Genomic DNA, 110608 nt, shown 5'->3' with positions numbered 1-110608 from the left:
CAGCTCTCACTTTCTCCCCCGCAGCAGCTGGAGGGCCATGTAAGGCTGCGGACTGGATTTTCCCTGGGCTGGGCCCCTCGGAGGCAGCAGCAGGGTAAAGGTCGGTGTGAGCAGGTCTGTGTAATTGGAGTCCCGGTATCTCCAGCGCCCGAGGTAACAGTTCACGGAGATGGCGTGGTGCCCACCACAACCATGTGCAGTCAGCCAGGGGCTCGGGTCCCCGGGCGGGCACCGTGCTGCAGGCTGGAGTGGGAAGCAACCGTCTGCATCCCTACATTGCTCTCTCCTCCCCCGCCGGGACAGGCAGTGGTCTCACAGCCTGCTCAGCAGGGCTCCTCGGGCGGGTCCCCATGTAGAGCCGGGATCCAGGGCACCACACCAGCCAACACTTGGTGGGCCTCAGCCTCTCCTTTGTCTTCTTCCTCAGAGCTAACGTTAGCTGGGTGGTAGTCTCGCTCTGCAAAACACGGCGCACGTTTACGGAGTGCTGCATCTCCCCAAGCTCCCCGTGGAGAGCCTGGCAGGTACTGCCGTCCCAGCCCTGTGGACTGGCCGGGGGGGCGGGGGGGGGGGCGCTCGCTGGTGAGCACGGGAGACGGCACAGGGGTGTGAGGTCAGCCCTGTCCCAAAGCCACTGCAGCCGTGACGACCGCTGTGCATGCATGTCCATGTGTTCAGTCCAGGTCAGGTGCACGAGCGTCTTGAGTGAAGGGAGGCACAGGCTGACCGAGGGCCCGACTGTCACTGTGCTGGGGGCCCCGTCCTGGATGTGGTGGGCTTGGGGCCGCGGCACAGTGTCCCTGTGAAGGATTCCTGGCCTCTGCTCTCCTCGGAAAGGGTTAAAGAGAAAACCGTGGCAGCATGTGGGGGGGGCGGTCCGTCTTCCTTTGCACCCATATGTCCCCTCCTTTCTCCCTCTGGGCAGGCAGGACTCGGCTCGGGATGGACTTTATGGTTTGCTGTCCCCTGTGTGTGTTTTGACACTGACAGCGACTCGGGGGCGGGGCACCGACGAGAAGGCAGCGCAGGAGCCTGCAGAGGGCCCCTGCTCGGAACAGACTGGAGCTAGGACCCAGGACGGGCGGTGCAGCCGGGATATAAATAGAGGACAGCGAGGAGCAAAGTTTGAGGAGCGAGCCTGACATCACCGCCTCTCCCCACCCAGAGCTGGGATGAGAGGTGGACGCTTGAGGCAGCCCCGGAGGACTCGGCCGCAGCGCGGGGACAAAGTTCCTTTAGCAGTCCTCTTGGTCCCCAGACTCCAAGGAAGAAGGAACAGCCTCCTCCCAGCCTGGATGGGGATGAACGGAGGCTGCTGGCTCAGGAGGCCCTGACCGCCAGCTGAGCTGCCTGCCTCGCTGGGCGTGCTGCCCTGGGTTTGGGGCGGTGCGTCCGGGGGCCCGTCTGGAGCTGGCCGCCCTGCATTCCACAGACGCTCTGCTCACTGCGGCATGTTTATCGGCCACTGAAGACTCGAGAGTCTGCAGACCGGGACGAGGACGGAGCACAGGCTGCCTCCCCGGGACGGCTGCCTGCCACAAACTGCAGGGGAACAGCCGCCTTTTCCTTCCAGAGCCTGTGGGGATGTCCCTCCTCCGAGGAAGGGAAAGTTAAAGCGAACACTTCGTCCCCCACTGTCGGGAACTGCAGGTGGCTCGAGGCTAGCCCCAGACGCACCATGAAGAGGCTGCTGCGCGGCTGCTGGCCCTCCTGGCTGCTGCTGCTCCATTGCAATTTTCAGGTAGCATCCCAGTCCCCGGGGGTGCTGTGACCGGGCTGGGCTCTGCCGGGCGGTCCCGAGTCTCACGCCGTGCTGTTTTGTGTGCAGGTGCGTCCGGCCCTCTGCAGGTCACAGGCCCACCCAGGTAAGCGAGCTTCTGCCCCTTCAGGGTGCAGCCTCCCCGTCCTGCCCCATGGGCATCTGGGGCAGGTTTGTTTATCGGTGGTGCCGTCTGGAGCGGCCCTGCGTGGGCTCCTCTGGCCCGGCCAGCTGCTGGCTGCACTTTGCCCTCCCGGTCTCTCTGCTCGTCCTCGATCTCCGACCTCCCTGTCCCCAAGCTGTGGCTGGACAGGCAGGTGTCTCTGTGCCCAGAGCCTCTTGCTCTTGGTCACTGGAAACCTTGTAAATGAGGAAACGCGAGCCTTCTCAGGCCGAACGTTGTGGGTCTCACATCACGTGTCCAGCGCTGATCTACTTCGGTGGCTTAGGTCTCAGTCCCTCAGCCTCACCACACTGTCCCCCCCTTGTCAACTGCCCTGAGTCCGGGCACTGGACGCCTGCAGCCCCGCTGAGATCACCCTGGCCACCAGGCCCCTGTCCTTTGCTGTGCGAGTCCTTGGTCTAGAAGCGTCACATCGGGGCTTTTCTGGGGGTGACAGAGGAGGCATGCAGGCTGTCACTGAAAGTGTGGGGACCACGCATGCAGTTGCAGAGGCACAGGCATGTGTGAGTGGCCGGGACTCGCTTTGCGGTCACCGTCCCCTGTTCCCTCCCTGGCTGACGTGTGTGGTGTGCAGGAACCCGCCACTCGTGCACCCAAGCCCGTGCTCAGAAGCTGGGAGCACAACTCTGATCTTGGTGGCAGGCCTGTGTCACAGAGCTGCAGGGAGATGGGCGGGCTCCCCCAGTTACTGCCACGAGCCATCCTGCCACCTCTGGGGACTGACTTTTAACGGCCAACTGGGGACTGTGGGTACAGCCAACCTGCCCAGCCCTGCCCAGCCCTGCCCAGGGACAAAGCCAGGTGCTTGGATGGAGCCCCGTGTGAGGGATGGACGTGCAGGGACCTGGCGGGTGAGGCGGGCCTGGGGTGGGACTTCTGTCTCCTTTGTGCTGTGACACAGCCCTGAGCTGGGACGTTCTGACCATTGTTCCGGCCCCAGCAAATCGGTGTTGTGGCAGAGGTGTGGCCGCTGGCCTCTCGTCTGCGTGTTCCAGTCCGTCTTCTGTTGGAAAAGGTGTGAAGCGGAGAACATTCGCCTGCGCCCCTGTCCGCAGCCACAACGCGGACAGGGGGAGAGGCTTTCTCTGGCCCGGGACAAATAACTCACCCACACCACGAGGGAGAGAGGACATGCGTGCCCTGGACCCTCCCCTTCTCTGATGCTGGCCTCATGGGAGAGGTGTGCCCGGTGTCAGGGGAGCCCAGCGGGGTCCCCCACTCAGGCCAGCACCCTGGTCTCCTCACGGCCAGCAGCCTCTCGTTCGGCACAGCCCCTCCAGGTTTCTGTCTGAGGGGCCGTCGGGACTAGTAGGTTTCGTCATTGCGGCACCTGGCCCGGGGCCCTGCACCTGCCGGCAGGACTCTGCACGGACGTCTGAAGACTGGCTGGCCACCCGGTCCGCCAGGGGCTTCAACCCCAGGGGCGTTTGGGCTCGATTATCTGGTCTGTATGTGTCCAGCAGCCTGAGCAGCAAGCAGGCTGCCGGTCTTCCCCTCCACCGGGTAGACAGGTGCCCCGTGTGGTAAACGGTGGAAGAGCAACTTCGCATCAGCTTGCACCTCGGCATCATCTGTTTACCTGTGACCGCGGATGGTCACGTTAGAGAGGTTGCCCACCTCCCGCCAGACGGTGCGGCCCAGGGCGGGGGACCAGGACCCCACCCCACCTCTGAAACCTTCTCTCGGGCCCCCGGTGGCCCAATGTCCCTTTCTGTCCCCCAGACAGTGCTTGGGGGCTGGGAGGGCCGAGGAAACTGAATCCCTCAAGGGCCTGGCCTGGAAGTTGCAGGTCACCCCTAAGCAGTTCATAAACATGTGCTTCGCAGATGATCTCCACAACGAGGAGAGCGAGCTTTAGTGAAACGGGCCAGGGTGCCGAAAGCTCCCGCCCTCGGGCACTCGGAGCCGCTGGCTTCCGTCCACACTGGGGAGGCCGGCGGCTCACCTCGGCTCGGCAGCCTATTTAGAGGCTGAGGAAGCCAAAGGTACTATTACAGCAATTATGACTCCCCACGTTTTCGTGGCGGTTGTTTTCTTTCTGTGAGAATGAATAGTTTCTTCTCTTCACTTACTTTTATTTTTTAAATGGAGACACAGTGGACACATGACATGGGGGGTTCGGGTGCCCCACGCAGCGATTCGGTGTCTGGTTTACTGTGGAGCCGCCGCCACGGCCCATCCGGGGGCCTGGTCACCAGTGTCGCACGCACAGCTCCCAGAGGCCGTCAGAACATCCGGGTCACGGCAGAGGCTTCATTCTGCATCTTCCTAGCGCGAGGAAGAATGTTTCTGGTCAAACGGAAATTCGGCACAGGGAGATTGGGGGGCATCAGAATGTCAGGCATAGTCTTTCCATGTTTGTTTGCTCACTTATTTTGTGGGGCCCTGGACAGGGGGGCCGACTTTCTGTGTGGACAACTACGTCCCTCCCCCCACCCCCCGGGCCGTTCGTAGGTGGACAGGGAAGCACATGGAGCCTATTTTTATGAGGATGAGAACCCTGAAGACAACATCTGTTCCTTGTACAACAGATGTTCTTTCCTTCGCCGACTTCTCCCAGATGAATTGAATAACTCATCAGTCAGGGCGGCTTCCCGCTCATCCTGAGGAGGAGCCTGGACTTTGGAGAAGAACACACGTGGTCAGAGGCGAACTGGTGCTTCTAACTTTCTCCTTCTAGGCGCCCGCTATGGCACCACCAGGGTCACGCCCCATCTGGGTCCCGCTGGCCAAAGTCCCACATCACCCCAGCACGCACGGGAGTTAGTGGTTGTGTGGCTGCGTTTTAGCCCCTATCACAGAACTAGTTTTGTTCTTGGATTGTGTTTTGGACCCAGAACACCTTGGAAAGGACAGCCTCGTGTGTGCAAACTGACCAGGGGACAGGTGGCCTGCAAGTGTGCTGGTGTGTGGCACCCCGTAGACCAAAATTCAGACATCGGATGTGCAGGTAGAAGGTTCCGTTTTCACCTGAAAGTTCAGGATGGACATTACTGGTGGATTGTTCTAACTGCAAAGCAACTCTTAACATGCTTTTAAAAGCATTTGAAGAGAACACAAAGATAACGAAACGTAAAGCCTGCGTCTCACTCCCAGCACCCCGATGCTCTGAGCCCCAAACACCAACGTCAGTGTCCAGGGTGTCCCGTCAACATCTCTCCCTCCTTTTCTTCCCGCTCCACACCCTGAACAGCTGTGGTTTACCCAGATAGCTCCTACCATGCACATTCTTCTCACCTTGACGTTTAAAAAAAAAATTATTGACTTTAGAGAGAGAGGAAGGAGGTAGGGGGGGGAGAGAGAAACATCCATTGGTTGCTCCACTCACTCATGCATTCATTGGTTGATTCTTGCCTGTGCCCTGCCTGGGAATCAAACCTGCGACCTTCGCATGTTGGGATGATGCTCCAACCAACTGAGCCACCTGGCCAGGACTCACCTTGACTCTTTAAACTCAACTGCATAACTCAAAGAACGTCCTACAGGGTCCGGCGGAAGTGAGGCCTGCCTGAGTGCTTGGTAGGGGAATAATACGGGTGTGATGGTTTGTCATTTTCATGTGAACATTTCACCTGAAGTGCTGTAGGGTGCGCTTGCGTGTGCTACCGTTACGTCACAGAACGGCATGCTGGTGGTTTGGTAACAGAAGATGTTGCAGTAACAAGGCTCGTTACTGCTGCCGGACCTGGGCGGTCTCGCCGCACCCTCTTTGCAAACCACGAGCCGGCCTCCCGAGCAGTCGCTCCTGGTCTGCAGCCGGCCCCTCGTTGAGGAGCATTTGCGCTGTTTGCAGGGCTGATGCAAATACTGCCAACCTGCGGCACACGCCACGGGACACGGGTCTTCGGTCACAGGTGTGAGTTCATCTCGCGGATAAATTCCCGGGAGTGGGGTTACTAGGTTGAAGGGAATGCGGGCTTAAAATGTGCAGGTATCGCCTGTCGCTCTCTGGAAAAGCCAGCCTTGTGGGAACTGCCCCCAGACTGGGGTGGAGCCTGCTAAGTCAGCACAGGGTGGCTCTCTGTCCCTTCAACACGCCTTGGAACCCAGCCAGCGAGCTGCACCATCTTCTCATAGATTCAGAGATGACTCGCACTCCTTTTTCTCTGAAATCTGTGTCCTTTGCCCCAGGGTTCTGTGGCTGACAGTGTCATTGTAAGGGGTGGTTACCCGTCTGATGCACGTAAGGCGCCCACAGAGGAAGCGGCGCGTCCGCCCTGCGGGGCACGTGAGCGGCGCTGCCCGCGCGGTGAGGCTGGATCTGTTCTGTCCAGATTTCCACAAACTGCCGTAGTCAGGTCCACCACCGGTTTCCCCCAGGAGCTTTTCTGTTTTATTACCTCTGAGGTTTCCCCCACATTTAAGTTTTGATCCGTTGGAAGTTGTTAGAGCGAAGAGTGAGGCTGTGGAGGGCAGATGGGTTCTAAGAGCCTCTGTTGGATGGCGTGTCCCCTCAGACCGGAGACGCCGTCGTGCCCATTCCCATCAACTGAGTTTCCACGGGTGCTCGGGCTGTTCATGGGTGTTTTCTGTGGACCCGTCTGCTCGTGTCTTGCTCCGAATCAGATTTGTTGTGGCTCTGTGGCGTGTCTTCCTATGGGCTGGTCGAACCCTCATCCTCTCCTGCCCCATCCACACTTCCCCTGTTTTCCTTGCTTGTTTGTTTTCCTGCGTAAGTTCCTTAATCAGCTTTCTGCCTCACAAAGGCAGTCACAGTGTTGCTACAGTGTTGCTGCCTGGAGGTAGACACGGCGGGGGGGGGGGGGGGGGGGGGGGGGGGGGGGGGATTCCTGATCTTCGGGTATCAGCGAGAGGATGGTTGATATTGCCGTGGTCCCGAGTTTCCTTTCCCAAGGAGAGACTATGTCCTTCATTCACTCAAGGGCTCTTCCACAGCCGTCAGGGCCACTGCCTTGTTTTGTCCCTGAGAACCTGGTGCAGTTCCCGTCTGTTGTCCTTTCTCTGTGACACGCGGCTGGGACGCAGGTCTCCGAGCACGTCCCCTCAGCGGTTCCGGCATTGCTGTATGAACACAGGAGGTCGCCTGACATTCGCCTGTGGAATCTGTGCGCCTCCTCGCCAGATTCTTTCATCGTTTGTAACGGTTTTCACTCCCCACATTCTTTCCCCGTTGGTAATGGTTTCTCGTTTTCATTATCAGGCACCACCATTTAAAAGTGATGGTGCTGTTCTCTTCTCTTCAACACCTTTGTATGACAGTGAGTAACACAGAGGTGGCTTTACTACGCTGTCCTTTCCTGCAGCCCAGCAGCCCTGCAGGGCAATCGATCCGTGTTCAGTCCTCGGGGCCGTGGGTCCCACTTCTGGGACGTGGTCCCAGAGACTGGCGGGTCCCGACCCGAGGGGCCCCAGGAGGGGTGGAGAGACGTAAGTAAAGGGACCACTGACAGGGCAGGGGTCGCGAAGAACACTCCAGAAAGGAACATGTCTGCACAGAATCACGTCCACTCAGAGCACATGGGCCACGCGGGGCATTTCGAAACGGCTGCAATCAGGTGTGATCGTCCCTTCGGAGGACTCGGAGCAGACAGGCCAGGACCGGGCACGGAGAGGCGTGTGTGGGCCTTGCCCCTGAGGCCAGCCCGCGGCACGGCCACCGCGGAAGCACCCTGCTCCTCATCTCTGCGTGTCGTCTGAGGACACAGCCCCCCACAGCCCGCTGTCGGGATGGACACAGATAGCGTGCCCAACGCCAAAAACGCTGCTGCTCTGCCGCCGCCTCCGTCCTCCTGCCTGATTTCGTTCCTCGTCTGACTGCATCAGGCGTCTCTTCCGAGCGATGCTGACACTGACGTGGCAGCGAGCACGCTTGTCCCTTCGCCGCGGTTAAGGGGCGTGCGGCCGCCGTGGCAGTGTTGAGCGTGGTGGCTTGGTTTTCTTAGGTTAAAAGGTATCCGTGTGTCCCTCCTTGTCACGAGTTTCCTGTTCGGGAAATACCGGTTGACTTTTCATTCCTGAAGAGTCCTGTTTGTAAAACCGGGAGAGGGTATTGAGTTTATTCAAATGCCTTTTTAGTATGACCTGTAGCCACCGGGCGACTTCTCCACCCCCACCCCCCACCTCACGGTGCAGGGGGCCAACAGTGGGTCACGCGTGGTCCCTTCCGCCCCGACAGGGATTTAACTTCCTTGTTCTCTGTCCCCAGGGTTCGAGGTCTTGCTTACCGCTTCCCATTACTGGCCCCTGGAGCCTGTGGACGGGATCCATGAACTTCAGGAAACGACTGGAGGTAGACACAGGGGGGGTGGGGATCCCTGAGGCCATGGGGGCGGGTGACTTGGGGGCCAGGGCCACCGGGAGGGACACATGAGCAGCACCTGCTTGGAAGCCAGGACGGCATGGCCCCCCAGTCGTTGCCGTTCCAAAGTGTCAGACTGGAGTGTGCATGTGCTTTCGCTACGGAAGGACAGAGCTGACGATTCGGAACGCTGCCGTGCATCTCCCCAGCAGCCTTAATCGGAAGCAGCTGTCTTTTGTGCTGTCAGCCGGTCCAGGTGTACATTCCCCCAGGATGCCGGATGGGCCTCACCTCCGTGCCTGTGCACGTGGGCGCACCCAAGATGAACCGAGGGCTGGGGGCCGCGCCAGCTGAGAGGAGCACCTGTGTGCATGGGCAGCCTCTCGCCCAGCACACGCCTGCCCATCAGCGGCTCCCACGTCACGACAGCTCCCCTCGGGGAAGAGTGGCACCACCTATAGTGCTTCCCGTGGTCAGGGGTCCCCAGTTCCATGGGGAGGGGTCTCTGTTTGACTCAACCCCAGCCATCGCTGAGTGCTGTTTTCCATTCCCATCAGAGCTTTTTTTTTTTTTTTAATATTTTATTTACTTATTTAGAGAGAGAGGAAGGGGGAAAAAGAGAGGGAGAGAAACACTGATACATGAGAGACAACATTGAATGGTGGCCTCTTGCGCGTCCCCTACTGGGGACCTGGCCTGCAACCCAGGCATGTGCCCTGACTGGGAATCGAACCGGTGACTTTTCAGTTCACAGGCTGGTGCTCAATCCACTGAGCCATGCCAGCCAGGGCCCCAGTCAGAGCTTTCTAAAATGTGCATGTTTTGAGTGATGTGGGATCTTTTATATCTTCATTTGGCTTCCTGGGTGGGTCACTCCTGACTGTGTGGGACGTGCCCGGCATGGTTTACCACGCAGCCAGCCCGGCACCTCTCAGAGCCTGTCTGCACCAGTGGGGGAACGGGTTTAAAAAAAAAGCACATTTGCTGATTATTATGCCATCCACACCAGCATGCTGGTGTTCCCCTTATTCCTGTGACTTAATGTGCTCCATAAATTGCCACCTAACGTTCCAGCATGTTTTCCTTAAAATTTGCACATCGAGAGGCGTGATGGTTGAAGCCCAAGCCTCTGGTGTCTGCAGAGTGGGGGTAGTCAGAGTGTTGAGGTGGCGATGGCCGTCCCGCAGCCCGCGAACTCCGAAAAGCAGGTCTGCACTGCAGGGGACCCCTGTCCCCGCTGAAGTTTATTACCTGACTGGCTCGGGCTGGAACGCACGGCCCCCGTTGTTCAAATGTGATCTTTTCCTCTCAGGGCCTGTATTTTAAAGTCTCTGCCAGGAGAGCGTGCCGCCCAGCGCAACGCCTTGTCGACATAGCTCACTGTGCAGGGCACAGAAACTAAAAACGCAGGAGTTATTTCACACAGGAGCTCACATAACGATCGGCACATCTCTCCCCCCCCCAGCTCAACCCACTGTCCTGGCTCCATCAGCCCCGCTTTGTGCCTGGGAAACTCTCGCATCCAAAAGACCCTTCTTAGAAGGAGACGTCCAACTCAGACACCGAGACCCTGGGGTGAAGTGTGTTTGCCAGATGCATCCGTTTCCCGTAACGGTCCCAGGGTGCGGAGTTTGCCCCGGGACGCTCGAGTGCGGGTGGCCCCGCTGCAGTTGAGTGTCGTGCCCGTGGTTCATGGGGCCTCGCTCTGCGGCACATTTCCACGTGATCACAGCTGCTCGGAGGAACAGCAGAGCCGAGCCGTGAGCTGCCAGGACCTCGGCGGCTCTGCCCCTCCGCCCCCCGTGGTGCGGGCCTTGGCCTCTGTTGCTGGTCCTCTGTCGTCCTGTGCCTTTGTCATCATACCGTGTTGTTTTCATGCTGTGCTTCTGTCCCATCAGTTTCTGTGACGTCACCCCATTCATCTCCTGTCAGTGCTGCCGTGTGGCCGAGTTCAACGTCATATCTCTCAACTCAGTGTCCAGGAGGGCGTTGGAGCCGGCTAGCGGGGACCAAAGTGTGTGGCTGGATCCCGCGGCTGTCACAGTGACCCAGCAGGGCCACTGAGTGGGAGCCGCAGCATGGCCGACGGCAGTGCGGGCGGCGGGGCCAGGGGGGACACCACGGCCGGAGCAGCACCTCTGTGGTGGCCCCGCTGAGAGATATGTCGGCCGCGCTTGTTTTCTGTGTCACTCATCTGTTGTGCTTTCTTCTCTCCTGCCCGCCCAGCATGGCCACACAGCCTCACTGTGCTCCCCTCCCGTAACACTGCCTTTGTGCCCGCCAATGACTCTGCCTACTCCAATGCCTCCGCAACCGTAGGTGAGCACCGCCCCGCCGGCTCTCAGCGTCCCCCCGTGACTGGGCGGTCCCATTCGGCACTGGGCCGTTGGAACCCACTATGTCATGGCCAGCGAGCGTGCCGGTATCCAGGCAAAGACCAGGCCCGGATTTGGACAGGAGCTACTCGGAGTCAGGTGTGAGAGGACTTGCCCCAGGTTGCTGCGTGTTGGAAGGTGTCTGTGACATTGCAAATGACCTGGCCCTTCCAAACCAGCTGCTCCTTTTCAGAACAAAACTGACAGACGATGAGAGAGTATCTAAGAATAGAAGTCGTTTGGATGTTTACAGGGATGGCACTCTTGGGGGGAGGCAAAGCGAGCCCTCTTAATGGAAAGTCAAAGTTTACTTTCAAATACCTCATAAAACACTTGCTCTCTTACGGGTATTATTAACGTCAGCATTTCTTCTGCAGCTGGAATTCTTTTTCAGTCATTAGAAGCTGTTCTGTAACCCACCCGTCCCCCAGAGTCACGGGGAAGCTTTATCTTCCTGAAGGGCCTCCAGAGCCCACATGCCCCTCGTGCTTCCTCTGCGGCTCACCGCACAAGAGCAGCGACAGGCGGTCGCGGCCACCTTCTGCCCCGCGGGGGACTCGGGCCGGATGGCCGAGCGTCACCCTTTGATCTCTCTTAACCGAGGGCTCGTGCTTCCAGGGTCAGCGTTCCCAAGGACAGTCTGGTTGAGGGCCTAACGCAGCCTGACTCAGTTACACTCCTGCTAGCTGTCCCTGCGGCACTGCCCGCGCAGGTGAGGTGTCGGGGGACTCTGACCCCGTGAACCGTAGGCGCCCGATCCCTCCAGGGTGTTCCAGTCCCCGCGTATCAAGCTGGTAAGCCAGCAACTGTCAACCTTTCACCTCCCGGCGCACATAAACCAAGTACTCAATTCTGCGGCACACCAAAAAGGTTCTTGTTTGCCGATTTGGCAAAAAATAGGTGTAGTTTTGATTCATTCACACTAGGCAACTGTTGTTGCCTTGGCTGTTGTCATTTTTTAGTTGACACTAAGGGAAAAGAGGTCAGTGCCCCCGACTAAGAAGTCAGGTAGTGTGTTTAAAAATCCATGCGGCACCCGGGCTGGAAATCCCGGCTGTAACGGTTATGTCACACTCACCCCAGCAGAAACGTTCGCCTGGGGCAGACCTCCACTGGGACCTGGGGCTGCTCGGTCTTGCTGGTGGCAGGCTGTCCTGGGACAATTTGAAATGGTATTCTAGGTTTCCCTCCATGAGTCAGAAAAGGGATTTTTTAAAAAAATCATGGGTTCCCGTGCTGGGGATCAGGGGCTACTGATTAGAACTCCAAAAAGGAGAGAGTTGAGGTGTAGCTTTGTGTCCACACTCGTATCCAGAGTTTCACTGGGGAACTTGGCCGTGGACGTGCCGTGGGAGGGGCGCAGAAAGCCTGCTGACAGAACCGAAGGCCAGGACGTCGTGTATCGTGTGGGGACTGCGGTTACACCAGCCCTGGCCACTCGGCCATTGGCAGACATAGTAACTATAGTCTTGTTACAGTGAAGTACGTGTCGGGCTGGCCAAAAAGTGCATTCGGTTTCTCCTGTAAGATGGTTCTAGTTGTCTGTAACTTCATTCGAAACAGTTTTGTTATATTGTATTGTGACAGCTGTCACATCAGCCTGCGTTTAAAAAAACTTATCAAAATTGGTGAGTGTTTGTGCAGCCATTTTAATATTGAAGATGGAAGAAAATAAGCAACATTTTCAGTATATTATGCTTTATTATTTCAAGAAAAGTAAAAATGCAACTGAAATGCAAAAAAACATTTGTGCCGTGTGTGGAGAAGGTGCTGTGACCGACCGAATGCGTGAGGCGTAGTTTGCGAACTTCTGTGCTGCAGGCTTCTGGCCGGACGCTCCACGACCGGGTAGAGCAGTTGAAGTTGACAGCGATCTAGTCGAGACAATAATTGAGAAAAGCAATGTTCTGCCACGCAGGAGACAGCCAACATCCTCAGAATACCCAAATTAACCAAGTTACTGGTGAAAATGAAAAATGTGTCTTTTATTTTTACGGAAAAAACTAAGTGGACTTTTTGGCCAACCCCATATTACATACTAGCATAATATTAATTAATAGAGATATTAATTGCTATTAATTTATTAGTTACTATTCACATCAACTTACAGATCACGTGTGATCTATTTATTAACAACCAGACGTTAACTGAGGCCGACTCTGGCATTACACGGTAGCGTACTCTGCTGGAGACGGGTAAAGACAAATATGAGGAGTGCGTGTGTGTGTGTAGCTCCGTGTCTGGCGTGTCTTTACGCTCCCGATCTCGCGAGCTCACTCACCAACGATGTCGCCCTTCATCCCCCAGACATCGTGGAAGGGAAGGTGAACAAGGGCATTTACCTCAGGGAGGAGAAAGGTGTCACGCTGCTGTACTACGGGAGGCACAGGACCTCCTGCCTCAGCAACCCCGCCCAGTGCGGCCCCGAAGGTGAGTGGCCCGTCCGCAAGGTGCGTTTCCTTGTCAGGTGGCGTCGGCCCCTCTGGCCGATGGCGGGTGTGACTGTGGTGTTCTCGCTAGGCACGCGTGTGTGAGCTTGTCACGAAGGGGCTGGAGGGGTGGGTGAGATACGGGCGCTGGAATCCCAGCCAGACGGCCGTCTTACAGAAGCGTGAGATGGGAGCACTCAGTCTGGTAAAGAAATGAAACCTTCCCAAAAGCCGGCACGGCGAGGGCAGGGGGGGCTTGGCCAGGTTGTGTGGGGCACACTCGCTGTTTCTGGGTGCAGGATGCAGACGGTGGCCTGGGGATAGTTGGGGAGCAGAGCCAGCAAGAGCTGGCAGGCCCAGGTTTAAGATGACGCCCTGGCCAAAGCCCACAGGTGCAAAGGAGAAGGGAGGGCTGGGCCGTTGTTTTCTTTCCCGGGGAAGGTGCCCCGCTCTCCAGTACCAGAGCCTCCAACAGTGGGCGTCTGGGCCTCGCTGAAAACTGCCTGGGACGTGGCTCTCGGCCGTCCAAGTGAGCATCAGGCCTTCAGGCCTCATTGCCCTGAGCACAAATAAAGCGTGTGTTTCTAGGGAAGTAAAAAGGTTTAAGGCAGGCCCATCCGAAAGCTCTCAGGCCACTTGCACATTCAGTGGCCTTGTTGGAACAGTGTCACAGTGAATGCATGGATGAGATCCGGGGACCCACAGACAATGTTCCAGCAAAAATGAGCAAATGCTTCACAAGGCGAAAACACGCGGGAGGCTATGGTGGGGTTGTTGCAGGACCCGGGCTTTGGGGGATGGCTCTGGGGCGAAAGCCACAGCCATGCGAGCTCTTCCTGGGTCACACAGCCCTGTGCTCACGTGAGCCCGGCACCTGTCTGTGAACTGGGACTGGCCCAGCTCGCTGCAGGGCTGTGGAGGGCCTGGCATGGCCGTGCACCCCCTGGAGGCTGCCCATCTCTGCTGTTGTGTGTCTGGGTGCCTCCTGCGGGGAGGGTGCCCCGTCCCCAGCTGCACACTGGGGTGTATTCCCAGTGGGAGGCACGTGGCGTGGGTCCCAGGCATTCCAACAAGTGGAGACCATCCCACACACCCACCCTTGATAACAACCTCCTTGGCCAGGACGCCGCCTGTTCCCCACCCATGTTTGCTTCTTCAGAGCCCACCTCCTGCTGCCAGGCAGGGACAGCTCCGGCGGGGGCCATGCCCTCCCTGCCTGTGGCCCCTGGGGTTCGCTTAGAGTCCGGTGCTGTGCCTGTGGCCTGGGGACAGCTGCCTCTCTGCCAGCTGCCCTGCCCGCCACGGGGACACAGCGGAGACAGTCTACACAACAAGGCTCCTTGCCCGGCCAGGTCTATGCTGTGCGTGTTTTAGTCCCGGGAGTTCCTGGGACTCTCTTGTCCAACTCCGTCAGGGAGCCCTCCCCCCCAAAACACCATCTCCCAGGGAAGGGAGTGTCATCCACTGAGCACAGCGCAGACTTTGAGCCCAGATGCTTGGGTCCCCTCTCGCTGCGTCACTGGTGATGTGGCCTTGGACAAGCCACTCGACCCCTCTGTATTGGTGTTCTCCCATGTAAAGGGGGCCCGTGATAACCCCACTTCACTGGGCTTTGGGGGGATTAAGAGTAAATATCTGAAATCCCCAGAACAGGCACCCCGCTGGCGGTAAGTCCTCATTCAGTGTCAGCGAGCTCTCGCTTTGTGACGAAGTGTCAGGAAATCTGTCTGTTGTCGGCTTGGTGCGTGCACATACCCCCCCCCTTTTGTCGTCTGTGTTCTGACTTCGCTGGGGCACATTTTTTGCCTTGCAGAACTTTGTAGTGTTTATGCATTCCCGTTTATCCATACTGTCTTGTGCCATCGGGATATTTGTCCTTTTCTTCTTTGTCTCGTTGGGAGAGACCTTCCCCTACAGTGTTTTTGGGTGGATTAGGATTCCATGCTCATAAGAAGAAAAAAAAGGATTGAATTAATTTGCCGCTATTGCACCTAAGAGTTTTTCCTTCAGAGTTTTTCTTTGTATTGACAATCCCAAGTGCCCGAAGCAAATTCCCTCAGAATGCTAATACAGAAGACTCGTTGTGAATCTGTGAAGACTCAGTGGAGACGTGAATGGATAAGTAAGTACCAGCCTGCCCCAGACGGAGCCCCCCGCCCCACCCACACCATGGCGGAATGGCCCACATGACCAGCCAGGCTCGGGCGTGGTGGCGTCTGCCTTCCCTCTCACACCAAGTTAAAAGCTTTATTTTTCTTCCTGGACAGAAAGACATTTGGCCAAGACAGGGTTGAATGCAGCGAATTTTTAAATGTAGCAAAGTGTTTGGAAAAAATTGACTTCCACAAATCCTACGGGGAATTTGTTTCATAACAAACGTTTCGCAATATGTGCATGCATTTCCCCGTGAAACTGGTTGTTTCTGAGATCAGGGAGGCCCGTCTAGGGGCTCCACCATCACCCCCATGCAAGGCTAACAGGAGATGTTGGGGTGACCCTGCCATTCAGGCTCCACGAGCCACCTCTGCAGAGAGCAGGCTCAGGGGGCGCGGCCAAGCCCTGGACAGCATAGCCGCCCTCTTAGTGACCTTCCCAAGTCCCATCTGTCATGCTGACCACATCACAGGCCACCTTTGAGGACTTGTGCTTCCCTAAGGGGCCCTGAGGACATGATGCCTTCAACTTCCACCCTGGGCCTCTCCCGAGGTCAAGGAAGGTCCAGGCCCCTTCCATTTTCTTGAGCACACACACACACACACACACACACACACACTTTAATCCTCATCTGAGGATGTGTTTACTGATTGTAGAGAGGGGGAGGGAAACATCGATGAGAGAGAGACATCGACATGAGCAATATCGATGGGTTGCCTCCCAGATGCTCTCTGACCAGGATCGCACCTGCCACATTTGGGTCCGTGGGGCAACAAGACACCCCGCCAGGTCTTACATGTTCTTAAAGAATGAAGAGATTCCAAACCAGGCCACATAATTACCTGTGTTTTGCCTGCTCACATCAATCATATCAGGGTTTTGAGTGTAACACAACTCTGTTGCCACAAGCCACTCGAACAGCATGTAACAAATATGCCAATTTGTAACACGGGACAGGGTGGCTGCTGATGGAACTGGAGTGTATAGTCGATGACAAGTGACTTTTCAGTGACTCTCTAAGACTGTGTCCCTAATGTCGCAAAGATAAAACCGGAAGTCTGAATTTGGTGCCATTTACATGAATCAGGCACGCGGCCGTCCCCTCTGTCCCCCCACCCCTGCTGTGGGCCTGTGCCAGTCGGCTCTGGGCACGGTCCTCTGCCAGCGTCACCAAGCTTGGTCACCCGGAGCCCGGCCAGGCTGGGGGCGGAGGCAGCTGGATCTGTCTCCAGCTTTCTCACACCGAGTCCAGGCAGACGGCCAGCTGTGCGTGTGTGTGCACACACTCACACTCGTGCACGCACACGCTGCTCACCCTCCGGCAAACAAAGGGTAAATGTCACGGGGGTCAGAGAAGCAGATCGGCGCCATCAGAGCTCCGGAAGGCGATGACCCACAGCCTGGTGTCCAGCCAAGCCTCCAGCCAGGTGTGGATGCTGCTGCCCTTGCCCAGGGCCCAGTCCCCAGGCAGGAAGGCGGCTTCAGGCCAGGCCTGCACCCTCGGGGCGGGGCTTGCTCTCCAGGCTCTGGCTGCTCCCAGTGATGGAGACACACCAAGCACAGGCTGCTCGTTCCTGCCAACCTGTGTGCAAGGCCCCTGGGTCTGCGGGGGCACCCCCGCGCCCAGGTGGGCCCCTGTGCACCCCACTCCATCCCTCTGTGGGGAGCAGACCATTGCAGCTCTCAGACTCCTAACAGTGGGCTCCCCTTGACCAGAAGTTCCCGGCCGGGCTTTATCCCAAAGACACCGCATCTGAGACCTGCAAGCAGGGTCAGCTTCCAGTTCTGTTTGGGACAAAAGCTGAAGGTGACCTCGAGACCCATTGGCTGAGACCCACAGAGCGTTATTTAGAAACCTGTTTAGAAGGCGATGCTGTGCAGATGCCTTGTGAAACTGTGGAAGTGCACCCACAGACGCCGGAGGAAGTTCGCGGTGCAGGAAGGAACCTGTGGTTCCCAAACCAGTGAGCATGAGTCTGCTCTTCCTTTGTAAAACATTTTTAGAGACGAGACACGGAAGGAGCTACTGGGTCGGCCGAAAGGTCATTTGTCTTTTTCTGGAGGACGGCTCTAGTAGCGCTTGCTTGTCTGTAACTTCATGCAGAACAGTCTGTTAGACTGCAGTGTGGCAGCTGTCACATCAGCACTTTAAAAACTTACCCAGATTGCTGAATGTTTGTGTGGCCATTTTCATATTGAAGGTGGAAGAAAACGTGCAACATTTTCGGCATGTTATGCTTTATTATTTCAAGAAAGGTAAAAGCACAACTGAAATGCAAAAAAAAATTAAAAATAAAGACGTGTGCCGTGTGTGCAGAAGGTGCTGTGACTGATCGAACGTGTCAAAGGTGGTTGGTGAAGTTTCGTGCTGGAGATTTCTCGCTGGACGATGCTCCGTGGTCGGTAGACCAGCTGAAGTTGACAGCGATCAAATCGAGAAGTTAATTGAAAACAATCAATGTTACACCATGTGAGAGAGAGCAACATCTCAAACTATCAGTAAAGTTATTGGTGAAAATGAGAAACGCGTCTGTTATTTTACGGAAAAAACTGAATGGACTTCCTGGCCCGCCCAGCGCCGTGGCGAGAGCGCCTGTGGACTAGCAGGAGCAGTGGAAATGGTCGGCGCCTGGAAAGGAGGGCTCTGGCTGCAGCCAGGCTGCTGGGCGTCAGGTCGAACCTCCACCAGCCACCTGCTTGGCGGCCTGGGGCGCGTGGCCTCCGTCTCTTCGTGCGCATAACGGGTTTTCTTTCGTGGCGATTGGGGGGCGCAACTCCTTTAAGGCTCTTAGGAAAGTGCCTGGCACTCGGTGAGCTCTTAAGAAACCGTACCCATCATTTCTGTCTGTGCTTTCTGAACGGAATATGCGCTTTCTCCAGTGGATGGAGAAAAGTTGCTGTTTTCCGTGAAGAAGAGCAGAAAGGTTAAGCCTCTTCCGCTTGTCAGCGGTGACGACCCAACACCTCTCCCTCCCTTCCTCAGGGGTCACCTTCTCTTTCTTCTGGAAGACCCAAGGCGAGCAGTCCAGGCCGACCTCCTCCGCGTATGGCGGGCAGGTCATTTCCGACGGGTTCAAGATCTGCTCCAGTGGTGGCAAGGGCTCCGTGGAGCTGTACACGCGGGACGACTCCATGACGTGGGAGGCCACCTTCAGCCCGCCAGGTGAGGGCGCCGCCCGCCCAGAGGGGCCGCGGGGACAGCCCCGATGACCCTGGCTCAGAGCCCCTTCCTGTAAGGGGTTGCTTGGGAAGACGTCCTGTGGGGGGCAGGTGCCCTGGGCAGGGGGACCCGTGCTCACCAGGTGGCTGCCGAGAGGCCAGTGTGGTTCCGTCGGGCGACTCTTGCTTTCTCGTGGCTCATGGCCATGGGTCACCTCAGGGCGTGAGGTTGGGGTACAGGCAGGGAGCTGGGAGAGGAGAGGTGACCGGGACTCAGAGATTTTTGGGGGGTGATGAGAAGGGAAGTGCGGAGGAAGAGGGGGCAGAATGAGGCCAGAATGGTTTCTCCAGCAGGAAATGACCTCTCAGACATTTAAGGAGAACTCCTGTTCTGGACCATTTAAAGGAGGCTGCGTGTCTCAATTAAAAAACCTGGAACTGGAGCCGACGGCCTGGGTCCAGCCCTTGTGCCGTGTGAGCCGTGTGGGTGCCGACTTCCCCACAGCTGCCTGGGCTTCCTCATTCTTCACATGGGCCCAATGGCAGCCTGCATGCCAGGCGCCTGCCAGAGTCCAGTGCCGACGCACACGAGGAGCCTGGAGTGACAGGGCCCGGGCCAGCCTCGTCCCTCCACCCCATCAAAGTGGAAAATCCAGCGAACATGTAGCTTGAGAGACTCTTGCACTTTTGCCCTCTCTGGTCCCCAAGACCAGATACAACCTCTGCACCCCCAGAACTGCCTGCACCCCATGTGTGGCCCACAGCACATCTCGGCTGTCATCAGAGTCTCCCATACGAGTCTTAGCTGCGTGCTCTGGGGGGCTGGCACAGTGCCAGGCACCTCGTGGGGCCCGAACATGTTTTAAGGCAAAGTCAGCTGAGCTCTGGCTGTTTTCCCACCCCAGGAAGCGGGGAGCCGGAGACACCGCCACTGGGCAGCACGCTCTCCATAGGCCCGTTGAAGAGTCATGTCTCCTTGCTCCCACCCCACAGGCAAGAATACTTTGGGCCAACTTAGGTCCATGCGCTCTGCAGGGGCTCAGAGTCAGAAAGCCGCTCAGCCCAGAGCAGGGAGCTCTGATGGAACCGCTGGGCGAGTTCGGGGGCAGCCGGCTCCAGGGGACACGGGTCCCGGAGAGGCCGACCGGTTGGTTCCTCCCAGGAGCATGTCTGCGAGGGCGAGCGGGCACGTGCGAGGCAGAGTCACATGGTCACTCTCTCAGTTGTCAGACGTGGCCCTCGTGCCGGCTCCATCAGCACACAGAAGCTCTTGGCAGGGGGTGGTCCTGGCCCCCGCAGGGCCACCGCGCTGGGTGATGTCTCACATTCTGCATCAGAGCTGAAGATGGTTAGGCTAGGTTTTAAATGTAGGATTTAAAGAATGTCCTGAATAATTTATGGCCATTGGTTATTATTTCATCTTAGTTTAAAAGAGAAAAGGCTCTTACTTAAAATAGCGAAGGATCTCCTTGAACTGCTTTAGGATTTGGGGGGTGGGAGTAGTTCCTCTCCTGTGCCCCAAAGGAGGAGGAAGGCCAGGTCTGTATTAGGACCCACTGCCCAAGGTAGTGGGGACCGATCATGTCAAGAACGAGAGGTATCCCCAAAACCTAGACAGGCAAGCGCCCAGCACCCCTTCCCACGGCGTACAGCATGGTGCTCTCACTCTTCCCAGGTCCCTACTGGACTCACATCCTGTTCACGTGGAAGTCCAAGGAGGGCCTGAAGGTCTACGTCAACGGGACCCTGAGCACCGCAGACCCCAGCGGGAAAGTGTCTCACGCCTACGGGGAGACCAGCGCCAACCTGGTGATAGGCTCGGGACAGGACCAGAGCAGGTGCTACGAGAACGGAGCTTTTGATGAGTTCATCATCTGGGAGCGGGCGCTGACCCCAGAGGAGATCAGCATGTACTTCAGGGCGGCCGTAGGTCAGTGAGGGGTGAGGCGGGGCCCGGGCCAGCATCGGTCCCAGGGGCAGGGGCACTTGCACTCGAAGTGGGGGCAGGGCTGGCAGGTGTCTGCTCTGGGGGCGCCTGCGTATCCACCCCCCTGCCCAGCAGGCCTCCTCCCCACTCCCCCATGCAGCGTCAGCACTGTAGGGGCGAGTGTCCTGATGAACCTCATAAACACAACAGCTTTTTCTGGAGCACCTGTTCCCTAAGACAGGAAGTAGCAATTTGCCAGAAACTCACTCAGATTAACAGCCTCCGGAGACGGGAGTTTCAGAGTCTGTGTGACAGACGAGTCCAGAAAGCTTTGGGAAGCGAAAGACCCAGGCCTGTCCGTGCACTGGGCTGATGCATGCTTGCCGGCAGCCGCCCACACGCCCAGCTCACTGGTGGGCCCTCAGGGAGCCTGGGGCTGCCCCTCCCTGCCCCGTAGAGAAGGGGCCTGGGGGGCAGGCAGGCCTGGGTTCAAGTTGCCCCCAGCCCCAATGAGTCATGGGACCTGGGAGGTCCTGTTTTCTTTGAGTTTGTTTTTTTTGCGTTGAGGTAAAATTCATACATCAGCCTCTCCACTGCAGAGCGGCCTGAGTGGCACTCACCATGCTCACACCAGGCAGCTCCACCCCCAGCCTCCAAGCACTCCCACTCCCGGGGGGGCCCAGCACCCCGAGCCCAGCCGTCACTCCCCATCTACTCCTCCCCCCGCCCACCCCCCCGCCCCCGGGATCACTGATAACTGTCTGTCTCTGTGGGTTTGCCCACTCTGGGTATTCCCTGTGACTGGGACCATGTGACCTGAGACCTTCTGTGTCTTCCTCCCTGCAAACCCCGGTCTCCCTCCTCTGCGAAGGGCCGACACCCGACACCCTGCCCTGAGCCGGGGGCTGCGAAGACAAGCCTTGACAAAATGTGACGAGCCGTGACGAGCCGTGAGGCCACAGCGCAGGGCCATGTTCCCACGCATTTCAGCTGCTTTCAGCATGAATGTTTTTTAAAGATTTTATTTATTTATTTTTAGAGAGACGGGGAGGGAGAGAGGGAGAGAAATGTCGATATGTGGTTGCCTCTCACATGCCCGCTACTGGGGACCTGGCCCACAACCCAAGCCTGTGCCCTGACTGGGAATCGAACTGGTGACCCTTCAGTTCGCAGGCCGGCACTCAATCCACTGGGCCACACCAGCCAGGGCTCAGCATGAAGGTTTACTTTCCCTACAATCCCATTTTCATTCTGTCCACGAGAGAGTGTGCTGTTTCTTCATTTTTACCTGAAATAATCTTCCTGCAAGCTACAGTCACCACGCGGCACATCACAGACGTCCCTTGTCTTGCCGCTGCACCGACCCCAGAGCAGTGGGGGTCAGGGCTGGGGGCAAATGGCCCAGGTCCCAACACGGAGCCCCTCAGTTGTTGGGACTCTTCTGAGTCCGTGACAGAAAATCCAATGATAGTGACTTAAGCCAAGATGGGTGTTTTTTTAATCTCATATAATGGAAACCGTGGGAGAACCTGCTTCAGAACTGGCTTGATCCAGGTGCTCAAATGATGCCATGAGGGACCCCTGTCTGAGCCTGCCTCCCAAGCTTCCTTGGGGTGATAATGTGGCCGCCAATTCCCCAGAGTCAGGTCCTCCTCTGCTCCGGCGACCTCGGCAGAGAGCAGGAGGCTCCTGATTCGGCCGTCCCCGGAGACGGGACTGGCCGACACTCTCCTCTGCCCGGCTGGTCCCTGCATGTCGAGGGGCCTGTCACTGTGGCCGGGGGGTTGGGTGTGCTGACTCCCAGCAGCCTGGGCCCCCCGGCCCTGATGCAGCAGTGGGGTGGCCTTGTCCAAGGCCCGGGGGAAAGCAGGGTGCTGATCGCAGAAGCGCAGGGATCCCTGCTGTGTCCCCTGCAGCCACTGACAATCCCATCTTTCACTAGGAAATGAAATTCATTCCCTTCACAGAAGCAGCACGGGACAAAATAGAGTGTCCTCCAGGAGGAAAGAGGGAATCAATCTACCACCTTTTACGGCCCAGCAGCCAGGGACTTGTCACACCGATGTGGCAGATGTCTGTGTCACGGAGGACCACAGACGAACCCTGCCTTCCCGACAGCTCACGGCTCCCATGACACTGGTTCTGGTAGCTGTCACAGCAGACCCTTTTCACAGGACGTCTCTGGGCTCAGGGACTCCACCCAGGGCAGCGTTTCAGGAGGCTCCACACCCGGGGAAGGGCTGTCTGCGTCTCTGGGGGTGGGCCAGGTGTTCTGTTAGCACTGGTGTCCCAGGGAGCCACCACCGGGCTGGATCTGGACCCACTGGAAGATCGTGTCCCATGGGGACCTGTGTTGTGTCCGGGTGCATGGGTTAAGGCATGTGTAGGAAGAGGGAGCCTGACCTCCCCAGAGCCAGGTCAGGCCACTGTGCTGAGACCAACGGCTGAGCTGATGCCCCGCAGGGCCTGGGAGGACGTAGGACCTGTTCTCTGCATAGGAACCTGCCTGCGCAGGAACAGGGGGGCGGCAGGTGGCTGGAGGGACATGTCTCCGAGTGACAGGTCCAGGGGGGCCTCATCTCATCCCATCGGTGTACTGTGTCCAGAGGGCGTGACCGTTTCTAACCCACACCAAGGCACGGTGTGGGTTGCCTGTCACGGGCCAGGTTTCACCGCAGCACAGCCATGCGTGGCCCCTGCTGCTCAGGGCACCGTGGTGGCATGGCATCTCCCTGGGACACTAGACGCGCCAGGCTGCCCGTGGACAGGGCACACTGGCGTCTCTCATCTGTCTCCGTGGTCATCAGCCACGAGGCAGGCGGACGGCAGGACACACGTTTCTTGTCCTTGATCGAGTGGCTCACAGGGGTGAGTCTGTGGTACTGCGGGGACGAGCGTCACTCTGCCCAGGAGAACAGTGTTTCTAGTTTCAGGGGTCCTGGCAGCATCCCGCCTTCTCCCCAGCCCACCCCAGCCCAGGGGCCAGTTCTCCTGGAGCGAACGAGGGGTGACAAGGTCATCTCTTAAGTCACCCAAAGGGACCTTCCAGGATTTCCCCAAACTAGGGAGAGTGCGCTCAGCCACGACGGGGCCCTGGGTGACTTCACTGTTTACAACTGCACACAATTATTCACAATGAATAGTTGTCGCCGTTCACAACTAACCAAATGGGATTCTGAATAGAAAGAACAGCTACGCCGTCAGGGAGAGGGGCCAGGAGGACCCCCCCTTGCTTGGGCTCCCCTCCCTCTGTCTGGAGGGAGGGCTGACGGAGGAGGCGTTCACGCCGGCAATGGGCAGTCAGTCTTTTATGTCCGGAGGCAGGTGAAGCCCGTTTCTTTTGGCTCTTTATTGGCCTGGGGTTGGAGAAGCAGTGTAAACTCATCTTCCCATTCGGTGGCTCACAGGACCGGTGTCCAGAAGCCGTGGAGAATACAAATGGAAAAGTAATTCAACCTGGGAAATCTATAAACTGTCCACTCATGTATTAGCCCTTTATCTCTCCGGAAACCTTCCTGCCCAAAGCCCCCCGGCCTCTCGTGGCTGCGTCTGAAGCAGGCGGGGTTTTGAATAAGGACAGATCTTCCTTAGGGGATGCGGTGCCTATGTTTTGGTCTTTCGCTGATTGCTCTTATTTTTCCCCAGGAAAGCACAGTGGGCCATCCCCGACACCACCCAGCTTCCTCGTGACACCCACAGCCGGCACCCTGGTGAGCAGACACGCGCCCGCGCCCACGTGCTGTTCTCGCTTGGCTGGGGCTCCGTGGCTGGGGCTCCGCCAGGGCCACCGAAAGCCCGTCGGACAGCCCGCCTTCTCCTGTGGGTAGCATGGGGTCTGGGAAGACGTAATGAACGGAGGGGAGGCCAGAGTGGGTGCCGTGCCGGGTGCTGAGAGGCACTGACGAGAACAGTCTCTGCTTCCTATGGCCGTGACCTCAGGGGCCTGAGGGACACAGAGGACAGCGAGACGTTCACAGGACAGCTGGACGCTGGGGTCTTTCCCAGGCAGGTGGCACAGTGGCCCTCGGGCTTGGTTTCTCTCTGCGCCCCTCTGTTCCGGCACTTGAGAACAGGGTCCATTCGCACAGAGAATGTCCCTCTGGAGTTTGTATGTGTGACCAGACAGGTTTGCTTCCAGAAAGCTCTGATGTAGCAGTGAGCTGTACACCCTGAGCCACCTGCATGGGTTCAAATCCCAGCTCTAACAGTTACTTTGGCCTAAGTCCCTCTGGGCTTGGCGTCACCTAGGAAACAGGTGCGAATTTCATGAGGCCGTAGTGAGGAGGGGGTGTTAACATGGGACGTGGTGGCGTCTCTCCTGGGGGGGCCGTCCTCACTGTCACCGTGGAGGCCGGCGTGAGACCAGAGCCCCGGGGGGCAGGGGGAGGACAGGGAGGGTGTGCTGGCTCCCGTTCTCAGCAGGAGCTTATGCCGTGGACTCGCTTCCAGGTGCCCACCGACGCCTACCGCCCCATCATAACCAACCTGACAGAGGAGCGGAGGAACTTCCAGAACCCTGAGGTGGTGCTGAACTACCTCCAGAACATGTCCCTCAGCTTACCCGACAAGCCCCTCTCCCAGGACACAGCACGGAACCTGACCAAGGTAAAGCCCTCCCGAGCCCGGGCTCTGGGCTGCTGCCAAGCCACGGTGGACAGGTACGCGTTGTTTGACCTACAGAGACAAAGAAAACTAGGAGCTCTGACATAAAGGTCAGGATTTCAGGCTTGTCACAAGCAACCAGAGGGTGTGGCCACTCCGGCCAGCTCTAACGGTGCAGCGGGGCCTCCTTCACAGGGACCTGGGCCTTGGTGTGGTGTCCCCAGCACCAGCCGGCTGGCCCGTAGGCATCTGGGGCGGCTACTCCTGGTCTAAGCCCCGCTGGCACCCGGCGGGAGGTGGAGCTGAGTCTCCGGCAGACTTCACCCTGGGCCACAGGCCACCATCGCCCAGCGCGAGCGCCACTCCACCGGGCGGTGGCAGCGGCGGGAGTCTGGTCTGGTAGCAGGCTGGCAGGAACGGGGCGCAGGCGTGTCCCGAGGCCGGAGGGCGCGTGTGCAGCCATGTCCTCATGTCTCTCCTAGACTTTCCTGTGGACGGTGGGAGAGTTGCTGCTGCTGCCCAGCTGGATAGCCGTGTCTGAGGTGAGACAGAAGGGCGCTCGGGTCCCCGAAACACGCCCGCCCCAGGGACCAGCCTGTCTGCCCGGCGAGGCTTAAAAATGGCCTGTTCACATCGAGAGGGTGATGCGTCTCCAGGTCCTGAACTGGGGCGGGGAGGGGGCCCAGCCGACTCGAAGGGCCCGTGTCCTGCACGGCTGGCCCAGCGGCCCGGCCCGGCACTGCGCCTCCCCACGAGGGCCGCTCTCATGTGCAGTTCCGTTGTCCCGGGATTCTTGAGTGGTAGTCAGACACGTGCCTGACGTTCCAGCCGCAAGATTAGGTGGGAAAAGAAGGTGACGAGAAGGCCCTTTGTGAGTCTAAGTGTGAAAACGAGAGAGCGCCCCCTTTTCTCCGCACCCACACGACGAGGAGGGAGAACGGACTCGTTTCTCTGCTTTTGAAAACGAGCTTTCTTGGTTTGACTGCTTTAAAAACAAAACAGGTGGATATTTGTGGCGAGGTTAGGCAACGCGGGTGTTAGAGTGAAGAAAAAGGCCCCGGAGTCCTGAGCCCGGGAGAGAGCGAGTGTTCACGGCCCCAAGGTGACCACTCGGGGTCCAGGGTTCAGTTCGCTGCCGCGCATGTGCGTCCTGGGCACAGGCTGTCCGGTGCGGCCTGTCCTCGAGCATGTTCTGGGGACACTGGCTCGGGCTCCGTCAGGCACACGGAGCCTCAGTGGCAAGCAGACCCTGGGTAGGGGTGCGACTGGGCCACTACCCAGCAGAGGCGCGAGCCGGAAACGGCTCTCACGGGCTCGCCTGCGTTCGTGGGAAAATGCTGCGGCCCCTGAGCAGCAGATGGCAGTTTTCCGAACGCAGGAGGAGAGAAGAGATGACAGGACGTGCGTCTGGCAGTGAGGGACAGTCGGCCTGGAGTGAACGCTTAGGCACTGAGCTGGCTGCAGGGATGGGGGGGCCGGGGGGACCCTGTGTTCATGGGGGCGGCGTCTGCCCGCACCCCCTCTGCCTTGGGGACCCAGAATGAGAGGAGGGAGCACCAGGCAAGCCAAGGAAGCAGAGACAATTTGGGGCACCGGCAGCTCCGAAGCATCTCGCCCCGCTCACAGAGAATAGGACAAAACCGCTGGTGTCCCCAGGCCTGAGGGGACTTGGGGGAGATTGGCCCCCTCCTTGTGGGCGAGGCAGGGTGGGGGCCACTGCAGAGATCTGCCAAGATTTGTCAGTGACTTCAGAGTGGAGTTAGGACAGGCGTCTGTCCCCCATGTCTGGGCACGGAGGCCTGTGTGACCCGGGTCCACGTCCCGAGAGCTTGGTGGGCTGGGTGACCTCAGGGGTCACCTCCTCACCTGAGAAATGGGGTCTCAGTGGACTCACTGGGCTCCTCCTCACCTGGTCATTGTGAGGACAGAGCCCGGCCCATGATGACTCGGTGGACGTTGGGTGTCCTTTTTCCTTTGAACCAACGTCCACAGAGCAGGCGTGAACTTGACTTCATGTGTCTGGGGCACCAGTTGGCCCTGCAATTCTGAGCGAGGCCGACGTTCCAGCACCTTCCTGTGTTGTTTCCAGGACAACGCCGTGGTGCCGGGCCTCATGGAGACTGTGGACACCGTCATGAGGCACATCTCCTCCAATCTGCACACTGATGGGTCCCCGGTCGCCTTTGCGGGCTCCTCCTCCTTGGCAGGTGCTTAGTGGGCTGGTGGGGGGAACACGTGGGCAGGTGGAGATGCAGGGGTGGCGTCCCTGGGGCTGTGCCCCACCAAACCCCACGTCTGTCACACACACACTCGCTGTCTCACACCCACGGTCCACCGGCTCCGTTGTCCTTTGTGAGCTGCCCTGGGGGGAGACAGAGCGAGAGCAGGCATTCCGTGTGATGTGCACACGGCACCCTGTGGGGCGTCCCACGGTGACTCAGGCCACACCCCTGTCCTGCGTGAGTTCAGGGCGGGAGTCGGGAAGCAGTGGTGTCTCCGATAGTCTGTGGGGTGGACGGGGGGTGGGCCAGGCTCCGCTGTTAGAGTCTGTGTGGGCGCCTGGCACTGTCACTGCGTCACCCAAGCATGGGCAGGTGGGCACGTGAATGTACTTCTCACACTCTCATTTTTTCAGGTCCCCATTTTCTGAGGCACTTACACTCCTTGGGGGAGTGTGTTCTGCTACAAAAGGCAAAAGCCGGAGGGGTCACGCGGACCCCAGCCTGGAGGTACTGACCAGCTCCCCTTTCCACCTCCCCTCAGAGTTCTCTGTGGCCAAGCTCCTGCCCAAGACCGTGAACTTCTCCCACTACCGCTTCCCAGCCCAGGGCCACAGCTACATCGAGATTCCGCACGAGGCCTTCCAGAGCCACGGTGGGTGCCCCAGGCCCTCGGGTGGAGGGGGAAGGAGGGGAATGCGCTGCGGTCTTCCCCGAGGCCCTCTGCCCTGGGAGGGCCGTGACTGGGCACCTGGCTGAGGAGCTGCCCTCAGGCCTCACCTGTTCCGGCAGGAGCGGCTTTGTCCCCGGGAACACAGATGCATTGTGGGAAGCTCCTGAGATGCTTGCTCCATCCAGCTAGTGAACTGGGCGGAGCAGGTGCAGGCTGAAACCTGCGTTTCACACAGGCCTCTGGGTGGCTCTGGTCCACCGGGAAGGACACCATGTGCCCCCAAAAGTCTGCGCAGCTCCCATTGGCTGAATATGAGCAGATGTGGCCTCTTCCCCCCCCTCAGGGTGGCCTGCAGCTGGCGTGCCAGGGGCCTGGGCTCTACCCCTGCAGGTGGAGTGAACCACAGGGGACTAGGGTTGCTGTCTCCAACCCCGGGCACTCTGTCTGGGGTCCAGGTGGCTCTGGCCATGTCTGTCCCCTCTGATCCCTTGAAAAGTGAGAATGCATGTCCCTCCATCCCAGGACCTTGGGCAGCCAGGGAGAGTTGGGGGTTCTCAGCTTTTAAGCCTCTGACCAGAGGACAGGCATCCCCAGGTGAGAGACTGGGGGCAAGGCTGGTGGTGTCGGCCGTGGCGTCCCCTCCCCAGTGGAGTCCTCACTGCCAGCATGCAGGAACCCCCCTCTGATCCCACCACCAACTCACCGGTGTGAAAGGCGCTCAGGAGCGGCGGCCATGTCCTCCTCCCAGGGGACCAACCCCCACCCTCGGGTGAACTTCAGAAATCGGGGTACAGACAATGCCATGGCCCCCAACCACACATGTGGCCTTTTCACCGGCTGTGTGACCCATTAGAAAGGGTCAGTCCCAGGCTGGCCAGGCCACTGCCACATGTCCTCCCGGTGCAGAAACTCCACGTGCTCAGCAGCCAGGCTGGCCCGGGGTCCAGACTAGGATCCTGCTCCAGCCACCGGCCGGCCGTGCGGCCTCAGGCATGTGACGAGCCTGCCTGCACCTCCGTTTCCTCGCCTGTGCAGTGGGGACGACATTGGTCCTGACTCTAATGTTGTTGGGAGAATTACCTGAGTGGAGCCCTCACAGCAGAATGGAGCCCGTGCGTGATTTGTTCCCAGTCTTAACATTCTCCACAGATATCCCTGAAGAACCGGGGAAGTCCTCCAAAACTCCTCCCCCAGCTAGGGGTGGGGAACAACAGAAAAGGGGGCCCCTGCCCCAAGGGTGTCACGGCAGAGAGGTGGGCCCAGCTGTGGGCGTGAGGGATGGAGGTGGCTGCCCACTCTGGGCGGCGCAGCTCTGAACACCCCAGGGGCAGATGGCCAACACCCGTGCCCGCGCCGAAGGGCTGCGGGATGACCCTGCCTGCGTGACCCGCAGGGGCCGGGCCTTTAGGGCCCCCTGGGAGCTGCAGCGTCTGCCATCTGGAGTTGGCTCGGGGACGAGCAGAGAGACACTGTCACAACTGATGAGTCACAGAGTCTCGGGAGGGTCCCTCACTTCCTTCTCCCCTGGTTCTTGGGTGAGGGCCTGCATTGTCGGGCGAGGGGGCCTGGCTGGGGGCTCTGTGTTTCTCCTGCTCATCACCCGGAACGCTGACAAAGGGCCCCGTCCCCCTGCTCTCCCCCAGCCTGGACCACCGTCGTGGGCCTGCTCTACCACACGATGCACCGCTACCTGAGAAGCATCCGGCCAGACAGCACCAAGTGAGTCTCGGGGTCACACAGCACAGAGGAGACAGGGGGTGTATGTGTGCGCGTGCAGGGGGGCTGACCTCCCCCGTCACAGACGTGCACAACACTGTGCCCGAGGCCTCGTGACGCCAGCACCCGGTGCCGCAGCGTCAGTGCAAGGAAGTGCCACGGCCCCTGGAAGGGGATGCGGGGGCTCCTGCCTGGGGGTCAGCAAGCCCCGGGGAGCAGGCTGAGAGTGCCGTGGCCGGGAGCACAGGCTGGGTCACGTAGCCACCCCTCCTGGAGCTAGCTAGCGGCCTTGGACTCATGCTTCGACCACCCCGGGCCTCAGGCTCCACCTGTGTAGACTGAGACAGCGGCACACGCCTCCGTCAGCCAGGACTGGGCTGGACACGTCAGCTTGTGTAGAAGGCTTGGGACGGAGGGCCCAGAGGCCTGGGAAGGGCAGGAGCGTGTCAGCTTCAGGCTTGGCTGGACCCAGGGACCCAGAGGACCCTCTAGACCTGCCTCTGTCTCCCGCTTCTGTCTCCTGTGTGTGGGCTCATTTCCAGAAGGCCCCGCCTGAGGGCATGGCTGGCTCTGGTGGCTTTGGGCCTGCACAGGTTTGGGTTCAGGGCCAGAAGGAGGGGACCCTCTTTCCTGCTGTACCTGTGGAGACCAGGGAGGTCTGCAATTGGCCCACTTGGGTCATGTGCCCAATCATGTGGCCAGAGGATCCTGCCCACTCATTGGCCAGGTCTGTTTACATGACCCCCACCCCGTGGAGACCCAGGGATAGCTGTGACTGGCCCATTTGGGTCATGGGCCCATCCCGGTACCCTAGTCATGGGAGCTAGAGGATCCTGCTCTCTCATTGGCCAGTTAAGCTCACATGAATCCTAGGGCTTGGGGTGGGTCAACCCCACTCAAACCACAGGGAGCGGCTGGTCCCCCAAGGAGAGATTAGGGAGGCAGGAGTGCCCCGGGGCTGGGGTCCCTTCCTCCCCTCCTCCCCTCTCGTGGGGTCCCTGGGAGGGAGGCCGAGCCCAGGGCCTGTGCAGGTAAGGCACTTCTGCAGCTGGTGCTTGGAGGGCGCAGCCATTCCTGAGGTGCTCTGTGTACCCTGGTTGGGGCGTCTGGCACCTCCTGGCCCAGAGTGGGGGCTCAGACAGGTGTCTGGCAGCAGAGCCTCATCCCTGGCCTGCTCCCCAGCTTCCCTGGCAGCGTGGCAGACAGGGTGCTGGTCCCTGGGCCCCCAGGGAGTCAGCCCCCCACCCTCACTGTCCTCACTGCCCCAGGAGTTTGAGGCAGGACTCCCAGAAGCCTCCAGATCTGAGCCACCAAGACCCGGTCCCCACGGTCACCTCCCATGCCTCCCACCAGAGGAGGGTCTGAGACCCTCGCAGCAAATGCATTTTTTAACCAGCGTCACCCCAGTAAATTTAATAGAAAGAAAAACATACAATGTAAAAAGCATAGATCAGTAAACTCTGGGAGGCCAGGGCCCATCCCCACCTGTGGTGCCGGCATCAGACCTCAGAGGGACCAGGTCTGAGCCACAGGACTCAGGCTCCGAATTCAGATGCCGAGCACAGGACCCTCCCGTGGGGCTGGCGCCACCCTGGGAGGGGGCAGCCGGCCCTGACCGCTGGAAACCAGAGCTCCATCCTGAAAGACTCCCGTTGCCAGCAGGTCAGGCTTCTCGCCCTGCGCCCCCTTCCCTCTGTGTGGTGACTCCTCCCGATTCCCCAGGATTGCGGAGGCAGCGGCTTACCAGAGCTGCCTGCTGTCCGCCGCCAGCTACCTCATCTCCCTGGAGGTCGCCCCGCCGCCCGTGCTCTCCCAGAACCTGTCGGCCTCTCCGCTCGTCACCGTGCGTCTGGTGCACAAGTTGGTGAGTTAGGGCCACGCCCTCATCTCTGCCCTTTGATTTGGTGTGGCTCGGAGGGACATCGGTCGTCTGGGGCACTGTGTAAAGGGGCTACTCTGCTATCGGTGCCGGCCCAGCGGGCCTGTGCCAGGGGCCCCTGCTTGAGTGCCGTGGAGGTCCGAGGGCGGCGTGGGGCAGCCACGCGGCCTGGGCATCAGGTTGAAGGGCTCTGAGGCGGGTGCAGCTTCATGGACATGTGGGGGGCGGATCTGATTTATAGCGAGCGTCCTCTTTGGGGGAGGGGCAGTGCTTGCCGTGCTGCTGGCTGTCAGCAGGACGAAGGCGCGCCGTCCTCCAAGCTCAGGTTCTGAGTGAGGGGCTGCGCCCCCCGCTCACGCTGTCCTATGGAAGGGCAGGCGTGGCCAAGGTGCAGGGGGCGCAGACACACCACCACCCCTTAGAAAAGGCGCAGACGCTCTAGCTCAGAGAATTCGCCCTGAGGGAGTCGGTTCCCCAGCCGAATGGCGCGGGTTTTTGAGGGACGTGTCAAGGAATGCGACAGATCCGTGGTGGTTCGCCATCACGCCACAGGTGTCCGCCACAGGCACATTCTGGCTCTTTCCATCCTGTCACATCTGCTTCCCAACACTAGCTTCTCAACACTAGCTGAAGACCTACTGCGCGCTGGCCACTGTGTTCACAGCCTCTGCAGCCTGTCCATGAGTCTTCACACCCCCTCCTCAGAGGGGGCAGAGGGAGGCAGCTCCCCAGCACCCTACCTGCACCCCTCCCCGCCACCCTCACTCACCCCCACCTGGGTCCCCTGAGACGCCAGCTGCACTACCAACCATGTCTGTGAGTCCCCAGGGGGTCAGCGCCCCAGACAGGACTGCTGCACCTGCGGCTCATCCTCGGGGCTCACAGGTCTCCTGTTGACCCCCACCCTCACCCCCTTCCTCAGGGACGGATGCGTCCTCCTCTCGTGCAGAGCTCACCGTTCTTCAAGGCCCTGCCCTCCCGCCGAGCCCTCACCGCAGCTACGCCCTCTGTGTGCCAATAGTCCTGCCCCGGCACCCCCCAGACATCACCGAACGTTTACGTTGAAAACAACCATAAAACACACACAACAGAATGTACCGTCCTGACGGCTCGTAGCTGCACAGCTCAGTGGCAGTCGGCACATCCACCCTGTTGTGCCGCCATCCTCACTGTCCCCTCTAGAACTTTCCATCCTCCCACACTGAAGCTCTGTTCCCATTACACTGTCCCTTCCCAACCCCCACCCCAGCCCCTGGCACTGCCATCTCTCTCTCTCTGTGACTTTGGTGAGTCTGGGGACCTCATACAGGCGGCATCACATGGCATGTGTCCTTCTGTAAGTGGTGTGTGTCACTTGCGCCATGTCCCCAAGGAGGTGGCGGGTGGCAGGTGGCCCCAGCGGCAGCCCTTGCTTCTCCCCTCCCAGGCCGCAGTGAGCTTTTGCATGGAGCTGAGGCTCAGCCCCAGCGTCCGAGTGGCCGTCCGAGAGCCGCGGCATTGCCCATGTGTTTACGTGCCTCTGTGGGGGCAGAGCTCATGGCTGGTGTGAGTAACATGAGCTCAGGAGGTGCGCTCGGTGGGCTCGGCCTGGCTGGACCCCGCGTCCTGGTGGGAAGTGGGGGCGTTTTTAGTGCTTCCAGCACCAGGAGTCGGTCACGAGGCCGTGAGATGCTGCAGGTCGGGGGTGCGGCGTGCGTCACGGCTGTGAACAGGGAGCTGGGATGGAGGTGTCAGAGGCCGACCTGCCCGGTCGGGGGTGTTTAGGGGCCACGCACACCAGAGGTACAGGCACATCCTAGAGCCGGCCTGCATTGGAGTCTGAGAGACGTCCACGGGTTCAGGGGCAGGGTCTGAGGGCCGCAGGCTCAGGTCTGGGGCCGTGCGGCCGCTGGCACTACGCACAGGCTCGGGAGCATGGGTCCCGCGGGGCACCTGCGGCCCTGCGGCCCTGAGTCTGTGCAGCGGCTCCGCGGCTGCTGCCCGGCTCCCAGTGTTTGCAGGGAGCCGTGAATCTGGATTTCGAGCCGCATCTCTGGATGTGGTGTTGGCAGCTAATTCGCACTGGCTTTTAACGTCATCGCCCAACGCCAGCCTGCAGGTTGGATTCAGCCCGCACAGTCACCAGTGTTCAGCCCCTGTGTTTTTTTTGCTTTTGGCTTTTTATTTGAAATGACTTTAGACTTAAAAACTGCAAAACAGGACAGAACTCCCATGTACTCCCCCCCATTGTACACTAACGTTAATGTTTTAAAACTTGGTCTTTCCGTTACAGTCCATAGTCAGTGTCACGGGGTGTTAGTTTCGGGTGCTCAGTGTCACAGGTAGACAGCCTGCACTTTGCACAGCGGGCGGGGCAGGCACCGGGCTGTCCACAGAGGGAACTGGGAGGTGAAGCTCCAGCCGGTCCCCACCCCGCGACCTCTCCTGCCACCAGCCTCGTGTGCGTGGGTGTGGCTCATGTCTGGACACAGCATTTCGGCTGCCGCCCACAGGTGACACAAATGGATCTTCCAGGTTAAAACCGCGACAGGACAGCCATCACGGCCCAGCTGGATAGCGCTGTCGGGGGTGGCAGCGCCTTGAATTAGCCACCCAGAGAGACGGTGGGTGTCCACCCCCCAGCGAGGCCCGGGCAGGTGCGGATGGTTCCGCGGGGCTGTGTGACCTGGGCCTGGGCTGCGGGGGAGGCTGGTGCGGCAGCGGCAGCTGGGGTGGCAGCATCAGCTGGGGTGGAGAGCCCTGTGCTCTCCGGGGGCGTGACGTTTTCCTTTGAGGACGTGCGAAGGTGCCTTGGAGACACCTCTCTGCTCAGGAAGGCTCTGGGCAGGGGCTCAGGACGCTGTTTTCCACGGGTGCTATCTTGTCTCCCATCAGGTCCAGAAGCCAGAGTGTGCACCTGAAGGCGGGGCGGGGGCAGTCCTCCTGAAACAGCTCCGGCTTCCCGGCCGCAGCAGGACTGGGCTCTGCGGGCCTGGTGGCCATCGCAGCATCTTTGTGGAAGTCTGCGTTTCGGTCTCCACGAAGTCCCCAAGGTGCCAGTTTGGAGAAGGAGAAAAAGAAAAGGCTGATTGAAAAGCAGTCTTGGTTTAATAGTCGGTTGCTACAGTTATTTTTGAAACGGAGTGTTTCTGAGTGCGGCCTGGCCGCAGGGAAGCGCCAGGGGTGTTTATCATACCAGAGAGACGGTGATTGAGGGCTGCCTCGCCAAGCGCTGTCCAGGGCTCGGGGGTTCCTTTGAAGGCTGCTTTCACATTTCTGAGGACGGTTTGGAGGCCCTCCCGTTTGAGTTGAAATGAGTTGTCCCAGGGCAAACTGCTGTGCCGTGCAGGAGCCGGGGGGGCGGGGGGGGGCTCAAAAGAGAGGTGGGCACAGAGGTGTATCCCCTCCGCACAGGGGGGAGCGCGGTGCAGGGGCTGCCACGGAGACAGGCCTTGAGCCCCGGGGTGTAGGCACTGGGTTTTCCTGGCACAGAGTGGGGTGCAGCCCCGTGGGGTCCCCAGGCCTATCCTGGAAGTCCTGTGGCGGGGATCTCCGACTTACACCCGAGTCGGACGATGGCCCAATTGTCCTGCCCGGTTCTCTTCAGGACGCGGCTCAGATGCGGAGCCGACCCGGCACTCGTCTCGTTTAAGTTGGGTTTGGATGTTTAAGCTGGACCTGCCCCTCCTCACCCAGGGAGCAGGTAGAATCGAGAGTGGAGATGGTGGAGTGGAAGTGAATCAGAGAGTGGGAGGCGCCCCCGTGTTGTCCGCCGGCTCTCCCCACGTCCGTGTGTGCCCGGACGCCGGCACCAGGTTGGTTGTCCCCAGGTGGACACCTAGTGTCCCTCGCTGCGGGGACACACGGGCCTCCCTCTGTCATGTATCACATGACTCGTCACCATCGAGTCGTAAAGCCAGCGAGTCTTCCGCGTGGCTGTTTCTGGACTCGGCTCCTTTGTGGCATTTGCTTTCGTTCTTGTGCCGTCCACCCCGGTCACAACCACACTGCTCCTGGCAGGCCCCTAACTGGCCCCGAGCTCCCCGGCCCCCGCTTTGCACAGAGATGTGATTTGCAGCCGATGCCCCTGCCGACACGCCTGGCATCACGCTGCCCCCTCAGTGGTCAGGGAGGAAGCTCAGTGGCTCCTTAGGGACATGCGCCGGCTCCCATGCCTGGACCTTCCGGTCCCTCTAGGACAGGCGTCACCCCCAAGTGACTGACTGCTCCTGGCTGGCGTTTCCCTCAAGGTCCCTCTGCGTCCCCGGCCTGTCCCAGGGCAGTCACATTCGTTACAGAGCCAGCGGGACTGTCGTGGGGCCGCTTCACTTGTCTAGTCACTGTCCTCCCCAGTTAAATGAAACGTCCTTGACACTCACTCCCAGGAAGCTCTCGCAGAGCTGCTGGCTGGTGCCCAGCAGTGTGGGCCATCGGGCCGCCTGGCTTCACTGCGGGCACCTGAGCCGGGACCTCTGTCAGCAGGGTGGCTGTTTCGCAGGGACACCCTGGCCTGTCCTGGGTGCTATTCCTGGAAGGGGGAGCACAGCAAATTGGGTGCCTCTAGGGGTGAGTCTGAGAGTCAGGCCTCGGGCAGCACCCACAGGCTCACTTCAGGCCCCTCACTTTGTCTTTGGGAGCACCCCCGGCCCTGGCATCCCTGTGGACGCCACACCTCGGGCATCAGGGAGGGACAGCGGCCTAGGGAGGCCAAGGAGTGCAAGGTACAGGCTCCGGCCACGAAGATGCCGGGTGGGGGCGGCCGTGGAGTCGGAGCACCACGAGCCCCGGGGCGTTGGCAGGGATGAGGGCGCCTGAGCCCTGCAGGGAAGTTCCTGTGCAGAAGGAAAAGGCTCCAGGTGAGCCGACCACCTGCTCCCCTTCCCAAGTGGCTGGGGCCCCTCCCCTGCCCACGCTGGCAGGAAGGGGGTGCGACAGTGCTTCCTGGGCAGGAGGCCAGGCGGTGGCAGCTGGACTGCAAGCGTTTGGCTTTGGAGACTCGAGAAGCAAATGTTCGGTCACACCCGGAGAAGCTCGTCTTCGGGTCAATGGGACCGAGGGCACAGGGGGTCCAGGGGGACGCTGTCTGAGGGTCCCAGAGTGGACGGTTCTGTGCGTGTGGGCTGATGGCAGGCAGCCTGCATCTCTCTGAGATGTCCGCAGCTCCGTCCTCTCTGTCCTGCTGGGCTCCTGGGGGGCTGAGGGGCGGCAGGGCCCCTCCCCCAGGGGAGGGTCAGAGAGCAGAGGGCACGAGTCCTCGTGGTCACTGTTGGCCTTGTCCTCTCCTCCTGGCTCGGCGGGGACCAGACGCAGAGTGTGGAGGACGTGGGGAGCTGCAGGCTTTGCCCCTCTGTCCCATCAGCCTGGATGCCGCGTCGTCCCTTTCCCTCGGGACAATGGGTGTCCCGATGTGAGCTGAGAGGGCGCGGCAGTTCAGGTGACAAGGCCCTCAGGGGCGGGAGGTGAGACCAAGCCATCAGGGGCCCGGGATGGGAAGCGCCCAGGTCAGGGTGGCTGAGAGAGGACGCCCCAGCTCAGCACCCAGGACTGTCGTTCTTGCCAGAACAGCCCGGGGCTGCGGGACCTCTGACCTTGCAGGAGGGGCCCGTGACCCCCAAGGTCTGTGTGCGTCACCTCATTTTATGATGTTGGCAGCAAACCTCACCTCCCGCCCTCCACACCCTGTGTCCTGCGTGGTTTTCCCCACCTCACACGTCACAGCTCGGGGCTATGTGTGTTGTGCGTGTCCGCACCTGCTCCCAGGGGCTGGGGACGTCCCTTCCCGCATGGCAGCTGCCTGGCTCGCAGCAGACGTGTGGTGACGGATTGGAAAGGAAGGAGGGTAGGAAGGAAGGGAGGGAGGAAAGAAGGGAAGGTTACAGAAAAAGCTCACCACAGTCTGTGACATCATAGGCTCTCCATTTGAAAAACAACGTTATGACCGACCACGTTCCAAACCAAAGACAGTTGTTTTAGAGGAAACCCGCCCCCCACCCACCCATCACTGTCACCAGGGGACGTGCCTGCACCACGCACTGTCTCCTGGGGTGACTCGTGGACGGTCTCTGTTGTGTGGCCATAGCAGGTGCCGTGACAGCTGAGCACGCGGGGAGTTTCTGGACGACCGCGTGTCTTCCCAGGGCTTTTCGAGCAGCCTGAACTGGACGCCGAGGGCTTGGGGCCAGAGTGGTCCTCTGACTTACGGGAGGCCGTTGAACGCTGGCTGAGCTCACACACAGTCAGATAGGGGCCTGCGGGGGCGGCCGCATTCCCTGCTGATAATGTTTGTTGGTCTAGTGGCGGCCCTGCCCCTCGGCCAGCCCTGCATGCCCCTGCGGCCGGCCTGCCCCGTGAGGAGGGGGGCGCGAGTCCCCTTTCAGTGGGAGCCTCCTGTTCTCACCTGTCAACTCAAAGCCAAGCAGACAGCAGAGTTGGGGGCGGCGGGCGGGCTGGAGGGGGACGGGCTGGATCGGGATGGAAACGTGCGGCCCGAGCCCTCGGAGGTCGGGACGACCGACACAAACTATTTCCCACCGTGTCCCCGGCCCTGGTTCTGGGCAGGAGACGGGCTGCCCGCCCCCCAGGCCAGGGAGCACAGCGTCTGCAGGCCGGTGCCCAGGCCCGTGTCTGCGGCCGGGGGCGGGGCTGGGGCGTGGTCTCCATCCTCCCCCAGGGGTACGAGTGCTGCCTCCGTGCTGGTGTGACACTGCAGGGAGTGTGTGGCTGCCGTGCGCCCTAGGCGAGGGCGGGACCCCACGCTCGGGTGGTGGGGCTGGCCAGGCACCGGACGCCGCACCTGAGATCAAGGGCGTTTTATTGGTCACAACACGCACGCCACGCAGGGCCACATGGGAGCAGAGTTCACAGCTGGGGTGGGACCGGCTCGCAGTGAGGAGAGGGTGGTGACCCTGGTTCTGTGAGTGATTCCGCGAGCTGGCAGAGACTTCGCAGCCAGGTGCCACCCCTCTGTTCTCACCTGGCTCCTCAGCAAGGAGAGGCCAGTGACCCTTGGCCAGGAGACTCTCCCACTGCCCAGCCTGTGTCCTGGATGCTGGACACTGGGGTGCTGTGGGACCCTGGTGCCCACTCTGTATCCCACTCCCCACCATGGGGACAGAGGCTCAGGTGACCGGTCAGTTTGCTCAGGGACATGCAGAGATGCCCGGCACCCCCGTGAGGTCATGAGCTGCGTCCTTCTGCCTGCTGGGGCCGGAATTCTCATCGGAGGCCACAGGGTTTCCAGGTGGAGTGAGTCAGCGTCAGCCGGGCCCACTGGGTGCCGTGTGGAGGCCGGAGCCCCCTCGAGCTGCGTGGAAGGCACTGAACCCCTGGGAGGAGGCTTTGCTTCTCCTGAAGCATTGTCGTCGTCAACACCCCACCCCTCCGCCACCCCAGCCCATGACTGCGGCCTGAAGGGTGGCTGGTCTTTGTCTCTGAAGTGAATGACCCTGAAGCACGCAGGGCGCAGCCCAGGACACCACCCGTCCGGGGCCTGGGCCCACGTCCTCCAAGCCCACGTGGCACTCTGCCCATCATCTCTATGTCTCACATCGTGGGGGGGCTCAGGGCCTGTTAGGTCTTCTGAAGGGGCTCCTGGGGCCCCCATGCGGCATGTCCACTGACACCCGCACCCCCCCCCCCCCCCCCCCCCCCCGCTCAGACCTGAGTCATGTGGCAGTGTCTGCCTTCAAGGGCAAGGAACTTGGCTCTGCTGGTGGTCGGTCCCTCTGGCCCCCAAGGACAGGCGTCCACAGGGTACGTGGGGCCAGCAGACTTTCCGACACCGTGAACAGGCCTGGACGGCGTGTGGGTGGGGACCCTGGTCATCTTGGAGTCCCCGTCCCTGAGGACACTGTTCCTTTCAGGCAGCTATGGGAATGCCCCCCTATCCTCACCCTCGGGGCTCCCAGGAATTGGGGGCAGTGGCTCCCTGGGTCTGAGCCCCTGCCTCCGGGAAGAGCCCGGCCCAGGCAGGCAGGCGCGGGTTCTTGGCTGGGCTTCGTGCGCTGTAGAGGCCCAGGGCCAGCCAGGCTCCGCCCAGCTCTCTTCCGGATCGGTAATTCGCTCCCTGGTGATGAGAGGGAGTCGGTCCTGTGACTTTTTATAGTTCACATGAAAGACGCCTGCCCTGGGGAGCCGGCCGCGTCTGTGGGCCGGACGGATCATGTTCAGGCCAGGCCTCCCAAGCTTCGGGACACGCCTGCATCCAGGGCCCTCATGTGGGGCCTGGAAACCTGTGTATCTCTTCCGTGATCTGTCCCCTGAGCAGAGGCTCCAGGCAGTGTGGGGGCTCTGGGGCCAGAGTGATGGAGCAGGAGTTCCATCCTGGCCGGACTCCCACCCATCCATTCCCAGAGGTCCAGGGCCACTGACCAGCGTGCTTCTCGCCAAGTTCATGTCTCTGTCCTGTCTGTTCCTGAACTCAGCCCCCAGGGGAACACTGGTGATGCCCGCAGTCCTTCGCTGCTGGGCAACAGCGGCCTCCCGAGGCTGGAGTCCCTCAGCGCAGCTCCTGGTCCCGGCCGTGGGGCAGCAGAGGACCCAGGGCTTCCTGGGCCTTCCTGGTGGCTATGGTGGGCTGACAGCAAGGTGACGACCTCGCAGACTGGGCGGGAGAGGGACAGCGAGAGAGAAGGAGAGAGAGAGGACAGGGACTAATTAGGGTAAATTGAGAGGCTGGGAACAGATTCTAAGCAGCCAAAACAATAGAATTTGAGGATACTGCCCTTTCTCGGTGGCTTTAAGGGCCCAACTCAGGGACGACATTGATGCTTTTGTGAGCTGCTCTGCAGCCGGAGGTGTAAGGGCAGGGCAGGCAGTCGTGACCCTCAGGGGTGACGGTCCCTCCTACGGGGACAGAGCTCCTCCCTGCCCCCACCCTCCAGCACATCCAGAGCCAAGTCCCTATGCGCCCGGCCCTTGTCCGAGCACAGACAGCCCTGGGGGGCTCCGGACACATGACGTCACCACACCCACACCCAGAGCCACAGTGTCCGTCACAGGCTGCTCTCTCTCAGGTCCAGGCTCTGACCCCTCAGACTGTCCCTGTCCTGTGCTGGGTCTGCACTGAGTCCTGTCCCCTCTCTGGCCACCTTTCGTGGACGCGACACCCACACCTCCCACGGCAGAGCCCAGATGGGCACTGACAGCACACCCCTCCCGCTGCTTCCTCCGTCCCACGTTTGCGTGTGCGCCTTTGCGTGCCGTGAACATTGGTTTTCCTCCTTGGAAACCTGCTCGTGCTCACAGCTGCTGCATGCGGCCGTGTGCTCAGGACAGGCCGTCTCCAAGTCCCAGCCCTGCCGAGCTGTGGCGCAGCTGGGTGGGCAGGCCTGGGAGTGAGGGCCGCGGAGGGCAGGGCCCGGCCTCCTCCGCCCTGTTCGGTTTTGCTGTCCACATTGAAACAGAGAAACAGAGATTTGGTCTGGCAGAGATGGAGAGCCGGACATGAATATCCCTGTGGACACAATCTTGTTTTGACAGCTTTGTCTCTGTGAAGCAGATGTATTCCCACTTTCCCGGCAGCCTCTCATACGCAGGAGTCTTCGAACTTTCCCTCGCAGTGATACTGTGCTAACACCTTAGCGGTCACCTTACCCGTCAAGGACTTAAATCACGTCTTTGATATGTTTCATTTTAGATCTGTGCGTGAGTCACGATTTTACAGGTCGTTTGAAAAGTTGTCTGAATATGTAGGAAGAGAATTTCCAGGGAAAAGGCTTTTTTTCATGTGGGTGTTTCAGGCCTAGAGAAATTTGCTCTGAACTACTCTCCTCGTGAACTTAGAGAACGGAGGAGCGGAGAGTGGGAAGTGGCAGACAAATGGTGCGCGAGCCAGCACACCTGGGGAGAGCCCCGGCTGCCCTGGCGCCCCGCCAGTCCTAGGGTGCAGACTGTGGGGTTCCGACTCCCTGCTTGCCTTTCTAGGTAAAATGGCTCACTTTTCATGGAGAATAGCATCGTTTTTAATGTGGTTTGTAAGCAGGGTAGGGACCATAAATATGATGTGTTATTATTAACAGCCTCAGAATTGGGCTATAAAAGAGATCAGAATTTTATAAGCTTTTAAAGCCATCCCATTATCTGCATAAAAATAAAACCATTCCACTCCCCAAGACATTCTGACAGGGCCCCCGGGCGGGCCCAGAATTGAAATTTCCTGATTATCAGCAAATCCCCCCGACCGCAGGCCCGGAGAGAGCTCTATCCGTAGTTTGTGAAAAACGTATTGTTTTCCCCCCGTTTGAGGGCTCAAATGTGCTCGGAGGTGGCGTTGGCCTGCTCTGATTGTGAACCCTGTTCCCAGACACACATGCGAGCTCACACTTCAGCTTATGGTTCAGGACGGTTTTCTGGCTGCAGGGAAAATTCCAAGCTGTGGCGCAGGAAACGAGGCCCAGTTTGGGTGACCCACTGGAGACAACCGTCCATCCCTGGTACCTTCAAGAAGAGCGTGGTGGACAGCCCAGCCTGGCCACTGGGGGTCCGGGCTAGAGGGCAAGCCGGGGAGGCGGCAGGGAAAACTGGCAGATTTTGCTGACGGATCTTCTGTGTAGCTTCTTTCCTTCCCTTCCGATGTGACAGTCCAGGCCACGGCCCTGGGGACTTTGCAGGCAGAGCCTTCAATCCAGTGTGGCAGCAGCCTCCAAACACACAGGGAGCGGCTCTGCGATTCCCACGGCAGGAGCCGCCAGGAGGGGCCGGCGGAGGGCAGGAGATTCCCGGTTGGGGTGCGGCCTTGGCGGGGCTCCAGTGAGCGCTGCCTGCCCTCCACCCTCCAACCACACTCACGCTGGGCTCGTTGTGGTTGGTGGGGCAGAGTTTTAAATTCCTCCATCAGGGCGGGGCTGGCTGGGCCCGAGGTCACCAGGCAGGCAGTGCTGGGCCCACGCAGCCCTCAGTGGGCCCAGTCCTGTGCTCCGAGCAGCCACAAATACAGCCCCTCGTGAAAGGGAGGCACAGAGCGAGGCTGGGGGGCGTGGGCCCGGGGCCACGGCCAAGGAGGCGGCACCCACGCTGGGCGGGTCCCTGACAGGGTCTGACTTGGAGTTTTGATTTTGGGGGTTTCTCACGCCTCCATTTATCCCAGAGGTGGCCTTGCGTGGCCCTGTCTGGCCGCAGACACAGGGCTCCCCATGTCTGAGCATCAGTCACAGCCGGCTCCCATCAGCACAGAGGGGGCGGAGGCAGAGGCATCTCTGCTTTTAGTGGGTCTCAAATCCAAGTGCATCGCCACCTGACAGGCTTCTGAGAACGGGGCTGCCTGCATCCCAGCTTCAGGTTCTGCGGCCCTGGATCGGCTGTGGAAACCACCCTCCTCTGTGACTGTGGGAAGGGGCACAAGCCGGGGTGTCTCGGGCAGCACTGCGGGCATAGCCCAGAAGAGCAGGGTAAGAATGAATGAAGGCTGGGGATTTTCAGGTGTTTTTGTGGACTCTTGAGAGCCAGAGTTGTATTATGTGGGCTCCCGAGTGTCTTTACAGGGTTTCAGTGAAGCTCATTTGCCTAAGCTGGGTGTGCTCAGGGGCAGGCCGCCCTGTGGTTTCTCAGCCACACGCTTTGCAGCCGCAGGTCCAGCTGTCAGACAGCTGCCCCCTCAGGAGCTTCTCTGGGGAACCAGGACCATGCCACCTGCCCACAGACTCGAACACCCAGGCCGCTGACGCAGCAAGCACAACTGAGCGTCCCGTGGCCCTGGGCACATGGCATTCAGACATCTGGGAAGCCTGGTGTTATTGGAAGTACACAGGTGAAAAGCTGATGGATAGGTGTCTCCGATAAGGTGACTATATCAACGATTAGAGGAACCAGGCGTGGCCTTGGGGAGGGATGTTCTGGCCGGGGAGCTGCACAGGTGGATTCAAGAGGCCCCATAATACGTTAATAACCCTAAGACACTGGAGGAGACTGGAGGAGGAAGGCAAAAGGACTGGCAGCCAGCATTCATGTGGCTGTATGTGCCCATGGGGACAATCCCAGGAGATTCTAGCAGGAGGCGATGACGGAGGAGCACTTTGGGTCTGGCCTTGCCGACCACTGGGGAATCGGAGCGCCTTTGGGGCGCGCCAGGACCGCTCCGGGAGGGAGAAGTCATGCCGTAGTCTCCTGCAGAGGGGGCGGCTGGGTGGGTCGGTCGTGGCTGCCCCAGTGATGAGGAAGTGCTGAAGGGGAGAAAGTGCCCCGAGCAAGCAGATGAGAGGTGCTCGGCACGTCGATCAGGAGCCGATCAGGAGCCCATCAGCCGAGTTCCTCCTGCCAGCTGCCTGCCTTCCGGGGCAGCTGCTGTCCCGGAGCCTCTTGGTGTTGGTTGCTGGAGGGGGCTCTGCGTCTCGTTTGGGCAGAGGGATGGGTGCTGTGCACCCTGAGCTGGTGCCCAGAGAGTCCAGGATCGGGCACCCCACCTCTCAGGCGAGAGCGACAGTCCTGAGAGCAGGGTCCGGGATCCACCAACCGTGCATCCTTCTGTCCGTCCATTCAGCAAGTATTTAGTAGGCACCTGCCATGTGCCAGGCACCAGGCCAGGCCTCGGGGTGCAGTAGAGAGCAAGACGGCCACAGGCTCTCCACCCGCACCTCTGAGACAGAGACAGAAAATGAATCAATCAGCAACTATGCCACAGGCTGCGTGGTGACCAAGGCTGCGTGAATGTGAATAGCAGGGGGGTGGGAGGGCAGGCGGGCCCCTCCAAGGAACTTGTGAGGAGCAGAGACGTGGGGGACAGGAGGTCGTCCTGGGGAAAGAGCATCCTGAGGGGTGGGCAGAGGCCCAGCGGCTGGAGCCCCGGCCTATGCTAGCACTCGCAGAGCACGGTGAGCAGAGAGGGACAGCCAGCGGCTCACGCACCCCCCGGCCTCGTGGCTGTGGGGTGTGGCTGTTACCTGGGAACCTGGCGTCACAAAGCACGCCATTCTTGCGTTTCAGACGGACGTGCAGCTCCGCCAGGCCACCAATGAGAGCAACCGTGTCTTCCTGTACTGCGCCTTCCTGGACTTCAGGTACTGCCTGGGGGGGCCAGAGGGCTGGGGGTCACCACCTGTGTGCCAGGGGGCCGGGCCAACCGTGAGGAAGCAGACCTACCCCCTCCCTGGAGACGAGCTCTCGGGCCGTTTTTCGGTGGTGCACGGACTTGGGTTCCGCTCACGGAGAGCATGCCTTGCGTTCTGTGCCTCGGACACAACCATCTGCTGTGTTCTGCCTCCCACCCCATCAGTCCCCATCTGGTCACCTGTGTTTCCCACCTTCCATGTGGCCATTCCCCAAGGTGGACCCTGGGTTACTCTGTCCTTGGGCATCCCCATCATGCAGTAGTTACCTGACATGTCCCTGTGCGTGGAGCTCCAAGGAGCCCTGGAAGGGACAATGGGCTGTCATACTTCCTGCTTTCCTGGACATCAGCCCAGATGCCATCCAAACTGACTGTGGCAAAGCGGCCGGACTGCTTCTCTCTCCCAGAAGGAGCTCCCCGTGTCCCTGTGGCCCAACAGACCCCACCCTGTTCTGCCCTCGGCAGCAGACTGATGGGGACAGCTCTCCGCCCAAGCCCAGGGCATGTGCTGCCCCTGCTCACCATCTCGCCATGTGTCCGCAGCTCCGGGCAAGGGGTCTGGTCCAATGAGGGCTGTGTCCTGGCAGAAGGGACCCTGGGCTATTCTGTCTGCCGCTGCACACACCTCACCAACTTCGCCATCCTCATGCAGGTTGTGCCACTGGAGGTAAGAGCCCCACCCCAAGGGGGTGCCCTTTCTGTATAGGGCTGAGAGTGGAGCCGGGGGCTGGCAGCCTTGGGGGCAGACAAGAGGCCGATGCTCAGGGACATCCGTGAGGTTCTACCTCTTTGGCAAAAATAATCTTGGCTCCAGGTGTCCCTGGGCAGCCCCCAGACAGACCCCGGGCAGACCCTCGAGAGGGCAGGCACGCCAGCATTTCCAGCCTCAGGTCCCGTGCTGCTGGAGCGTCCAGCTGAGCAGGGTCCTCGATGATAGCCAGTGCACGAATGTCCAGGCTGGAGTGTCCCCCGTGGGACACACAGGTGCTCATGTACCTGGGTATCTACACGGGGTCCTCTGAGCACCCTGCCAGAGACTGGAGGTGCTGGGCAGCAGGCAGGGTCCTGGGCCTTCTGCGGCCTGACTTCCAGCTGGGGACAGCGAGCCCCTCCAGTGGGAAGGGGCTTCCGGTGACCTAAATAGGTCCTTGGATCTGCCCTGGAGCCTCAGGCTGAGGAGGGTGGGGACCCCTCCCGCTGGGTCCAAGGGTTCTCAGTGGCACCTGCCAGGACCCAGGGCTAGAGACACGCTGCTCAGGTCTAAGGCAAACCGAGCTTGTAAGGGAAGAAAAAGCCCCTGGACCCAGTGTGGCCCCAGAGGAGACTGCCATCTGTGGTAGGAGCAGCAGAACAGGGGGGCGGGGGGCTTGGCCCAGGACGTGCTCACCTCGTGCACGGACATCCGCACAGCCCCTGTGTCCTGTGTCGGAGCCGGGGCGGCGGCCCCCTGGCCCAGCGCCTGAGCCTCTGTGAAGAGCAGGGCGTGGCCCTGGCCAGTGGCTCAGTTGGTCAGAGCATCAGCCTGTAACTGAAAGGTTGTGGGTTCCATCCCCCGGTCCGGGCTCATATGTCTGGGCACGTACAGGAGGCAACCAATCGATGTTTCTCTTTCCTTTCCTCTCTCTAAAAGCCACGAAAAAAATGTCCTCAGATGAGAATAAAAGAAAAAAAAATTTTTTTAAGAGTGGGGCGGGCAGGCTGCTTGAAATCCTGGCCAAACCTGAGGTGAGAGCCGTGCATTTACAGTGTCCTTTGGGCCGTGAGCTTCGAGAGTGTCGGGAGGACGATTCCCGAATCAGGCTGTGGGGCGCATGCCCCTGGCTCACCCAGCGCCCTTAGTGGTACGCCTTGGTTCAGGCACACATGACCCCAAACACCCCGTGGGAGCATTTTCTTTAAGGGGTTACGTCTGGGGAGCAGCTACTCCCACGTGAGTGAGGAGCTGCCATCCTCACCGTCACAGACGAGGGTTGGGGGACTTCTCCAAGGTCACTGGGGGCTGAGCCTGGCCCTGAGCCCCTCCAGATCCCTCGGATGCGTTGGCTCCCTCAGCCGCATGCGTGGGTCGGCTGGGCAGGGTGGAGGCGGAAGGAGGGAGCCTGCTCCGTCCAATAAGCTAAAAAGCCCCAGGGGGACCCTTAATGATTGCAAATCTGCCACCGCTCCGCATAGGTGACCAGATTTAGACTGTCTGTGGGTGTCTTCGCAGAAGCAAATCCTGTCCCCTCATTGCCAGGAAAGGTCGGTTCGAAAACGGTTTAAAATTATCCACACTCAAACCAAACCTCCTCATGAACGATTAAAAAAAATGAAGGCAGCTATCCGTCAACTGCGAGTCAGTGCTGCGTCAGAGGGTTGATGCCGACAGCCGGATGGCCGAGCTCCACGGCCTGGCCTGCGTCTGCCCTGGGCGTGGGGACAGGCGGGTGGGTGCCTGGGGCCAACAGGGTCCGGAGCAGAGCCTGTCACGTACTGACACCCCCTGCGAATCTGCGTCGTAGACCCGAAGGGGTCAGAAAGCAAGATAATGGGTAAGGGCGGAAAGTGAAGGGGGGTGCAGCCTTATTTATGGGGAAGAGCTGAGTAACCAGAACGGCAGTGATCCTAATGGAGCGCTGCGTGGGTTCTGATTCGTCGACACGGGCACCTCCACGCCAACGGGGATGATTAGTCGAGAGAGAATATGCACTTTGAAGGAATGAGTTGTAACAGTGCCAACTGACTTGGAGGGGTTTCTAAGGCATCGTTATGCGAAAGGGCCAGTCGGGTGGGGGTGGGGGGGTGGGGTGGGGAGGGGAGTGATGATGGTCCGCCACGGCTGCACGCAGTGGGAATGGGGAAGGTGGTGGCGGGCCGGCCCCTGAGTGAGTGGGGGTCCCAAAGGCCACACAGTGTGGCCACTTTTCTCCAGGTGGCTGGTCCCCTCAGCATGGCCGGGTCCAGCAGCCCCCTCGCCCGCCCTCGGCTCCTCCGGTGGGCATGTGGCGGCCATCCTGGTAGCAGGAGCACTTTGCCAAGACAGGGAAAGGCTACCGGGACGCAGGCGCAGAGCACGGATCCTGGGGAGGGCCAGGCCGCTGCCGGGGAAGGGGCCGGTCAGTGAGACCCAGTCCCCAGCCGTGGTCTGGAGGCCAACCTTGGCCAGTGGACATGTTTTGTTTTGCCCACAGGCTTAAAAAATAGCTGTTGGGCTATTTCAAGACAGATATATGACCTAAAATTTTGAATTTCTGGTTTTCCTTTTTTTTTTTTTTTAATGAAGTTGAGGGCTTCCACGTCTGCCCAAGCAGCCACTGCCCCCTGCTGGCAGGGCGCCGTCCACGCCCGCAGTCCCCACAGCCCTTCTCGCCCTCCTCCTGGGGTGACATGCCCTCGTGGGCGCTGTGACTGTTTTCAGGGAGATGGCAGGATGTTCCCCGTTCTCTGCTGGGGGGAAAACGTGTTCTTCCCCAGCAGAGAGGGACTTTCGTTAGAACAATGGAGGAAAAAGACACTTCTTCTTGGAGGGATGGCCCCCTTGTCTCTGCGTGCACACAGCCCAGCCGGCCTCTGGGTTCACGTGCAGTGTCTGCTGGGGGGCCTGTGGGCTCTGACCCAGAAGATCCGAGTCCTGGAGCCAGGCCAGCTCTTCTGGGCACTTCTAGACCCGGCCGGGGGCAGGGAAGGAAACGCCACTGCTGGGGTGAGCACTGCCGGCCCGTCCACTCTGACCCCTCCCTGGTCGCAGGGCCCAGCGGGGCAGCCGCCTAACGCCATGCAGCCTGGCTGCCAGCCCAGCAGTCCTCACGCAGCCCAGCGCCATGGCGCCAGAGCCACGTTTGGGGTGGGGGTGGGGCTCGGCCACAGCACACAGGCTGGGCCTCCCCCAAGGCCCCCTAGAGTGTGCAGGTCACTTGCTCAAGCAACTCCTGAGGAGCACCTACTGTGCGCGGCTCTGCTCCCTGACCAGGGTGCTGCCTCTGCACCCGCAGATACTCAGGGTCCCTCCCCAACACTGTGGCCTTGCACAGTGCCTGCTCGGAGCCTTGGCTTCCTGTCTGTGACGTGGGGGGACTCCCTTCTCCTGGGGTGGGGGGTCAGACACCTCCTATCCCCTACAGCACCCCCCTCCCAGGACAGCTCCCCTGTCTGCACCCCTGCAGCCTCGCCATCCCCACCAGAGCCTTTCCCTGAACCAGACTCCCTGCTCTTTGAAAAGCAGGGATTTCTGACGCCATCCCTCGCGGCTCTGCACCTGCTAACGAATCTACCACGTTTCACACGGTCTGTTCAGGGAGGACGGAGGCGTTAACCAAGTCTGCCCCACACTCTCACACAGTGCACCTGCGTCCCCGCACGGCCGTGGACATGTCACGGGCTCCTCACGGCGCCAACTGGGTCCGTGTCCAGGTCCTCAGCTGGGATGTGGCCCCTGGGTCCAGGTTCTTCAGCAAACCCAGCGCCTCCTGCCAGCTGTGGACGCTGCAGTGCAGACAAGGGGGCAGGGGCGAGGAGGGGCGGGCGGTGGGGGCGGCAGGGCCAGATGGTAGCAGAGTGGAGGCTGGGTAGGTGGGGGAATCGGAGGCGTGCTGGGGCCGTTTGGAGCATTCGGAATGTACAAACCCAAGCACTGACCCCGAAGGGCAGGACCTCTCTTGGTAGCAACAGGACATTTACAGGGAGAAGTAGGACTTGGGGGTCACTGAACATTCACAACAGGACAGTGGCTGCCTCGTGCTCAGCTGTGCACTGGCCGGGCTGTAGCCACACAGACCACAGGGCCTGACCCTGTGCCCGGCCAGCCTGCAGACCCCTGTGCTCTGCTTTCCCCACAGCTCACACGCGGACACCAGGTGGCGCTCTCGTCCATCAGCTACATCGGCTGCTCCGTGTCGGTGCTCTGCCTGCTGGTCACGCTGGTCACCTTCGCCTTGCTCTCGTGAGTCACCTCCTGTTCACTCACCCGTGTCCCCGCGTCCCGGGAAGTTGGGCGGTTTTGTGTAAGGGGAACGCCCCCCACCCCCCATCTCATGAGCTGGCAAACGCCCAGACGCTGAATGTCACAGCCGGGTGGCTGCTCTGAGTCGCTGCTGGTGTTCAGACCTGGGGTGCAGGAAGAGGGCTGTGGGGGTGCTGGGGAGAGAGGGGAGACCCGGGGACTGTGGGATTGGAGGGCACTGGCTTTAGCTAAGCTGGAGACTTCCGGAACAGTCCCACAGGGGACTGGCCAGGTGAGAGCCAGAACTAACACCCCCACCCTCACCCCCCACAAAGATATCAAACTAGCCGCAACTTATGGGGACAGAAAAGTGAAATGGGGGTGTGCGTCAGGGTGGACCATGAAGCTACAGTCCCCAGGGCGGCTGCGTGTCACTCACGCCTGGTGTCCCCCCACCCAGGGCTGCATGTGGGGTTTCCCCCTGGAGTCCTGCGCCCCCTCCCCTGCCCGGCACCTTGGTGGTTCTGTGGCTCTGGGGTCCGATTGGTCGGCCGGGAGCTTTGAGGCAGGCGGGTGTACAGGGGACACGTGAGGAGGTCCTGGGGTACCCGAGCCAGGCGGGGGGATGAGCATGGGTCTGGAGGGACTCCCTGCTGTGCTCAGCACGCTCAGTCTCGGTTCCCTGGTTCGTCAGCTGTCTGCTCAGCACAGCCCCCCACTGGTGGGGTCAGCTCTAGGGACAGGTAGGTGGAGCCCTGCGACGAGCAGGTACAGAGGCACAGACACTGGGTTCCCAGCCGTCACGGCCAGGCGGTGACAGCTGTGGAGCGAGGACATGGAGCTCCCTCATGGGCAGGGACATCTGAGCCTGGCCCCGGGGCGGGAGTCGGCCTCAGAGGAATAGCTGGTGTGGAGGCCGGGGGCTGGAGTGGTGCCCGGGAACAGAAGGCACTGTGTCTGAGCAGTGGCCGGCTCGGGCAGGGCAGGGCTGTGCCGGCTGTGGGAGCCATGGAGGGTCCACAGCCAGGAGTGGCAGCACCTCTCTGGGGCTCTGGGGGGCCTGTGAGGAGTGGCTGCCCCTGGCCCCGGGCTCACCCTCGCCCTCTGCCCTCACTCAGCTCGGTCAGCACTATCCGGAACCAGCGCTACCACATCCACGCCAACCTGTCCTTCGCCCTCCTGGTGGCCCAGGTCCTGCTGCTTGTCAGCTTCCACTGCCAGCCAGGCACAGTGAGTGGCCCTCTCTCACCCCTCTGATGTCTACTGGCCACACTTTTTCCACTCAGAATTCGGGCATTCCCACCAGGAGCCAGGTGGTGGTCCCGCCAGGGAGACAGCAGGCGACACACAGGCTGGTTTCTGTGCTCAGCACCCGGGTGGCTAGCTGGCTAACACCTTCCGGTGGACAGACAGCAGCTCCAGGCTCCCAGGGTGCCAGCCTGTCACAGGGCTGCTTCCTATGTCCCTGAGCCCCTGCCCATCCCACAGGCCTCCCCTTCAGGGCAGGGTGGCTTCCAAAGATCCAGGCTCATGTCCTCAAGTCTGGAGGGAGGAGGGACACCTTGCTCCCTGGTGGCTCCACCCACCCTGGACCAATGATGGGTCATATGCCTACCCTGAGCCAGTCCTGTTAGAGGATGGGAGTATTTATGCTGATTGGCCGGGCCTGATTCCCCCCACCCTCCTGAACCAATCACTGTGCCTGGGAAGGAGCGTGGTGCAGTGATGGGTTACCAGTGAGTCCCATGCCCCATCTAGATTGCCCAGACTAGAAATGGGAGCCAGGACTCCCAGGAAGACCAGCAGGCCGAGGGACCAGAAGATGCCCTGGAAAGGGCTGCTGGGAGGCGGAGCCAGCAGGGAACACCCAGAGACAGCCTACCTTCTGCCTCGGCCCTGCCCCTAGGTCCCGTGCCAGGCGCTGGCCGTGCTCCTGCACTACTTCTTCCTCAGCGCCTTCGCCTGGATGCTGGTGGAAGGGCTGCACCTCTACAGCATGGTGATCAAGGTCTTCGGCTCCGAGGGCAGCAAGCACCGCTACTACTACGGGATGGGATGGGGTAGGTGCGGGGGCGGGATCTCCTCCTCACACGGTCGGTGTCTGCACCCTGAGGAAGCAAGACAAGGAGAACCCCGTTGCCCAATGAAAGCCAACGTCCCAGCATTTCTGACTTGTTTTGGTGAACTTCATGAAGATTGATTTTATTGGTTTTGTCTGTTTTCTGATTGTTTCTTTTTATTACCTAGTTTGTTTATTTCTGCCATGGTCTTCATTATTTCTTTCCTACCTCTTGCCGTGAGCTCCTCTTCCAGCACATTATCGTGAGAGTTTGGGGTCGCTGACCTGAGGTCCATCCTCTGTTTTTGACGTAGGCATTTGCCGCTCTGGACCCCTCTGCGCATTCACCTGCACCCCGCGGGTTCGGTGTGGGGGCTTCATTTTCACTCCTCTGAGCGTGTTTTCTGACTTGCTCTTGGACTCGCTCTCTGACTCGGTGATTGTGGTGTGGCGTCTAAATCCCACGTGCCTTTCACTGTATTGTTTTCTCTGTGACTGATTTCCGGCCCCCGGGAGCAAGTGTCGCAGGAGCGCCCTTGGGCCTGGGAGGGAAGGAGGCTGGAACGTGAAGTGTCGCAGAGACTCAGGAAAGGGGACAGGATGGTGTGGGCCCAGTGTCCTGGCAGACAGCACGTGGCCGCGGTGTGCGGGGAGGTCCTGGTGGTGGCGCCACTGGGCCTGGGCAGTGGCCAGTGCCCCCAGGGTCCTTCACCCGCTCAGGTGCCCTGTGTTCTTCCTGCCCCAGGTGGGGACCTCAGGGTCTGGAACAGCCCCCGGTGTGGCCTCCTCGACCTGGGGACTCTGGGGTGTTCAGGCAGGGGCCACAGCCAGAGGCTTTTGCCAGCAAGGAAAGCTCTGGCCAAGCTTTCGCGTAGAAGCTGTGAATGTGACAAAGGTCCTCCGTGACAGGAACAGCCCCCCTCCTGGCCCCAGCTGGTGCGCCTCTGCCCCAAGCCTCCGGCCCCCTTGTGGGCCCAGTGGCTTTCTTGTGCCCACGCTCCAGAAGGCACCGAGACGATTCTGACTTCAGAACTAAGTGTTGCAGGGACAGGAAGGTTCTCCAGAAACCTCTTCCCAAGGAGCTGATTTAAAACTGGTGCAGTTAGCCCCATGACCCACCGTTTCCTTCCCACCGTGTCAGTTACCACCATCATCCATGGTCCAAAAATGCTCAGTGGAAAATTCCAGCAATGAACAGCTCACACTTTTCAATCACACGCCGCTCTAAGTAGTGGGACGGAATCCCACGCTGCCCCCTCCACCCACCCAGCCCGGCCGTGACTCGCCCCCATGCCCGGCATGGCCTCGCTGTGGACGCCCCCGCCCTGAGTTCCTGAGCAGCGCCTCGGTTCTCACATCCACCGCCGAGGTGCCACGGTGCCGTGTCCCAGAAGCCCTTCGTTTGCTGCGGTGGCAGCGATCGGTGCAGCTGCTGTATCGTGCTAACGTTGCCGCTCGCCTCTCTCTGTGCCCGGTTTATAAATTAAACTTTGTCGTAGGCATGTCTGTGTGGCTAAAAAGAACAGTAAATACAGGGGTCAGTACTATCCATGGTTTCAGGCATCCTCTGGGGGCCTTAGAATGTCGCCCCCAAGGATAAAGGGGGGACGACAGTGCTCAGAAGGGCCAGCGTGTGGCCAGGACAAGCGTCCCCTCTCTGTCCTCCGGAGCAGAGGTCTCCCGGGGGCCGTGCACACTCAGCTCCGGTGGGCAGCCCAAAGAGTTTTCACGTACTTTCACCCTTCCCCACCCTTTTACTCTAGGAATAATCAAGAGGCAACTTTCTTGTTCCAGCCAGTTCGATTGAATGTCCTCTTGAGAGGGTTCGCAGGTGGCATAAGGGACAGGACCGTTTGCTGTGTCTCCCCCTCACCCACATTGTTCACGGAGGGGAGGGGGGAGCACAAGGTGACCAGTAGTTGAGTGGACAGGGGCCTGAGGGCCCTCGGCCCTGCCAGCCACCGGAAGTGGGCCGTTTGCAGAAACGGAATTGGATTCGTAACAGACCTGCCTCAGAATTCACATGTGTGACTGTGTGTGCGTGCGTCTCTGTGCATGCGTGGGCACGCACGTGTGTGCTGCCTCTTCGTGCAGACGGCAGGTCCCCTGAGGACCGGCCACTCTGTGTCCGCACTCAGCGTGTGGTTGTGTGTGCGTGTTGGGTAGTACACGCATAATTGCACTACCGAGCAAAGCCGGGGGTGCAAGCTGACACGGTCCCGCTTTCTCCAGGTCTCCCACTTCTGATCTGTGCCATCTCGGTGTCCTGCGCCGTGGACAGTTACGGAACCAGGAACAAGTAAGTTGGGCTCACGTGTGGCGGGCGGTGCCCAGGCTGGCCCCGTGCTGTCCCGGCCGCTCCCCTGGGTGGAGATGCCAGGGCCGGGGCCGAAGCCAGGCTGTTGGAGTGACATCCCGCTTCCCTCCACAGCTGCTGGCTGTCGCTGCAGAGTGGCGCCATCTGGGCCTTCGTAGCCCCTGCCCTGCTTGTCATCATGGTAGGTCCCCGCCCTCCAGGGCACGGGGCTGGGCGGGGGTGGCAGGAGCTGGGGGGCCTGGTCCCTAAGACAGCCCCACCTGGTGGGTGTTGCTCCTGTGCTCTCGTGGGGGGTGGGGGGGCCCGGACTCTCACTTCCCCAAATGACAGGAAGGGACATGGGGCACATTTGCGGTGTCCAGCTGAAGCCACAGGTGTGGGTGTGAGTGGGAGTCACGCAGGCCTGTGGGCTGCAGCCCCCCCGGGGTTCTCACTGCGCTCTGCCGTGGTCAGGGAGCTGCAGGGCTGGGGCCACGTCAGGAAGGGTCAGCGAAGGGCTCTGAACCACACACAACAGTGTGAACTCCTGTGGCTCCAGGGACGGGAGACCCTGCTTGGGGTCGAACAGAAAAGGGGTCTGTAAGTCCATGGTCAGGGGCACTTGCCAGCCCTGGGGGGCCAGAGGTCAGACAAGCCCCCCGCTTGTGTCTCTGGCTCCCTGCCTCATGGCTGCTTTCCTGTGAGCTGGCTCCTTTCTCCAGCGGGTTGTCCCCATGCTGGTGACAAAGCACGGGGTCACATAAAATTCTGGTAACAACTCTGCAAGGAGAAAGGCCTTTGTTGTTCTCTCCATGGGGCTGGGACCCCAGAGCACACGCACCTTGCCCCCCAGGCCAGGTCCCAGCCTCTGAGCTGCTGCCTCTGAGGGGTGTGGGGCCTCCCTCAGGCAGGGGACCAATGCCAACAGGTGTAGGAGGGGATGCCTCCCAGTCACACGGCTCCTTCAAAGGGACCCCTCATCCAGGCCACACTGACTCTGCTCCCCTCCACACCTGTCCCCTGCCAGGTGACGTGCTCTGGAGTGTCCAAAGACAATGGGTCATTTCCTTGGTGATGTGTGGCCTTGCCAGGTTCCTGGGTCCTCCATAGCCACAGTGTTGTTCCTGGAAGACAGGACCGGGGGGACCGGCGGTGCTCCCAGCTCTGGGGCCTGTGTGGGCCCATCGGGTGCTCATGGGGTCCCAGTCGGGCCCTGAAGGGGGGCAACAGGGAGATGAGGCTGTGTGGACAGGGGCCATCGTCCCCCCATGCCGCCTCCGCCTGCCCTGCTGTGCCCAGGTGCCACTCTGGACAGGCATGGATGAAGCTGGCGGTATGGCCCATGGAGGTGCCAGCAGGTGATCAGGAGGCGGGACGGTGAGGTCAGGTTCACCCCCAGGCTCCGTTGTGCTGGGCTGTGGGTGTAGGGCCGCTCCATCCTCCACGGCCCCGGCAGCAGGGCTTCCTCTGGCCCCGGCCCCTCCCGTCTGCCAGGAGTCCCTGTCGAGCCGCCTTCCTGCCCCGTCTTCATGCTCCCGGCTCCCGGCAGCGCCTGGGTGTCATCTGGCACTAGTGGTCGGAATCGAGTCCCCGCGCCACCTCTGTGAGTGAGGGGTCACACCCTGCTCTGTAAAGGGAAGGCCTTCCAGGAGGGGCTCTGATGGGGACGGGGACAGGACTGTGGCCTGAGAGTGTCCATCCTTTGTGTTAGCAAAGAGCTGAGAACAGTGTCCTTCAGTTAATCGTGTTCAGCTGGGAGGCAACGCGTTGCCGTGGCGATGTGTTATTGAGCTTTCAAATCCAGGGCTGTCCCCTGTCCCCAGGGCTGCCCAAGGGAAGTTCACGTGCAGCCACTTTGTCACCAGCCTTTTTAGGATTACAGGGCTCCCGTCAGAGATCCTGGGCTCCCTCCCTCTGCTCTCTGGGGTCCAGCAGGGTCCTCATTCCTCCCACCGAAAGGGAGCTGATCTCCGCCCCGGGCGTCAGTCTCTGGCAGTGATCCCGTGCCTGGCCATGTGGGAGGGAGATGTATGGAAAAACAAGAACGAATTTCAAGGGGAAGTGTATTTGTAAGTCCCTTGCCCCTGGTCCTCACCCCCCCACACCCCGCTTACCCCGCCCATCTGCAGGCCAACGGCAGGGGGTAGGGTAGGCACAGCATGGGTCTGGGGGCTGCCTGCCCAGGTCCTGCCCCACCCACCTCAGAGAGCCATCCGGCCCCAAGAGCCCAGCGAACCCTGTCCTCTAGGCTTGCTGGAGCCCTGCTGTCATTCCTGAGGAGATGTGGCCTCCTGAGCCATGCCCAGCCCAGTCCTCAAGGTCAAGCTCCCAGGCAATTTCAACCTGGAGCCAGCTTGAGGTCCACATTGCTCTCCAGGAAAATTGGAGATCGTGGGGCAGTGGGGAGGGCGGAGTGGGCTGTGAAGGGGCTTCAGTGGTCTCGTCGTCAGGTGGGGCAGTCAGCTAACTGTGGCCTGAGATGGCCCACTGCCCACTTTTGTGAGTGGGGTTTTCCTGGCCCACAGCCCGTATTTAGGGCTGGCTGCGGTTGCTTTTACACTGAAGGACAGACCAGCCCGCAGAGCCAAAGATACTCACCACCTCAGCCTTGACAGGAAGGGCGTATAGATCCCAGGTCTGAGGGGCACAGTGGGGGGTCCTAGGCCCACACCCCTCCCACTGTGTCGGGCCTTGCTGCGGAGGCAGGGAGTGCCCCCTTTTTCTCAGAGGGCCTTTGGCGGTACCATCTGGAGTCCTGCCCGTGTCCCCGGGTTCCTCTGCCCACTTTCCAAGTGGAGCAGTGAGATTCAGAGTGATGGCTGCCCCGGGCCTCGTCTGTGTCTGGGGCGTGCACACGTTCCCTCGCCGCACGTGCGGCACTTTCTGGGGGAGCGCGTGTACCTCCAGTGTGGGTGCTGTGTGTCCTGCTGAGGTTCATCCCAAAGGGTTACTGGGGGGCCTGCTGGGCCTGGAGCTGGGGCCCCTTCTGGTAACAACCCGCCCTGCTGTCTCCCGCCAAATACACACCCACCAACTGTTCATTCAGGATCTACTCTCCCGGGTCATGAAAGGGTGAACGTCATTCCCTGGGGGACTCCAGGCAGGCCAAAGGCATCCAGGCCCCTGGCACCGGCTGGTGTTACAGAAGCCTCACAGTCTGGGCCCCTGAGAGCAGGGACCCTGTGGGTGGCCCTCCTCGTACCTGAGCAGAAGTGAGGGTGTCTGTGTCTGCATACAGTTACGTAGATACAGACAGTTACACATCAAAGATACAGATACAATTACACAGATACAGAAACAGCTACAGACTCGTAGAAACAGATACAGTTGCGTAGATTCAGATACAGTTACAGATTCATAGAAACAGGTACAATCGCATAGATTTGGATACAGTTGCACGGATATAGATAGTTACATACACTTGGGCACAGTTACAGATCCACAGATACAGTGACATAGATGGAAATACAGAAACAGATTCATAGGTACAGGTACAGGCATGGACACGTAGACAGTTACAGCCGCAGATAGACAGACAGACACAGAAGCACACACGTGATACAGTCACAGAAGCAGGAGTTCTCTGTAGGGGTGTGTGCGCGCACGCAGCACTCCTGCATTGTGAAATGCTGCTGTGCGCCTTGGTGATTCTTCACAAATAAACGCCACGTAGCCTTGAGCCCGGCCAAGACACAGAGCATGCTCTGAACCCCAGCCGTTCCCTCCTCCCACCCGAGGTCCCCAGGATCTTGAGTGCGTACTTTCCAGCCTTTTGTTTTGCTGAAATGCAGCTGGAATAATGTCCACCCGCAAGCAGACATTATTCCTTCGGTATCTGTCCCAAGCAGCTAACCAGCTGACCTAACGTGGAGATGCCCAGCTGATGAAATAACCAGATCCGTGTGCCCCATGCGCCACCCCTGGGCCTCGACCGACTTGCAGCCAGGCACAAACCAAGATGGGGGCCACGCGGTGAGGGGCCAGGCCTGCTTCTGCATGTTTCCGTGAAATCCCAGATTGGTCTTTCACGCAGGCGCCGGCTCCCTCTGAAGTGCGCGCTGCTGGGGGATCAGAGGTTAGCTGTGCTCCTCATAATGCCGCAGCGGATGTGATCGTCCTACTGAAGAGGGAGTGTGCCTGCGGATGAAGTCAGACCGGCCCGGGCGGGGGTGGAGAACAAATAGACCGGCAGGGCCTTGGAGAGACGGGGATGATGATGAGTGCGAGCAGCCGAGCACGCGGGCAGCTGGACTGTTATCCAGACCCTTCCTTCTGGGTCTTAGGCCAGCACGTGACACAGGACCCGAAATCTAATTAATCACTTGTAGCATTATTATGTTTGTAAAACGCTTGGCCATAATTTGATCTCCCGTTCGGTGACCCCACCACGCAGGTGTGAACAGCAGCCTGTGTGTGCATGACTCCTCACTGGGAGTCTGGGCCAGCGTGCGCTCCTTGTCCCCCAGCAGCAGGGGGTGGTGACGACCCCGCTGGGCTCACTGGGGTGTTCGAGCTTCTCCCCAGGGGCCGCCAGGCGTCCCTCTCCTGTGCCCAGGCTCCACGCTGTCCTCGTCCCCTTTCCTGAGTCTCTGGGACACTTCACATTCCAGCCTCTCTTCCTCCTGAGCCCAGAGGTGCTACTGTGACCTTCGTGGGGAGAAGGATTCACGTAATTTCCCTTTTAATTTGTGATTGTTCAAAGCGGAAATTTAGTTAGGTCACTGGTTTTGAATTCTAACACACGTGGGTAAACATTCGAAAGAAAAGGCTTTTTAACAAATGCGAGCAGCCTCTGTCCACGTCGTCTCTCTCAGCTCCTGGTTTCCTGCCGCCCATAAGCAGGCCACCCCTGGCGCTGAGCCCCGTGTGGCCCAGGGGCTTTGTGAGAACGGGGGGAATGTGGACATCTGCCCACTACTCTGGGCCTTTCCACGCAGAGTCTGCTGTACGGTGTTTCAGGACCCCCGGAAGAGCTCTCGGCCCGTACCCCACCCTGAGTGGGCAGCCACTTGGCCCCCGCTCTGCGGCCTGTTGGTGGGTGTCCAGGTGGCTCCCCATCTGTCGTGACAGGCCAGGCCTGGGTGCTGCCGGTGGGTGAGGGCCCAGGGATCTGTTGCAAAGGGGAGGAGGCAGGGCTTGCAGACAGCCCAGAATGCACAGTAGCTGTGGGCAGAGATGCCTGTGGAAACCGGGCAGTCCAGCACACTAGAAGTTTCCCAAAGGCATAAAAGCCGAGAGCATTCATTCAAGAAAAAACCAACTGGACCTGGGTGGCAGCGGCAGGTCTGTGGCACCGTGACTGGTCCCCGTGCATGTGGCAGAGGCGGAGCCCGTCCAGGCGAGTGCACAGTGGCCTCCTGGCTTCAGATAAAAACCGTTCTCAGACACTCACGCCGTTGGCTGCAACTGAAGTTCCCATCCTTGAGGCGGTGGCGGTCTCAGGGACCCCTGGGCCCCTGCCCGCACCCTCTCCCCTCATCTGGCTGAGTGTGGCTCGCCTGTGGCCAGAACCCAGCTGGCAGTGAGGAGGGTGCAGGTGCACTGGGGTCGGACACCCACAACCTCCCTCACGCGACAGGCGAGACCGGGGGCCAGCGAGGTGCTGTGAGCACTGGGGTGGGGCCGCCCTGGGCGAGCCACCCCGTCAAGACCGGGAGCCAGACTGAAAGGCACTCCTGGGTCTTCACTCGCCCGCTGCGGTAGGGCACACAGGGCCAGGCAGGCACCAGTGCTGGGCCCACAGTCCGGCTTCCTAGCAACAGGACAGATGGGCATCTCAGAGGCTCCTGCTGACCCCGCCACCAGGGAGCTGGGAGGAGGGTGGGGGGGCAGGGCAAGGGCCAGGAGTGGCAACCGCTGAGTCCAGGGGCCGAGGTGGGGAGGAGTTGGCTGGGCCCCCGAGATGAGATGAGGCAACCCCAGTGCAGGTGCCTGGAAAGGCCTCAGGTTCAGCCCCCATGGGCGGCCTCAGAAGGCAGGCACCCAGGCTGTGGAGGCAGGGGTGCCCACGGGTGCCAGACAGGGTGGGAGGTGAGCCCCTGCCTGCAAGTCCCTCCAGAGCCTGCGGTGCTCTGCTGGGTGCCAGGTCAGGTGGGGACAGACAGCCACCATCCCTCTGCCACTGCCTGTGGCCGGCCCGCAAGGCCACACCTGGGGTTCTGATCTCACTCACCGTCGGTGGCCTCAGAGTTTTCAACACAAGGGAGAGGTTGCTGACCACCACACAGCCTGAATCAGGTCTGGGCCTCGCGGCAAGAGGGGGACCGGGGGACTGTCGGCCCTTATCATCACCTGCTTCTACCCAGCCTCTCACTCAGGACCCCGGAGAGCTGCCCACGGGAGGGGACAGGTTGTTCCGGAGCCCAGCCCCCCCACCCCCACCCAGCCCACAGACCCCAAGGGGAGTCTTCCAGCAGGTGCTGCACAAGAAGGGGGCCTCTGGCAGTAGATGACGGGCCCTGTGCCCCACGGGTCACACAGCTGTGGGACTGGGCTGGGCCCGAGGGGGCCAGGACGTGTGCTGGATCCTTCGCAGGGGCCTCCTCGCCCTCTGAGTGGACCATGAGCACGGCTGTCATTGCTGTCACTGAGCAGCTCCCCAGGGTGATGCAGCAATCCCGTGCTCAGGGGCACGGTGAGCCCCAGGGCTCTGTTCCCTGTGCCGTCACTTCTTGGTGGCGGCGGCACAGATGTGAGCCCCAGAGGGCAGGGGCTCAGGGGCTCTGCCGAGTGATACCTCCTGGCTGGGGGAGGCTGGTGTTCCAGCTGCAGCTCCAGCCCTGCCCTTCTCTTCTGTCCACCCTGCAGGTCAACGTCGGCATCCTCGTCGCGGTGACCAGGGTCATTTCGCAGATCAGTGCTGACAACTATAAGGTCCATGGAGACCCCAGCGCCTTCAAGTAAGTGTCCCCTGGGTATCCACGGGGGCCCCTCACCTTCAGAGGGTGGCTCGGGTGGCAGGAAGGTGGGCCACCGCCTCTGTCCTCACCTTCTCTCTGGGGAAGCGCTGGGCCAGCATCCTTGCCTGGCTCCGTATTCGGTCCCTGTGACCAGGACCAGCCCCTCTTCCCAGCCTCGGTGCCCCTCCGTGGAGGAGGGGTCTTCAGGGTGCTCCCTTGGGGGCTGCTTCGCCCAGCGGGGGGAGGTGGCTGGGGCGGGGTAATGAGGGAGATTCCAGAGCCTGCGTGCCCAGGGTAGTGGGCCACCTACGCCCCTGCTGTCCGTTGGGACTGTGCGACGTGTGTGACCCCCAAATGCCTTGCTTCTCTCATCTGTGGGGGAGGTGACAGCAGACTTCTCACAGGACTTCCCCATGGAGGGACATCCTTGGAAAGTGGCCCCTGATGTGCTCTGGGATGGGCTGTTGGAGAAGGGGCAAGTGCTGGGGAGGGACCCCCATGTGCTGCGGTCAGGGTTCCCTGGCCCTGGGTCAGGTGCCAGAAAGACCAGCCCAAACTGGCTAGAGAAAAGGGGGACTTACCCCAGTGCCAGGAAGCCCGGAGGACGGGCCCGAGAGAGGACAACTGGATGCAGGGGCCAGACGCCCTTACCTGGACCCAGGGCCCCCGTGTCTCTTGGCTCTATGACCTTGAGTCCACTCCTGCTCAGAGGGAGCCCACCTCCTGGTGACAAACTGGCTGCTGCAGGGGGTCAGGCCCACGGGAAAGTGTGCTTCTCTCCCTCGTTGACCTGGACTCAGTCACACCATCTACCCGGGCTCTGGGTGCAGTCAGCCCCCCTGCCCGCCAGACCACAGGCCAGGAGCGGGCAGGTGGCTCCTCCCGGGGAATTGGGCAGCCGCTCCAGGAAGCAGGGAGTGGACACGGGGCGTCTGGTGCTGTGGGGGTTACTTCAGCCGCAGTAGATCATCTCCGATCTGCAGGGAAAACGGTGACATGTCGACAGCAAATCGATGAGGCAATTATTCTGCAATGAATCCCAAACCCTGTGAATTAAAGTGACAGGTGGCTCCGGCCTCTCGGGCTTTTCAGCCTCTGGACACCTTGGAAGGCTGTGCCCTGTGGTGGAAGAGAGGACCCTGGGCCAGGGGTCACATCCTGTGCTCTGCCACGACAAGAATATGAGCAGTGCTGCCCTGGGAGGCTGGCCTGTCCCCAGCCCTGTCCCCAGCTTGGTGGTGGTCGGGCCAGGAGGATCCTGTCTCTCCCTCCTGCCAACCTCAGTGCCCCCGTCCCACCCCTTGGCTGGCGCCCACTCCTGCCCAAGCCGCGCCCTTGGGCCCAGGGCCCAGTGTCCCAGACAGCCACGTGCTTGCCCCCCGCTGGCCCCTGCTCCCGCGGCACATCTCCAGGGGCAGGTCGGGGCTCCTCCCCAGGACGGCCGTGGGTGGCTCTTGTCACTGTGCCCTCCTGTCCTGCACGTAGCAGCTCAGAACGCCGTCCTGCTGGGAGCGTCCGTCCGTGTGTCCGTCACTCACATGCGCTCGCTCGCTCATTCGCTCGCTCAGCCCGGCGGCGTTGACGCCTCTCTTGCAGGCTGACAGCGAAGGCCGTGGCCGTGCTGCTGCCCATCCTGGGCACCTCGTGGATCTTTGGTGTGCTGGCCGTCAACCACCAGGTGGTGGCCTTTCAGTACATATTCGCCATACTCAACTCCCTGCAGGTAGGCGCCCAGGGGCCCGCAGATGGGCCAGCCGGCAGTCCGCGCTGCGAGCGGGCGTGCAGGGCGCTGGCTGTCCCAGAGCCGGGGCAGGAGGGGGGCCCTCTCTCTGTGCCATGCACACACCTGCAAGCCCATAGCTTGGGGGCGTCCCTGAGCCTGGGGACGGGACGGCAGCGGCGTGGAGCACACTCCAGGTCTCTGAGCAAACGGCCAGCAGGGTCATGACCCCATTCACAGGGCCAATACCGGTGGGAGGGCAGCCAGCACCTGGGCAGCTCCTGAATGGGAGCTGGGCATGGACACGGGGCGATGGCGGCCCTCAGGTTGAAAGTTGGCATCAGCCCCCTGCAGGGAGGAACAAGGGGGTCACAGCCTGGAGACCAGAAACATGGGGTGCCCAGAGTCCGAGTCCCCAGACCCCCAAGCCCCAAAGGAAAGTGGAGGCTGTGCCTGGCACCATCCACAGCCACACAGCTGTGCCTGGGTGGGGAGCAAATCCTGGCACCCACCAGCCAGCCACCACCCGACCCCACTGAGCTGCCCCTGCTGCGGCGGGGCCCCCCGCCAACGAGGTCCCCACACCATGTCTCCCAGGGTGTGCTGGGCTTCTGTCGCTAGCGTGATGCACGGCTCTCCTCTGGGTGTTTACGTGAAGGGTGCGGGGCAGTCCTGGCAGCGGCTCGCCCTGGGTCCCAGCCACGTGGGCATAGAGTAGGGACAGTGACAGGGCCCACGCTGTGGCTGCTTCCGGCACAAATGAGACAGCCCGTGCGGCGTGTCAGCATGATGTGTGGTTGTGGCCCCTAGATGTCTGCTGTCTTCATCCCATCCCAGGGGGCCTGTCTGGGCATTGCCCGTCCTGGGACCTTTGCCCCGGCAGCTGCACGGCCACCTCTGACCCCTGGGTGCCGGGGCTGCCTGTCTCCAGGTCAGGCTACGGTGGCCAGAGGCCGCCCCTCCGTCCTCAGGGGCTGCAGAGCACCCTGCTCACGCCAGGCCAGAGCTGCCAGCGCAGAACCTGGAGGGCGCATTCCTGACAGAACGCGGGTGGCCTAATGCTGTCCCCTCCCCTCCTTCCCAGGGCTTCTTCATCTTCCTCTTCCACTGTCTGCTGAACTCAGAGGTACGTCTGTCTCCTGGACTCCCGACGCTGGGCACAGGGCGCAGGCAGAGCTGCCTGGCCAGGCTGGTGTGGGGACAAGTCGGGGACGGTGGGGCTGCTTTCTGCCAGCCCCTTCGGTCTCTTCCTTGCTGAGCAACCTCCAAGCCTCCTCTCTCACTGACGTCCTGCAGGAACCGAGGGTTGTGGGGGGATAGGGGACAGGAGAGAGGAGACTTGGGACCCCAGGAGGGAGGGCGAGGTGCACGTGCCCCCCAGCCTTCAGAGCCTGCAGATACTGCCCTGGGTGCGGGAGGCGGCCCCCCGACTGCAAGGGTTGGCAGGGGACCCTCGCTCATTCTCCCGGGTGCTGTCTGGGCATGACACCTGCTCTGGACTTGGCCATGGGAGGGCAGGGGCTGCCCCCGCCCCCCGGCGGGGGGTCGCCCCGAAACAGTGGGCTCGGTGCGGTGTTCCTCGGCATCTGGTCCGTGGTCGTGGGGAAATGTCTCTGGGGTGACAGGTGAGAACAGGGCAGAAGCAACCCCCCCCCACCCGCCGCCACCTTTTCAGTGGAGACAGTCAGATGGGGAGGGGGTGTCACTGAGGAAGCTGGTGGCCAGCGGAAGAGGGTCCCGTGATTGCAAAGAACAGGGAGCAGCCCAAGCTGGGCCCATGATGGTGGCCCACGCAGGTGTCTGTGTATTCACTCCTCCTATTTCCGCCACCTGTCACCATGTGCCCCATGCCGCTCACAGCTGTGTGCCCCATCCCCCTGTCCAGACTGTGAGGGCCCAGACCCAGCCGCTTCTCCCCACACGGGGCCCCGCACATGGGGGGCACAGCATCTGTACCTGCCAGAGAGCCTGCGACACAGGGGACCGCAGCCTCCGTACCTGTCCTTCCCCTGCACCTGGTCCTCAGGGTTTCACGTCAGCACAGGCTCCCAGGGACCCGCCACAGTGCACCCCGACTGCCACTGAGTCAGCCTCCGAGGTGGTTCTAACGTGCCACCTTCTGCCCTCCAAGGTGAGAGCTGCCTTCAAGCACAAAACCAAGGTCTGGTCCCTCAGCAGCAGCTCCAGCCGCAGCGCCCTCCCGAAGCCCTTCAGCTCCGACATGGTGAGTGCAGGTGGTGGCGTGCGGGCCCTCCCTGGGGGCCCACATCCCGGACCCTCACAGACCCCAGGGCGCTTGCCTCGCTGCCACCTGGACAGCGGGCCCCATCTGCTGACCTTGGAAGCGCTTTCCTGCTTTGCTGAGCTGCACACAGCCCCTGCCTCACCAAGGGCGGAGCAGGGGGGCCCCCTCCTGCCCCACCCCCCAGCTCCGGCAGCTGCAGGGTCCACGCTGGTGCTTCTTGCTTGGCCTCTCACGCTGGTCCTTGGCTGCAGGCCACACACGCCCTGAGCTGGTGTTGCGCCCACATTGGTCCCCTGTCCCTGACGAGATCATGCAGCCCTGTCTCTGCTCCTGCCCAGGGTCAGCACTTCTCGTACCGAGGGGGGTGGAAGGACGTGTAGGTCAACTGACAAGGACGCAGGCGTCCGACACGCCGGCGGGGTCCTGTGAGCATGAGGGCAGCAGGCACGGCCGCCTCCAGGGCCTTCCTCCGTGTGGGGTGCCCCTGCCCCCGCCCTTGTGCACAGCTGAGAAACTGGGCCTCTGTGCTGGGGGTCCAAACCCCCTCATCTTTCAGCTCCTGTGGGGGGGCCCTGTCTGTCCCCCACACCCCGGGCAGCCTGGAGCTGCTGCATCCCCCTACCTGTCACTTAGGTTCTCGCTCAGTGTCACCTCCTTGGGAAGTCCTCCCTGGACACACTGAATAAGGCACCCCCGCCCCATTTCATCCAGCCCCACTCTCGGCAACGGCTTTGCTCATTCCTTTGCCTAATGGCCACTGTCTGCCTCCCCCCTGGGGGATTCACACCACGAGGCCGTGGGCCGGTGGGCTTTGTTCACGGCCGTGATCCTGTAGCAAACATCAGTCACAGAGCACACGGGCAGTCCACATGGGCGAGTGTGCAAATGGACAGATGGAGAGGGGAAGGAGGAAGGGATGGAGAAGAGAGATCAATGAGAGAATGGATGAGTGAATGGATGGGTGGGTGGGTGGGCAGGTGGATGGACGGGTGATGCATGAGTGAATGCATGCACACCAGAACCAGGAAGACATGAGGAAGGTGGGGGAAGGGCACCCTCTCCAGCTCAAGACCCTTGTTTTTGGGGAGCCGTGAGCCCAGCAGGGAGGACCTTCATGCAGCTTTCTGTCTCAAGGCCAGCTTTCCTCACCCACCAGGCCAGGGCGCTTGTCCTAGAGCAGAGTCCTCACCCCTCACCCCTCCATGGTTCGCAGATGAACGGGACCCGGCCGGGCACAGCCTCCTCCAAGCTCAGCCCCTGGGACAAGAGCAGCCACTCTGCCCACCGCGTGGACCTGTCACCTGTATGAGCAGAGCCCCCCACTCAGCCCGCAGCCTGGTGCACAGCCACGGGCAGACCCCCAGCCCAGGACCCATGCAGGCTGAGCAGTCCCCCCGTCGTGCCGCACAGGCCTCCCTGCATCGCGGCCTGCGGTAGACCTGGGACTCCGAGAGCTCACAGGGCCTGGGGCCCCTGGCACCCGGAGGGGCGGCCGCGCCTGCTCCAGGATGGGGCTCGGGACCTGGAGGCGGGTTCCTGTGAGGGGAGTTAAGGTCGCTGTGCCCCCAGAGGGTTGGGGCGAGCGGATGGGGCTTGTGGGATAGGAAATGAGGAATGTGTTCCCCTGCCGACGTCACCCAGCAACAGGCTCACCGAAGCCAGGCTCCAGGCCAAGAGCCAGTCTTTCTGTCCTGGGATGCTGCAGTGGGAGGTCTGTGCCGGGGTCCCTGCTGCTGCCGGGCTGGGCGCTAGGCCATGGCCCACAGGGCTGCGAGGCCCCCGCTGCTTGGGAAGCTTTTCAGCCCATCCATCCTGTATGCTGACATTTCAGACTCCAAGGCGGCCTGCAAATACCCCTTTTCTAGCACCTGAGCCGTCTCAGGTTCACCGTGGGCGGCCAGCCAGGGTGTTTTCTGAGGCCTGACTCCCCTCGAGAGTCTCCCCTCATCAATTACAAACTCTTTTCCGCGTCTGATGCGGAGACCACCTTGGAGGGGCGCACACTGCCGTCCCGTCGCTACAAAGCCTGCCTGCCGCCCGCCTGGCAGACAGCTCTGGGGCAGGTGCCAAGCACTGTGTCTTCTGAGCTGATGTTAATTTGTGGACTCAGCCCCTCTCAGGCCACGGAACCGTCACAGCTCCACGTGTGGCCAGGCTCCTGCGCACGCCACACATTTGCCTTCGTAGCCGGGAGCCAGGCGCTGCTGCAGTGCTTAGGAGCGGGCGACGAGAGCGGCCGAGGTGGCCAGTAGTGCCGACGGCATCTGTGAAGCATGTGCGGAGTTCAGGCAGGTTCTGATACTGGAAACTTCTTCACACTGTGACCCAGCCCCTTCCTCTCAGCTGCACCTCTGCTTCTCATGGAGTTCGGTGGACCTCTGCCCTCCACTGTCACCTTCTTAATGCCCGTCGCCCCAGTCACAGCGACTGTGATAGTCCGTGCACAGGCACCCACTCGGTGGCAGGGATCACGCAGAACCACACGTCTGCGGGGGTGAACTGCTGTTCGTCCGTCCAGCGAGGTCCCCGGCGCACCAGCCGACCAGCACGGGAAAGAGCCACGTGCTTCGTGTGCAGCCCCCGGGACTGTGCTGGGGGCACCCCGGGGGCACCCCAGCTGGCGCGGTGGAGCCCCGAGGCATGGGGAGCAGTCCGACGTGCCGGCCGGCTCACCCTGACTCCAGAGCAGGTCCCCGTGCTGCTGTGAGCACCCCTGTGAGCACCCCGAAGTGACAACACTGTATTCCTAGGGTTTACCCTCAGATTTTTTTCCTTGCTTCGCTCCCGGTGAAGCAAACCAAGTAGGAACTGTCTGCTTTAGATGGAACTCTGTCTGTTAACTCTCCGATACTCACTTTTGTAGCTAATGCATCAAGAGACGCGGTGGACAGACCTTTTGCTTCTACTGAATGAATAGTGCACTTTATTTATATGCTATATATTCTGGCTTCTGCAATATTTTATCATCTATGTGTAATTTGACCGAAGATAAAACGGGAAGGAAATGGGAAGGCATCGTGTGTTGGAGCAGCTTACAGCCCAGGGCAGACAAAGAATGGCTCTCCATAGAGAAACCGCATTGTGCTTTTGATGAAATAAAACCTTCACGTCCGTAAGATAGTGCGTGTGGTCCGACGTCTTGCTCGCCGAGGGGGTGAGTGGAACCGCAAGTCGCTCAACAAAAATCAAAAGAGAAACACACACGGGCTGAATCCCACACGGGAGGCACTCTCTGGGCGTTTACCGAGCGCCGGCGTGGCAGCCCCGGGACTGCCGAGGAACAACGCCCCACCTGCTCTCACGGGAGCCGCTGGGGCAACACCACCAGTGGCAGGGAGGAAGGACAGCAGGCAGTGTGCACGGGGACAGCACCTCTGCCCAGTGGTGCACCGCTCAGCCCCACCCCCCCCACCTGCTCCCGAGTCCTCGCCCACAGGGTCCCACGTCACACCGCGGCGCCACCACCTGCCTGCCCCGACCCTGCTCCACGTCCCTCTGCGCGTGCAGGGCGCCCCTCGGCGGGTGCTGTTGTGTGCGTGGGGCCTGATTCACGACCAGGCGGTTTCTGTGTCGCCGTCCCACGTACACGCATGTAACAGCGTGTGTTTTACTGGCACGCGTGGTCCGTGCACTTCAGTGGGCGTCGCATCTCTACACGGACTGACCCATCGATACACAGCGGCGTCTTAATGTCCTTTCGCTCATGGCTCGTTTCTTCTTCTATCGATTATTTTGCAGATTAAAATGTCGGAATTGGATTTCTGCTGCAGAGAATAAATAATCCCCACCCGTGACACATTTTGCCAGCACGGCTGTTGGGTCGGTTCCCACAGCAGTGACGGCTTTCTGCCGCCCTCCTTTTTCAGAGTTCCACCAGTGCCGAGTGTCGGCGGCGTTTCTATCGGCGGGTTAATGTGTGAGACCACCGTGACCTGCGTTTCCATGCACTCCCTGCCCTCCCCCTGGACCCTGGTGTCGTTCCAGGAAGCCTGGAACCCGGCGTGACACAGGGCAGACCCTGTGGGGACCATGGGGGGACCTGGTCACGGACGGCCAGGACAGGCACTGGAGAGAGCAGTCCCTCATTTCCTTGGGCCACAGCAGACTTCGGTCCTTCACTGCCGGCCCCACTGTCCCCTGAAGGGTGGGAAGGGCCCCGTACCACGCCACATGCTGACTGCCACTTGCCTGGGGCTGGCAGACGGGGAAGAGTGTGGGGCCGGTCCCGGGGACACCCCTACTGCCCCAGTGGGTCCACTGATGGGTGTGTGGCTGTCCCCGTCCCCCTGCCACCCCCACAGGTGCCCGCAGCCCAGGTGCAAGAGGGAAGAGTACCGGGCCTCCTGGGGCTGCAGGGTGAATGGGACAGTGGCCAGACCCCCGGGGCCTGTGGTTGGCTCACTTCGCTAGTATTCCGGAACCTCCTCTGCTTCTGTCAGGCTAAAAACCGTGTCTGTCACTTAAACTGCAGACAGCTCCATCCCTGGTTCTGTTCCTGGTGGGGACAGGTGGGGGCTTTGAAAGATTGTTCCTCCCTGGTGGACTGACCTTCTCCCTCCTCTCCCGGTCAGTCCTGTCGGGGGTTGGGACGGTGTCACGCAGGGCCCCCACCAGGGCCGCAGCCTTGGCCTTCCAGAGGACGAACCCTCATCCACCATCCAACAGGTGTTCCCAGAGTGCCTGCCACACGGGAGGGAGAGTTCTAGAAACAGTGGAGGGGTCACCGGACAGGTCTGATGGGGACAATGACCGGGTGGGGCGGGGGGACAGTGTTCGCGTCGCTGAGCTGTGGGCACGGTGACCCCAGGTGGTGGTGGGCGTTCTGAGGATGAGGATGCTGGGCAGTGCGACAGGCAGGGGTGTGTGGGGGGGAGTGTCAACGTGAGGCACAGCCGAGCGTGGCAGGTGTGTGCACACTCGCTGATGTACAACAGTGTTCAGGGAAGGGCCCCGAGGCCGGCCGTTGGCTGAGGCCTTGGAGAAAAGGACCAGGGAGACGGGACCACAGGGTGGAGGAGCTGAGGGGCACCTGGGTGTCCTGTGGAGAGAGGAGCCACGGCAGGTGACGGAGACCAGCAGGTGCCAGGGACGAGGCAGGTGGGGCCAGCTCCCCACGAGCTTCGGCCCAAGCCAGGGATTGGAGCTTCACCCTGACTCAAGTGAGGAGCCCCAGGGTTTGGGGAACCCCCGCATCTCAGGCCGCAGCCAGGAGGGTTCAGCTCCTCCTCACAGTGAAGGTGAGGACACATTAGGTCAGAAACCCCAAGTGAAGCCCCTCCGGTTAGGGTCCTACCGCTGAGACCCCCAGGTCAGGACGTTCTGGGTAAGGACCCCCCCAAATGAGGACCCAACAGGTGAGGGCACCTGTAATGGATCCCTTGAGTCAGGAACCCAGGCGAGGACCCAGGGGAGCCACCCTCAGGGGCCTGAGCTCAAGGCCGGGATGGGCAGGGCTGCCTGGGCCACAGGGCCACTGGGAGAGAGCTGGGACTCCCTGCCTGTGGGCACAGAGCTGCTCGTGCCCCGCAGAGGGGTGGGGACCTGCTCCTGCACCCAGAGGAGAAGATGCCGCCGGGTTCCCACGGGTTCCCACGGCTCCCCGGGCACTAGGGCAAGCTGCAGGCAGGGAGCACATGCCTCCACAGTGCACATAGGTGAGAGTCTCCAGGTGAGCGGCTTTGCAGCACCTGTGGCTGACTGCGGGTCTGCACCCTCCTGGGCCAGTGCCCCCTTCAGCCCCAGTGGAGGACGGGTGCGCCCCTCAGCCCTGGGTACCCCTGCAGGTTGGAGCCACAGCCACAGGGACCTGAGCAGCAGGAAGGAAGAAGGAAGACCTGGTGAGGTGAGGCTCAAGAGGTTTCCGGAAGGCCGGGCAGGCCCTGCCCCGAGCCCAGCCTGAGGTTGGACCCAGCAGGTGAGGGTTCCTCAACCCCAGCCAGAGGGGGCTCCGGGTCAGGGGCAGCAGAGCCCCAACTGGAGGGGAGTCAGCCCATCCCTGGGGAGGCAGTGTCCATGCGGGGCTGGGGGCGTCAGCAGGCAGGAAGCGAACACAGAGTTAGACAGAATCTCTCACCTGTCCTTGTCCCCACCTGAGCCCTCAGGTGGGACTCTGACCCCTGACCTGAGTGTGCTCAGGGGCCTTTGCTCTGCCCCTGAGGCTGTGGAGGATGGCAGGGCGGCAGCAGCTGGACAGGTGTCCTGGGACACCAGCCTGCTCTGGGCCAGAGGGGCTCACCTGGAGAGAACACTCAGGAAGGGAGGAGGGGCAGGGGCAGGGGGATGGGGCAGGGGCTGTGGAGGGCAGAGCAGGTGTCTGCAGAGGTGGGCAGTGAGGGCAGAGCAGGCAGACCCTGGCCGGCAGGGAAGGCGTCTCTCCCAACCCCACAGCAGGGCTGCCTCATGGGCAGTGAGCTCCCCGTCCCTGGGTGGCTGCAAGCAGAGGTGATGAGATGGATCCACAGTCAGGGTCTCTGTCCTCAGGGGAGCTTGGCCCTAAGCAGGGCCCCTCAGTCCTGATGACAGAGGAGTGACGTGGCATCTGGGGACCTTGGCACTCAGACTGGCCCTCCCTGCAGAGTCCGACTTGGGTCTGGGTGGGCTCGGGGACCCCTGGAGGAAGCAGTGTCTCAGAAGTGCAGCCCCGACCCTGGTGGTGCCTTCCTGCTGTGAGGACCGAGGACGTTCCTACTGCCGCCCTCCCTGAGTGGTGGGCACGTGGTCTGTGGTCAGAAGCCCCCTCCCGTGAGCAGCCGCTGGGAGCACCTCCTGCCCCGTTTGCTGGTCTGTTGGGCACGAGGCTTGTTTCCGACTCAGGTCCCCACGCCAGCCTCCAGCCCTGTCCCTCTGTGCACACGTGGGGGCGGGGGAGGGGGGAGCCCCCTTATGTCACCCAGTGAGGACGGCGACCTGGGGCACAGGGGAGGACGGGTCTCGGGTCGGAGCAGGACCTGCTCAGCACTCAGACCCTGCTCTGTGCTGGGCCCGGGGGTGAGACGCACCAATGGCCGGAAGTGGTCCCGGCCCCTGGGGGCCCTGCTGGCCAGTCAGTTCCCTCTGCTCTGAGGGGTCCTGTGCTGGTGGGGGCAGGAGGGGGCGTCTGTGGAGATGAGACTCCCACACGGCCCCCGGCAGGAGGGGCCTGCAGGTGCCCTTGAGCTTCATGCCCCAGGAACGGGCTCTCCTGGGGGTTTGGGCAGGCAGGCCATTGCTCACCTGCCCGGCCCCTGCTGTCCATGAGTCTCCACCAGGGTGGCAGCCCGTACAGTTTGCAGACAGAACCCCCGTGGCCACTCTGACCCCACTGGGAACCCGGGATTGACACCCCCGACCTGGACTCCCAGGAAGCGCGCAGGGGCTCCGGGCCAAAGCTGCCCTGACCCCCCACTGCCCAGGGCGGGAGCCGTGGCTCTGTCAGAACTCTGCTGAGTCATCGGGAGCCACTTAGGGACGACTCTTGTAGCTCAGTGAACTTTCTGGAGAACTGCATGTGTTTCGTATAAATTTTAATGTTAATATGGAGGATGCTGGGTTTGTAAAACAAAGACCATTTCCAGAGCGAAGCCCCTTGAAATAATTCAGAGGAAGCGTGGGCACCACGTGGAGACGCTTCTGCGCGAGGGCAGCTCGTTCTGCCTGTGGCTTATTTATTCCTTTAATTTCACCTCGAATGCAACCACAAATCCACGTTATTAGATTTAAAATAAACATTAATTTCCAAGGAAATAGATGTTCTGGTTTCCTACGGAAAGGCTGGGGGGGGGCTGCGGTTCTCTGACTCTGGGGCGCGGGGGTGTGCACGGGGGTCAGGGGGCAAGTGCTGGGCAGTCAGAGCCCTGCCCGCACCCGGGCAGGAGGCCGGCTGGGGGTCTGGGGTCTCCCTGGACAAGGTCGTCTCCCCGGTCCCTCGGGGTGGGACGACCTGGGGTGGTAACGCCCAGGGCTGGTCAGCAGTGGCCGGTTCCTCGCAGAACCCCCGCAGCTGCAGTAAGAACCCGAGTCCACTGCACGGCGCATGGCCTTCGACTCTGCAGGGAGACGTACTGGTTACTGCCGACACGTCACGTTTCTCTGTATAAATAACTCGGAGAAATGGAAACACAGGAGCACACCAGGTGGACCCTGCAGCCGGCTCGCAAGTCTCGTCACCTATCTGAGGGGAACCCGTGTGAATTGGCAGTTGGTTCAGTCCGTGTTGTGGGAGAACAAGGGTCTCCCCTGGCTGCTCCCCACCCCGCTCACTCAGGGACACAGCGCCTGCCTCAGGGCCATGCGGGAGCAGAGGGCGCCCATGGCGCCCGGGTGATTTCTGCATCTCATGCAGCACATACCGAGTCACCAGCACACCCCCGTGAAGGGCCCGCCATCCAACTTCTCACGGCCACAGGCACTGGTGAAGCCACTCCTTCCCGTGACCCTCGTGGCCCACACTGCAAGGGGACAACCCCAGACGGCCCTCTGCTCACAGGCAGCTGAGGACCACCCCCAGCCCCCGCCCCCCACCCCCTGGATGCCAGCTTCCGTTTTTAGGGGCAACAGCAGCAAAGCTCCCCTGGCATGACTCAGAGGTCGGCCCTCTGCCCCCGCGGGGCTCAGGGTCCGCAGCTCCCATCCCAGGCTCAGTGGTCACCAACCGTCTGGGGCCGCCTCCCTGCTTGAGCCCGAACTCCCCTGGAGACTCCATCGGAAGGCCGGTTCCTGTCCCCTGCAAAGACACAAAGCCGTGCCCCAGAGGACCCCAGGGACACTGTTCTGTCCCCAGGAGACTTCGTGCAGACAGATGCCCCTGAAGCAGAACTCTGTTCACCAGCCATGACACCTGCTCACTACAGTGCTGCTGGGCCCACATGGCCGCACGTCCGGGGGTGGGAGCCTGTGGCAGGGGTGCAGGGGTGCGGGTGGGTGTCCGGGCTGAGCACACGGGAAGGCAACCACGGAGGGGGCCGCTGTTAGCACAGAGGCTCCGAGTTGCCATGGAAACTGCCAAATCTGCCCAAGGAAGCGAAAGCTGAATGTGAAGTGTTTGTTCCATTTTAACATGAGTAGGTGTTGAGCTGCCTGATCCCCGAACTGTTTCAGGGTTCTCGTGTGACAGGTGCTTCTCTCTCCTGGTTTCTGTTTTCTCGGGGGGCTGATTCCTCGTGCATACGGGAGGCCTGGGACCAGGCGGACGGGGCCCAACGGGAGCAGAGTCCCAGGTCCCTCGGTCCCTGGTCCCCCCAGACCACGGCTCTGCTGACAAAGCCCCTCCAGCGTCTGTGCTTCGCGGCTGAAAACTGTGTCTCCACCCTATTTGTGTGTCTGTCTACACTGCCGAATGGTTGTCATAGATAAACAAGTGATGGCGAGGGTGTGGAGGAGCGGAGCGCCCGTGCGCTGGTGCTGGGGGGCAGATGGGTGCGGCCGCTGTGGGAAAGTGTGGAGCTTCCCCTAAAAATTAAAAATAGTACCGTCTGCCCTCCACCCCAGCACCCCACTCCTGTCAGTTTCCAGCGGAAATGGAAACAGACGCGTCGCTCACGGCAGCCCACGCTGGCACGCAGCCCTGCGGCCCGCCAGTGGACGCTATGGACGGCGGTGTGAGGGGTGCGTCCTGTTCGGCCTCGAGGAAGGTGGACAGCTGCCACCCGCACAGCGTGCACGGGCCCTGGGGCCGTTGTGCTGCGTGGAATCAGCCAGAGAGAGAGACAACTGCAGCGCAGCCTCACCTGTGTGTGGGATCTAAAAAGGCCGAACCGGCAGACACAGCGAGGCGGGGGGGGGGGGGGGCCGGGGAGAGGGGGAGGCGCTGGCTGAGGGCGCAGATGTGCATTTTGAAGAGCAGCAGGTGGGGGAGTGGCGGGGGTCTGCCATGCTGCACGGGGCCAGAGCGAACAGTAAGTGCCTGAACTCTGCCCCCAACTGCAAGGAAATGGCCCTCGTGGGAGGGGATGCAGGCGTCCCTTCTGCGAACATGGCAACCCTTCTGACAGCTCCGCGCCCACTTGTCTGGATAAAGCTGGAAAAAGAGCTATGGGGCCGTGAAGAGACAGGGAGCAACCGCAGCTGAATGTCATCAAGTGAAAGGAGCCCATCTGAAAAGGCCACATGCTGTGTGACCCGCTCTGTGACTTTCGGGGAAAGGCGGACGTGTGGAGACAGTAAAAAACCAACCAAACCCACAAGTGACCCTGTGACTGACCCCATGGCTGCCAGGGGCCTGGGGCGGGCGGGATGAGCCCTCAGAGCACAGACGGCGTTCAGGGCAGGGAAACGACCCTGTGTGAGGCTGTCGTGATGGACACGTGTCACAGTGAGCCCTGATGTCTCCATGGGCCCCGGGTGATGATGATGTGACCCCACAGGGCCACCGGTTGTGACAAAGGCACCACCTGGCAGGGCAGAGGGGGAGCTGTGGGGCGGGGGAGGGTGTATGTGGGAAATCTCTGTACGGTCCCCTTAATCATGCTGTGAACCTAAAACCTCTCTAAAAATAAAGTATTTTAAAGTAACAACTCATCTTTTACTTACGTAAATGCAGGGAAATGGCCCATAACAGCCCAGGAGCTAAAGTCAAACATGGCAATGGGCCAAGACTCCGAGACTCAGGCCGGTCTCCTAGTCTAAAATTAGTCTGAATCATACACCCAGTGCCACCCCCCCCCAGGCTGAGTCTGCCCTGAGCTGAGCAGGGGCCGGGCAGGTGGGCAATGGCCCGCCCGCCCGAACCCCCAGGAGAGCCCGTTCCTGGGGCATGAAGCTCAAGGGCACCTGCAGGCCCCTCCTGCCGGGGGCCGTGTGGGAGTCTCATCTCCACAGACGCCCCCTCCTGCCCCCGCCAGCACAGGACCCCTCAGAGCAGAGGGAACTGACTGGCCAGCAGGGCCCCCAGAGGCCGGGACCACTTCCGGCCATTGGTGCGTCTCACCCCCGGGCCCAGCACAGAGCAGGGTCTGAGTGCTGAGCAGGTCCTGCTCCGACCCGAGACCCGTCCTCCCCTGTGCCCCAGGTCGCCGTCCTCACTGGGTGACATAAGGGGGCTCCCCCCTCCCCCGCCCCCACGTGTGCACAGAGGGACAGGGCTGGAGGCTGGCGTGGGGACCTGAGTCGGAAACAAGCCTCGTGCCCAACAGACCAGCAAACGGGGCAGGAGGTGCTCCCAGCGGCTGCTCACGGGAGGGGGCTTCTGACCACGGACCACGTGCCCACCACTCAGGGAGGGCGGCAGTAGGAACGTCCTCGGTCCTCACAGCAGGAAGGCACCACCAGGGTCGGGGCTGCACTTCTGAGACACTGCTTCCTCCAGGGGTCCCCGAGCCCACCCAGACCCAAGTCGGACTCTGCAGGGAGGGCCAGTCTGAGTGCCAAGGTCCCCAGATGCCACGTCACTCCTCTGTCATCAGGACTGAGGGGCCCTGCTTAGGGCCAAGCTCCCCTGAGGACAGAGACCCTGACTGTGGATCCATCTCGTCTCCTCTGCTTGCAGCCACCCAGGGACGGGGAGCTCACTGCCCATGAGGCAGCCCTGCTGTGGGGTTGGGAGAGACGCCTTCCCTGCCGGCCAGGGTCTGCCCTGCTCTGCCCTCACTGCCCACCTCTGCAGACACCTGCTCTGCCCTCCACAGCCCCCGCCCCATCCCCCTGCCCCTGCCCCTCCTCCCTTCCTGAGTGTTCTCTCCAGGTGAGCCCCTCTGGCCCAGAGCAGGCTGGTGTCCCAGGACACCTGTCCAGCTGCTGCCGCCCTGCCATCCTCCACAGCCTCAGGGGCAGAGCAAAGGCCCCTGAGCACACTCAGGTCAGGGGTCAGAGTCCCACCTGAGGGCTCAGGTGGGGACAAGGACAGGTGAGAGATTCTGTCTAACTCTGTGTTCGCTTCCTGCCTGCTGACGCCCCCAGCCCCGCATGGACACTGCCTCCCCAGGGATGGGCTGACTCCCCTCCAGTTGGGGCTCTGCTGCCCCTGACCCGGAGCCCCCTCTGGCTGGGGTTGAGGAACCCTCACCTGCTGGGTCCAACCTCAGGCTGGGCTGGGGGCAGGGCCTGCCCGGCCTTCTGGAAACCTCTTGAGCCCCACCTCACCAGGTCTTCCTTCTTCCTTCCTGCTGCTCAGGTCCCTGTGGCTGTGGCTCCAACCTGCAGGGGCCCCCAGGGCCGAGAGACACACCCGTCCTCCACTGGGGCTGAAGGGGGCACTGGCCCAGGAGGGTGCAGACCCGCAGTCAGCCACAGGTGCTGCAAAGCCGCTCACCTGGAGACTCTCACCTGTGCGCACCGTGGAGGCATGTGCTCCCTGCCTGCAGCTTGCCCTAGTGCCCGGGGAGCCGTGGGAACCCGTGGGAACCCGGCGGCATCTTCTCCTCTGGGTGCAGGAGCAGGTCCCCACCCCTCTGCGGGGCACGAGCAGCTCTGTGCCCACAGGCAGGGAGTCCCAGCTCTCTCCCAGCGGCCCTGTGGCCCAGGCAGCCCTGCCCATCCCGGCCTTGAGCTCAGGCCCCTGAGGGTGGCTCCCCTGGGTCCTTGCCTGGGTTCCTGACCCAAGGGGACCGTGTAAGGTGCCCTCACCTGTTGGGTCCTCACCCAGAAGGTCCTGACCTGGGGTGTCCTCACCTGGAGATCCTGACCTGGGGGTCTCAGCGGTAGGACCCTAACCAGAGAGGCTTCACTTGGGGTTTCTGACCTAATGTGTCCTCACCTTCACTGTGAGGAGGAGCCTGAACCCTCCTGGCTGCGGCCTGAGATGCGGGGGTTCCCCAAACCCCGGGGCTCCTCACCAGAGTCCAGGTGAAGCTCCAATCCCTGACTCAGTCCTGCAGCCCGTGGGGAGCTGGCCCTGACCCCCTGGTCCCCATCACCTGATCGTCCCCAGCACCTGCTGAGGGTGAGGAAGGGCCAGCTCATTACATTTGAGGAAGTGGGAGGAACTGCACCTGTCCCCAGCGTCCTGCCCGTGACAATAGGCAGACAGACAAAAGGAAAGCATGTTCGTAGCCTCCGCTCCCTGAAGTCCACCTGGGAGAGGCCCAGGAGCTCAGTGCCTCCCAGAAGGGCTCAGACAGCAGACTTCAGTGGCCCCTTGGGGCACGGGGCGGGCAGCTCCGGGTCCCGAGGGGGAAGAGAGACCCAAGGAGGGTGACAGGCCCCTGGGAAGAACCCACAGGAGGGGCGAAACTTGGTGACAAGCTTGTCCAGGTGTGGTGAGGACTTCCGGTCTTGCCTCCCATGACAAGTGCAGCCTTCTGGGGGATGGATCCACCTGGGGTCGGGTGGGGGACGCCAATGGGGCTCCTTTGCAGGCTCTGTCCTTGGCCGATGAGGGGCATTCAGAGGTGTCTGTCCCTGTATGGGCTGTTTTTCGAGTGTCTTTAGCTCTAGATAATCAATACACCAAGCACTTGGGGTGGCATTTGCTGCTCTGATCACCGAGGAGGAAGAGGTCGTGTCTGAACTCCATTCCCGGGCAGCAGAGAGCCCAGGACCGACACCAGAACACCTGCATCTGAGTCCGTCTCCAAGCCCCAGGTCCGGGGAGAACACGGGTCAGACAGTGGACAGTACCAAGTGTTTGTGGAGAGAGTGGACGCCTTCCAGGACAGCAAAGGGGACTAGATGTCACCTGTGACCCAGGCTGCTGAGCACAGCTGGGCGCTGGGAGGAGAAGGGGCTCTGGCTGGAGAACCTTCGGCAGCGCAGGCTCGATGGGGCCCTGCCAGCATCTTGCTCAGGAGTCAGGGGCCCAAAGCCCTGTGCGGGCTGGGACTTCCGGGGGGTTGGCTTCCCGCTCCGCGTAGCCTTGTCCATCACCGGCCTCTGCTGCTGCCTCCAGCATCTGGAGGATTTCTGGGCCATGTGGGTTTCTGTGCCAGGCGTCCTGGGTGGCTTCTCTCCTTTCGCAAGGCTGCAGGAGCCCCTGAAGTGCGACGGCCTCCTTGGCAGCGTTTCTGCACTCAGTCTTTCCGAGCCCGCCGTCGGCCTGAGGCCGGCCTCTGCGGGAAGCAGCCCAGGCTCCGCTCTGACTCCGAAGGGTTCCCAAAGCATCGCCAATGGCCTTCCGGACGGCAGCTGTGACGTGACCAGGATACCCGCGCTCCGTGCTGACGTGAGGAACGTCACGGTGATGGTGGCCGTCCTGCCACCTATAAATCCCCGCCATAGGTGCTGGTGCGCCCAGGTGTGTAAGCAGTGCGCACACCTGGCACTGTGAGTGGATACACACTCACGAGTCTTCAGAATTCTAGGATGTTGTTGTCCAGGTTGGACACCACAGGTACGCTCTCTGGTCTGTCCCTCCAGTCACATCCTGACGTGTGTCCAAGGTGGCCTGTCAGATTCCCACATCCCCTGCTGTTTCCTGGTCCACACGCCCACCGTCCTCCTGCAGGGGGTGGTCTTCGTCTGTGGCCCACAGGGTGGGACCTGTGGCCTCAGGAGCACTACCAGGTTGGCCACGTGCCCTCACAGGGTGACACTGCCCAGTGCTCGGCAGCTCTGGGACCAATCCTGGGCCCTGCTCCTCATCGGGGTCTGTGATGAGGGCACGTAAGGCGGAGCGAGCCAGGCAGCTGTCACTGAAGTGTGCTGGAGCCAAGCCCTGTTCCTTCCGCTGCAGAAGTGTCCTTCCTTACGCAAAGGGCGCTGGTCAGAGAGAACCGGCACTGACCCCACATGGGGCATGAGACTGCCATGGTGCCCAGCTTGGAGTTCCCCACAGCACGCGTGTCCCTGCTGCCTAGGAGGACGGGACAGGCTCTCCAGACATCCTGTCAGGTGCAGACGCCAGCTGAGACCAATCAGTGCTGTCTTCATGACAGCTGTCGGCTTCCCCCAGAATCAGGGCCATCTGTGCCTGGGCGCCTGGCATTTGTCCACTTTTACCCTGAAATGGTGCGGATCTGTCTCTGCCTTTCCGGCTTCGCCGGTAGGCGTGGCACCTCGCGCAGCAGCATCCAGACCAGCACGGCCAGACTGGGCCTGTGTCAAAGGTTTGTCCACCATCCTAATTAGTGACTGATGTCCGGGGTCCGAGGTTGGCTGATGCCTAGAGACCTCCTCTGGTCAGTGACGGGGTGGGATTGTGGAAGGAGGTACCACTGCGTCACGAAGCTCCCAGGGGAAGTGGGAGCCATGTGGGTGACCCACTGCCCTTCCGAAGTCCTAGCTTGGATGGCATTCCTGCAGGAGGGACACACAGCTTCCCATGGCATGCAAGCATCATGCATGTCCTGGCATTGTGCCATGTGCAATATGAGGGACCGAGTGCGAGGTTCGGTGCTGGGCCACAGTCATACGAGAGGGGCTCTACCACAGCTTCCTAGCCTCATCCCAGCTCTGTTACGGCAAGTCCTGGAGACCACCCAAAGGTGCTTTTCTCACCTAGGGACTGGGTGGCGGGTGACACAGCTGGGCAGGGTTATTGATCGATCGGAGCCCCCTTGTCCTGTCAGACGCTGCGGCGTCCCCACTGGGCTCCACTGTCCGTTTCAGGCAATAAACGCTGTTGAGCAGGGACCGCACACCAGGCTCGGCCCGGAGCGCTGGCTGCAGCACCAGGGTTGACACAGCTCAGAAAGACGAAGCAGAGGCTCTCTAGAGGCCTGAGAGCTGGGAACACAGGTTTGCGTCCGGGCTGTGTCTGGGAGACAATGCCGCCTTTATCTCAGACTGGGGAGGGGGCCATTGTGCCTGGCAGTGAAAGGCACGGGAGAGGCTATTGTGCAGGAAAATCGCTCTGAGAGAGAGGAAGCTTGGTCCTCCCACCACCGACAGCCGTGGGACTCGTGGGTGTGCAGATGTGTGGAGGGCTCATTTTTAAACGTCTCAGCAGAGCAGGAGTCAGACTAGACACGCGGTCACTTCTCCCGTCGGAGGGCCGTTCCCCAGCGTGCAGCCGGGCTGCTGCGTACACTGATGAGTGGTGTCCGGCTGACGGGGTCTCTGTGGGTAGACCCACAGCATCCTGCCCACCCCGAGGTGGGCTTCACAGGTGGTATCAGAGAGCCTGGGAGGAGAGAGCTCTTTGAGGGAACAGTGTTTGCATTTAGGGGACGGAGGGAGGGCAGCGGGTATGTGGCTCCTGTAAAATGCATGAATCGGCTGCATGGTGACAAGGACCGAAGGCAATGAACGCTGAAGGGAGCCCAGCAGCACAAAGGCACCTTACAGGCATCGTCGGGCCTCGGGCTGCTGGGGCCTCGGGCTGCTGCGGCATGAATGTTTTAAGAAGCGATTTCCACTTCCCTTCTAGTTGGAGCTGCCTGTCGTCCTTCTCTTTGTAAATTTTAAATTTGCACCTTCCAGTTACTTCTGAATCTCAAGCACCTAAAGTCCAGTTTGTGGGAAGTCACCTGAGTTCTCTTTCCAACTTGTTGGTGATCACCTGCATCCCTCTGAAACCTCCAGTTCTGCCTCGTTCATCTTGAATTACAGTTATAAATGGAAAAAGTCCTCCTGGCTGGGAAACATCCTCTGGACCCACCCTTGGGGCAGCATCTCTGCCCCACAATGTCCATTCCTCCACTTTGTGCTGCGGCAGTAAAAGCCCCAGGGTTTAGCGGCACACGTGTTCTTCCATAAAGACTACAATTCCCAGACTCCCTTGAAGCAAGCTATGGGCACATGGCCACATTTTGGCCAATGGGATGAGAGAAACCTTCGCATTACTTCCGGTTGTGCCCCTAAAGCCCGCCCTCACTTCCTCTCTTTTCCCTGGCGGCGGGGTTGAGCGTGCGCCATCTTGGGTCACGCACGAGCAGGACCAGGCGCCAGCCGGGGTTGGAGAGGTGAGGCTGCAGTCACCCCGAGACCCGCTCGCCTGCGGTGGACTGTGGAGAACCGGGAGTCCGTCTTGTTTAAGCTGCTCTGAGTCTGGTCCCTGTCGCCGCAGCTGCAGCAGCCCCTGAGGACGGCACCTGCTCACACCGAGGCCAGGACACTTGTGTCCGCCCATCTCTGCCCGGATCCGGCCCTCGGGGACGCGATTGGTCAGTCCTCAGTGCCCAGGGGCCCGGGCGCGTGGCCCAGGGATACGTCACAAACATGGGTGGGGCTGCAGTCAGGCGCCTTTCATCACGGCGCTGAGCCTCTGCCTCTTCTCTTCCACCCTCGCTGTCCCTGCGGCCTAAAAGCGTCGGACGACGACGTTGGACGTGTATGGAGATCGGTCTGCAGCCGAGACGCTGTGCTCAGTGTCGCACGGACGACCTCACCGATCTGCGGGACAGTCCCCACTCTGCAGACGTGGGACCTGAGGCCCGGCCGCAGGGGGACGTCTGCCGCGGCCGGGTGAAGGGACAGGCGGCGGGTGCCCGCGTCTGCTCTCGGACGGCTTCTTTCATAAAACAGAACAAGCTGCTGGTCCCTCGGAGTGACCTCGGACGACACGTCCAGGAGCTTCTCTTGATCGGGGACTCAGGGTGTGGGACGCTGACCGAAGAACCCTTCGTTCCCCTTTTCCAGGGCGTGGCCTGCAGCCCTCCGGGCGCTCAGAGGGCCAGGAGGAGCCTCGGATGCTGGCTGGGGGGGCGCCCTGCCCCAGGGGAGGTCCCACCTCCAGGTGGCAGGCTGGTCCCGGCAGGAACTGACTAGAGTGTGTTCGCCCGGGGGCTTCCCTCGTCTCTCTCCCCGTGGCGGAAATAGAGAGCCAGGGGGTGATGCTGATTTTTTTTTTAGTTTTCTGAAATACATTGTCCTGCAGAAGAGACTTGGGAGAGTGTCTTCCGCGTCCGTGGCTTCCCGGCTCCCAAATAGGCCGGGACCATCTCTCCCGGGTTGGGGAAGAGAAATAATCCAGACGCAGATACGGGTGGGGTCTGTGCCAAGGGGCCTTGCACCCGACACCCTCCCCGCGAGTCAGCTCTGAAATGGACGGTGACCGGCGCCCACGATGAGTTTGGGGTCTGAGTGCAGAGGGGACTTGCAGCTCCCTCCCACCTGGGGCTCTTGAAGCAGCGGCCTCACAGGGGGCCCCACAGCCAGAGTGGGGGCAGGTGGCGAGGACCCAGGACAGACCCCGTGGGTTCTCCCTCCTGCTCTGCGGGGCAGAGTGTGGTGCACGCCCAGCCCACAGAGGACACGGTCCTGCAGTGAGGGGCGGGCTGGGCACCGGGGAGCGAGCTGGCTCCGAGGTTGTGACCAGACCCCCAGCGGGGATGTGTCCCGTCAGCAGAAGTCAGTGCAGGAGGAGATGGCTGAGGGGCCCACCCTGACCCTTGTGACCCAGCAACGCAGAGGCACCTAGGAGGGAGAGCATCCTCAGTTGTTCAGAAAAAGTATCTACCGCCCTGAGTTGACGCCGTTCACCTGGAATCAAACCTATTTTCTTCCATTAGGCAGAGGAGGGCTCTAGAGAGAAGCTATATTTAGTCGTAAAAAGAAGTTATCTGACACACCTGAGCTGACGGCCTGATGGGAGCGCTTTGGGGAGGTGGCTGCTGCAGCAGAAGCAATGTCCAATTTGCCTCGGGGCTCAGGAGAAACAAAAACGATTTTTTTTTTCCCCTTAACCAGGAAGTAGGGTTGGCCTGGGCCGAGGAGGCTGGTCTGGGTCTGACTCCGCCTGAGTCTGGAGGGTGGGTGCGGGGGGATGTTCAGGGACCCCAGGGAAAGGGGCTGCTTGCCCAAGTCCTGGGAGTAGCTGAGCTGGGGAGGAGACGGGAGACACGGGGGCAGATGGAGGAAGAGAGACAGCCGGGCTGGGAGAGGGACCCTCGTGCTGGGGACCCCGCAGGTGAGGAGCCGGCCCTGTCCTCGGCCTCAGGACTTGGGCGGCAGCTGCGTCCTACAAGCAGGGGAGGGGGAGGGAGTGTCAGATTGGAGGAGGAGAAGCTGGCAGAGCTGCTCCCTCGGACTCATAGAAGGCTCTGTAATCCATTGGTTCCTTCACTCAGGACAGGTTTATTGGTCGTTCAGTGTGTCCCAGACACTGCTGACAGACGGGGATCAAGGATAACAAGGTGCTGGCCTCTTGGGAAGCAAGCAACAACTGACTGACAAGGACTCTGGGTTGTGCCAATACTTACCACAGAACAAAGGCACCGGTGAGAATGAGGCTTCCGGGGGCAGCCACTTCCGCGGGGTCAGAGGCTCTCTGAGAAGGGACGTCTGCGCTGAGAATGGGGAGGGGAGACGGAGCCCCCTTGCCCGTGGTCCAGGGAGAACACTATAGTCAGAAGAGAAAATGCAGAGTCCCGTGAGGTGGGGTAAAGTCGGGGCATTTGACAAAGACCGTGAGGCCCACTGAAGCCAACGAGCACCTCCACACGGGGGCAGGTTGGAGAATGCAGAGTGGGGCCTTCCGCCCGGGGCCGGGGCAGGTCGCCCCCACCAGACCCAGACCCTACCGTCTCCTCCTAGAAGCAGCTTTCTGCCGCCTCCTGGTGCGCGCCCTCCATCGTCCTGCTTCAGGGATGCTTCTCGGGAAATGGCCTTCCTCACTGGGACCAGCTGGCCCTCTCAAGGAGCCGGTCCACCTCGTAGAGGAACTTCAGGTCTCTGGGCGACCCGGGGGGTTGCAGGAAGTCGGCGAGGTGCTCTGGATGCCAGTGGCCTGGTGGAGAAGTGCCGACGAGGTGGCAGCCCAGAAAGGAGACCTGGGCCTATCCTCGCCAATGTGCCCACGGGCTGGGTTTGTCCCCAGAATGCAGAGCCCAGGCCTGGGTGCTGATGCTCTGGGAGCATATGACCGGGGCAGAGGAGGCCACTTCTCTGAACCCCGGGTTCCACTTACCGAATGGGGCAGATGATGAGAGGACGGGAGGGAACGGGGCAGCAGGGCTGGCTGCCCCCCCAGTAGCCGCTGGGCATGTCCTCCAGTCGTGAAACGTTTAGCTGGCACACGGCCGTCCCAAGTGCAGGCTGTGTTCCCCAGGGTTCTCTTCAGCTCCTCGGCCACGGACGGATTCCTGACCGACAGGCGAGGAGGAAGGTAAACACGTCCCTTCCGGAAGCATCACGGCTGGTTTCCATGGAAGCTGTAAGACGCGGTAAGCACCCTTTCCGCACGGTGCACACAGCTCCATGCACACACCGACTCGACTCGCCAACTCATCTCCACCCATGTCGCACGTCCTGTCGAAATTCAAGTTCCCAGATGAGGAGACCAGCTTGGAGATCACATGACTTAATCAAGGCCACACGGGTGGCGGAGTAGGGACACGGCTCCATCCCAACTAACCCCCAGCTCCACAGCACATGGTGGGCCCTCTCAGGACGAGGCTGCTTAAACGGAGAACTGGGGAGGCCGACGGGGACATACACCAAGAACGCGAACATTGGGAAGGCTTTCGGGGCCCACGGCGGACTGCGATGGAAGAGAACAGAGGGGAAAATGTCCTCCACTTTGACGACAATAAAGAACACCTGAACAGTGACTTGTTTTTCTACGTCAACCTCCCTTGAAAGAAAAAATCTCTGTAAACATAATAAAGAACAAAAAGTAAATCGAAGGAGAGTTTGCGTGTTGACCATTCTCAAGAAACGAGCTGGGCGAGGCTGGCAGTGTGCGGACGCCTGCCGCTGTCCGAGTCCCCGGAAACGTCCTTGTTGAAGTTCAGGGGCCGCGCTGCGGCCGGTTACCTGTGCAGTGGGCCTGGGACCAGGGGCCGGGAGGAAGCTGCTCAGAGCGGGGCCACGCCTCCACGCCACCCTGGTTTTCATCGGCTCCCTTGACGGTTTCTGACCTGTGCTGCTTGCTACCCATTCTGCAGGGACGTCCCAGCCACGAAAGCAGTCTCCTGCCCCGTCCAAGGACAGGGCATGGGGCCACGTCCAAGGGCACACCCTGTGTCCCACCGGCCCCCAGGCCCCCGCCAAGCGCTCAGAGCTGAGCACGGTAGTGTCGGTGCGCTGTCTGCCGGGACAGCTTTGCAGCGGATGTCGCTGCTGCTCCTCCAGCGCGGGGTCCACTCCTGACGGCACCTGAACAAGTAACAGACACGAGGGCTGAGGGCACAGCGTGGACGTCACCTGGACTCACTGGCTCACAGCTGAGAATCACCGGACCCTCAGCCAAGGATGGTGGTGCTTTGCCTGGGACCCCCCGACAGTCCTGGAGTGCCCCGCACCTTGCAGGTGCGTCTCGCCAGCACTGCAGCAGGCAGGTGGGGCAGAGTGTGCAGGCAGGAGTGAGTGGGTTCCCAAGTCAGTCCTGCACACAGCCCTGCACTGCTGGGCCACGAGGCTTCGTCCACGTGAGCCACTTCCACCGGTGCCCCCCCAGAGGCGCCGGGAGGCTGCTGAACGTGGGGAAGTCCTCGTCCGGGTGGACGCCAGAGGCCGGTCCATGGGGAGCTCCGTTCTTCCTCTCCCGCGGGCATTCCCTGAGGCTGCTGCCCGGCCTGGGAGGTTTCTGCAGCTGGAGGCCAAGGCCTGTGGGCTCAGGTGGGGGCCCCCCAGGCAGGTGAGCTGCAGCTCGAGGCTGGGAGATGCCTCGGACACACCTGCGGCTGGGCTTACATCCGAGAGCAGAAAGAGCCTCCTCCACACCCACTCACGGGGACGTCCGAGTTTGGGAAATTACATCGACTTTATTTCAGCTGCTCCCAGGGAGCCCGGCCAGGACTCGGGATGCACTTCATGGCCCCTGATGGCTCAGACTTTGGAAATGCACCTGTTCCCAGGCCACGCCCTTCCTCCAGGGGAAGGTGAAGACCAGACTGGCTCAGCTCTCCTGAAATGCAAAGGCACGCGGGGGTCGAGAAGAAGCCAGTTCCAAGGGTGTAAGAACTAAAGGTCGGGAGGGGCTGTTTCCCGGGCAGCCCAGGGTTTCATCTTCAGGAGTGGAGGGAAAGAATAATGGACAAGGCAAGATGTGCGCCATGGGCTCTCGGGGCCACGGGGAGGCGGCCGCTCCCACCGGGCCGCGAGTGGGCCCGACCACAGGTCTGCGAGGAGATGCGAACCTGCCACTTGAGTTCCTGATGACGGCTCCTCGGCAAGCAGCACTGACCCCGAGCCCCTCCTGGCCCAGGTGTGGCCTGTGCTCTGAGCCGCGTGCCACGAAGTGCCTCCCTGCCAGACAGTCCCTCTGTCCAGTCCAGCCTGCCCAGAGGCACCCTGGGGACACGGTGGGATCCAAGGGGAAAGCCTCTGCTCGGGTGGACACACTGACGGCCACGTCTCTCCACTCGCGGATGGGACTCAGCAAAGCCGACAGGAACCGAACGGTGACCTGCGCAAATGAGGCTGGACGAGAGCCTGATGGAAAAGAGCTTTAATTTACAAACTGAGTTGGCAGGGAGGGGATCTGGGGCCAGGGCCGAGGACAGCAGACGGCCCTGCGAGCACCCCGACACCTCCTTGGCCCCAGTCTGCGCCGCCAACCCGACTCCATCGGCTCCTGACCCAGAGTTTCCCACAGTCCCTGCGTCAGCTGCACGTGGCCTTGGCTGGGGTCACTCCCTCAGATACACCCAGCTGGGGGCTGGGCTGGGCTGAGCTGGAAAATTCCAGAAGGTTAACGTGCACCAACCACCCTGTTTCAGCACCGCAGAAACCAGCCCACGTAGCCCACCCACCACCGAGGTCTCATAGTTTCCATGGAAACCATCGGCTGACAGGGAGAGCTGGGCACAAGAGCCTGCCGAGTGAGTGGAGGCTGTCTGGCGCAGGCTCCTCTCATCTGGGGGCCAGTTCCCATCCACGGGCCTTGGGGCTGCTGCTCCTTGAAGTTGGAGCAGCCAGGACCTCAGGTGGTGCCGAATTATTCCAGCCTTGAACTTCATTCAGAATTTAATTTAACTTGTCAAATCTGTAGCCTGGGGTTCCCTCCCTCTTTCACTCACCTTGATCTCAGCTGGGAAGAAGGAAGACTTGAGACATTTTGAAAAATAGTGTTTGATTTGCTAATTCCCAAGAAAAAGCAGCCAGAAAAACTCATCTGCAGGAATTTAGGGAGCCCGACTACGGGACCCACCGAATGCCGGACACTTGTGCCTCCGACGAAGTGACAGGTTTTCCAGTGAGAGCGGCTCCCAGATCTCCGCCCAGCACACCCCTGTCCCCCGCCCCTTGCCCCCCACCTGCCCCCAGCAGGGAACAGGCCCCAGGCGGTTCCAGGGTGAAAACCGTCACTTCTCTGCCACCTCCATCACTGCAGGCTGCATTCAGTCCCCCAGGCTCCCCTTTCCTCGCAAGGAGAACCTTCCAGGGGGACGGACGTGTGCAGCAGGGGACTGTCCCAACGGCCATCTAGGTGCTTTTCCTCCCAGCTTCCCGTCACGCCGGGCTCACCCCACTCCAGCCGGTGCGGTCTCTTCCACAGGCCCAGGAGCCTCTCGGGGGTGCCCCCTGCCGCCATCCTCCGCCTCACAGACCACCCCCAATCGCGTGAAGGACACACCCTCAGGAGGCGTATGTAGCAGGAAAATCACTTGTCCTTTATCTGAAATTAATTTTGAACTGATGTCTCATATCTTTGTTGTCCAGGAAGCTCTCCCCGAAATGATGAGAGCCAACCCCTCACGCCCTTCTGACCCTGACCTGCGTGCGCGGGCAGTGGGTCCCCTTTAAAGAAAAGACACTACTGAGGACTGTCGTTCCCGGCCAGCGTCTCCTCCCAGTCCAGGGCTCCTGGTCAACAGGTACGTGGGGCTTGTGGTCTGGGAAAGCCCATCAGGGGCGCAGGGCAGGCCTGGGGCAGGTGCACGGCAACCCTTGGAAGGCAGGGGCAGATCTCAGTCCTGTTCTTGTGACCTACTCTTGCCTGTGACCTGACGCCAGCTCCCGCTTAAAATCAGTCTGGTGAGCATACCCACACCACAGAAAATCGGCAGACACTGTAGACGACCCTCTCGGCCCCCACCCCCGCCGATCAGTTGAACACTCGGCAGCAAGACCTCTCCCCCCAGCCCCACCCAACCCTGGGAGGCCTCCGACCAGGTGTGAGGGTCTCCCCCAGCTCCTGTTGTGCACCCTGGTGGCACGCCATGCTCCCGTCAGCGCACAGAGGCCACCAACCGGCCCCTCCGGCCCTGGCTCCCTGGCCCTCACAGTGTCCCCGGAGCGTCAGAGTCCTTGTCGCAGCGCCTGCTTAGGGACCCGGCCCCAGGCAGCAGGCCCGAGGGACCCGAAAGCGGCCCTGACACCGCGGCTGTTGGAATGCAAACCACGCTTGTGCACACGTGTGTGTGTGCGCGCGCACGAGCGCGGCTGGTGTGTGGTGCTGAGGACGATGGTTTCTTTGTCCTGGGTAGCTTCGCTGTGTCTTCCCCTCAGGGGCACAGCCAACAAAAGCCAGCACATTTCCATAAAGCCCACAACCTGAGTAACTCGTTCACCTGGTGGCCCCGCCCCGTGGGAAGGGCCGGCACCAGGGAGCCTGCGTGGGGCCCGCTGACTCTCCACCCACAGGGCAGAGGGCACGACTCTGCACCAAACACCGCGGAGGATTGGAAGGGGGGGCAGATGGTTAAGAACCTACAGAAGGGAGGCGAGGAAATAGGGATTCTGCTGGATCTTTCGTGAAGCTGTGGCTGGGAAGTATTGTAAAAAGAAGTTTTGAAAGCGCACACCAGACATAAGAATGAGTAGCTGTGTTTCCTCAGGACACAGGGTGTCTGTTACCAAAGGGCGTTCTGAACAAAATTAACAGGCAACTGGCAGACGGGAGACGGCGCCGGCAACGTTTGGAACCGGAAAACAGCATCTGGACCACGCAGCACAGCTCTGCAGTCCAGCGAGAGAAAGAACTCCCACCAGTGGACAAGGGAGCACTAACAGACAGTCTTCAGAGACGGAAACCACAGCGAGGAACGCAGATTAAAACAATGTGACGTCCGTTAGCCCTGATCGACCAGCCAGGGTTGCCAGGGACACAGGCCGCAGACACACCAGGGCTGGAGCAGCCCCGGACAGGAACCTGGCACCTGTCGGTCAGGTCACCCACGAGAGGAAATGCTGTGCATGAGGGACAGCGAAGAGGCTGTTGCCTGAGCGTGCTTGTGGTGGCCGGGAGGCGGAGGTACCTGGGTGGGTGTCCTGAGGGACTGGAGAGAGAACAGGTGCCAACTACACACCTTGGAGGGTGACACAGACGTGAGGACTGCGGAGGGACCGCCTGTTCAGCAGGACGCACATGTTCGAAGCTAATTATTCGTAAAACTTCATAATAACTTCGTGAGCAGAGCAAAATGTGCAACACGAGGCCTCCGAAGCATATTCGAAATTCGCCCGTGCCCGCAGAGCGGCCACAGACTGCCACGAGAACACTCCCATCAAAAGCCAGTCACAGCTGCAGGGTTTCCGAGGGATAAAGTCTTAGAAAAGAATCTCAGCAAGCACTTTTAAGTAGGTAAGAAGCGGACAAAGAAGTGGTACAGCTAACCGTGGTTTTCTGAGTTTCTAAGCGTGAGAGGAGGCGTGGGATGAAAAGGCAAAGAAGTCAGGAAGTGACGTGGCGTGCACGTGCAGACAGGTGACAAACGTGTCGTGTGCGGTGGGCCCGGCTCTCCCCTTCCTCTGAGGTCCAATATGATGGTGATGGCCAAGGGGCTGAGGGTACTTTGTGCATTCTCCCGGGACCCTAAAGGACAGTGTGGCCGTGCCCCACCACACTCAGCACACCTGCCCTGAGCACACGTGGTCTGATGAAGGTGTGGTGGCCTTTCCTCTGTAGGGGGGACAGAGCCCGGAGCTTCCACACCCCAGTCCACACAGGTCTGGGGGCTGAGGGAAGCCCCGACTCTGACGTGAACCGGACCCTCCAGGGGTGACCAGTATGAAGCTCTGGGACCCCCTATGTTTACTCCCTGTTTCATCTGCCCGCTCTGGGAGGAGCCTGCAAGATGCGGCCCCAGAGCTCCCCGCCCAGCACCCCCACCTGGGTCTGGCCCTGGGCAGCTGTCCCAGCGTGGGGACGTCGGCATTCTGCACACGAAGGCAGCACAAGGGAACGGAAACCTGACGGATGGGGCTGGAAGCCAGACCAGTGGCGTCAGCAGTTTTTCCCTGCGTTTCTCATTTTTGTTTCATTTTGCCTCAGACAGGAAGGATCGAGATGGCGAGGCACCAGCTGTGGAGGGAGGTGGGTCTGGGGGAAGGCTGTGGTCAGTGGTGTGGGCTGGGCCCGAGGCACCCCTCCTGGTGAGCAGGGGGCGGCAAGGGGGTGACCGTGCCTCCCTGAATCTCGGCGCCCCCTTCTGTGCGAGCGCCTGCCGCGTCCAGGACCTGCCTTTCCTCAGTGTGTCCCTTCCATCCGCTGCTGCTGCCCCGCCCAGGCCACGCCTTCCTCAGGGGAGCCCTCTCTGTTGGTGGCCGAGCATCTTCTAAAAACAAGGAATGAGTCGTCACTGCTTCCCTTAAACTCCCTTCAGTGACTTCGCGCTGGGCCCAGGCCCCCAACACGGGAGCACCAGGCCTGCGGGCAGCCCTGCACCCGTCTTCCTGCCTCCCTGCCTCCCGTCCTGCGGGGCCGCAGGCTCATCTCATGGGGATGGCAGGGCACAGGGAGCCAGTCTGACTGTGCAAGCTCTGTCCAGCCCATGGTGGCATCTGTCCTTGAACATTTCAGGAGACGAAGCGCATGGGTGGCCAAGCCCACAAGTGAAGTGTGGACCTGTGCATTCCATGCGTGGAGGCAGGGCAGGGAGGGGAAAGACGCTTCTGAGAAGCCATCGAATCTCCTGCGGAAGATGAAAGCGTGGGCCTGCGGCCGCCAGGGCAGCAGGGGGCGGGGCTGTGCCCTCTGCAGCACCGGACTTAGACGTCCACTGCCCATCCCGAGCCGCTCGGCCTGGCCGCTGCCGCCCTGCAGCGACCAAAGTCAGCACAAAGCACTGCTGTCACTTCCTTGCAGAGCACTGCCATCTCCGCCACCCCCGGGGGCCCCCAAATCTCTGAGCTCAGTGCTGCTTTTAATGATCAGAAGTCTCTTCACCTGGGACGGGATTACTTCCCACACGTCTGATGTGTCATCAATCAATCAGACCATCCCGCTGAGGCCGGCCGCCTTGCTGTGCCAGCCGGTTAAGATAAAAGCTGGTTACAGCCGGCCAGGAGCAGACGCCTCGCAAATCGCCGTGCAGGGGGGCATGTGTGGGGCATCTCCCTTCCTTGGACTCCTTGGTCAAAGACCCGTTTCTCACATTGCAGTGGCAAAGCCTCCACAAGCGGTGGTTCTGCATCTGCTGCCCGAGTCCCATTACCCAGTCAGCGCGGGACATGCTCCAGCCCACAGGAGCCGGCGTTTCACACCAGGCAACAGAGCAGTGTCTGCCCGCTGCCCTGGGGGCCCCGATGTCTGTGCAGAGAGGAGCTGGGGGCCTGTGAGCTGGGAGCCCACCGTCACTCTCGCCCCCCACTTCTGACCAGAGACAGTCGTGGCTTCAACCCAAAGTGCAGGATGCAGAGTGGGGACTCCAGCAGGGAGGGGAAGACCTGCGCAGCTCAGTGCAACCCAAGCCCTCACAGAGGGCCTCACACGGGGGCCAGGGGCACATCAGGAGTGAGCAGGCCCTGGGGGGGAGCGACACAGGACCACTGCCTACCCCAGGGCCAGCACTCTTTTACAAAGGGTCAGGTCGGAAACGGGGAGACTGAGGGCTAGGTGACACAGGGATGCTGAGTAAGCAACTCCAGGAATGTTTTGGAGCAATAGACAAAAAGAGTGTAACGCCAGGAGCCTGTCAAATGAATTCTATGGGAAACAGATGAAGCTGGTAGCTGAGAGGCAGAGCTTGAGATACAATGAGTTACAGTGAGTAAAGAAAACAATACACTTGCTGTGATACCAACTATCATGTTGTAACAGTAACATCCAAAGAAGAAACACAAAAACAGAGCTTGTGGCAATAGCCAGAAGCAGGGAGATACATGACTTTAGTGTAATAAATACAATGCTCATGTTGAAGTGTAGGCAACATGCACACGTCTGCGAACGTTTGAATGGTCTCTGGAAGGTTCGCTGGAAGCAGCCCGGCCTGCAGGGAGAGCCTGGGAATTCCCTTCTGAGAGGCAGCTGGTAGAGGAAGAGCCATACTCGCGGGGAGCAGAGCACAGCCCTCCCAGCAGAAGCAGACCTAACTGAAGAACTCGGGAATGGTCACAGTGTGGCCAAGGACAGGAGGGGCGCGGGGAACACTCACAGATCGGGTCAGCTCTGCAGTAATCTCAAAATTAAAAGTTTTGTTAAATTTGTGCATGGAATCTTTTGCTATGGCCTCAGATATGCGCCTTGCCACCTTGGACCTGCGTCCCAGGGGCAGAGATTCAGTGTGCTGCACCCCCGGTAACACGCTGGTTCACAGACAGACATGTAACCCAAGCCAGTCCCTTGGGAAATAAGGACACTCAATTTTGGAAATTTTATTGGAATGAGTGGAAAAGTCAAGCATCCCCTCTGCTCTCCTCCACCACTGGGCGTCCTGCAGGCTAAGATGCTTCACAACCTCTAGAAAATATCTTGACACCACAATGAGGGGTGTCTGTCTGAGAATGCAGCTGCAGCAGAGGAAAGCAGGGTGCTGAGTGGAGAGAATCCCAAAGATTGCCTGGATCCAGCCATGTCTGAAGCTATTGCCCATGGATTGTTAAGGTATTTGCATCAACAAACACGTTTGTGTTTAAACCAGTTTAGTTAGGGTTCCTGCCACTTAGAAGTGAAAATAACTCCCCATTACCCTGGTGTGTCCCCAGTACCCACATGGAGAACAGTAGAGCATTCTCATGATGTAAGCTGATCTCCTGGATCCAGCCATGCCTGAAGCTAACATACCTGTGGATCATTATCGTTTGTGAGTCAACAAAATGTCATCTTTCTTGAGCCGGTTTGAGGTGGGATTTCTGTTGCTTACAACTGAGGGGGTCCTGCTCCGCCATCGGGCTTAACACCTAGTTAACATGGGTAGCTGGAGGATAAAGAGTGAATAAGAGTGAGTGTTACGATCCCAAGAGGGGAGGGACAAGGGTCCTGGACGGACCCTGCAGATCGCCTTGCTAAAGGTGCAGGCTCAGAACTGACGACCTGTGGGGGTGGCCCTTGAGCTGTGACCTCACAGAGGGCTGGGTCTGCAGTGAGGGCTCCAGACAGGAAGGTGGCTGCAGCAAAGCCCACAGGGAGGGTGGCAGGGAGCTTGTGGATGCTGGGGCAGAGGGTGCGTGGGATCGGGGTGAAGTGGCAAGGAGCCTGTCTGCACCAGGTCATGGGGCGGGGCGGACTCCAGCCCAGGAAGAGGTAACATAGGGGTGAGCCTGGAGAAGCTGAGAAGGCAGATGGGGGCTGGCGAGGTGACCTGCCACCGACCCAGGGGTCAGAGGAACTGAGGAGTGGGATTCCTTGAGCACAGGGCCACAGAGGGATCGGAATTGGGTGGAGGCAGAGAGGGGTTCTCCCCATCCCTGCCTGCACCACAGCCCCCAAGCTGATCCAGGCAGAGGCCCGCCCACCACAGGGCCTGGGGCCTGCAGCCCCCAGGACACAGGGGACTGGGGGGAGGGGAAGGAAGGCCAGCAGGCCCAGGGCGGGCATTATGTCTCTACAGAGTGACCTTCCAGGATGGACCAAGCATTCCAGAAACTTCCAGAAGCCCCTTATGGTGCTGCTCTGGAAACACCATAACGAGTGAGACAGACAGCCTTTGCAGAAGCAGCGTTTCTTATAAGAGCAACAGAAAATGTGGTTAAATAACCAAAACTCAATTCTTTTGGTCTAGACATAAATAATGCGATTTCCTAGCACTGCACTTCCGAGTGCAGCACCCTGTGCAGTGACTGCCTCTCAAACGTGGCACCTTCCCTAGAAGAGGGTCAGAGGCCCAGGCCTGGCCTGGGGAAGAGCCGTGTCTGCAGCCGAGCAGGGACAGACGCCAGTGTCCCCACTCCCCTGTGGCAAGTCACACATGGCATATGCCGCCACCCCCCAGGGTCTCGGGGGGAGGGGGGCCGATGGCTCGCGTGCCCAGGGTCCAGCTCTGTGGGGAGCTGAGCCGAGTGCCCCCCACACAGGCAGGAAGGGCTGCGGCTGCTCCTCGCAGGGCCCATCCCCCACACCCACTCCCGCCGCTCCTGCAGCAGTGCCCACTCCGGTTGCAAGGTTTTGAGCAGCTTGAAGGGAACAGAGTCGGGCCAGGGGGCCCTGCCTGCACTTGCAGGGACCTGAAAGGGCGCGGCGTGGGGCCGGACCCCCGCACCCCCCACCCCTGCCCCGGGCAGTGTCCGAGTCCGTGGTTCTGTGTTCTCTGCATCACGGGGTGCTTCTGGGGGTGTGTGCACTGCACGCCCTCCCTCTGCCTCTCGCCCCCCGGTGGCAGGCACGGCTTGGCTGCAGCCTGTCCTCGGGGGAGCCAGGGTGCTCACGGCCAGGCTGCGTGCAGGCCGTCCCCGCCTCCCAGGGCCAGCAGAGGAGATGACCTCGGCAGGGTCACTGGGTGAGCTTCCACTTTGGCCAAGGTCCTGGGTCCACTCGAGTGCCCCTCCCTCAGACACAGGCTCCGTGTCACCCTACAAACTCGCTGCGGGTCTTCAGGGGATGACAGGTCACAGAGCACATTCTGTGACTGCAGAGCTGGTGCAGCCGTGAGGACAAAGGGCGCCGAGAGAAGTCCCCCAGGTCCCTGATGAGTGCTGGAGTGTGGCTCCGACTCGCCGATGACAGAAACAGTGACCCTCCTGGGAGCCTCCAGAGCCTGTGTGAAGAGCGCAGGAGAGAGACCGGCTTTCTTAACCAAAGCTTCAGACGTACCACTTCCACAGTTGGGTCACAAAAACCACAAGCGTGATGACTTTTTAGAAAATAAAACTGCTTCGGCCCATCACACATGTTCCAAGTCTCTGACCCTCCCCAGACGCTCCTCAGAGGTCAGCTGTTTGTTCAGAGCCCCAGGTGCTCTGTCCACAGGCAGTGAACTTGGGAGGACTGGCCCATGGGGGTGGTTTGGGGTGGACCCACGGGTCCCACCGTTCAGGATGCTGTGTGCAGGGCCGACATTCTCGCTGGGCAGCTGGTGTCGTCCTCGTCACCCGCTCTGGTTCTGTTTCCGGCCCCGGCGTCAGGTCCGCACGGCACCTTGCGCACAAACCTGGCCTCTCCCGGGCTGTGCTGAAGGCCAGCTCTGCTTCGAGCCCAGAACAGGACCGTCTGCACAGTCTCCGATGGCTGAGCCAGCACAGGACCACAAACTCGGGCTTGGAGACGCACATTTCTTGTCTGATTCGACGCTGCGAGTCAAGGTCCCCCGTTCCAATGGGATGCTGCGCCGGGACTTGTCAGCCTTCTTGTCTGTCTGCCTTGACTGCCCTGAGGCTCAGCTCTTCTCAAGGCCAAGAACGGGCTCAGATTTCCAAAGGGCCATTCGGTGACTATGAATTGATGCAAAGGTGGGCTCCTTGGGATGCCCTTGGGCAGGAGGACACAGGACACAGGACCGGGAGGGGTGGGGCCACTGGTGAGAGGTGATTATATATTTTCTTATGATTGTATTTTTTCCACTACCATTTATCCCCATTACACCTTCTTGTACCTTCATGGAGCCCCCTCTGCCAGGAAGGCTTCCTGAGCTTCTCCAAGGAAGTTGGCAGCTGCCTCCCAGGAGCCAGCACGTCCCCAAAACAGATGTGTCACCTGCATAATAACTGCCTGTGGAGGCGACCGAGACGTCCTTAGTTATCACCTCCAGTGTGCCAGCGCACTTCTGGTCCCGAGGACGTGGCAGTGAGCAGGCATCCTGCAGAGAGTGACGCCAGCTACGGAGGGGACTGAGCAGGGGGCCATGGGGGGGGGGGTGCCCAGAGCCACAGGCAGCCCCGGTCACCTGGGCAGGGAGGGTCTGAAGATGGGATCCAGGGCGCTCACCTCCCCCGCTCCTACACACTAGCCCTGCTGCCTTTCCCCTGGGGACAGACCTCCTGAAAGGCGCAGTGTCTCGGTGACCTGTTCAGGGGTCTGAATTGGCATGTGCCAACCTGGCCCCGTGGAAGCAAGATCAGAGGCGTCTTCCCCACGGGAAAGTTGGGGCAGTTGCAATGCTCCAGGAGATCTGCTCACACCCTGTTGTCCGGAACCTAGTCACATGACACACCTCACAGCAAAGGAGCCTGGGAAATGTAGTCTCCAGCACAGGGCATGCATCCCACTAAACTCGAGGGTCTGTTACAAATAGGAGACGGGAGGCACACATCGGCCTTTCCACCAGACCTGGAGTTCCCGCCCGGCACAGCTGTGTTGTTGCCTTCCCACGGCAGCTTCCGCACAAATCCAGGCGCCCAACACTTTCTCAGGAAACTCGGAACAGCTGAATGAGTGCGTGATAATGGAGGAAAAACACCTTCAGGTCCGCTCGCGAAGCAGACAGACTCACGTGCTGGCAGCTGCCTCCATGGGGAGTCATTTAACCAGCAAGCTGGAGAACAAGCGTGTGTGTGCCAAGCACCTGGGGGCCTGGAGCAATAAGCTCACTGGACGGGATCCCGAAAGGGTGAGCTTTTGCCAAACCCGCCCCCTAGTTTCCTGTCGTGCTCACATTCAGGAAGAAAAGGTTGCGGTTTCCAGCCGGAACACCTTTGACAACTCCCAGGTGCGCACAGACGTGAAGCCGTAAAAAGCCATCTGCTGAGAGCAGTGCGCACGCTCACTGCGACCTCACCGAGGGCCGAGGCCTGCCCTGCAGTGAAGTCACCATCCGGTGCAAACCAAGCGTGGAAATGTCTTCCCCAAGAGGAAACATTAACACTGTCATACGGGGCAGAAAATGAGGCAGCTAATGAAATCACTTCTGGGACAGAGCCTGGAGATTTCCACGGAACTGCACGGTGCCCCGCAGAAGCTCCAATTTGCGGCTGGCGGCTGCTACGGAGCGCAACTGCCAGATGCTGTAGGGACCACTTGGAGAGACCTGCTGGGCGCATCTGGAGTTCGGGGCGAGTGAGATTCTAGAACAGTCACAGCCCTTTACCCTGGGGCTGGTGAGGAAGGGTCAGACGGTGCGGCCGGCAAGACCTTACTGGCCCGGCCCTGGAGAGCAGCTCGGTTGGTCAGAGCATCAGCCCAATGGGCCAATGCTGCAGGTTCGATCCCCGGTCGGGGCACGTACAAGACTCAACCCCTGAATGCACAAATAAGTAGAACAACAAATCGCTCTTTGTGTGTGTCTCTCTCCCTTTCTTTCTCTCTCTAAATAATAATAAACTTTTAGAAAAGATTTTACTGGCACACACCGTGACACAGGTCCACAATTACACCGCCTGCCACACTGCCTGGCATCCTCGTCACCACCTGGGGTCACCGTGTCCACGGCTCGGTGACACAGTCACCCTCCCCCTCTCTCCCAATAGAGCATCAGCCCCACCAGACCTGTTCAGCGTCTCCTCCACCGTTTCTAGAACTCTCCCTCCCATGTGGCAGGAACGCAGCGACACCTGTTGGACAGAGGATGAGGGTTCACCTTCTGGATGGTCAGAGCCGCCACAGGGATGGGCCCTGGGTGGGGGCTGAGTCAAGCCTCCTGGCACCCCCACGGCAGGGGGCCCCCATCTACCTGCCCCACGTCTGCGCCCACCACCCTGACTACAGCATCCTTCTGATGTGTGAGAACACTCCCTTCCTATCTTCCCCACAAAGTGCAAGAGTGTGGCCAACTCTGGGACTCAGTTTCCTCACGCAGGTGAGAGATGAAGTGCCTGTCTCATGGCCGGTGGGCGGAATGAGACCTCACGGGGGAGCCCCTGGCACTCCTGGCACGGGGAGCCCCTGCCAACGTAGTCGTGTCCACGCTGGCGTCCGCAGGCTGGCCGTCCTGCAATCACTCCAGGTGAGGGGCACCATCCCCGGCGTCAGGGAGCCACTGTGTGGACGCTGGCCAGCAGCAGACGCGGGGTGGCTCTGTGTAAGGTCCCATGTGGTTCTGAATGTTTGTTTCCTCTCATCTCTACACGCCTCTACAGTGCGTGTGTTTAAACACGCGTGTCCGCTCCTAGATTTACAGTGTCAACGGTCACTTAACTCCGTACACGTCTCTGAGCTTTAACTTGAACTGATGTGCCCTCCCTCCTGGTCATCTGGACCTCACAGAGGCGGGCAGAGCCTCGGATGCTTGTTAACAAATGGTGAACTCTCAACCCAGAGGCGAGAACACGCAGCAGAAACGCTAAGCCATCTTTCTTCGCCCTGAGGACCGTACAGGAAATGCCCGTGGGAGCCGAGGAGCTGCGCGGGGGACAAGCTATACTCCATTCTGTGTCCTGAATGGGGCCCTGAAGCACAAGTAAACGCATAAATAAAAATTTAAAACCCTGATTGGAAGTGACATGAAGAGCAAACACATTAGACCTAATGAAGCAGACGTACCAGAGGCAAATGAAGAATGAGCCCCAATTCCTTTGGAAGAGGGTGCACTAGGAAGGGGGGCTGTGCCCCGGGCCCCTGAGTGCAGGTAACCAGAATGACTCCCTGTGGGCGGGGCCCTCGCCTGCTGCCATGGGAGCTGCTTCTGAGGACACAGACACGGGTACCGCCGGCCCGTGCAAGCCCCTTTCCTGTTCCCACTGTGCATGCCGACCACAGAGGACCAGGCAGCTCCACACACCGAGAGGACCCTCCAGGACCCAGGCTTCTGCCGCCAGCCACCTGGTCAGAGGGAAGTCACGTTCTGGTCACAGGCAACTCTGGGCACCGCCATTCTGTCCCATTTTTCTAGGGCCTGAGACCAACCCAAGTTCTCCAGGGGCCTTGCCCTGCGCCTGGGTCACAGAGGAGGGAGTGCCAGGGCCATCGTGGGCTGGGGGGAGCTTTCCAGGGCTCAGGGGAGGAGGAGCTCGGGGAAGGCTGAGCCTCTTGGGGTTTCTGGAGGTTTCTAGTGGGTGGGGGTCTGCATGCCATGGGGGCTCGGCCTTTGTCTTTCAGGTTCCATCTCCTCAATGGCTGATGTGGCGTCTCCCCAGTAGCACCGAGGGGGGCCGGCCTCAGGGTCAGAGTCTGGGCACTTTCCCCACTAAGGACAGGCCTGTCCCCAGGGCGGTGTGAGTGCCTCACCTGGGCCCAGGGCTGTGGGGCTGTGGCCACTTCTCAGGCCTTGCTTCCAGGAGACGTCCCCCCCAAGGGCCCCTCGCTGTCTCCCCTGGGCGATCACAGAGCTTTGTATTCATTAGGCAGCGCTCCTGGTTTCAAATCGAGTGGAAAATCTCAGGCCTGGGGCCTCGCTCCAGCGCGCACACCGCAGGCTGCAGCTCGCTGATACCTTCCAGTGTCCGCATGATTTGTCAGCCTCCATGTCCGTGAATCAGGTGAAAACTTCAAATCCCATTAGAGCCTCAGGCCTTCCTGAGCTCAGTCTGTTTTATGTTCTGACTGTGACCAAAGCCCCAAATCTCCCCGCTGACACCTCAGGGCTGAGCCTTCCGTAAGCCGCCCATTCAGCGAGACTCAGAGAGGTGGTGGCCTGTGGCCGGGCCCTGGGGGGGCCTGCTCGGAACCTGCAGCGCCAGAGCGGGGCAGAACAAGAGGTGGGTGGCCAAGCTCTGGCCAGCACAGTCCAGGTGGCCTTAGTCCTTTGGTCCCAGGCTCCGGCTGAGGCCAGTGGGTGTCAAAGACACGTGTCCAGGACGAGAGTGAGGAGGAAAGGCCCCAGGCTGCACCCTCCTATCCTCCTGTCAGGGGCCCCTATGGGGGCAGCTGGGGACACCGAGGGCATAGCCCAGATTTTGTGAACGAAACCCACAGGCATGCTCCCAGCATCCACCTCTTTTGCTAGCAGCGCCCCTGTGATCTGGGCAGGTCTCCCTGTGCTCCAGGCGAAAGCCTCCCCAAACTGCAGTGATTGGTTCAGAGACGGTCACGTGACCTCTGTGTGGCCAATCAGAGTGAGCCTCAGGGTTTATCCAGGGCCAACAGGAAAGGCTCTCAGCTGCCACTGGCTCTACTGCGTGATCAGCAACGGGATCCAACAACGGTGCCTGAAGCCAGAACTGTGCTGTGGAGTCTTTAGGCCTTTAGGCCGGGAGCCGACCAATCCCGCCCGTTTTTCTGGAGCCCCTCTGCCGTGTTCAGCCCGGAGAGTTGTTGTCACGCCTGCAGGGCCGGGCAGAGGAGAACCCAGAACGGGGGTGACGCCCCCTCCCAGTGTGCAGCCCCGAGCCTTGACCCCCACCCCGGGCCTCAGTTTCCCGGGCGCGGTTGTGGGAACCCTGCAACGACATTCGGCTTCCTTTCTTCTCGCGCGTGCTGGAGACCGCTCCTGCCCTGGCCTCACTCATCGCCTCCTCAGGCGCGGGCTTCCCAACGACCTCTGAGCGGAGGCCTTTTTAGTTCCTTATGAGGAAGAATGATTTCCCCGGATCTTGGAAACGTGACCTGGGCCCACAGCGCCATCCCCTCCTGTCCCCGATTCACCAGCTCTCGTTTCAAAAGGGCAGTGTGAGCTCTCGGGCCACATTCACCCCCTGCTGCCACCCAGGCCACGGACCCGAAGGCCCACCTGCCCGGTGCCCAGTAAACCATGTTCATGTCACTCATTCGCTCAGCTGCAGGGCCTGTGTCCTAGGCACTGTGCCGGCCACCCAAACAGGGGCCACAGGGTCCCGAGCCCAGGCTCCACGTCTGGCCAGGTCTGTGTGTCTGGGGTTGTTTCTGAGTCCTTCCAGTCCTGCCTGCCCAGGCCCTGCAGAATCCAGCCTCACGGAACCTCCCCTACCCCCCGCCCCACCACAGAACAATGCACAGGACTCAGACGATGGAAATTCAGACCCAGCCCAGTCTCACCCACAGAGACGGTGGCAGCCAGGAGGGTGCGCCCGCCCGCGAAAGCCTCTCTCTCTGCTCAACGTCCCCTCCTCAGCGGGCTGTGACCCACGACATCAACGCACCGTGGAAAAGAACACCTGCAAAACATCGGAGCAGGAGATCCAGCTGGCACGTCCCATGCCCTCCGCTCCTTCCCACTGTTCTGTGAGCCTGAACGGAGCCCTCGACAGCGCCGAGGGCCGAGGGCCTGGGTCCCGAGTGCAGGTGAGATGATGAGCAGCACTCCCAGGGTGCAGGCACGAGGACGGATGGCAGGAGTGATTCTGCGCCAGAAGGACGGCCTGGCGAAGGCGGGCCTCTCCCACCGCAATGGGGAGAGAGAGACTGGCGGCGGGGAGGCGAAGGCGTCGCTTCTGGCACGTGAAAGACGACCAGCACTTGTTGGTGTCACTGAGCACGCGGTCACCTCCTCCTAGTGGCCAGACCTGCCTGTCCTTGGGGAGGCCGCCCCCACCGCCACCCCACATGATCGGGGGCTGGCTCCTCTCCAGATCTAACAGGCTCCCCAACCGCATCACCACATTCCCCTGCCGGAGCCCGACCGGGGGTAGCGCTGGGTGGACCAGTGAGACTCAGCCCTAGATGTGTCATCGAAACTGTCGGGAAAGAAGAACCCCAAGCTTTCTGAGAAGAGGCAACGTCAGTGAGACTCGGACCTGGGCAGCTGTCCTGACGCCCCAGGAGAGCCCAGGCTCACAAGGAGAAATCGCACCTGCCAGGCAGAAAAAGGAAGAGGAAAGTTTAACTATGGCTCTTGGGTCCCTAGATCAAGCCATGCCTGAAGCCATAACCCTGAACGTTTTGTTATACGAGGCAGTAAATTCTAGTTTTTGCAGCAGCTGCTTTGAATGGTGTTTCTGCCACACGAGGCTGAATTAAGATAAAATAAAGCTGCTGGATGTTTTTCATGCCCATGTCAGAGTCTTTCTGGGACTGGGAGTTGGAAGGAAGCTCTAAGATGAAGAATAAATTTTTTAAAACTTGCTCTGGATCAGCATTTCCCAGAGCTTTCAGTCATTCTCCACAGAAGGGGCCGCCATTCCGACGCAGCACTGGGAGCTCTGGCCTGGCCGTGGGGAACCTTTCTCTCTGTCTTGCCGAGGACGCTGTGTAGCCCAAAGGCTTGTGTGAGCAAAAGTGTTCAGGAGCCTCAGCCAGGAGGGGGAGGTGCAGCGTTTCTGCCCCAGGTATCCAGTTCACTCTGAGGCTCCAGGTGGAAACGCCACTTCTCCACTTCCACACGCACACGTGGGTGCTGAGGCCAACCCGTGTTGGATCCAATTCCATGTCTGCAAATGGCCCACTTTTGGCTGCCTGCAGGGCCGCGGGCCCTCAGGCGCATGTCTGGTCAGCTGCTCTGAGCTCCCCCGCCTCGCCCTGTGCTCACCCCCCGCCGTGAGGCAGGGGCAGGGGGCTGAGAGGGAGAGGCAGCAACGTGCCCCTTGTGCCATCAGGGACTCTCTCGAGTGGGCGTTCAGCAGAACTGGCTCCTAAAAAGGAAACTGCTTTTCTCAGATTCCTGGAATGAGGAAAGAAGCAGAAGCAGCCACGGAGCAAGTACTGGGGGCTTTTTTTGCCTTTGGAGGCCAGGCTGGGGCCTCCCAAGGACCTGCAGGGGGCTCTCAGCCCTGAGGCGGCTCCAAGAGGAGGAGGAGGAGGAGGAGGAGGAGGAGGAAGGTAGCTCCTCAGAGCTGGGCTCTAGAACCCTGAGGGCAGCAGAGTCAGCAGAGGACCAGCCTCTGTCCTCCCCAGGCTGGCCTGACTCTGAAGCCCCTCCCTTTAACTAAAGCAGGAAGCTGGGGAAGTGAGGTCAGACTGCATCCCGAACGACCGGAACCAATGCCATTTCTTGTGTCGCCTCTCGGTGCTGTTTTTTCAGGATATGTGTATTTTACAGCTGCAATGCTATTTCACAAGCATTTGGCCGCTGCTCTAGCCGCTTAACATAAAAGCATTTCCGATGTTACGTTGCTTTAATAACAGTGTGATTAACAAGCATGTATTGGTTTAATGCATTCGTTCAGGAAATCATTAATGAAAAACTAAATAAATAACTTCCCTAACTCGGGGGCCTCAGGAGGGGCCTGGAGCTGACCGTCTGCAGTCATGACCCGGAGACAGGAAACTGTCTCCAGGTGCAGGCGGGCATCTGAGCAGGTGTCGGGCTGAGACCACAGCTCGTCCTGTGCATGAGGAAGCGGACGTCCCCAGACCCTGTGCTGGGGGAGCATAAGCCGTGGGCTCCGTCCGGTGGACGCTCCAGGGCCCCATGCACACAGCACGGCCCCCCGGGGGAGGGACAGGCCCACACTCTCCCCACCACCGTGCTGCTGCTCTGCAGGCTTCCGGGCAGAGGTGGCTGAGCTGCTGAGAAAGAAATCACGAATCAGCGTGAGCATTCTACATGTGGCTTCTCCCTCCACCTCTTCCGGGGATGCGTCCCCCTCTGTTCCGTCTAGAACGCCACCCGCCTCTGTAGTGAGGACCGTTTTCGACTCTGACAAGTCCTGCCTTGCTCAAAGCTGGAACTGTACGGAGGCCAAAGAGAGGCAGAGCTCCCCGGGCAGGTGCTGCACCCCACCGAGCCCTCGGGGTGCGGCCGCTCGGAGGGCACTGCAGCCGGCTCTAACCGCAGCCCAGTGCAAAACCCTGCTCTAGGATTGTGCTGGGCTTTGCGCCTCCCGCACTCAGGCTGCCACATCTCCCTAACACCCCGATGTCCCGGCGCTGAGCATGAACCCTCCCTCCACGGTCAGAACGCGCTGCTCATACTCCACCTTCCCCCTGACCTCGAGCTCCTGAAAGACAGGCGGCAGCACCATGGGGGGAATCATTCCTTCCACTCCTGAGTGTGCGTCCACTCTCGGGCTGATGGCTGATATCTCCTCTGGGCATCCTCAGGGACTTCCGGGGGGCGGGCTCCTGTCCACTCGACACTCAAGGGTGCATCTCATCCCCAGAGGAAGGGAGGGAGGGGCAGAAAAAGCTTACCAGCGGCCTGGCAGACCCCGGGTCCCACTGCGCAGCCAGTCTCTCATGGTGGTCCACAGTGTGGAGCTGAGGGAGGCCGGCGGACAGGAGGTTCGGACTCTGCACGGCCACCCTGAGGTGTGGAGGAGACAGGGGAGGCCTCGTTAGCTCGGTCCCAGGACCCGGGAGACCCCCCTGCTTTCTCTGCTCCCCGTACCGGAGCGGCCCCTCCATTCCACTCCTCACACGAGTGCCATGGGCTCGGGGTCCACATCCTCAGTCTCACGGTAGACACACCACAGTGGGTCACCTGTGCCGCGGGAGGGTCTCGGTGTGGGGACGCCCAGCCACAGTGCCGTGTCGGGGGGAGAGAAGTAAGAGAAGGCCTGGCCTGGGGGGACGCCCAGAGAAAGGAAGGGGATGAGGGAAGAGGGAAAGACGTAAGGGAGGGAATTTTAAAAAGGAGAAAACTGAACTGAAAGAAGCCCTGGAGCTGCCTGATTCCTGTCGGCTCCTTCGAGTTCCGGTCCTGCACCCGCTGGCTGGGCCGCAGGGTTAAAATGTGTGCTTGGTGTCGGCAGGGGGGCCCTCCCCGTGCCTGACGCTCGCAGGGGCCGCCAGTGTCAGACCCCTGACACTGCTCCCACCAGGCCGTGGGGACAGCCTGGGCACACGAGCTGGGCTGCAAGGCGTCTCCCCCAGTAGGCTTCCAGCCCACATTTGCCCGGAGGCCAGGCTCTCCCGGAGGCTGTTGTTAGTCTGGACGAATCCGCAAACGGCGCGGTTCCACCACACTGTGCCTTTGTGTCCTCAGAGCTCCTGGCTGCTTAATGTTAACACATAAAACGTGCTGCAGCCTCCCCAGCCCTGGGAGGAAATTTGTTCCCCCTCCCACCCCTGCCTCCTCTCTCCTGAGGCAAGAAAAGGCAGCAGCTCAGGAGAGAGGGCTGCCTCAGTTTACCTGGCCTCCACACTCCTCCCCCCCCACAGCCATCCTCCGCGATCCTCAAGACCATCCTCCACCCTCTACGTCCTGCGGTTTGGGCGGGTCCCCACCGGCGAGCAGGCCTGGACAGTCAGAGCCCAGGGAGTGCATCCGGGGTGGATCACCAGCCACTGGCTCGTGGACAGCGTGGGCTCCAGCCTTCACAGTCACGTCGTTCCACATCCGGGGGCCCGCCTGCAAACAGAGCAGGTGCGAAAGAAAGGCGAGCAGAGGCCTGTTTCTGCTCATGTAATTGGGGTACCAGGATCCAGGCAAATCTGAACCCCCCATTTAGCCAATGAATCCCTGCTTTTTGCCCCAGACAATGGGCCGGGGATCAGCCACTCTCATGGCCTCCGACAACTGGCAGGGACCCCGCAAGCCCCCCGCACCCCTGCCAGGATGCACACAGGTCCTGTCGCTCCCCCATTTTGCAACTTTGAGCAGAAAGAATCCTCAAGAAAGGAAAGCCAGGTTCCTTCAAAAATCACCACCCGAGACCAAACAAATGAATCTTTTTTCTTTCCTCCCTCTTCTCCGGGTGTTTGGTTTCCAAAGCAACTGTGGGGAGTGCCACCGACTTGTCTTTTTTCTGAGCCTTTATCTGTCAGATATTTCTCTGCTTTTTACCCCAAGGGATTTTTTCCTTTCTTTCCACAGAGTGGAAGCTTCTGGACTATTTTTCAGGGGTGTTTCCTCTCAAGGAAGACCACTTGCCCAGGCCCTCAGAAACGCTGTCCCAGCGGCCAGAGGCCGGACTCACAGGGAGCGGAGCCGTCCTGGTCATAGAGTGGAGCCTCGGACACAAAAGCTGTGACCACACCAGTCCTGTCCCCCTGGCCTGGGATGGGCTCTTCTGTCACCCTGAGAGCCCACGGTGGTGACGCCTCACCGCACCGGTATTGACTGCAGGGCTGTTTGTCCGGAGGAGGCCGGTTAGGATCCCGTGGCCTGGCCCCTGCAGGTCCTCCCACGAGCCCTACTGGTGGGGCACGCAGGGGGCAGGTGCCTCTCCCCACAATGCGCTCGCCCCCCATTCGCTCTTTCCCCCAGAATGTGATCTGTAGGGTTCAGACCTGCCCCACGTGAGGGCTGTGCCCCCTGGGAACCAGAACCCGCCCCATCCTCAATCATCCCCAGGACACAGCCCCACCTGACGCCCTGGGGCTGCTGAACCTGCCTCAGGCCAGGCACCATGCTCATCCAAGTCCCAGCCCAAACCAGCTAGAGACTCCCGACCCCTGTCCTCTCTGCCCTCCCCATCAGGGAAGGTGGCACCATGTCCTCTCTGCTGCTCAGGCAAGCTCCTGGGCGTCTCCACGGCTACAGTCCAGCCTGTCCTCTCCATCGCTGGGGCCTGGGTCCTCGGGGCATGGTCCCAGTGCTAGCTCTCGGCGGCTCCCCCACGCCTGGCCTGGCTTGTGCATCCAGTAGACGCTCAGTGAGCATTTCTAGACGGGCCCCTGGGAGGGCCTGAACTTCGGTGCCGATGGCGTCTGTGGGTACGGCTCCCAGCCCCAGGCTTGTTCTGTGCACCCCTCACAGGGGTGTCCTTCCCCGCCCCCGCTGCATCCGATTCACTGGGCCGTTAGCAGCTCTAGGAATATTTGATGGGCCCAGCAACGTGGCAGAAACCCTAAGTGGCATCCGTGATGACGAGCAGGTGTGTGTGCCACGCACAGCGACCGAGTTCAGAACGGCCTCCGGCGCGCACACAGCCCCGCGAAGATGGAAGGGCCTGGGGGGCTCTCCCTGCCTCGCGTGTTCAAGGACCGTGGCCTGAAAAGCAGTTCAGCTCTGCTCTCGGTGAGGCCTCCAGAGGCCCCGGGCCACGGGAGCCAAACACCACTGCTCACAGACGGCCCGATCTGGGCCGCATCACCGCCCTGGTCTTGACCTCAGCCTTCATTTCAGCCTCTTCAGGTCACCCAGCCAGTCACGTCTGCTCCCTGTGGGCCCCCGCTGACACGGCCGTCTCCCCCACTGGAGTGTGAACGCCACAAGCACAGGGCCCAGTTCCCCTGAGTCACTGCTGCAGCCCGGACACCAGGGGAGGAAGGAAGAAAGGACGGGTGGTGGGTGCATAGGTGGGTGGATGATGGACTGATGGAGATGTGGATGGGGGGTGAGCGTGTTGTCTGCCACACCCCCGGCTCCATCTGCGTGCCAGCTCTCACACTTCGGTGACCACACGCACAGCCTGGCAGCGTGTTGAAACACAAGCGCCTGGCCTCTTCTGCTCCACACTCAAGATCCGGGGGTCTGGCCGGGACCCAGGAATCTGCATTAGCGACAAGGCTTCTAACCTGATGCCAGGTGAGGTCCCAAAGTTGGCCTGGTAGGAAGACGAGAGAGCCCTGAGAGCCCTGTGGAAGGCTGGCGAGCGCCATGCCTCTCTGCCGGCCACAGGGCCCCGGCCTCCGGGGGCTGCTCTGCAGGATCCCCAGTGCACAACCACCCTCCAGGCCCGCCCGGGCGCAGGCAGAGGTCCTGGGGCAGACAGGGCATCTGAGACCCCAGCCGGACCCTGGGGTCCCCTGAGTCACAGGGCTCCTTGTGATGACACCCCCAGGGAGGATGAAGCCCCCTCAGCACACGAGGTGCAGAGTTCGTCTGAAACGGAAACAACCAGGGATGGACTCCTGGGAGAAAGGGTCCCTGAGCTTTCGTTACAGAAACGTCCTCGGGAAGGTTGCCACTGCAAGCACGCTGCCATCGGCATCTGAGTGCCTGTCCGTGTTCCTCTAACTGCCCTTTGTCCTCCTACGTGAGCAGAGCGGCCTGGCTTTGCCACAGGAGCCCCCACGGAGCCACCCCTCCTGCCCCTGCGTCTGGGAGGGGAGCTGCGGGGAAGGTAGAGGGACTGACAGCAGCTGTGGGGTCCCTGGGGGTCTGGCTCATTCCCAGGCCCCTCCCCACTCCTTGAAAGTCTGCTCCCCCTGCTGGCCTAGCCCCTCCATAAAGGGACCCGGGTTTCTCTGAGGAGGAGCTGCAGCTGGGCCTTCCGGGGTGGGAGGGCGATGGTGAAAGGCCCTCAGAGAGCCACACAAGGCGGCCTTGTTCGGGGCACAGCCCCCCACGCTGGGGATTGCCGCCCACATGAGCAGGAAGTGTGACCCCAGGCCCCTCGGTCAGACGGCCAGCGCTGCGTGGGGTCACTGTGATCTATTTCTAGCTCCAGCTTCTGGCCCTGCCGACCCAGGGCCTTGAATGAAACTATTTACAGCACATCACATCCTGCCCCCCCAGCCACCCTGCAGCTGTGGCCTCACCAAGGGCAGAGGCGACAGAGCCAGGGTGGGGTGGGGCTGAGTCCTCAGAACCCTGGGGATGGAATGACCTTCCCCTACAACCCTCCGTGGCTCCCCATCGCTGCGGGGGTGTCTGAGCCCCTCCTCCCCCAAGGTCCTCGCTGTCATAACCACCTCCATCCCCCCACCTTCCTGGGACTTTACCCTCCCACAGCTCTCTGTCCCCTGCTGAGACCCAACGGGAAGGGTCAGAAGTCTGGGTTCTGACCTCTGTGTCCATAGCAAGGCTGGGCAGAGTCCACACTCAGCAAACACGGGCCCAGGGTGCATGGGGTGAGATATGCCGACACCAACCCCTGGCACGTGGGGCCCCAGAGCCCCTCCCACCTGCAAAGTCAAGGTGCCTGGGCCATCAGGGCTGGTGGACGCCAGGGAGCCCTGAAGGGTCTGCTCCGTGTGGGGCTGGTGGCAGGCTCCGCCCCCAATGGCCAAGTCACCCCTCCCCAATGAGGTACACCTCACACCTGTCAGAATGGCTGTCATGAATAAGACAAGAAATGACAGGTGTCGAGGTGGTGGCGAAAAGGAGGCCCTTGTGCACCGCAGGTGGGAATGCAGACCGGTGCAGCCACTGTGGAAAACAGCACGGAGGCTCCTCAAAAAATCAAGACGAGCTGCCCCAGGACCCGGAGCCCCCTTCCAGCACCTGCCGCAACACCGTGAAACACTTATCCATGCAGACATGCGCACCCTCCGTCCACACAGCACTGTTCACGGTGGCCACGACGTGGAGACAGCCGAGTGTCCTTGGACAGAGGACTGGACAAAGGCAGAGTGGGGCATGGACACGGTGGGACGCTCCTCAGCCGTCAGGAAGGAGAAATAGTGCCATGTGCGACCACACGGTGGATCTGGAGAACATTGTGCTATGCGAGAGAAGTCAGGTGGTAAAGGACACGAACCTGGGACGTCACTCCTATGTGGGATGGGAAACCGAAAGCAACAAACACACCAACCGGACAAGCAAACAGACGCACAGACAGACAACAGTGCGGTGGTCACCAGAGGGGACGGGGGTCGGGGGAGGACGAAGAGGGTAAAGGGGTCAAATACACGGGGACGGAAGGAGACTAGATGTCGGGGGGTGGGCACGCAGGTGTTATACAGGCGGTGTATCATGGAATTGGACACTGAAACATACATCATGATGAGAGCAATGTCACCCCAATACATTTAATTTTTGAAACCCCGCAGCGGGGGGGCCCCGTAGGGCCATCTGAGGACAAACGATGAATTTGCAGGTGGCGCTGGGACCCCACCTGGCGGGGGAGGCACCACGCGGTGGCCAGGTTCTGACTCCAGGGTCAGAAGTCGTGACAGAGGTTCTCTGTTGCCGCCCAGTGAGCAGCTGGTCTTGGGTCACAAAGGGAAAGAGAGGAGGCCGAGGCCCTTGGGAGAACTTCCGGCCTGAACTGGAACATCAGGAAGTAGGAAGCTGACAGCCCTCGAGGGCCCGTCCTAGAGTCCCGTGGGGAGGGGCCGCCCAGGACTCGGTGCAGAGGCAGCGGAGCCTCCTCGCTGGGGCTAAACGGAGCTGCCAGGGAAGCTCTCTGCAGGATTCCGAGGAGCTGTCATACCCCGTTTTAGAAACTCCTCCTGCAGAAGTGGCAGCTGCCACCTCCCAGCGCCCAGTGCAGAGACACCATGACAGGCGGGCCCCCCAGACACCCGCAGGGGGGTAAAGCTGAGAGCCCCTTGCTTCACTGGCACGGAGGCGGAGCCACCGTGACCTGGACTGCCCGAGCATCTCTGTGTCAGGTCCCCTGGGCTGTGTTCTGAGGTGACTACTCGGCTCCACCTCAAGCCAGGAGAAGAGGCAGAGCCCCCAGGACAGGATGCTTGCTGATTGATGAGACTGAGCTGCAATTAGCTATTTAACAGAAGAAAATTCACCTGAGTAAATCTGAAGATTGTATTGGCTTTATTGAGCAATTCACAAATCAGGCAGCATCCCGGTCAGCAGCTAGAAGGGGCTCCGAGGGGTTGTCAGAATGGAAGGTTTTCATAGGAAGAAGGGTGGGGCGAGGGAGCTGTTGACAAAAAGAAAAAGGAAAAGAAAGAAAAGATGATTTTTAGACCAGGACCTTTTTGGGGGGAGGGAGAGACCAGGGCTTCTTCCGAGACCAGATCTCCGATTTTTCCCTCGGGGGATGGA

General features: G+C 60.8%; 1 protein-coding gene across 2 annotated transcripts; it reads left to right on the top strand.

Annotated features, from left to right (window-relative positions):
* Positions 1-1153: 1153 nt before the first annotated feature.
* ADGRD1 (adhesion G protein-coupled receptor D1) lies at positions 1154-68187 on the top strand. 2 transcript variants are annotated; one of them, XM_053929127.1, is made up of 27 exons: positions 1154-1741; positions 1829-1865; positions 8110-8193; positions 9140-9142; positions 10429-10521; positions 12885-13007; positions 18144-18323; positions 19995-20249; positions 23892-23956; positions 24696-24851; positions 25331-25390; positions 26938-27055; positions 27612-27722; positions 29384-29459; positions 31179-31320; positions 44233-44306; positions 44900-45023; positions 49171-49274; positions 50393-50504; positions 51181-51334; positions 53566-53632; positions 53765-53831; positions 60437-60528; positions 62125-62251; positions 63333-63374; positions 64380-64472; positions 65707-68187. In XM_053929127.1, the coding sequence occupies exons 1-27, from the start codon at positions 1679-1681 to the stop codon at positions 65800-65802; spliced, it is 2718 nt and encodes a 905-aa protein (XP_053785102.1). In that variant the 5' UTR covers positions 1154-1678; the 3' UTR covers positions 65803-68187. The 2 variants fall into 2 exon arrangements, with proteins under 2 accessions (XP_053785102.1, XP_053785103.1); XM_053929128.1 differs by lacking the exons at positions 9140-9142; positions 10429-10521.
* The last annotated feature ends 42421 nt before the right edge of the window (positions 68188-110608 follow it).

The sequence above is a fragment of the Desmodus rotundus genome, chromosome 7, assembly GCF_022682495.2.
Source record: "Desmodus rotundus isolate HL8 chromosome 7, HLdesRot8A.1, whole genome shotgun sequence".
NCBI lineage: Eukaryota > Metazoa > Chordata > Mammalia > Chiroptera > Phyllostomidae > Desmodus > Desmodus rotundus.
This window is presented reverse-complemented; position numbering and strand designations above follow the sequence as displayed.

Bases quoted from the DNA above. Each gene is read 5' to 3' on its own strand.
- ADGRD1 (XM_053929127.1), top strand. From the start codon at position 1,679: ATGAAGAGGCTGCTGCGCGGCTGCTGGCCCTCCTGGCTGCTGCTGCTC. The intron at 31,321-44,232 runs GTGAGTTAGGGC...CTTGCGTTTCAG, and splicing joins TGCGTCTGGTGCACAAGTTG to ACGGACGTGCAGCTCCGCCA. The intron at 53,633-53,764 runs GTAAGTTGGGCT...TTCCCTCCACAG, and splicing joins AGTTACGGAACCAGGAACAA to CTGCTGGCTGTCGCTGCAGA.